The sequence below is a fragment of the Bombus pyrosoma genome, linkage group LG7, assembly GCF_014825855.1.
Source record: "Bombus pyrosoma isolate SC7728 linkage group LG7, ASM1482585v1, whole genome shotgun sequence".
Classification (NCBI taxonomy): Eukaryota; Metazoa; Arthropoda; class Insecta; order Hymenoptera; family Apidae; genus Bombus; species Bombus pyrosoma.
Window position 1 is genome coordinate 13,563,654 of NC_057776.1, and position 144,179 is coordinate 13,707,832.

Here is a 144,179-nt window from a genome sequence, read left to right on the forward strand (position 1 = left end):
AAATTATTTGCTGTACATACATTTCAATTAATAGATATTGAGAAATGTAATTAATATAAATCTGTCCATTTGTTCCCAATTTTCCTTATTCTTCTTTATTCGGTCCTATCTTTGGTATTCAAAAATGTCATGAAATATCACAACGCATATTCTTGTTACGTGCAACCGAAGCTCATCGTTGGCACTAAAGTGTCATGTTTCCCATATCTTTACATACATACGTAATACATTCTCTAATTCTTAATCGACAGCTTAAGCATAACCAGTCCCTTTGTTTTAAGTGCTATCGAGATGATTTAAATATTGGATTTATTTTATTTAATTGGAATACAATTCCTTATGTTAATTATTGGGTTGTCCGAAAAGTTTCTTTCGTTTTATGACGAAATAATAGACACACAACGTTCTTTGTTTTATATTATTTTGTTTTGTTGAGATAAACACCACGACATTTCACAGACTTGGTTTCGTGTTTCTATGGAAGTGCAGTGTTGTAGAAAACACGTTTGCGAAAGAAGGACACTTTTCGAACAACCTAATATATACTCGTGTATTGTCCTTACTATGACAAGTCCAATTGTTTCGTATGGCTAATTATCTTCCTTAGAATTAGTTACCTTTGTCCCACCAAAATTTTTCGACACACTATCCTCTTTAATTTTTCGCTTCGTTTTAGTAATCCTGCTTCACATTTGTCGCAAATCCGCAGAGAAAACAATCTCTTCTTTACCAAATTTGTACACCTCAGTTACCTAACATTATTCACTATAATTATATTTATAATCCTGTAGAATTCATTCCAGCTAAAGCAACCGTGTTTTCTAAATTATTTGTCCCTTTTTGCCACTCGTATATGTATATAAAGGTGTATTTTTCGTATGTATGCATGGCGATGAATTCTAGTCCATGTTCGGACTTTGTTTAAAGCACACCTTGTCTCTTTCCCTATTCCTTATCTTGGCAGAAAGGTTCTTAATCTAAGGCTCTTGCTTAACATTTCCACTTTCACCGATGCACACGTATTGAGGGTAGAAAGACATAGAAGATAATGAATTATGCGTAAGTAAATCGATACCCCACACTTTCATTTAATAAATAATAATATTAATGAATCGACAAGTTACGAATTATACATTATAAACTTCTATCGTACAATTTTACGGCTTAACGTGGAAATAAGATAATCAGCTGTTAATTAATTCATCGGTTTCATTTATCACATTACAAAACTTGGTGCTGTTGTATAAGAAACTCGATTAGGGTTAATGGTTTGTAACTTATGACTTTTACTAATAGGGCGCTGACGATATAAAACCCAAATTTAGAAGTGGAGTGACAACTTTTCTTTTAATATTTTAGCAACCGTGTTGGAAGTTTTAACGAAGAAAAGAAGTCGCCGTGAAAATAAATGATCTTGGCAACAAAGATCGTTACCACGACCGTTACGATCGATCGACGAAATGATAAGATCTCAATAGACCATCTATGCAAATTCTATCTTTCCTATAGATCTGTAGGCAACATTGATGGATGAACCAAATAGTCATTAAGCTAACTACGTATCAATAAGTTGATAATGAACACCAAACATCAAAGTACTAAGGCAAAAATTAAAAAAGCTCGTTAGAAATGATACTAAGGATAACTCTGGTTAAAGAACAGACTAAGAATAGTGATTCAGTTTTTCAGAAGATACCAAGCAAGATTTCAAAATTACAGTCATTGGAAAGGGAATACTATTTGCAAATATTTCCTTTGTAACACAGAGACCACATCGATCCTCTTCAGCTGTATGAACTTAAGTTCGACTAAATGGCTGAAAAAGTATGTATACGACAAATGTCATATGGATAATAGGACGACGAGTCAATAATGGAAAAATTAGGTTACAGATATCCGTCACTTTTCACCCTCGAGAGTGTACGAGCTTAAATCGATATCCATTTTTATTTGTTCTTCCTTTTTTTCTCGTTGTTTCAGGACGCCTGTTATTATAGGCCGAAACAGAATCCTCGCAAGGAAACGTTGGACCGGTTTAACTGGCTGGAAATAATGCGGTTATTAATTTATTACCGGACGTTAATAGGTTGGAAATTATTCAAAACAGCTAATCTTTTATCACCTTTTCTCTCCCTGTCTTTCTCTCGCTCCGTTCAAACAAGCAAATTTATAGTTACGTATTTTCTCATCACTTTGCAACTTTATCGACAGCTGTCGACATTTTTACGCAGCATCTTCTTTCATTTCAATCTCGCAATACGTTTCGCAACAATATCAGTACGTCGCGAGTTGCATATAGCAGAAATGTTTTGGAGAAAGGATGACTGCATTCCTGAAGAATTGTTGTTTCGTTCGATTGTCAGGATTTGTTGGATAATCAGTTGCTTTTCCCTTGGCTGCGAGTTTGGTCTATTGAAATTTTCTTTAAAGCAGATTTATACAAAAATAAAGAAACTTAATCACCTGTGAAAGTTTCTTAAGTCACAGGCAGTTGAATAAATTATATGAGATTAATGAAGTGTATGCGTGCATTTATTAAATTTTCGGCTATGATTTTTTTTCCAATTAAATGTCGAAATTGAATGTTGAAATTTTACTGTCTTCTTATTTTTTTACCAAAAATTACGCATGAATTCATAATTACATGATCGTTAAGAAAGGTTGTTATTTTGACGAAACGTAGCCTCTGGTTGTTTATATCACAATTCCAGCTTGAAGATGAATTATATTGCGACAGTTCTTTTATACAAATTAAAAAAAGACCAAAGAAATATTATAATAATAATTCTATGAGTATTGAGCCAGGTACATATGTGTATGCAAAATAAATAAAAATGATTTAATGTTATGTTTTGATGGAAAATGCATTAATTTCACTAATACTTTACTAGTAACTGTAATAAATCCTTCTTCTTTTCTTTATGCTCAACTTCAATTTTTATAAAATTAGGAGAAAGCCGCTGATATTATAGCTAGATCAATTGCAACATAAATTGTCTATAAATTAACAAATGCAGCTCTTCTTGTAATTGTTGAAATATTGGAATAAGATATGAAGGGAGAAAAAGAGACATGATTAATAGAAATAATATAACGATTAATTAGTTCCAGAAAAGGCACACGATTTATTTCTGCGAAAGCCAAAAATAATTCTCATCAAACTACATGATGAATACTTGCAAAAATCTAAATTTTCTGCATAATTCATAAAACGTTTTATTCACATAACACACTTTCCAATTTGACGTAGCGTTTTAAACGTTACCTTTTAAACTATGTTTCGTGCTATTACAAAGATATATATTCACTACCGTAATAAATTCGATCTCCGAGTCTACTGTTGCGATACCGACGAAAGGATATAAACTATTTCCTTCTTCTTTTTTACCGCTGATTCAAATCCCATAAAAATTGGGTACTTCTTTAAGAATATTCTTCGGATATTCGAGATATAACTTAGATTTCAAGAGATAAAAATTCATAGTAGAGTTACATGAATCCTGTTCTTGAATAGCTATAGCTTCTTTCCGCTGTCAGACTTTGGATGATGCAGGAACGAATAAATACGCAAGATGCAGTGTAATAGAAAGCTAAAAGGAATTGTATTCTCGTTGAGCTGCTTCTGCTGAAAACTGTGTATATTCGTATTCCAGACTCAACTTTTATTCTTCTGTTTTCTTTTTATTGCCGTATGTTCTGCTCGAAGAATCGAGAAAAGAACATCGGGACAAATTACATCTTCCATAATAGAGAATCGTCCAGAAGAAAAGCGATCTTCAGATTATACGAACCGAAGATAAACAAAATTACAGGTTAAAAATAGTTACAATGGCTAAAATCTGTTTTGTAATACTGTGAATCAGAAACGAGAGCGAATGAATTGCATTAGGTTACATTGATAAATCGTGGAGAAAAGATTAGGGCAATGATAGGAATGAGGTATGACAAATTGTAAAAACTTCGACAGTGACTTATACGATGAAGGATATACTGCGTCTGCCATATCAGTAATTATTTTATAGCAATAAAGTAATATAAAAATCACATTACTATATAAATGTTATTATTATTAAATAACGTTCAATTTAATCAATTATTGTGCAAATATCCAAATTTATTTAAATGCAAAAGTATGTACTTAATTTCTAAATTTTGTTAAATACTATAATTTTTATTTTGTATTAATTTTATTTCGCAATATTGTAATTTTTGAATTTTAGATCAGAAATGTACATGCAAAATGCAGCTACATCTTAATGAAATATGATGATGAAATAAATACTGAATGGATACTTCTAACTCGGCTAGGAGGCAAGTTTTAGTACCATAATCTTCTTATGCTTGTCTGCCATAAGAGATAACAGCGACTTTAGAGTATTAAAATCCATTACAATTATATACATTGCTGCAGCAACATGAAACATATATGAAGATTAAGATTTTCATATTCTATCAGTCATATGAAAGTATTACGAACGAAAGGAAAATCTGAAACTAAACAGGTGGTGATGTCACAGGTTGTTAACTCGTTTTATTGCCGAGTACAGCGTGATACTATAAAAAAGAACAAATATTGTTATGCAAGAAGATAATGATAGCTTTGGAATTATTTCAAATAGTTTAAGAGATCATCACCGAATGTATCTACTGAAACTACATAAATCGTACTTTTAACTACTTTTAGTAGTAGAGAAAAAGTGAGGCACCCGATATAACTAAGAATTTCTATGTGAACATTTTACAAAAGTCTGTAAAATTTGGAATTGAACAATCAGAGTTGTTCCTTTGTTTATATCAAAATATTCACAGTAAAAATAAAGAATATCAGTGGTAGTAAGCAACTTTGATGTATATAGTAATCCAAGGTGTGATCAAATATATTGAAATACATTGCAATTTGACTGTGAAGTTACAAACAACCCCATGGGAATTTTAGACGGAAAAGACGATACACTACGTGGATTCAGACTTGACCAAAGAAGATTGAAATTTTTCAGGAACATTTTAATTCTATATAAATATTGCAATGTGCGATACTTTATAACAATATTTTACTTACAAAGATTTTATAAATTAAATATAGAAAACTTATTTTCTAAATGGGTAATAAAGGATGAGGGAGAGAGAGAGAGAGTGTGTGTGTGTGTGTGTATGTGTGTATATTGATGATCCAACCGACAATGCTTCTCTGTAATATCATATCAAACCGGTGATAACAAGACGTGACAAAATTTATGCGATAAACTAACATAGTTTAACAAATTTAATAAATTTAATTTCCAACGATATTGAATCAAATTTTCTTTCCATCGCTCAAGGCTATTAAACCTAAATCACTATATCCGTATTAAATCTCCTCTTATCTCAACACTTCTACTGATTACATCAATAATTACCTCAACTCTGGCTGAACAACCCGAGGCTTTCGTAATCTAATCAATTCTGTTTCCCAAAAGACCTGCACCCTTTAAATTCCGATCTGCCAAACCTTTAGCCAACGCGTATGTAAGACTATCGCCTAATTCAACTCGAAATTCCGCAACCAAGTATAAACTGCAGAGCAACATTTGACAAGCAGCTCGAAGGTTGCCTGGTGACTAAGAGCCGCCATAGGGCCGTACAGACTAACGATAAACAGTCGGACCCGGGCCTTGGCGTTGCAGTCGTACGGGAATTAGATTGTCACACACGACCGACGCTTTATACGCTCGTTTCCCTGCACACGCGCGACTCGATCAAACTACACAACCACGAGTCAACTTGACAACTTGAAATTATTCATGAATACTCTAATTTTATACTATGTTATCTATGCGTCTCTTGTAGAATGAAAATTCTTTGGCGTAAAATTCTATCATCGAAAATTTCTAATTAGTAATGGTTATTTCGGAGAATTTCCATTTTACGAGAGATTTTTCATGGATATTAGAAGTTTTCGATTGGATTAAAAATTGTGAACCTTTAGATTGAAAATTGCGAATTGTGGAAAAACTTTTAGTTCTTTAGTCGGTTAGGAGAATCTTAAGCTGTTTCGCAGTCAGCAGACGATTATGCGTACTGTTATGTATTACTGATTAGTGGAATAATATCGTCGTCCATTCTCTGTTGGTTAAAAGACTCTTTTAAGAGAAGATAAACATTCTTTCGTTTTTTCCTGTTTTTTTTTAATATTAACAATTAAAGCTGGGATGAAACCAGTGCGAGAACTTTAATAAAATATTGGTACCATTACACTCATAGCAAATTCGAAGGAGGAAATATCGATTATTCGAAATGACAAACATGCAATTTCACATCGTCCATTATTCAGGTCAACAGTTTAACAATTCAATCGTCATTCTGTTCGCTTGCTTTCCAATCAACTATTTGTTAAATTAATTTTGCGGACAACCACACACAGTGAAGTTGTGTGTATTTTGCATCTTGTGTCTTCTTACTCGCGACCGTGAAAAAATTTATTCAATTTCATTTGAATGGATTAGCCAATTTCATCGATCCATCACCTTGTTTAATACACACGGATAAGGATATTTTATTTATTTAACGATGAGATAAATTTATGTGTTTTGAAAAACATAAAACACTAATTATTTTATTTTCATTTTTCGATGGTTAAGTATAGTTCAATATTAAAAAGAACGAAGAAGAACGTTACATCATGAGTAAATCACAGATCATAGCTCGATAGACTCATGGTAAAAGATATAATTTATTGCGAATGTTGTATATATTAAAAATTAATAGTTTTATTTGCTACAGTACAAACTAAATTTCTTGTACATTTTCAATCTTCATCTTATTTTTCATCCATAAGACCTTCCAATTGTGCGAAACTCGATACATAATGGCATAACAATAATGCTTGACACGTTCTTGTATTTTTCCTGAACTGGATCAACAAAATGCTATTTTTTTCGTCCTTTTAACATCTAATTGATGTTCGTTGGAATTAAATGTTCCAAAAAGAATAAAAAAGGAATATACGCTGTTTCGCAGAAAACTATCGAAGGAAAAACCAAAACCAACCTATACATCTTAGAACATCGTAAAACCAAGAGACTCGGATAATCTTGTATCACAGTCTAAAAAATTCATATAAACCCAAATAAGCCCATCCGTACACGTATAATTTACTAAACTTTCGTAAACAATTTTCTATAATTCACTCAAAAACGAATATCACTTCGCGTTTCTATTCCTCAGAATATCAGATAAATAGCAATTACTTAAAATAGGGTTTGCGAAAGAATTATCGACGATTAACTATTTCGCCACGTAATTCTCCTGAAATCACGAGACTCGACAATAATGCAATAATTGAACGCTTCGCCAGATTGGACGAATCATCCAGTACGCATGATCTACGTAAAGTGGGTTATGCGGTAGTTACTAACGTTCAGGGCGGGCTATAAAGGGGAACGTTCTCCATTTGGCGCTATTCCTAGACCAAACATACGTCTCTCGATGCTGAGTACCAAAATTCCTCTAGAAAGAGCCACCTTGTCCCGTTTCCCGTCGTTCGTTCCTTGGAAGATCCACTCCATGGAACGCGCTACAAGTTGTCGATGCCGATATGGTTGACCTTCGCTACTTCTGGCAAGCATCCCTTGCGGATTATTATCGAACATCCTGCTGCTACTGAACAATTGCAACGTTACGTTTCTAGATATTTTATACGTTCTAGATACGATTTCTCGGTTTCTTTCGACTAAAATTTTTACCATTTCTTTTTCTTCTTGAATACCACTGTCAGAGAACTTCTGTTCTTTCAAACAGCTGTTTGAGAAATTTTTTTCACACGATGCAATAGTCTTTTTATACAATAGAATATTTCCTTCGCATATTTTCGTAAAAAAGGGAACATGTTGGATGTTGAACATTTACAGTGATTAAACAATCGAAAGTAAACTGTTTCTTAATGTTTCTTTATATAATGCAGTAATATGAGTTATATTAGATAGTGAACGATCTGAGTATTCAATCAGACTACGTTAGGAAACAGAAAAGGCGACAAGAACTGGAAAATCTTGAACAAGTTGGCTGTATGTGCATTCGATGCTTTAGGTTGGCGGTAAAACAAATCTCGAAAGAAGTTGAGTACATGATCCTTTGTTTTGCGAATTAATGCGAATTATCATACAATTTTAAGTCAAAGCAAATTTCGATAATTTTCAGTTAAATGTAATTTTCACTAATCACTATCTCCTATCTTCTCTTTAAAAGAAGTAGTTTTTGAAAAAAAAAAAAAATATTGAGCTTGGAGTATTATCTAAAACACGGTATCGACAAATTTAATTTTTTTGGAAGAGTCGTATTCACGATTAGGATTTTAATTTCACATCGTCAATCCAAGGTTCCTTATAAGGGTCCTACAATGATTGCAAGTAACGAACAGGATTTTTCAACCTGTTTTGCCATTTCATTAAGGCTATATACTGAAGTCGCCACGATCTCGCTGGAAGAGGGCAGATATTTGAGTTTCTAATAGGGAGGGAAGTGCACCGATACCTGTTACGTAAACTCAGTTACAATCTAACTCTACTTTGATCACCAGCCAAATTAATATTGACCAGTGAGCTCAAATAAGATAGAGTTCGCGAGATTGAAGATATACTGTTGAACGTAAATAAGAATACTCGCACCGTTTGTATTGATAATTAAGCTGGATCAGCCGTAAAATACATAGGTAAAAACTGTTCTTCAGAAATACTATGATATATTTTTTATTTATTCTTTTTTTTACACGTTCAAAATATACAATTTCACTCGCGCAATTATCTTTAATGAAAAACTTTTTTTATATTTATATTTCTGTATATTTTGTACATGTCGGATTTTCGTTTCATCATCATTGTCTTGGTATTATTTTATTTCATTGGTTAGAATATTGATTATAATTAAAATAAATCTCTGTGTTTACTATAATATATTGTACGTGTATAACATCTTCATTTATTTCCGAACAATATATGAAACTCATGAAATCTTACCCTCGTATTTTAAAATTACGTAATATGAAATATATAATATGTAAGTATATTATTTAAAAATCAGGAACATAGTATATGAAGCTATATTAAGAAATGATTTTCTGCTCTGTGTAAGTTTTCGTGTTAATAACGTTAAAACTTGATAGTATAAGAGATATCGATAATGAATGGAATATAGAGCTCTTACACTGTTCAACCTATTTTCAATCTTCAATCAATTTATTGTCCAAATTTTTCATATCTAACTTAATAATTTCCATATTTTATTACAAGTCAATATTCATTTTGCCAGAGGACATTTGTATATTTCTAGTAATAGGTAAAATAATTTATATCTATAAAACTGATAAAATAGTAGGAGGGTTGTGTATGTACATTGAATAAAAAAAAAAATATTTTTTTTATCTATATATTTTATATATATATATATAATAGTCATCCAGGAAGAGCTCCTAAGTTAAGGAGTTCAAAAAGCTAATTTGTTGAATTTTGCCTGTCTATTTGTCTATATTCACATCACGTAAAGACTGCTGAACAGGGTTTGATGGAGGTTTCTCTGTTGTATAGCTTATTGCCCGGAAAAGAAAATAGGGTATGTTTCATCTCGATCCATTTTGTAGAGATCGAGGAATAGCTTCGCATCTGAGTTATGCGTGTTCCGATGTTTGGTTCAAGTCAAGCCAGGATGGTTATCATTTACGTCGTGTTTTTTCCGAAATCCAACTTTTTTATAATTTAATATTTTCCATTAATAACCCTAACTCTAACTGTTAGTATAAAAAATATGTAGGTATTTAATTCATAAAAGTTGTTGCCCCATCAGTTGAAGATTAACTTAAACATCATAGCACTTCTTTCTTCAAGTAAAAAAATGAATGAAACTAAACAAGTGGAGTTAAATGTTTTACTGTTATCCAATATTGGATGAAAAGTAGAAAAATTATTGTTTGCAGTTATTATAAATGATAACATTGCGATCGTATTATCACAGGAGAATATCAAAATAAAATTCACAAACACACATACACACACGCACATATATATATAGAGAGTGAAATGTCCTCAATAATAATCTTGAAGGGTTAACATCATCTCCGCAAAGACGAACGACCATGTAAAGTCACACAAATTTCTCTCATAGTATCCAAAAAATCGTCAATTTGCTTCCTAAAAAAATGCATAAAATGAGAAAATTATTCCCTCGTATTTAGTTAATCGTGCCGGTTTATTACAAGCGACTGGTTTATCATTAAACTTTCAAGCTTAAAACGATATGCGAATGAATTTAACGGTAGCGGCACAGCCTTTCGAAATCGTGAACGAGGAAACGCGGTGAGTTGGATAGGATCGAGTCGTTTAACTTTTCGAAATGATCTGATTAAATATAATCTGGCGCTACTCGTGAAATTAAAGGGCTCGGCGAATCGCGCGCGGGACAGAACGCGCTCATGCGGTTAATTGACTCTGAAATTACGAACAGGGGTGGTTTATCAATAGGTAAATAGTACGACCAGTGTCCCTTTGACGGTTTCAATTGCCATAGGAAGAAAGTACCACTCGTTACGCGGACGGCTGCCGCATTTGAAAGCGCTTATAACGCAAAGTACGTATTTGAAGCTTTGAGTATCTGCCGGAACAGGTGACGTACAAATCCCGAGATTTAAATGATTTTGTTGAAAGGAATCAGTTGTTGACGCAACGGTTTATGATGCGGCTATGGTAGGAGCTTATTTTGGAGTTCGGGCTTCCGAATGGTGATAGAATTCTATTGAAAGGTTAGTATATTAGTATAAGAAAGATTAGTCATATGTGCTTGACCAATTTGTAATAAGCTTAATTTGTTATATATTTCTTGAGGAGTTACATCCGTGATTTTTATTTGAGCTTTTACGTATAATATTTCTCTTTGTAAAGCGGCTATAACATCAAAAATCCTCATTTTTGTTTCGAATACTAGAATTTTCTCAACTTTCTTTTCTTTTTTTTTTCAGAACAAATATAACGTCTAAGCGAAATATCTATGCTTGTGATTGCATACGGTGTCTAGTATATAATAAGAAGAATTGAGGAATGAAAATATTTGTCTCATTTAAGGCTGTCTTCTTGTATCTTAAGAAAGGTTACTTCTATATTATCGATACAATTTTGAAGAAAAATTTGTAGGTAGCATAGGTGCATAGCAAAACATTTAAAGCTATTGTTCAATAAATCAGAGTAGATCTTTAAATCAGAATTTAGAGAAATCAGAATTTTAAGAAATTTGCTTTTCTGCTATTTTATAGGTTGTAAATTTGTATGTTGAAAAATATATTATTATTGAACTTCCGTTAACTTAACACTTTAACCACAGCAATTTATTCAGAATATTTAAAAGGCTGTCTCATAATGTTTTCAAAGATCGATTATAACGATCGTAGCAATAAATTATATAACAATGAGTTATAATTCCCATATTTTTCCATATTTTCTTCTTTCAAATATCCTAAGGATTTTAAATATTCCGTGTCAAAAAAGATTATTTGCTGAATCAGTATGTTGGAACAGCAAACATTTATCTATATAATATGAACGAGCTAAATCAACTTATATATGTTAACGAAGTTCTTGAGAGATTGTTGGAAATTACATAGCAAAATTGATTATAACATAATTCAATTAAAATCCAAATTCATCAAATTGTGTCGATAGCTTACTTTTATTTATTCCATTTTTTTTACTGTTTGCTTTTATATTTTTTTACTTTAGATGATGCTTTCGAATTTTTTATTTGATTCTAACATATTAATATCTTTTTTCTCAAATAATTGTTATTGCATAAAAGCTCTTGCTACATATATTACATTTTACACTATTTTAACTTGATACGATGCAATAAAGAAAATTAATTAATTTTAATATCAATAAATTTATGAATTATGTACTTACATATATTCAATTTAATATTTTATCACTTTACTTGGTAATTGCATATCACCTATTACATCTCGACTGCATGGAAACTCTCAAATTTATTCACCGGGAACTTTAAAATTAGTTTGATTGCCTAAACTCGCATTTCTCCGATTAATGTTACCATTTGCAGTCAGATTGAAACCCTCTTCTACTTTGTTGATTTTCTGCGCGGTATGCAGACTTGTTTTCAAAGAAGAGAAATTTGATTAGCAAATTGATTCGAAGGTTCATTAAAATAGAACAATCGATTGATCGATTTGTGACCAAACAAAACATTGATAGTAACCAGAAATTGAGTTTCATAATAACTGAAAATCCTACGAAATATCTAACATTTATTGTACGAAAGTTTTTCAAAAATTGAACTCAAACATTTTACGAAGAGTAAGAACATTTGCAAAAGAAATATAAAATGACACTCCTTCCAAACTGATTCTATGTAAGTCAGCACAAAAAATATGTTTCAGTATCAACCACGTAATAAAAGATATAGGTTCCTAAAAATTTAATTGTCTTTCTGATCTTTCCAAGTCTCTTGGAACTGTTTCATCCCTTATGACATTCTATTATAGCTTTTACATGAAACATTTACCTATATTCTCTATATTTTTCGAAATATTAAATAAAGTGAACACACTGTATATCCAAACAGAAAAGCACACAATATATTCTTCATCCATTTTTCATATCAATTTTCAATAACACATCTTTTACTATATAACCACTTCGGCGTTCAATTAAATTTTACGCAATTTTAAATAAAAATATCAACTTTACACAAAAATGCGCACAATATTCGAAAATACGCCAAGTATTACAGCCAATGCTCTTATTATAATATTTAAAAAAAAAAACAAGTAAATCGCTATTTATGTCCGACATCCTCAATTGCATTCGGAGAAATATGAATTTTCATAAACGCGAGCAATCCTCTTCTTCGTTTCAACTTCTCCACAAGCATAAAAAAAGAAAAAGAAAAAAAAATAGAATCATTCTCCCGTTACCGTTTCTATCCTTCGTTCCCTTCATCCCTCAGTACTGAAACTTCTTACATCGTCCTATATCACTCTGGTGGAGGAAAAAAGAGGGTGCACTTCTGGAAGATTACCAGCCCTCGCAGAACAGCCGCGTGCATCATAGCCGGTGGCCGTTCTACACGGAAACGTGATCCTCCTTCGGAAATAGCTAAAACGGCGGGAAATTCTTCCGAAAGTGGCGAACACCAGATGCACCCTGTCGAATATTCGTACGTACGTCATCGAGGAGCTTTATTTATGGCGCGTCCCTCGAGTACAGACCATGCTGCTCTGGCTCGTATTAAATCATGGTCGTTCGATTTTTAACCCGCGCTGGACGCGCAGCTATTAATTTTCATTAGGCATCGGCAAAATTAGGATCGTTCGCGGGCCAAGCTTTTCTCGGCTTTTTGGCCATAACAAAACAATCTGGACGAGACAGCAAACAAGGTAGATGCACGTGAACGATTTTGTCCGCATCGATTCCCTTCCCTGCTTTACATGGCAATCGTGGCCGCGTAATTTCGAAATATCATCGCGATTGGCTTTGGTGGATCATTTGTTTCATGATTATTCCATCCGAGATACAGCAATGAAAAATAGATTTATAGTATTTAATTCATATAAGGTGGTCCATGCAAGTGGGTCGAGCTAACAGTTTCAGGTAACAGATGGAAAAAGATTTTATTCGATGAAGTTAAATATTTTCGAATGATACATGATCTGGAGTATTCGTCGGTGCTGGGAATAGTGGCGTTCCGGAGATTAGAAGTTTATTTCAATTTTTTTAAATGGAACCATCAACCTTTTCCTATGCTTCAAAAAGTGATTAGTTTAAAAAATACTTCAGCTTTAGTTTTGTAAATCTCATCGTATCGGAGACGAGGGAAAACGTAACGTACTACTCTTGCGTTTATTTTGTGCGACACTTTGTATGTAATTTTAGAAATTTAAGAAATAGGAACTTTGAACTATGGTCTATTGCTAATTATAAGCGGTTATCTGTTTAATTAATGACAAAATTTCATACAATTTTTTATATATATCAAAAGAATACAGAACTCACAAAATTGGAAAAAAAGTTGTTACTGACAAACGTTATTTCTATAAAAAATTGTCAGCGAACTCGAGAGATGAGAATTTTTACGATTTCATCTATCAAAATATTTTTCAATAAAATTGTATAATAATAAAAATTCCCATACAATTGTTCTAACGGATAATTTATCATATATATAGGATAGTAAGGACCACAGGACTCCACAGAAATGTTCAGAAATCCACTTACAATTCTAATTTAAAAAAATAGAAAAAGACGTAAGATTAAGGACAAGAAAAAGTGTAAGTTAGCTGTATACTCCAAGTGATAAAATTAGAGAAATATTTGTAAAGCAGAGAAAATTGTTCTCGTTATATAATGTATTATCATATTCGGTGAATTTATAACATAATTCGCAAGTATTAAAAGCCCGCATTAAATGCTCACCAATTAAATTAATTCACGTATTCACGGATCGTTTCGTTATAATCGAATAATACTTAACTTTGAAATAGACGTTCCATTTTGTACTTCAAAGCATGGCCATACTTAATCATTTTAAATCGTTGCGAAATAATAATAATAATCACTATATATTTTGGCTGAATCGAGTTAAAAATTAAGCTATTGATTAATTATGTATAATAAAATCATAAATGTGCCAGATAACTTTCGAATATTCTTAATTTACGAATTTACCAAATCATAAGTATTACGATAATACCTAACACAATAACTCTCATTATCAGTATATTAGTATATTCACATGTGCAAAAATTATCCATCAAAAACAATTACGGTCACCGATAAAATTTATGTATATACGTAAGAGGACCATTTTTGTCTAAACAAAGCCTATAATAACATATCTATTTGTAACATATAAAGTAATAATAGAACAACTTTTAGTCGTCTTTGCATAGGACACACTAACTCTACAGTAAAATTTTGTAGCAATTAATTTTAATAAAAATAGTCCTTCTGTATGAAAGCGTAGCTTTTGTGAACGACCGTGTATGAAATTATTATATCTTTCTTATCGGGTTTCAACATTCTTTGATTATCAAAATTCTGCACTAAAAGGACAAAGAAGAAAAAGCTCGAGAAATTAAGTGAATTATAAAAATTATACTCTAGTCCTTCTTCCAACCCTTCTAAAGAATTCATCAGTGTTATTCACCTGATAAACACTCTCTTTATTTTTATTTTGAATCAACAAGGCAGTTTAAATTCACGGGTGTAAAATCAACAATGCTCGCTATATTTCCAAACTTGAGTTATCGTTGACAGTAACAACAACATTTTTCCAAAAACATTAGCACAAGGAATGACCGAAGGTATCACTGCTATTTACATTTATTTTCGATTACATCGAACGCCGTTATTCCGCGTATAATGAAAAGGTAGCACAGAACAAAAGATCGGCTATAGTTATTTTCCAATTCTTTTCACGCGTTATTGTTCCGGTGTTCCTTTTCCATTGAAACATATTCAGCGCTGTCGCGGCTTTCGCGTGAGAAACCTGATCGAAAAAACGAGAAACGAAAAGAATCCTTTTGGATTTCCAGTTAACGAACAATTTTCACCAGCGAACGAGCCCCGTGTTCGATATATCGCGCCACGAGAAATTGGCGCAGCGAATTGTTAGCGAATTGTTAAAGCGCAAGGACGAACGTCGTAATGTCGATACTAATATCGGCGAACAAAGAGTGAAACTGCTGGTATCGCGAGCACGTAACGATTTTCCTTCGGGAATAATCTGAAAAACAGGAGATTCGCCCGTGATACGCACGAATATGCTTGTTTGAATTATGTGTCGGAAATATTACACGTTCGCAAGTGTTTCACGAAATGTATTTATGGGAAATCAACATACTCGTTTTAATGGTGGCGGCGTTGCTATTTAGAACTTATAAATTAGAATATTAAATCCCATTAGAGGCTAATCGTAGAGTTAGAAATGAGTTTTATGCTGTTTGAAGTGGTATAAGTCAATTCATTAGCAGTTTTAATAAGATAGCATTCTGCTTTTATTATTAGGAAAAATCAATCGTACTTTCTGAAGTCATGAAAATGTATCGGGACAAAAAGTAAAGTTACAACTTAAGTAGCTATAAAACTAAAGGAATTATACTTCGAAGTAAATTGTAGGAAGTAAATTGGAATTCTCAAAATCTTGACATACACTATTATGATTTTCAACCCATTATTGTAAAGTTTTGGAGGTCAGCATGTCTACGTTGTCAGTTTGTTAAAAGAACGACAGTACTTGGAAAAACAAGTTTCTCGGATAATCGTTCGAGACAAATAACTTAGAGTAGAAAATTATTAATAAATCGATCATTCAGGGCTGAAAAAGCTTTCTTTTATATTATAATATTATATTATATTATAATATTATACATCATTGCTTGCAATTTAAAAAAATATCAAAACAAACTTTAAATTCTAACATTTTTTTTTGTTATTTGGTATAATTCCATTGGGTAACGAATGAAGCAATAAGAAACAAATAAAAATTTTAATGAAATTTACCTACTAAGATTCTATTGTATTCTGTTTTATCGAATTACTCACAATAATCCTATCTTTATACTGTACAATATTTAACGTATTATATATTTTATAACATTGCTCTACAATTTTCTACGAATATTAAAAATCAACGAATTTTCGAAATTCTATAATAATCGAAGTAACAGCTATCCAACTATTATATAGCGCTAATAATTTAGCTTTAGTTGTTCGCAGGGCGCGTATATCATTAGAATCTCATAGCCCATGAAAATGCACGAAAACATATTTCAAACCGGCCGGTGTGTAAACGTTAAATCAAAATTTAATGCGGCACGTGTGCAAGCCACAATAAATTGTCCATTAAAATCAAACAATACGATATACGTTGCGGTCACACGAACTCATTACACATCGCCAGTCTCGATTAACCATCGAAATCACCGCCGATTAATAATCGCGAATTAGCACAAAGGAATGCTGCAACCTCAATCGTAAAATTTCAATTTCCATTTGCAAGATTCATCGCCGTCCTCGAGTTTCTGTCGATTTATGAGATTCAACGTTAATTATATTTATGGGAATTAGACACTTGGGCGATTATTTATTACAAGCGAGTGAACGTGGAATTTTAGAAATTTCACGGAATGGAAATACAAGTGTTTGTGACTAAGTTACGAAAGAAACATCTTTGACTATCCAATATCTAGGGAGCTTGGACAAGGTCAAATTGATCAAATGTATCTGGAGAATGTGTGTATGCATTGAAGTGAATGAAGAAAATAATGAAATAGAAAAATCGAGGAAGATAGAATCAGAAGAAGATATCAGAAATCTGAATTAAGAACTTTATGCTAATTAATTATTTATGAAAAATCCTAAATGCACACAATATAGAAAAATATACAAAATATGTAAAGCACATTATCTTTTGTAATATCTACTAGGTAAAACGATTTTCTATCCAAGTGTCATCTTTTTAATTATGTTTATAACAATATGAATTTGTAACTTTCCGGTGGCGATTAAAAACAAGATGTTTGAAAAATTGTAGATTCTCTTAAAGTTTAGAATCGGATATTTGGAATCTTCTAGAATTGGGACGTTCTGAAGTCACGCTGCCTTCGAACTCCCAAATGGCTTTCGTCCATCGCAGTATTATCTCCTTTTAGCCTCTTGTCTCACAATCCCTTTATTCCCACAGTATTTGTATATTTATCTGGTATCGTTGTAACATTTCGTTGTTGCAATTGTGATTCACGATTTTCCTCGACCTTTTCATTATTTCGCCGATATCACAATGAATATTCCGACTTTGTGAATATGAATAAAAGGATAACGTGTCCATGCATGTCATTCAAGCCGATAAAGTTATTTAAATTCAATCTATGTAAATAATTCACCTTAGATAATAGGCACGTAAAACGGCATTGAGAGAAACGACGATCGAATGGTCGACAGTTTTAAAAGCCAGTATTTTTTTAAATAAAGGAAAGGTTCAATATGAAAAAGCAGATGAATTGTCAGAAGTCGTCTTGTTGCATCGAAGACTCTGCCAAAAGACTTAGCTGTATCAAATAAAGAATATTATAAAACTCATCTTAAAATAACTATAGAGCAAAAGCTTGATGATCTGCTCAATATGGTCGAACATAAAGTCGAGGAAACTTTGACTTGATTTTAAAAGTCCAATATCGACAAACGTGAAATACAAGGTGGTCATTTTAAATATCTTCTTTCAAGATTCTCAAAAAACATGATAAAACGCGAAACTTGTTGTACCTTACATAAACGAGGTTGAATAAGACATACAGTGAATTAGGATCGTACTCATAATCCCCCAAATTGTCGATTCTGAACGATCGCTATTTTTTAACGAGACAAGATTCAAATTTTTGGTAGTGGTAATGTACGTTCGGAACAATTAAGCTTAGTTATTATTTAATAGTAAACACCAGCGTTTCCATGATTTCGTTTCATTGCTTTTGGAAGCCAAATCAATTCGTAAAATCACGAGACACCCTGTACATAAATATCTTAATATCCTCCTTTAGAGGATGAAAAGTTGCATCAATTAGGAATAGAACGCCAATAATGGAATCCTATAATTTAATTTAAATAATAGACGCAGTTGCACTCGGATGCGCTGAAAATAACGTGTCGGAAATGAATAAAATTAATCGCAGAGTATTTTTCATTCCATATCATTTCATTTTGTTCTATGAAAGTTTTAATGATACAGCTTGTCCTACTTGCGTAGGATAGATATTCTGTGTACACTCGTGATTTGCGATTCGCGAGTTCAGTTCTGGCTTACGTAAGTAATGTATTCGTTGATAATTCGCTGAAAAAACGATTTCACCTGCGACTACCTCATAAAATGGGTAAACTTATAATGGCGCGGGTTTTCCATCGAATGTAGGTTAAATCTGAGAAATTCGAACCTTTTAAAGATGCAATAGCAACGGATATCGATTTTCGTCCCCTTCGGAGATTATGACGAGGTTGAACATAGTAGGCGGTGGAATAACTGATCGTGATGTTTCCGCTGAATAAATATGAATATAAATAGCGTTTTTGAAGAATTAATAGCGTAAACATCTAAAATAATTTGTGATGTACCTACATTTCCTGCGGAATTCGATCTTTCATGTTTCAAAAAGTGAAAACCGTCTTCTTGTATTTTTTATTTTCGAAATAAAAGCGACGATAGCGTCCTTAAATTTATACCTTTAGGTTTAACATAGAATTGTCGTATTCTACATTTCAGAACATTTTATATCTAAACTTCAAATTTCTTTCTTCGCGTCACAATTTATTATTCGAATATTATATCTAAAATCAATACTTGAACACTCCACATACTTTTATACATCGGTTAGAAAGCTTCGAACTGTTAATATCATGCTGAGTTTATCAAGAACGTTCATTCAATGTATTTGTAAGTCTTCGGGTTTCAAATTTCTACAAATTTACACGTAGCATGGTGCCTCTAGTATTAGTAAACTTTCGAAAACTTCGAAAACTAAAAACAATAAAGAAGAACCGAGGTTAAACAGAAAAACTAAAATTGACTGATTTAATTTGCAAATTAAAATCATTCGAAATAAAATCATAAGTTTCTTACGAGAAAAAACGAATGGTCAACGATTAAGAGCAGTTTAACGCCTGTCTCGTATTCGAAACAGTAATCTGAGTTAAATTGCTCGCTAATTTGACTGGAGCTCAAGCAATTTAGACGTTAACTGACTATTGCTGGATGCCTAATTGCTTCTAAGACTAATTAATTTAAGCCAACTAATGCCAAAAGCTTGACTGTTTCCTAACTGTTTCAAGCTTTACTGATGACTTAACATCCTAAAATTTAACCAGCCACACCATCGAATTACTGTCACACAATCAAATTATTTATAACAACACCAAACATATCCTTCACGAAAACCAACAAACGTTATAATTAAAAAATTACCAATTAATATATCTCAAGTATTGTGTTTGTATCATTTAAATATCCTCTAAACTAATTATTAGCGAATCATTTTTTAGACGTGAATTTTTATTATGGTAATTAATTTTGTAATTATACAATATCAGAATTATATCTTATACAATTAAAATCAAAAATGAAAATATGATACGAAATATAATAAAGATAAAAAAATACGAGAAACTAAGACATGAACGACATGGTAACTGCTCCAAAAAGGAAACCGATAAAAAAAGATTAGAGCAACCTCAAACTGATGGAGAAACAACCGGAAGTATACAAAATAATTGAAAAGCTATAATTGCTGGCCACGTTAATTATGCATACGTCAATAATAAGCCTGTGCATATCGAATGCCAAAATAGCAATGAAAAAGTGAATGCACAATATCTGTTTTAGCAAAGATCAAATTTTAAGAATCGAATATCATAGTAAACCCAATTTTATACAGAAATATAGAAATAACAAACGAAAAATAATTAAAAACACGAAAGTAAATCGAATATCTGATACAGAAATACACGAATGACCAAAAGTAAGGAGGAGAAACAAATAACCAAAGGAACTTCAACAGAATCGCAAATATCATCTATAAACATAATATCGAGTTCAACAATCCAAGTACTCATAATGACCAAAATAAACTAAGCTTATATTAGGTTCTGATATGAGTATCTCAGAAGCCAAACTGATTATCTCTGAATTTTATAAATTAATTTTTATTAATTCTTTATGGTGATAATATCAAAAGTTACTTGGATCGTATGGTTTATATAGACGTAAATACCGTTTTATTTTGTTTTCATTCTAATTTTATTTGCTTCTGCTTGAAACAGTGGCCCAAGTTCTTTAATATTCTACTTTTCTTTTATGAGTTTAAGTTTAGTCATTCTGCATAAATAAGATTAATATACAGTGGATCAAAAAAGTATTTGCACACACCTTTATCTTCGAATGAGGCATTTTTCATCAAGTTTTATATTTAATTTTCACAATATTAAATTTTTCTAGTCTCATGAAAGTATTATTTATACATATATATACATAAACTACTAAATGATACTTGTACCTAATTACATACTATGTAAATATGCTATAATAAATGCGATAGGGTGCAAATACTTTTTGTAACTACTATAATTTCTAAAATGATATGATATAACTACTACTGATAAACGTACTATTCGTGATTGCTTTCCTAAATTTTCCTTTAACGATATCAGCCTTGGAAATAAAAACCGTAGTGGTTCTTCGAAGAGCTTTTAAAGTTCAAAGCAAGAATATTTTTAAAAAATAACATCTATTAAAAATCTCCTACTCAATGACGATAGTGTATGTTTCAAAAGAATTGGAAAGCGAAGATAAAAATTCCATAGATCTCGTCCAACAAAATGAACTTTTCATTCTGTAATTACGTACGAAAAAAAGATCTCCAAGCTTTATTTATTTTTACACGTCTCAATATGTACTTGGCATCATAGAAAAATCCAAGAACAAGCAAAAACGTAAAAGGTAGAAAAGGTAAGTAAACTAAAGCCTGACTGATAGAGAAATTTCTAATAACGGGAGCAACGAATTGATTAACCGTGTAGCACAAAACGATCCATCGTGGAAGGAAAAGGGGGTTAATGCCTGGAGACTCGTGCTGCATTCAATCTTACTTTTCCCGATCCCATCACGAGATTACGTTTAATCAAACGCGTCCGCATTCACGCTGGAAACCATGACCAGGCTCGTCCGCTCGTTGCGTGAATGATACCATGACCGGGTTGTATGCTCCTCCCCACGACAATCCCGGTCGGTCCATTGAATCCCGTTGCGAATAAAAGACATAGGCCCACTGCCCACGAAGCGTCGTTTCACAGAAGCGTAAGCGTGAGCGTAGTCTATTAAACGTGACGATACGTCTACGTCGGTGTTCGGTCTACGAAGCGTACAGTAAGACATGCTCTTTGTAACATTATTAAAATGTCGAGCGATGAGAAAGACGCTTTCATCCTATATATCGCTACATTCGTTTATAGCTGCAACGTATAGCGCTTCGCCACTGACAATGTTAACGTCGGTCTTCATCACGAAAACGCGTAGCAACGAAAACGGTTCGCTGCTGTTTCGTGGACAGGTGCACATTGCTTTACAATGACCGTTGCATGGAAGCGTACCGTTTACATCAACGCGTCTAACTCGCATCTATGAAGCAGCGCCATAGAGTGGGCGCTCGAGTTGTAACGTAATCAACGGTGAACTAACTCCATTGAAAGTTACACGGCGTGGCATCCTCGCAATCCAAGTAACGAAATCAGCTGCGATTTCCTTTTTTGACAAACGGTCCGAAAGCTGGAAATTCCACCATTCGAGCGTACGTTAGGACGCGCCGCTTTCGTAACGCTCGATTTCCGCTAATACGTGTAATGTACCCAAAAGGACGAAAGAGAAGAGAAGCTTCGGACCTGAAACAATGCGATTCAGGAACGAATTCCACGATCGATATTTTCTTTCTAGTAATCCCTGTGTGGGAATAAAAGTTTGGTGTGAACGCTCGCAGCGAGTCTGGCTAACAATAAGCGTGGTGGGATCTCGAACGTGAAAATATTTGAAGGCCAGAAAACGAAGAAAACGTGACAAGTCTATTTTCAGGCATTTTCTGCCACGTGCCCATAATACGTGACCGCGTTCAAATTCATTAAATTTTGACCTACGCCATTATAATCTTTCAGTAAGTCATGTGCAAATGAGAAGATTGAAATATTCTAGCTATATACAATAATCAATAATGAGTTTCTGATATTTCTGAAATGTTATGACTCTCTGAAATGAATCATTCACACCGTAGTTGATTGCTCATTATCTTCTTCGATAATTTTCAATCTCACGGATTGAAACTGCAGACCAAAGTAAAATTAAACTTATATTTAAACTTAAAGTTATATTTATTATAAGCCACGATGAGATCCTGGCTAGATCTCCCTCTCTCAGTTTTTCTTTTTTTTTTTTTTTTCAATTACAATCTTTCCTACCTTGGTTCGTAGAAAGTTTGTAAAATTGAAGATTTCATATTTCTAAACAGGAAAGATAGCGACAACTGTTTTACATTATCGCATCTTGTTTATTACGTTAGAGAACTGATAAAAAGAATTTTACGCGCTTCAGCAAGATATTTAGAATAAATATTAATATACTGTGGATTAAAGTGTTATAAAACATTTCTGATCCAGTTTTCAAGTAGGTTGGAAAAGTTTATGTAATTAGATGTGAAAATATAAGGAAGTTTTCATGTAGGCGAGAAATTAAATTTGGAAAGAATTAACTGAGAACAAGATAAGGAAAAGAAGACCTAAGCGTAATCAGAAAATTGTGGAATCAGAAGTAAATTAAAAGTCACTTCCTTTATTTGTGTACATAAAGCTGAATTTCAAAAACGCTAAGTATTATTAACTTTCTGTATGTGTTATCTTTAATTAAAATTTTACATTTCCTCTACGTAACTACAATAAATTTGATATAAGATATTAACCTATTATGATTCTTGTAATGATACCACTGCACTGTTAAAAAGTGGAAATTAGGGAATAATTAATTAAAGTTAATTATGGTTTCAATTATATATAGGCATTTTTCGATACAGAGATATTTTTCAGAATATATTACAATATAATATATGTCACATCATTCACATAAAAAATAATTTCAATATTTTTCTTAATATATTGCTATACAATAAACAATATGCTACTGATAAATGAATCTTTAAGCCATAACAAATGTTCCATCAAAATCATATCTAGATTTATAGCAATAAAAATGAAAAAGAGACAGTAAATTCAAAAGTCCATAGAAAACTTTCTTTAGTCGATTTAAACTAATTAATAAACGTTTAAGCCACGAGCAGTAGCACAAACATCGATTTTCCTCACATAAGTAGTATAAGTGAACGATACGTCAGACACGTTGAGATCAACTCATTCGTATCATAAATCGTAAAAAATTTTTTACCTAGAAGTAAAGTATTGTTCTACAACAATACCTGGGCTTTGGAAATGAAACTCCGAATTTTAGATTGGCCTAAATATGACACAATGAAAGATGCAAATTGAAATAACAATTAAAAAAGAAAGGCTGTAAGTTCACTCGACTTCTGGATGCTATCTGTTGCATATAATTGCACATATAGTACATTACTAATATGTTGTTATTATATATTAGTGTATTAATAATATATACTAGTATAATATACCAATAGTAAATACTACTACTAATAATATAATTAATTTTGTACCCGTTCTAAGATGTATATTCTAAGATGTTATTTAAAATTCCATATTTTATGGTCTGTTGTATATGAAGTGAAATGTAAATTTTAGGAAAAATTGAAGAATATGATATAAAAGTGAAGGGAAGGACTATGTAAAACAAGTAACGAATAACAATAATAAATAATACTAATTTACTACATATTTAGAATATATAGTTTAAATAGTTAACTAATACTCTCTCATGGTATCACTAATAATCTTCTAATTGATAATTAAATTACCGACATTAAATTAATCGAAGAGCAACAAATCGAGAATAAGATGCAATGAAAGATCGGTTAACGAAAATGAAACAGGACTTTCAATTTTTTATCTGTAATTTAAACCAAATTTTCAAGCGGCGGAGGGACATATAATGAAAAATGTATGACCGTATTTTGTATCGTTTTGCATTCGCTGCGTTTCACGAAGTACGCTCGTGTAGATTTACTAGAGTGTCATGAAAGAAAGAAGTTCGTATTTCAACGCAGTCGCTGTTAGGAAAACGGCACAGATTGAAAACAAACAGAGCAATGAATTTTTGTCATCTGCGTAGCGTAATCCAAGCCACCGCGACTTTGAATTTCAAACAACTTAATCTGTGAGTCTAAAATTACTATTGTCTTTCATCGGGACTTTATTCGACCTCTGGAACATATTTTTCATTGTTGACAAAAGCTGGATAAACACTGTAAAAATATTCCACAGATAAATCATATTTTAGCATATTTAATTTAAGCCACAAATAAAGCATAGTCTGTTGGAATAATATAGTATAAATATCTTGGAATGAAAATAAGAATTAGTAAAAATAGATAAATACACCGTTGTTTATAAATAAATACAAAATTTTGGTCGATTTGTATTCATACATGAATATTAAATATATGAATTAATAGCAAACTGATGGTCAAGACTTACTATTTTCTTATGAAATCAACATAGGTATATCATCTTTGAACTGTGTATTTAATATTCTGCGAATGGTATATTAAAATTAGATGCACGATTAATTTTTAAATTTGTTTACACGATTTGCCAAAGACTTGAATTAATCAGAATAATCTCTCTATCAGTTTGAAAAAAATTTATCTTTTTCTGATGTATAAGTTGATGATCGAAGAGCTAAGTATGCGAAACCAATGAGCTCAAATCAATTTTATCACATTATAATATTCTAGAGTTGCTTTAGTAAAGGATACATTCGTCCTGGATCTATCTATTTGTAATTTTCTAACTAAATTGCGATCTATCAAGAATAAGCGATTTTTCGTATACTTTCTTAGCGGCCGTGTATGTCGTATATGCACAATGGACACGAAGAAACGTAATATAATACAATATAATACAATGAAACTTTTAGAAACTTTAATATAATGTGAAATGATACAATGAGAACGTTGAACAGATTAAGTAAAAATAAAGGAAGCATAAGGTACAGAAAATAGAGAAACCGAAGAGTCCACTTCTCGGAAAGAACGCTTAAATAAAATAATACTACTACCACTATTGCAATCTTGAAATAATAATTGTATAAAATATGTTTCTCCAAATTCAGAGTTTTCCAGTCTCTTTATTTTCAATAACAGTCTGAGATATTATGCACTCAGAGGATCTCGCAATATAAAATAGAAGCGAGTTTTCAGCAATTCTCAGAGATAGGTGCGAGGATTCAGAGCCCGAAGGAAATTCCACCATTATTCACCAGCATCGGAAAGGTGGATGTGAAGTCCTCCAGGGATTTGGTTTTAGAATCGGAAGGTAGAATATTTTCAAAAGCATTATTGTACACTTGGGAAGTACTATAGATCGACCTCTTGAAGCAGAGATATTTATTCAAAAAAATTACGCAGACAATTCAGTAACACCGGTATTCAACGAGGATTAAACGTTAAAAGAATAAGATGACTGGAACGTTTCTAAAGTTTGTTAAGTATACTATCTTTCTTAAGCCAGTAAGCTTAATCGAAAAGTAAGGTATTTAATAACGAGTGAAGATAATTCCTGTGTCGGGGAATCCTTCAAATTCCGATATTTAAAAAATGAACATATTGAGAAAAGTGAAGGGTATAAAAATGTCAAAAATGAATATCGAAATAATAGAGAAATTAAATACCCGCGGAAGCACAAAATTAATTTAAAAAGCACAGAAGAAGAGATAAAGAGATAGTGAAAGGTATAAGAAGGGAAATTAATATGGAGACATTGTAATTTTCAAGTAAACAAAATAAAAAATAATTCAGATCATAATTTTATTACGTTGATTTAATAGATGATCCAATAGATGAGTGATTATATTCTCCAAATAATTTTATTTATATCTTAACAACAATATGGTTACAAACAATAAGAGAACTGTAATCACGTAACTAAAATTACTAAAATTGTTTCACTGCAAAGGATGATAAAACGTACCTCTAACTTATAGCAATTATAATTTATAGTTTAGGTAATCGAAACATGAAAATAAAATTAATTGATACCTAAATCTCGATATAATGATTTACTCGGGGAAATGTTATTACGTAATAATTTTCCCTCAGGAGATACCGTACATATGATTTGTTTGTACAAGCGGACAGAATTTCTAATTAAAATTAACAGGTTTCGTGCCACCACCGATGACCCAGAATATCAAAAATGAAACATCTACTTTGCGCAAAATAAAACTTTTTAATTATTTATCTATTGAAAAAATATATAAAACAATGCCATATGTAAAACAATTTGTATAATAATAATGAAATAATTCAAGGAATGATCATTTTCTTAATAACTTAAAAGAATCATTTCAAAATAACTCCTGGCCACGTAAGACGATATATTATCCAAATAATAATTTCTCAAATATTTTATTGAAATGATGCTCATCTCTGTCAATGGACATTATAAGTTAACTGAATATCAGATTATTTTTTAATGTTAGATATCTACGTATTCTCACGGGTTGTCTATTAAAACTGAAAACAGTCTATCTATATTCTACCATTTTACGAAATAGAAACCGGAATATTTTACGGAATATTTAAATGGAAACCTCGAGGATCTAAGACACATTAGCATATTTTGCAAAAAAATGCTTTTTAGAATACACTATGCAATTTCTAACATCTTCTTCTTGAGTTCAACATTGCATCGCCTTCTGGTGAACTATTCGCAATCTAACACGATCTAATACGAACTAATACGATCAAAACAGGGACTGTAGAACCATACTTTATAGTTAATTCAATTTTAATGGAAATGTGCTGTAGAACCTCTTATTCGGGGTTTCCATATATTTAATATCAAATAATTTCTATGAATTAATAGGAAACTAAAGGGCAACGATGTAACATGCGTGTGAGAAAAGATTATTAATTTAATACTAAACGCTTTCCAGATAACATAGTAGAAACACTGATTTCCATGTTCGCTCGCTTGCACAGGTAATAAGACCCGTATTGTTAATATAATTTAACACAGCTGAGTGTCTGTATCAATACGGTGCGTATTCAATTTCAATACACCCTTGGTTCACAGGTCGAATAATGCCACCGAATTTTGTTAAATATATGAGTTATCGGACATCGAGGAATGCAAATATTGACATTATCATTTCCAAATGAATGATATCAGGTTACGGAATTCATCCTGTGTCACCTCCTGAATGGAAATCGATAATATCGCCCTGTGCAGTTTAAAAAAAACCGTTTCAGTTAGCCTGTTATGAAGTTAAAAAATTTAGCCTCCATAAAATAGCTTCTAACAAAGTAAAAGTTCGCTAATATTACCCATCCCTTCGTTTAATTTCACAAGGTATAATAAAATGTAGGTGATTGACATATTTATTGACAAAATTTGGATAATTCGTATACATATAAGGTAATATAATATAAATTACGAAATAAACGTAATTTAGGAAAAATGCCGCCTAAATTAATTCTCATTAGTGAAACTTCGTTATGATTATATTGTCATGTATTTTCTGAGATATATGTGATTTATTAATTAGAAGTTTCTGTTAATAAGAATTGTTCAATATTTTCCTTGTTTAACAAATTAAAAATACTTCAAATGGAAGGGGTTAAACCTCTACTCCTCTATCATACTATAAATTAGAGATTACCAAAAAATAAGCTCTACGTTTATGAAACTTATTGCACAATTCAATTCTTCTTGCTTGATTGTTCTCTCATTTCTAATAAAACAAAGCCTCACACACTATGTGCCCAATCAACGATTATTTATTACTATATTTGCCCAATTAACGTAACCTGCGTACTCTAAACTGTTGAAGAGATAAAAGATATTTAAAATACGTTGACTTAAAACACTACCTCTCTCCGCATTATAAATTAGAAATCAGCAGAAAAGACTATGAAATTGTTAGAAAATTCAATCTTTTTTCCTCGATCATGCTTCCATTTCCATTAAACCAACCTCCTACATTCTACTCGCTCAATCAATGACAGGACTCCCCTGTACGCCAAAAATTGATATTTTTTAAATTCTTTAAAATGTTATCGTTCCTTACGTCATAAGTTAGCAATTAGCAACGACAAAACATAACGGAGTACGTGCTCGACTGTTACACAACTCTTGACACAATACAATCTTCGTTCTTCGATTATTCTTCCATTTCCAACAAACCAAGCCCTACGTACCAACCCTGTTCGTGTAATCAGCCAATCCATCCTACATAGCTGCTCTTCCGTATCTCATCTATGCAACCTAAATTACCTATTACAACGTTAAAAAATCCTTAACACTTCTCCTGCACCATAAACTATCAATCGACAGCAAAACAAAACAACGCAAAATACGTACTCTACCATTATGAAACTCATCGCACCATACAACCCTCGTTCCTCGATCATTCTGCCATTTCTAATAAACCAACTCTCTACATTCTGCTCGACCAGTCAGTCGATCAATTCTACGTATTCTTCTGTATCTGCTCTACTATGCAGCTTAAGCTAATAGAGTGTTAAAAAATCCTTAAAACGCTATCTTTCTCTACACCCTAAGTTATCAATTAACAAAAAGGAATAAAGTACGTGTTCTATCATTACAAACTACTCACACGATACAATTTTCGTTCCTCGATTATTCTTTATGATTTCCAATGAACCAAACCCTAAATTCTAGTCGCTCTTCCCACCCTGTCAATCAGTCAACTCTACGTACTCTTCCATACCTCCTTTACGGAGCCTAAACTAACAGAGCCCTAAAAAATTCTAAACACTTCACCGTACCATAAATTATCATTTAATAACAATAAAAGAAAAAGAAAAGAAAAAGAGAAACAAAGTACGTACCATCATAAAACTCGTCGCACAATACAATCCTCGTTCCTCGATCATTCTTCCATTTCCAACAACCATCGCTCTACATTCTACATTCTACTCGTCCAATCGGTGAATACACTGTACGCCCTCTACGCACTTTCCGCTCTCGCCCCATAACCATCAGTAACGTCAGGTTTGATACGGCCTGTACGTTCCGCTGGTGGTTCTAGCCAGTTGCGGCATCCCGCGGGGGTGGCAGTTTCCGGCGATTAACTAAACTTTGGATCGATATATTTGCGCGCGTGAAAATCGCCAGGCTCGCCTTTGTCTCTCGATCGCGGATTTGTTGTAATACCTCCGGGAAACTCGTAAATTAACGGGGCCGGCCTCGACTTTCGAGCGGTGTCACGCGCGCGACAGCATAACGCCGGATAAACCGGCACGCTGCGAACGAAACGTTACCAACCCCAATGAGAGAAAAAAAGAAATAAAAGAGAGAAGCAACGAAGAGAATAGCCAGAGGGGGAAAAACCTATTCGGGGACGGATTTCAAGCGCGTCTGAAGCGTATTTTATCGGCCTGGTCGTCCAGGGTCTACTCGCTTTGTCCCGCTGTACTTTTTGCTGGTCGATATTGTTTTTTAATAACGGCACGAATAGAGACATTTATTATTTTATTTCTTCGCTCCCCGTCGACGATTTTAAGGGGCAGATTTAAATCGAACAGCGTAATCGTCGGAGAAATTATTGCGACGACAAGAGAATGTTGGCACGAGAATTTTTTCCTTTATGAACGCGCATATACTATCACCGATATATACCTTAGTATTCTGACATTTCCATCCATAATTAACACTATGTAAATTAACGATGAATTAGTAATTACTCGTAGAAACATCACTTACTACCTTTCCATGAAATTACCACGTTATAAATCTAAATTGTTTGTTAAAAAATATAGCAACAATGCTTTTACATTTTACTAGTTAGAATATGTACCAGTACATACGTTTACCATTGAAATATTAACTGTTGCGTTGACATCATAAATCTTCTATCAGTGTAGAAGATCCATCTTAAACTGACCTAGGATTCAGACGATAAAGAATTTGAAAATAAAGAGCTTATTGAGTAACAAGATACTTAGTTCTACAAAGTTTGACAAGCGCGAACTTCAGTTTTATAATCCCATACTTAAAATATTTTTAAAAATCGATTTATCATAGCAGGATTGTATCTGTCTAACTAAATTATAAATTTGTGATCTTCTAATGATTCTAAGATCGTTAAAAATTCCTCCACAACAAAATAGAATTAGATACTTGATAATCATTTTTTCAAAGAATGCAGGCTTTTCTGGGTTAACCAAAATCGATATTGTAATAATTGGACTCCGGATGTTTATGCATTTATATGATATTTAAACGTACAAAAATGTACAGAATGCTCGTCATATGCAAAAAATATACAAAATATCGAGATGAATAATCCCTTATAATATTAAGAGAGTAAAACAAATCTCTATGTAAATTCTATTTCTGTAATTGTATTCATAAATATATGAATTTGCATAAATTACCAATATAATTGGTGGTGATATATTATGCTTAACACATCTTATAGCTTAATTTGTTTGAAGTAAAATGTACACATTGTAGTTGTTGAATTTGTACAACGGTTTACCTTTATTTGGTGAATGACGTTTAATGCGGTTGACGTTGATTATTTGTCCTATTCGTACGATCAAATATTATTTTGCTTCCGAAAATTAACTATTGATATCCTGATCATAATTTTAATCGTAATTACAACGTTATGTTTATATGTAGCATAAAATTTACAAGAATAATCTAATTTAGTTATAGTTGAAAATAATTATAATAGTAAGAGATTTCTTAGCAGATTCGTTCTTTGATTTTTATCCCATTCTCAACTTCTATCGAGCGACATGAATAACTTTAAATTAATTACACGGAGCGCTCAAGGTAACGGAGATTTATTAAGTAAATTTACAAAATCTCATTTATATTTAAATCACGAAGAACTAAGTTATTCGCCAGTGATTTGAAAGAATTAATTGAATCACAGATTGTTTGACATTGATCGGTTTAATATAATTTGATCTTTAACACGATATTGCTTTCTCAAAACCAACTTTTGTAACAAAAATATTAAACTAAATTTAGTTACGCGTTACTTGAAACATTATCTTCTGCTTGCCACTCATTACAATTCATAACCCAGTAATCCAGGGAACCAAAGCACAGAATTATTAAAAATTAAATCAAGTTCTTTGGCCATCCTCTTCTACGAAAATGTTTGATAAAATATTTATCAAATAATATCTCTTCACAAATTCAGAAGGAAAAAATTACTTTGCAGGATTCGAAAATTCAAAATTTATAACAGGTATAAAGAACGGTATCACACGATTAAAGAAAAATAATTGATTTTTATTTCGAATGTATTAAGTTATCTTACATTCCGTCCCAAACTTTCCAGTTCGTAAACGAGATTTATTTACAGGGCTCTCTCTCTCTCTCTTTCGATTATTTTACAAATAAATATTCTTTTCCATTCTCATACTGTCGTTTCTTGGACGCGCACAAACTACAATCGACTCTCGATTCTCTTTATTTGTCATGTCTGATTCTACATTTCTTCAGACGAAATACTCGCGATGCGCCACGCAGTTCATTCTTTCTTTCTCATTTCATATGCTTGCTATCTCTCTCATTCTCTCTCAAAAACAACGACGACGCAAATAAAATGTACAGACTTGTAGTTCGCGAACGATAATACACTTGGGTGCTGAAAATACGAACGACTTTAACGACGCACATGTACGATTTATCTCTTCCTTCGCTACTAGCTATCATCGTTTTCCTATAAATACAGAGGACACGCTCGTACATACTTATTATACATTCTCACGCGCGAACACTGTAAGGACACGTTCATTCGCAAAAACGAATGCGTATCAACGATCGTAAATATAATTGGTGCACAGTTAACGCATACGATAAATAGCTTCTATACATTGCGGAATTAATTTCTCCGCTTATTCGAGATTTTCATGTACATTTCTCTTACTTTAGGATCTGTCGTCAGCGATCCTCCAACGTTCGATACTTGATTATTATCTCCTTTAACTCGTTCGATTCTGAAGTTCCGTAACTAACGTTCCAACTGTTATTCGTGAATAGAATATTCGTTCCTTCCGCCCTCGTGCATCGTATATTCGAAAATTATAGAGAAGTAGAAAAAGAAAAAGATTATGTGAAGTATACTGTGTATCGAGACAGGAAGGGAAAATCGAATAATCTTATAAGACGATTTTTAAAGAGCCAATTAATTTTCTAATTTAACGACTACAGGCGTAGTAGACGAGGAAAATAATGCCAGGCAGGCCAGTTATCAGCGACTTTCAGTAAAGAAGGAGTTCTTGTATTTAAATCAATTAACCTTTAAGGTTTGAGTAGCATTTCACATTCTATCTCGATTGATTTATATCGAGTAACCTATTTTTCAAAATTCTTTGTGATTTTAATATTATATTTTTATATCCTTGTAACCAATAGCTTACCTACGTTGACGTATTTTTTAATCAAATAAAAAGGTTCTTTATTTAAATTAAAAATTGTTTGAACTTAAATTATAATGTCAAAGAATATTGAAAACTGCAAAGAATTAAATGAAATAAAATATGGACTCCAGTTTAAGGGTTGATAACGTCATTCGAAAGTAAATCTTGAAATGCTTTATTTTAGCTAGCTTTGTATTTTAGGATCTTCATAAAATTATTTACCACCAATGCGTTAATTTTAAACGAACATTTTAAATCAGCACCATTAATTATACTCTTTTACACTTTTTCTTATTATCCCACTCTTGTACGAACGTTTTTCCAATATTCAATATCGGATACAACAACGTTGACCTCGTCAGCCTTGTGTGCGTCAATATTAACCAATTTTTATATTTGAATTTTAATTGATCTAATCACGTTTGCTAACATAGGATATTTTATCAATTAACCGAATCTCTTTAGCCACGAGATTTCACAGCCACGCACCGCTCGATTCGTTCCTCTGTTTCAGAATCGCTGTAGGACAACGTTCGATAGATTTTTTTTTACACGGATAAACTCACCGTCGGCAAGAAAAATTTATTCCACGATAGGCTACGACGATATTAACAAAATTTCATGTATTTATAATAATACAAATAACGACATTCTCTGCCATCTCTCTTTACAAATCATGTTCATCATTCTTAGACATCTATCAGACAAATAATAATTATCAATAAATGTCTACGAACGATATATCGCGATATTAACGCATTCTCCTCGATATTTTCTCTATATTCGCATAATCCAGTGCGCTATTATATACATGTACTGAACTAGCGACGATTAAATACGAATAAGTTGGCGAGACCATAAACTCTTCGCTCGAATCCACACTCAATTTTTCGTCCAGGGTCTATAATTCAAGTTTTGAAAATATACGCACGTATTTCCGGTTAATTGAACTTTTCAGAAATTTTACACACTCAATACCAGCCAGTCATTCAACAAATCCACCCCTATTATTCTGTATGTCGTTTCGAACTGTGCGCGTCCTTTGTTCCTTAACTCGAAAATGAATTCGATATTTCGAAAGAACGTGTGACATATAGTCGGTAATTTTTATATTTTTTTAAGATCGCAATAACTTTAGAATAATGTAAAATAATGATGCAACAAATACATTTGTAGAAATCGTTTTACTACATTTTAGTTTACATTGGAACTTATTTATTATTTTTCAAAACTATGCCATCGTTTTCTCTCAAAACAACCGAGCGTCGTTCGCATACATATTTTTCATTATAACGATAAATACTTAACGTATGGTCCTTCGTCTTTTAATAATGAAACGTGCTGCATATGTGTATACTTACGTGCAATCACCTTGTAAATGAGCATCTACTAGATTTTTTAAGGAGTTGCGTACACATCCTTGGTAGAGAGATGTTCATTTTATCAAGATTTATACCTTGCAAACAAAACTGAGTTTTCTCGTGGCTACATACTAGATGATTTTCAAAAATAGACTTCCGGCTTAGTGTACACACACTGAAACGACTTTACACGGTAAACATTTTATCATACGTTATATGGATGCATCTCTCGAGAACAAGTCCTCATATATTCTATTTTCCTTCGATCAAGAACGATATACAAAGTATGCAAAAAGACTTAAAACCGTTCAAATATTGGCATAAGTTATAGATCCACTGCAATCACGCAGCTGCTTCTTAAATGAACGAACTTATCTTCACCAAACGAATGGAAAATTCAGTGGCGTTCTTATTAGGAAAATACATAGGTTCCGGGATAATATGTACGTAAAGAATTATGAACGTACGTGTATGCTTGTATGCGTGATAAATGATACATTGGTTTTGATTAAACACATATAATAAATATGCTTGTATCTTCAAAGAAATTCTTTATTTAAATCAAAGGTAATAAATATTAGTAAATATGAAGGTTGAGAGAAAAAATAAACTCCACAATGCCAATTGATAGAAATTAATAAATATATTCCATATCAAAAATATAATTCATGCTAAGCATCACGCGTGAATTAAAATAATACTCGTAGAACTTCAACCCCAAGTTTCCGAATCACAATATACACCATATGATAGGTCAGTTACAATCGATATATACAAGCGGGTTTGCATTCAACCTAATCGATTACATATTACTCTTCGAACAAAAATACTTTTTTAACGTTATCAGATCAATTTACTTCAGTACAATTAACAACGATTTACTTATTATTAGTTACTCTTCCACTCTCACGCACGTTGGTCTCACCAACTTTTTCAACGCTACTAATTTCTCTAAGTTACAAAATTATCGAAGACATTCGACACCATTCTTCGCTTTTTTCCCTTTTTCTCCATTAACTCTAAATCATTAGAAAATCAACATATAATACCTCCTATGTACAAATCTATTAATATTAATAATAGTAGTAATAATAGTAGTAGTAGTAATAATAATAATAATAATAATAATAATAGTAATAATAGTCAAGCACGACTATCATGACTAAATAATAGCGTAACTACGACCAGGACTCGTTTTATCGCGAGACGAGTATCGATCGTATCGTCCGCGATCTCATTGTTTCCTTTTTCTTCGTTTTTAAAAGGGACCACGGCGACGATGGAAAGGAACGTTAAGTTTAAAAATCGACGAAGATAGTGGGAAATACATACGAGTGGCGTACAAAAGCTTTGAAGCTTCATCCTGGCCCCGGTTAATTAATCATCTTCGTCTACAATATGTACACGGTACAAAAATAATCAGAATAACTGCGATCGTTCTCGACTCGAGGAACATCCCACCTTCTTAACGCTTAAACACCCTTTCGTTATTACTACCTTGCCACTAAAGACAATAATCGACTAGAATTTATTTCCTTTTCGTTTGTGATAATTATCGTGCTCCATGTTTTCATTCTGCAAAAAGTGGGAAACAATTTTTCTTCCTTTTGGATAGTACCGAGAATCATAGTAATGTACTAATAGAGTAACATTATTACAGATTACTTTTCTATTTCTCTTTTTAAGATTTTAAGAGCTTTTATACATAAACGATTTAATATATTTTTAATAGAAATAAAAATGGGATATTGCTTTTTGGACGCTGATTAATGCAAAGACAATTGCGATAATTATATCGAGTCAAAGGAGTGCTAATCGACACATGGACTACGTATATGTGTGTATATATACATATACATGTATATATTATCCGAGGCTCGAGAATTTTGAACTATGCAAAAATCATGAATTTCACATGCTGTGTCTGACACGTATGCGTGATAGCATGGGGATCTAGGTTCTGTCACTTTTTACCCCTAACTTACAACAACCTTCTGTGAACGCGTAACACTTCTACTAGTCCCTGCAGCCGTGCTAATATTTTCGTGTCAGTCAAACACACAGTTCCACATAAAGAAGAAAGAGAGAAAGAAAAAGAAGAAATAGAAAAATAAATGTTATACTTTCCACTTATGTTATGCTTCCACTGCAGAAGTACGATAATTATAACGAAATATTATTTGAATATTTTACAAGTAAATCCTAATTATCCAATCCAGTGGCACGGTAGAATAAAAAGCAATAAATAGACGATGAGAATAAATTAATCGAAGAAGGGTTTCTCGCGAAAAATCAATTCGAATAGGAAAAGTGTAAGGATCGTTCTTCCCGTTCGAGAAACCACGAATCGCATTATTTAAACTAGTCGTTAAAGCTTCGGATACAATTCCGTGGAAAGCTGTTTGCGCGCATTCTCAACTCGTCCAAGTTTGATACGCGAGAACAGCGAACGAAGCTCTTGGATTACTTTGTATTTCCACGCGGTTAATTGCTGACCACAGAATGTTTCGCGAAATGCATGCTTTTTCTTGTCGTTTCTTACGTATCGTTTCTTCCCTTTAGTTTGACATGTTCGCGTACGATCGATTATTGTTACCTCGTAAATGATTCGTAATTGATCGCTGCAAGTGTGTGTTAATGTTAACCTGTTAATTGAAGAATTATTTTTGCCCATAAATCACTTGCTACTTCTACATGAATTAACGCCATTAAACGTTAATTATATAAAAAATGTTATTTATTTCAATTTTATATGTAGCATATTTATTAAAATAAGTCAACAATCTTTAAACATAAATAATAGTAATTACGAAATATAGATTTTATTTTTTAATTAAAACGTCCTTCTTCTCATCTTAAGGACACTAGGCGCGTGACTTACGGACAGAAATAAAAGAAAATTATAATTTACCACACATTAAGTGATAATATATAATTTTATGAAAAATGTAAAAATGACACAACGTTGTTATAATAATATTACAAAAAGAATGGCTATGCAAGTATGATGCAATGACAACTTAACTTATTGCTCTTGATTAACAGGTTAACGATAGGCGAATGTCTTTTCCATAAAAATAACGAAGTTATGATATAATAAGTAACATTACATTGTAGTGTATTAAGAAATCATGACTCAACGAATATAGTATTACTGCTAAAGTCCATATCGTGAATATATCATCTCTTTTCGATTAACACGAGAATTCGGTGGGAAATACATAATGCCGATATTAAGCAATTCGTTATTGTATTTCAAGTCGTGAAAATATTGAAAACAGTGAATGTCTTTACTTACTAATTATAATTTTATATTTTTCCTTGACAATGTCTTTTTTCTTTTCTTAATGTATCTATTATTTGTTTCGTTCCTGTCAAATATGCTTGTTTCAAAATTTGAGCTTCGTGGCACGTATGTTCTTCCCTTTTTTTAGGAATTGTAACATGTAACAATTTTTTAAAAAACGCTTTGGAATTCTAGGAAAGAATACTACAACATTTCTAATTTATTAGATTTTTAAAAGCAACTCCGCATGTACCGAGTTAATAATAAAACATTTTCTAAAATGATTTATACAAATCTGACAAATGCCTGACTAGCAGTTTTACATAAAACATTTAAGCCAATAAATAAATGAAGGCATCCGATACGTTTTAATTATCGAGTAATTACTCGATAATTCCGTCGATAAACGTGATCGTTATGTTGCAAAAAATGGGAAAGCGTCCTTATTATCCGTAGAAAAACCGAGTACTGCGAAACGAAACCACGCAAATGTAATAAATAATTTTAAATAATTTCTTCACCCGCTATATATAAATAATTTCGTATACGACGATCTTTTCCGATTAAAAAAAAAGAACCTGTCGCAAATAGTTCCTTTTCTCGATTACCATCACCGGTAACTAGCTTCCTTAAAAAACGAATCTATTACATTTAAATTATCATGTTCAATATCGTGACTAGAATAGACAGATTGCAAATGTTTATACAAATTTATATTTTCCTCAACACGACCAAACAAGTAAAAATTACAGATTCATTTCGCTCTCTAATCGAATCTAATTATAAATTATTATATTTATAAAATAACGCTTACAAAGTATATAATACTTTATAATAGTACTTTACTTTGAATTTTCTTCGATTTTACGTATTTTAATTTCCCAATAAATGCATAAACATCTACAGTCTAGTCTTAAAAAGTATAACATTTATATACTTCACACCTATACTATATTTTTGTCCTTTTAGTCTGAACAAATCCTTTCCAAAATTCTACTATCGTAGAACAAAAGTAGAAGAAGATTGCGAAATGTAGATACACTCGAAGCACTAATGAACAGAAGTTCGTTAAATGTTCCATGGATCGATCTAGCATCGATTATGCTAGAGAGAAGGGCTTGAACAGGTTTAATGAGGAATAACAGGGTGACCGCAAAAATGAGTCCCGATGAAACCACAGGGATTCGATGTTATGGCGCCGTTCGTATGATGAGCAGCCACGCATTGCCTGCGTCAATTAACCACCGCGGTAATTACGCTGCTATGTCCACGAATGTGGATACTAAATTACAACTCTGACTCGATGAAAGGCCAGCTGCCATGTTCTTGTCTCTCTTTGCGTTTCAACCTATTCAAGCTCGCAGGCTTTGATTGTTCCCTTCACGAAAGTTTTACGCAAACACGATTAAATAAATATGGACGTGAATCGAGGGACTAAATTATGTTTTATAATTTCTGTTTTTAAACTAATAGCTATCGAGTGGAAATCTTATTTGATTGTTTTATGCATTTCGAACGTTTAATATAATAACACCGGTTTTTAGTGGAAATGTTCTCTCTTGAATATTTTATTCGATTATTTTATATAGTTTTCTAATTTTTAATATATAAGGATTGAAAATCGTCAAATTAAAATAGAAATCTGACGCGATGAATAATTAATAGAAAATCGTGTACTAAAATGCCAATTTCAACATAGCTTCGTACATTTGAATGAACAATGTAAAATAATTTATAATCGGATACGCCTCTAAATTATGATATCTTTCGATATTATGCTACTTCACATCCGACTAATAATACGAAATATTCCTCGATCACTCGATCACCCATAGGTTTAATTAATATTCACCATTTCACGTTCGTGTGGATGTTTATATTTGAAGTATCTCTTCGAAACTGGTAGCATTATTTGCACATGTGTACAAGGAGATTATTTACACGAAACATTTCCCCTTACTACAGTCTCCACCTCTATCTTTCTATTGACACAAACAACAAATATTGGATTCCATCTTTCTTTGCCTGGTCGCAACTTTGTCACAGATGCCGAACTGCGCGTCATTAAAAGTTAACTTTGACCTCGCAAATTCTGCAAAGATTAATGGTCTAATAGAAAACGAAACTTAAGAACAAATATAAAGTAACTTTCCAAATTATAAAAATTATGGGCTACTGATACTGTGACACGAGAAACATTTATTACAATTTTTCCGTAGAAGTTTCTTGGCTATTTCTACTCGAGTCGAATATCACCGTGAAACGGCAACGCCGTCGTTCAAGCAAAAGCGAAACTTTCACGAACTGTATAAAGGGACGATACAATTCCAGTGTGTCTCTTGATCTCAAATGAAACTAGCTTCAATGTTAAACGTCAGGATACTGTTCCCAAAAGGGTAGGATTTGCATGCGGAAGCCTTAATTAAATTGTAAGAGCTTCAACTTTTTGATTCGAAATTAAGTAACATAATCTCTTTTCAAATTTGGGGCAGACACATCCGTTAATAATCACGTCGATAAACATGAATATTGCAAATACTCTTGAAATAATGCTAATTCGAGTAACCGTGGAAGAAAAATAAAGCAATTGTCGTTAAGGATAAGAGCAAGATAAATTATTACTAATAGAGCTTTTTCGTTACTGCTCGTTCTCAAAAAGCAATCAATAACAAGTCGAATTATCCTGGACGAAGGAACGAGCAAGTCGTTTATGCTGACATAGCAAAGAAGAAAGACAACGTCTCGGCTGTGAACTTTCTAAAGAATTATGAAAAATTAAGTTTCATCGGAAACAATTCAATTACTATGTGTTCAACATTAAAGTGACGCATCTTTTTTGAAAAACCTGCTTGTTAACCTACGACAAAAGTGTTCTAAACATTTTGAGATTAACCCTTCCGCTATAAATGCCAATACCCATTTACATATTAAATTATCTAATTAGCCACGAAATAATTTTTTTTCTGAAAATTTCATTTATCTTAAAATCTTAATAGTTTATCTTCTGCGAATAAAATATACCAAATTTCATTCTTTAAATATCATTGACGCATACGGAAGTACGTCCGTATTCTCGTCGCAATTGTTTATAGTGAATCTTTTATCATTCATCAACAATGATCATGTTCATAACTTTTAATATTCAAAGGACTAGATAATTATATTTTGTATCGTACAACTCGAACATTTTCTATAATTTTCGATAAAAATATGAAGACCGTGCGGCGAACAACCGTACGAGGATCGTGCTCGTAACACAAGCAAGGTCACCTCATAAAGAGCGACAATGATCCTCCATAATAGCGAAAGCTTTAAGCAAATTAGATTATGAGATATACACAAGACGTTTAACAGATATCGTACGGTTCATACTAACAGGATAAGTCGCACATAGGATACCTGTACCAGGTTCTATCGTTACTCAATTCGTCTGACTGACTTTGGATTTGAGTTCACGTTGAGTCGTTGGATCAACAATGTTGGCTTCAAAGGCAACGATCTATTTGTCACGCGTTGCAAGATACGTCACAAGGCTTACCGTGATGGAAGCATGCATAAATTACACGCATCAGCTATGTCTGTGCGAGATGCGAGAGACGGAACCTGGAATCCGGTTTCTATCGAATTCAATTCGTGTAACCAGTGTCACGGAAATGTGAACGTTGAGAGCACATAGTTGCCAACAATGATAGCAAGCTGATTCTATTTTTCATTTTTTCCGCATATATTCAAAAATTGTACACGACAACTAGAAAAATATCAGGGATAGTTTATAAAATTATCGTATATGAAACGAAGAACCATTATTGACAGAATTATTTCGACCGAGATTGATGACTTCATAGAATGATTTTAATCAATATAACGAACTACCTTTACTCTCTAATATTGAAATAGAAGAAATATTGAACACCATAATTATAAGTATTATAGGGTTGGTGTTGTTTCGCAAATTGTCTTAACTGGTCTCTTTTATAAGTCAGAATAAATTCACCAGTTTAGCTGAATAATTAAAAAACTTCCAGAGAATGGATAACTTCTGCCTTTTGTTAATCCGGTATTTACTTTCTTAGATCATGAATGGTTACACAAATTCTTTTTCTTTTTACGTTCCTTTCATTTAAATTATTTATGCGATAAGTTCAATTAGTTACATTGACATATAAAACCATTAATAATCATTATAGCCGTCAGACACGTATAAATTTCGACTATGGAAAGGATTTGTCAAACAATTTTACTACTTGTTTACTCCGAATGCAAATATCACTTTGCATAATTAATTATCTACGCCACGATATATGTCCTATACCTTTCATTCTATGTTCTGAATCTGACAAAAAGTTAATCATCGGCTGTTTTCAAAAATTAATTCGAATTAATTCTCGATGTATGGAAAAAACGATTGCGAAATAAAAGTTTCAGAAAGGATCAATTTCCCCGTTTTGTACTACGGAACATTTCCATGAACAGGTTGCTCTAAACGATTATCGAAATAATACTCGATCGACATTTCGTTCGAAATAAGCGAGAAACCGTCTGGTATAATACACGTACACGGTTATCTATCGTGGACGTTTCCCAAACTGTAACCACGTTCCCGGTTTAGGACCCGCTTAAGATAGAAACGACACGTAGCAAAAGAGCGGAATTCTCGTTCGTCCGTGATTTTTCCGTGGACGTGGTCACGTGTCGCGTGCGACGATGAAAGTGATTTTTCTCGAGTCCGCGTTTCGCTTGCTATTTAGAGCGCGTTTCGAGTCGAACCAGGAAAATGGTACGTGCACGAAAATCAGACCTGGTCGAAGCAGCTGACACCCGATCCATTTCTTCTCCTCTTTTCCATTACACCACGTTCGTGTCCGGCCTTTCCCAATCATTCAGAACATTCTGCGTACATACTATATATTCGCTGCTTCCTCATCGTTGACGAGGAAATTTGCAGAAGAGTGATAATTTTCCTTCTTGAATCGGCGAGATCTCATTTCTCTTTTTGCCGCTTCCATTAATTTCCACGGATCGCTGCAGCGTATAATTTTGAACGATTCCATCGCTTTTTCTCTTCTTCCGTGTTTTAGATTTAAAACGTCGTATGATTGATACAGAACAGAGCTACGTGTCTTCTCTACGTTCAAGTAGAAGACACGTTATTCGAAATTAAGTTAAACAATTCTCTCGGGAAACGTATTCTCTGTGTTTTACGATCATACGACTCGTTCTCGAGAGAGGACCGTTTTAAACGGATCTTTAATGTGGAAAGGCAATGTCATACAGTTGTCCGATACACCTGCGCCGCCTCTTTCAACCATCTATTTTTCATCGAAGCCATATAATATCGCTCGATACAGCGAAATCGATCTGATCACTTATTGCTCTTCTACTTCTCGCTTATCTTGTCAACCGTTTCTCTCTCTTTCTTGCCAAGAAGGAATATGGCGTGTGACAAAGTGGCTTTAAAGCAACTGACCCACAATCCGTTCTGTAAGAAGCGTTTCAGCCGCTTCTTTTTCCTCTCTTCTTCTTCTTCTTAAGCTTGATCGTAGTGGCAGTTATAAAAGAGTTGCGAGAAGTAACAACAATTTATTGTACGATATGCGGAAATTAATCACGTTTTTTGTTTCTCGATTGACTTCGTTATCTTCTTAGGATTCGTCTACTTTGCTGGATTTCCCTGGATTAAATGTGGGCAGTGATCGTAGCGTTACGTAAATTCTTCTACAATTGAACATTTTTAAAGCGTCGACTTGAGAATCAGTCACAGGCTCGATGATATTGTTCTTAATATTTCTGAACAGAGATTCAGTGTATAGGCCCGTGTTACATTCAAACGCGTAACACATATTGTTATAAGTCACAATGTTGGCTTTCCACTGCTCTTCTTCTTCATCTTCTTCATTGACACAACAGCAAATTATACTCGTAAGTACCCATGAACTGTGATTGTCTATGTTTAATCAATTTTTAATACAAAAGAAGCATCTTATCATTTCGGATCTCGCCTTTAGCATATTGTCGTAACGATACCTTTTAATAAAAATCAGAGTTATTAAGTGATCGAGGCAGTGATTTTCCACGATATTGTATCGGAAATACACAACTTGTTAACACATAGACATCGAATTATAAATTCTTCGATAATTAATTCCTCCTTCAACGAAGAAGAAGTCATACGGCTTATCGTTGCACGTTCTTTTCTTCAGCAACAGAATTAACACAGTGTTCTCTAGAACGAAATATGGTCAGCGGTAAAAAATACGGTCTGTAGGTAGGCAAAAGCTCGTCAAGTCGATTCGAACACTCTAAGATCCCCCGGTGAGACTTGTGCTGAGCCACCACGCTGGAAGTAATTCCCTTTCAACACGAGAATCGACCTCTCGAACAGTTGGCTCGCTATCTACCCCTGTTTACAGCGATAGCCGAAGCACGTAGCGGAAGAACAGCGTCCTCTTCCAGCCACTGAAAGGCTTCGTCGCTCCTTTCTTCCTCTTCCTTTCCACTTCACTTACGACCCACGATACACTACTCGATCCGGTGCATAGGGAATAACGATAGTTCGTATCGACACAACAGTCCTTCAAGATATTTTCTGTACCAACTATAAAATCAGAGGTGTCCGAGAGGAACATCAATGATACTTATCTTCTAGTAAGGCAAAATAATGCCGATTTATTCTGATGAATTTTCTTCGTCTTGCAGTTAAACAGATTTTACAAACGACACTAACGGGTCGAATGATTTTATAAAAGCAAAGGCAATAATACGATCTTGTCAATTGTTCAGGGACTGTCCGATATCTTTACTGTCTTTTGCTGATCGATCTGGAAGCATCGAAAGAATATGAGAAGAACAAGCGTTTAAACGGATCTTAGAAATCGTCTGATGAGAGACAAGAATCAATAACCTCAAAGTGGGAATAATCGAAAGGAGGTGAGGATCTGCCGAAGTACAACTACTTCTTCAGAGGTTTCATATTAATAGCAGCTGGTATTTTTACTGATATTTCTAGAACGCGAAGTTCTCCTTGGAAATCTATACGGAATATCTCCATAGAAATAGTTCCGCACGCAATTGCAGACTATCAGTTCCTTGTCACTTTCCGCCTTTCGATTACGCCACCCGCGGCGTGTCGACTGCATAAGCAATCGAGCAACTAGAGAACGTTCTGCATCTGAAACAGCACGGTTCCGCCAGCATTTCGCCGAGGTCGCACCGATGAAAAATGTCGCATCGTCTGCAGCCGAGATACCAGCCAGTGTGATCGCCGCTGTCACGTTCAGCCATTCGAAGCTGCTTCTAACTATTCGAAATCGTGTTTCGAGAACCAAAACGAGTCACATTTTCATCAGCTCACGACTCGTCGCCTCTTTTCTTCCTTTCCTCCTTCAATCCCTTTTCACAAGCTCTTGAGCTATTTTTCGTCTTTCTATGCGCTGAACGAAGACACGCTTTCCTCCCTCTTCTCTCTTCCATCTTCCTTTTCACTTTTCTTCATTTTCGTCATCCCTTTCAATGACCAACAATTCACCTCGTTTCTCGAACGTTTGCTTAGCACTGTACACGAGGCAACAAGGGCTGCTCGCGAGACAAGACGAAGCGCCCGTTGTAGCGATACCAGCTTCGTTTGTCGATTTTCTCCGACGCCTCTGTGTCCCATGGCTCCCGACCCGAACGCAGGGACAAGGATGCTATTTCTCGAATACTTGTTCCTCGGTTCGCTGCAACGACGCTCCTAGTAAATCCAACAGCGAGAGTAGGTATTGTATTATTATCTGCTATTCGCGACGAAAGTACCGTAGGTTTTAATCTCGGAGATGTTTGAACCCATAGAAATCTGTGATTTCACTCTCTCGAGTCTATTTATTCGTCCATTTCTTGATATAAAGTTGAACGTTTGTTGGTAAAATTTCTAGCGTAATTTGCTCTCGTATCTGTATCGATTAACGATTCATTGAAATGTAGGTAAATGAATGCGAGGTTCTTCGAATCATATTTTGCAATGTTCGCTCTAAAACGTCGCAGCTATTGATATAGAAAATGAACGATAGGAAAAATCAATTAATTTTCGAATTATCGGATTTCAAACAAATATTAGATCCGAATGACTATACCGGTCTTTCCATGGACCGAAGAACCACACCTTTTTTGCTCGAACATTTCCGCTTGATCTCCTACAGCTTCATCAAGCTGCTCGTGAAATTGGAGTTCTTCTGAGGTATCCGATCCTCGGTGCGAACCTTCAACCTGTTCTTACTCGAAGCAATCACATCTAGTATTCGTTAGAAAGATCTAGGATATACAGGGTTCTTTCAAGAGGCGTGAGCTTCGAAAACAGATATGGCAAATGTTGACTAGTCGGAGTTACGTTTATCGCCAACAGATGCGTTCCACGTTTGATTCCCCTTTTCTTATACAGTTCGTCGCTATACGTCGCTATGAGAAAATGGTTTCATTTTTAGCTCTAAAGGCTTATCCGCGCCAAGCATCCATCGTCGATGCATCCAAGCATCGTCCATCTACGATCAAACACTCGATGATCACATTTTCAAAGAATCGAGTGTTTCGTGTGTCACGTTTGTAATTTTCATTTCCTCCTTCCCACTGCTGTTCCATAGCAAAGCTGGAAATAGAATTCAACGTGTCATATCGACATCTTGTAATGATCTCTCGTAAATTTCTTTCGTTTTCATCTGTATTCCCCTATTAAATCACGCCACCATCACGCTTTCTGTTCTCTCCTTTAGTACGACACGCGAGGCAATACTCGAATAGAGCAGCTACTTGACAAATAAAAACTTAAAACGTAATCGAGATATGACGCGTCTATATTCAGCATCCGATCTTAAACCGACCCAGCTCATGTATTCGATTCTCGAGCATCGAAGCACTACGAATAGTAGAACAGTGGTGACAGCACGATGGAACACGTCCACCTTGGCGCACGTGCCTTCTGATTGCATGATTAAGCCCGTCGCAGTGTCCGAAAGCACGTTCTCTTCTTTGTTTTCCACGAGCGTTTCCCGTCAAAGAGAAACGGTTGCCGCACGAGCGCGGCGAGGAAGTTCGCGTGCGGAGAACGTGGCGAGAGAACTTTCTTCCTGCCTCTCTTTGATCGTGTCCAGCCGGTTTATTCCCTTTCCTTAACTTTTTCTCGTCCTGCGTCTCCTTCCTTTTTCCTTTCTCCACATCCTTCCCCTTTGTCTTTGTTACCTTTTTCCTTTTTCTCCTTCGCGCTGCCTCTCTTAATACTCTCGACCCACTCGTTGCTCGCGTGCGCGTGCCTCCTTTTTTCCTCTTCTTGGTTGCTCGTCGGAAAATAAAAAAATATTCTGGCGAATCTGAAGCGGAGAACGAACGGGGGGCCCCGGTTTCAGCACGACGCTCGTGATGCACGGAAATCGTCCCCTTTTTCTGGCTACGAGTGCCGCCTAATCGCTTACGTGAAGTACCTTGCTAGCACCGCCAAAACGACCACCACTAGTGTCTGCACTTTGTACACGCTAGTAGCGCCGCTACCGATCCAGCACTCCTTCTCCGTATACGGCGCACAATGTTCCTGAAATCATCCGAAAATCGCGTACAGATTAATAGCGTTATGGAAAAATCGCTAGTGGATTGGAAACGTCAACCGGTTGACACGTGACGATGGTCATCGGTGACCCACGTTACCAGATAAATTACATGGACTAAAAAACTGTTAAATTTGACGCAATACGATAGCTTACATAATATGTGAATGTATATCTTAGAAAGCGATATAAACGTGAAATATTTGTACTTGCACGAGGATTGACTCAGCTTACACCGTTTAAGGGGTGATTTAATATGCCTGTATCGGATCATGCAATTTTTTAACGAAGTAAACATTGGCGGTAAGAGACACTGACATAAAGAGAACTGTGGCAAATTAAAAATTGATATTGGTGGATAAATAAGAAATTAATTGCAAGTATGTATGTACGAAAATAAATTATTCTATTTCACCACCTTCGATAAGAAAAAGCCACCCGATTTGTTTTATCAGAAGACCTAATGGAAAATTTACGCATCGATTCTCATACTCTTACGTGTATAGGCGTATCGCGAAAGAACTCATCTATTCTGCCGTTTTTAATTCTCTTCGAGTATCAAACGAACGGTTGAAAATATTAATTTAATAGCCAAAAAATGTACTCATTGATCTTCTTGGTGAATTCTAGATCCAATTATATTGTATACAACATGCAAAAAAAAATTTTTTTAAGGCGATGAAAATCTTAAAGAATAATGAAATTAAAAAATTCGTTCATATCATCGATGAAAGTAAAACTTTCATCGGGATATAACATCGTCTCCCAACGATATACAGGTCCGTGTAAAAGTACTTTGCGCTGTATGTTAAGCCAGTAGATACATATTTTAGGTAACTTCGCGAAAGCTGCAGCATTACACGACCGGACGTGCCTCGTTGTGGCGACAACAGTTTCTCTCGAGGCAAAAGTGGCAAATATTTACCTTGAGAAGTGAGATCGACATTCTGTCGAGGAACCCCTTTGCAAATTGAGCTGTGTCATAGCCACATTGCCGACGAATCGTATGATGCGAGCATTCCAAAAATTCCCTGAAGCCACTGCAACAGACGTATCCCATTTTTAGTCCTGTCGATTATCCACAACTTCGTAGTTAAACTTCTCACTCGATGCTTTTACGCTTTCACGTTAAAGCCTGCAAAACTGAAACATTTATTCGCAAGAAGGATTTCTCGAAACCTTCCACGTTAAAACACGAAAATATCTTTACATGAATTTTTACTTCGCAGATAATTGTCACGAATTTGCTTAAAGGTAAGTTTCGTCAGTAGTAATTCTCTTTAAGATCATCGTTTGATTTAGTTGTTGGTCTTGTAGTTGATTTACGGTGTCCACGTGTATGCGCTTGAACGTTCCAGTTTTAATTGATAATTTCGAATTAGATCGCAAGACTTCGCTGGAAATCTCCAAAAATGAAGAAATTTATTCGTTCCTACAATGTTAATTTTACATTGTTATGAAGACTGGCACGAAATTCAATATCAATTCTTTACCTTGAGACAAATGAACTTTTCGTCTAATCAATAGTTAACTTTATCTTATGAAAATACCAGTTTGAAAGTAACAAGGCAAAAGAGTTATGTAGTTATAGATAAAAATGTTATCCCTCATTATGCACTTGTGATATCTAAGGTCAAATCAAATGGCGAGCTGGCGAAATTTATAACGAAAAATTAATCAACAGTCGATCTTAATGAATGGAAAAGGAATCATATTATAAATAAATCATATAATAAAGGAATCATATATAAAGGAAAACAATTATTCTTCTTTATGCTATATAACGTTAATTGAAAATTATTACACTATCCGTTCCATTCTCTAAACTTCATATCAATAGATTTTCATTTGTTCTAATCGGTACAAAATACAGTACAATAATAAAAAATTATCACAATAAAGATTTATTAACGTTTTGACATTATCTACGTATGTAAAACACAGCACCGTAATGTTACGATTTCACGGTTTAAAAATAGTTCAAGGAAGATAACATACTATCTATTCAATTTGTAATACAGGAGTTTAAAATTGTCAACAACCTATCAAGACATTAACAGCTGGGATAATTTTATGAAGCACGCATTTGGCAAATTACATCCTCGCTTCTAAGCGGCAAACTTTAAAGATAAGATACATGCGAGCGTTCCGGATATTAAAACTCGAAAGGCGAAGCGTGAATCGAGAGATCTCTCGACGTCGGAGTTTCTTTGACACCCGTCTCTTTCCTGTCAACGCAGCCAATCTTGTTTTTCTTTCAATTTCCCGGCGCAACGGCTGAAAACGCGCAACGAAATGCAAATTATATTACATCCTGCGACGAATTCGCCTCGATTGAAACGTATCGTGGTTATGATTCTTAACGATAAAACAAATTGCACGCGTCTGGTCTATTTCCAAAGCCAAATCCACTTTTGTCATTTGAAAATTTCGTTCTACAAAATTTATTTGAGAAATGTTTCTATAATTAGTAACAAAATTAGATAGTAAATTGTAAATATTGTATTATATTGACTTATAATACAGCCTATATGAACTTGTAAAGCGAACTCAAGAGAAGTAATATTTCACTTTAGGTTTTTAAATTATAAATTATAACTATACGTTCTTTATTTTCTATTCGATTGCGTTTTTCTATCGTTGAACGATTTCTTACGTGCGAGGTCAATGCGAAAGAATGCTCGTTAATCCGCGTGATTTCTTGTTTCAATTTTTGTATTCAAATTTTCTCGATACGCTACAAATTTGTGTTTAGTGAAACGCGATCGAAATTGAAACATAAATATTCAAGAGTTAACCTAACTGCATGTCGTAGACTATAGTCGAATTTAACACTGAGATCGTGTTGAATTTAACTGAAATAAAATTGTGCTAGTAGTAACGTAGGATTTATATACCGAGTGATACGACGGATTCAAGAGCAGGAATTTATTTTCCTACTTTGTAAATTCTAATAAATTAACGTAATTGCATATACCATATTTTAGTGCTGTATACATTTAGTAGCGTATGGAATACATTATTCTGTATTTATTGAATCTATGGAATATTTGATTAACGTCAGAACTGCTAATGGATTGACCTATTTTTATTCCTGCTAGAGCAATTAAAAAATACAATGCTATAAAATATATATAAGAAATTACGAATTGGTCATTATAATTACTTTGACAATCCTTTCCTTCTTTATTTTTTTGAGTCATGTGAAAAATCAATAGACGCTCCAAAATTATAGTAACATAATTTTTCCTTTCTTCTTGGTTGGATTTAAAAATTTCATTTCGCCTGACATCAATAGCAAGTATCCAGAATAGCGCTTTGTATCCATAACGTTGCGTAGCACAAATTTGCAGTATAATATTTCATATATAAAAGTAGTTGCATTTGATCGTCAAGAACCAGAGGTAGAGGAGCTAACGATTACAATGCAAAAACAGAATAAACATGAAACAACTAATGTGATATGTATCTATCTACGTACGTTTTTATCGAAAACTATGAATATAGAAACGACTAATGTAATATGTATGTATGTTCAAACACATTGACGGCATGAATTTAATTTGCTGGCACAATATTGCAAATGAACATTAATTCATAGACTCACAACTCAAGCATTCCTATAAGAAACACACTGAATCAATTTCTTTGAAACTAAAACTATTTATGAAAAATCCATCGTATCTCCGTGTAACATTGAAGAAACACAGTCTGCCAATTTTTCACAGTACGAGAGTATTGGTGCATGAAGCCCATAATGCGGTGGAGAATATCTCATGTGAAAATATCATCGGCGGAAAAATCCATGGAAGCGTATCCGGGATTTTAATTAAACGTATTTATACGATTTCAACTATAGGTTCGCCGAAATTTTTTTTCCTCGTATTTCAACGGCGACGTTCAAACCCCGTTGGCTCCCCTACAGAACATCGATGAAACTGCGCAAAAACTCGCGTTTTCGCAAAAGAACATTAATTGTGGAGTACTATGTATCCTATTGTATATGTTGTCGCTATTGTACATTATGAAAAAGATACGAAAAATTGGGCGAGTCGTTATTTATGATTTCAATACGGAGTGTCTAACTTTTTATTGAAATTCGAGACTAAGGGGGGAAAAGTTTCGGCAAATGACAAAGAATACACTGATTCGAAGATGGATTTACGCGCTGTTAGTACAATACATCAGTTGTCCGCGGTGCCATAAATCGACGTCAAAATGAGACACGCGTAATTCCACCATCTTTTGGAATAAAACTTTCTATCAGAGTTCCGGGATACTAGCCGCCTGTCGTTTATCAAAACAACAACAGATTGAACAGCTTCTGAATTCCATTGTTCAAATATACTATATGAAACAAAGTTTCACGGAGGAATTATTTCCGAGACTTTGCTCTTACTTTTATTGATAAATTTTTCAATAGAAAATATTTCTTATCTGTAGATTCTTTTAGTATCGTTACGTACGTATATTGCGGACATTAAAAAAAAGTATAACAATATACGCATACCGCTTAAAAAATCGAATCGATTGTATCCATTGAAGAAATTTTAAATAACTCGTGCATTTTAACGAATTTAAATATCGCGGGATTATCGAAATAACTCGTTTCGATATACGTACAGATGAGATACACAGTTATTGCATAAAGTTATTTCGAACGCGTCTAATCGATTTACATAAAAAAAAAAAGAATTCAAAAAAGGAAAGAAAAAAGTTTATACGCACTTTAGTTCGACGAGATTAAAGCTTTAATCTGGAGAAGCGCTGGTTCGCAATATACGAAAAATATAAAATATTCAAAATCGCATCTCTCCGTTCCATGTTAATAACAAAAATTTCTTAATCTTCTGTTCGGAGAGAACAGTTGCCATTATACATATTATACATTCAATTTTATGAAATATCCGTTTCTTCTTCATCGTCGATGATGAGAAAATATCTAGCATAATACAAGAGAAAAATCGAATGCATTAAAAAAATGTAAAAGAACAGGAAGAAAATGAAGAAAGAAATGGATGAAAGATATTACCTGTTGAAAACTTCGATAAAAATTGTTATCTTATTATCTGTGACAATTCTTTCTTATTCTCTTCGTACTTAAACAATTTTCTAGCGATAGAAAATATAATTCGACGGAAAATGACCTGAAAGATGCAGAAAAGTTAATAATTGAACAGCGATTTAAAAAATTCTTCCTGTTGTTATTCGGAATAACCGTAATGAAAAACGCAGGAACATCAAGAGATGTAAAAAAAAAAAAGAGAAAAAACACGGAAGAAAATAATGCGCAATGTTCGATACGTATTCGCATTGTAGTTACGCGTTCGCTACTAGCTTTTCATCGCGTTTGTACTTTTTCCTCTCTTTTTTTTTCGACGAAGCCGTGTAAACATGACGCGAGGGAGGAAGCTTTTCACGCTGATGCCTGTATATAGAACGTAATGTCATTAGCTTATCTACGCCACGGTCTGTTGCAGCTTTTGAAATTGTGCATCATCCGCTCGAAGAAGTCGGAGATGGTTGACAAAAAGAGAAAGGGATAAGAAGAACGAGAGACAGACGAGGAAAGAAAGGGAAGGGAATGGGTAAAACAGAAGGAGAAAAGGAGGGGAACAAATGAAATAGAAAATGGAACCATGAAAGGGGAAAAGTTGGAACATTAATTATAGCTTGAAATTACACGAAGGAGAATGAAAAATTAAGAATTAAAGTGCAAATTATAAGTGAGAGAAAAGTGTAATACAGAAAGAAAGAATAGTGAAGTAATAAAAAAGAACGAAACATGATTGTATAAATTAAAATAAAAGAATAAAAAGTATCGTAACAGTAGAAGACAGATTGTAATAATTCTAAACAAAATTGGTGAAAAGGTAAATATATAGAATCATTTGAGATGGAAATGAAAAGGACAAAAATAGAAAGTTAAAAAATGAGGAAAGAAACAGAATATAAAAGATAAGAGTGTAGAAAAAAAAGAACGCAGTGAAATTAAATACAAGAGACTGACATCGATAAAACTGTAACTGTAATAAATGAAACAAAAAGAACCAGCGATTCTTGTTATTTATTCGAATGAAAAGAAATGTAATTATACAGAAACGTAGGAAAACAAAAAAAAACACGCTCGAGTACGGGAAAGAAAAAACGTAGCAGCGAGTAAAACGACAAAGAAGGAAAGTGATACAAATTTAGGAAACAATTAACCGCAGAAACAGTAAAATGGAGAAGATAGAAATACAGAAGCTGAATGGAAAAAAGAAGGGGAAAACAAAGTGGGAGCAAAGTGAAACGGCGGAGAAAAAAGCAAAACGATGCAGAATAGAGGAAAGAAACAAAAACCAGGAAGGAAAATGGAAGAAACAGCGGGCGTAAAGAGGAAGACAGTGATAGGGAAGAAGACCAGAAAGCGAGCCGAGCGGGAATAGAAATGGCTGAGCACACGAGAGGAAAAAAGAATTTCAAACACATCCCGCCGCATATGAACACGACGCTCCCTTAACTCTCTTATCGCGTAAATTCAATTGCACCCTTCACCGTGCAGGCTCTTTTTACATTAAATCTTTTCGTGCACGTCCTATTACGTTTAATGTGCTTAACAATATAACTCGCCCAAAGGGAATGCTTTCAAGCTATCTCTCTGTTCTATATCTTCGACCCTTAATTTATAATACGTTCAAAAGCAGCCAGCACCGTTAAAACTGCGCCAACAAAATTTCCACCCATCAAATACTATAAATATTGAAAATTTGTATGAAATTCCGTAAATTTGTTTTAATAAGTTCTTATAACAATTTTTACCATCTTTTAAGAGTAATAATTTTCACAATATCCTTTCACGGTTGCCAACGCGAAGAAATTTTAACTACATTTCTTTTTACGGAATTCTTATAAAAATTCCTTCACGGCACAAGGGGTAGACTGAATAGAATTTTCGATCAGACGCTTGCCTGACTTAGCTCGGGAGCAAAATTTTAATTAAATTTTTTACGTACAAGAGTATTCATGTTTCCGAGGTTATACATGATGCTCGTCGTGTTGATAGCGTAGTATCGACTATACTCTAAGTTGTGCTTCGTCATTCGCAACAGAAATACGAGAATGAAAAGCAAACGTCCGTTCATTTCCTGATTCGTAAAAACGTGGAAACGACGAATAATGTTTGTAAATTAATGCTCATTTCATTGCATTTTTCAAACATGAAAAGTCAAATATTCTACGACATCAAAGACAAACAGAATAATACAATCACGCTCTTATACGTGAAATGACGATAAACTGCGATTTCATTTTAAAACATTTCTTTTTTTTTCTATCATCCCTGCTTACTATAAATAATTAAAAAAGGCAAAGAAAAAAATTGTAAAAATCGTGACAATTATTCGACGCAATCGTTATGGCATTGTTAAAAGGAAAAACGTATTATATAATTTTGTATAGCCTTTTTGACGGCAACGGTCGGATACGTAGATTCAGCAGATTCGCGCAAAAGCGTAACGGATGCAGTCGAGACATTGACAAAAGTCAAGGCTGATCCGTAATTTTATTTCGACGGTTACGTATGTACATATGGAAATACATTAATACCAAACACGATGTGCATAAAACTACTGCAACGCTGTTTACGCGATAGAAATTATTTTCCGTTTTGTTTATCGGTAAATCATGCAATTCTTAGATCAATATAATCTCTATCTGCCCTAATTTTTTTAACTGCGTGTAATTTAAATACTAACAAACAGTGTCGTCTTGCGCACTGCACGACTTTCAATATCCAACACAAATGTAAAAAAAGAAAAAAACACCGTTAAACTGAATTCTAAACGTAGACAGAATTCTGACGCGTAGATGAGGTCACGATATTCATATGTTTTTAAGGTTAAGAATACTTATGATACCTAATGAAATCTGACAGAGAAAGAAAAAGACAAAAACGCACGTTTAAGCGTCAACACTATTTTGGACACGCGCCACAACAAAAAGTTTCGAGCTGTCCACAAACACCATTTTTAGTCTGTTTTTATCCAGTCTCGAATGAAATTTTATATATTTCATGCATTAGGAAGCGGTTAAAGCAAAATCACCGAGGTTATACTATTTTCATTTACTATTATTTAATTATTTATATTTTTAAATTTATGTTCTTTTTTTCAGACTCGTTAAAATTCCTTCGTTTGTTATCATTATTTTATTCCATATTTTTTACTACTGTATCTTTTTTTCCATCGTAGAAGTACAGCTGAAATCGTTTTTCTATAATGTGTCTTTAAAACAACCGTGAGTCCTTAAACCTATACATTTTTAAAAACGAAGCGCTCTTTTAGGTGAAAGTCTTCGTCCATTAACTCCATCTCATTTCGTATCTCGAGTGAAATTAAATTAAATCGTTTATATACACTTTACACGAGATTCTTCGCGTCTTGTATTTTTAATGTATCCGCGTAGGGAGATGTTAACTTGTGAACTATCCGCTTAACAGGTTAAAGGGAACCTCTCGAGAGATTATAATTTTCGCTTACCAGCACAAAGGCTTGAGGGGTTCATTCGGGTTCGCAATTTGATTTCCGCTTTCGATATCCTGAGTGATTCTTTGGTACTTCTTGTAACAGGACTCGTATTTCGGTTGCACCTTTTGCATGCATGGCGCATGTCGTAGGAACTCTGAAACAAGGAAACAAGAAAAACAGTCGAATTAATTTGCTGTTCCGTGAACTCGAAAATTCGTAAATTTCGACGTCGTAACATGCAATCAGAGTATTGTTAACAGAGTACATTTTTGCAAAATTATTCCTCTTTAATTTATTTATGATTGATGACTTAGCTTTCTCACGCATATTCAACTATCGTTCTTATTTAATTTTCATCGCTAGCGCTTTGCAGAACGATAGTTCCTTAATCAAACTATTTTGAAACGACAATGTTAGCTCAAACACGAATTTCTCTTTTACCATGCTTCTCGAAATAATCTCATTTATTCGCTATTTAGCGCCTTGCTACATGTCCAATACGTATATGTCGAATATTAGTTTACATTTTTATTATCTTTTAATATTCGTTTGTTATTCTGAAGGTCAAAACAAAAGTATAATATTTAAATACGAGACACAGAGAAGATAAGAATATAGATTTTTCCAAAAATGATAAAATAAAGTTATTTAGTCTAGATTAATTTTTGAAATAGTTCCATCACAGACGAGTTAGTCGATGGTTTCACGAAAATCTAAAATTAATGATCGTTGTCAACTAACATCAGAACGAATATTTACATCGCCAGAAATCGGTATTAGAAAAACAATCGAGATTCAATAATAATCGTTCGAACGCAAACTGCGGTGGATATATCCAAACACATACATACGCAAGAATGATTACGACCCTATAGATATACACATATACATATATGTAATGAAGTCTCTTTATCTTCAATGTTGCTTCGGCAAACAACCATCGTTCATACATCGACATGTTATTAATTTTCCAGCGGCACGTTGTATATTTCCGTCAGTTTCCCGCGGTACATCGAGCGAAAACTTGAATAAACATAATAACATTAATTACAGGACCAGCATCACAGGTAAATCGAACGAACGGTCCACCATTTCTGAAGTCGATTATCAATATTGACGTACAGGGAAACGTGGAAAACTGCGTACATATTTCTCTTGTCGTCGCATCGATTTTGGTCAGTTTTCCTTTTTTCGTCTCTTTCGATAGCCAATTCACCTCTTAAGTTGCTAATATGCTAACTATACATATGCATTATCGAGCATTAATTACGTTTAGATTGATTATGATTAATTTTCTGGTATTGAAATTTTCGTAGTAACGAAATCTGATTATTATAATTACGTAATATCTGTACATATATTTTTATGATTAGCGTACATCATCCTAACGTGTACACATGTACAATATCCATTCCTGTTTTGTAAATATTTTATCCCACAGAGCAATAATATTAATTTAGAAATCAAAACGATACGTAGACAATATATTATGAAAATCTATATATAATGGTGCATTATCGTACGCGAGTTATGAAAACAAAATATTGATGGAACAAGATATAAAAAGAGCCGCTGTAAGTACGGTAAATGTTGATATACAGTGAACAAGATAATATACTTATTTATATATTTTTATAAATAATAATTTATAAAAAGGATTTAATAATATACTTATTTCTACTGAATATCTAATAATTCATTCTAATCCATCCTTTTATAATATTCATCACATTCGTATATACAGGCTAGAATCTCTCCACATAAATTATGAATAGTTTAGGAATTCTTATGCATTTATAAGAAAGTTGAGGGAAAAAGATGCGCGTGATATATAAAAATATATAAAATATTCAACAAGTATGCATGCTGCTCGTTGCAGTACATTTCATAGGTAAAACAGCGTTCTATACGCGTCTATATCTAGCTTCCGCTTTTCGTTATTTTTATAGAAAATACGAATTTGTACAAATATCCGAAATTTAATCGTGAGAATCTGCGATAACAGTTGAAAAATTTGTAAAATTTCGAAAATAACGATTACGCCGTGAAAAATGATTTTCTGTAGTGGGGAGGACGGGATTTCTAACGGCGAGGGTTTAAAATTTGAAGTGATGCGAAACACGTGATAAGTAAGTGCAGGGATGGTATCTAATTGCGTCAAGCGACGAGGACAGCTCGAACACGGGACTGTCGAATAAACTCGATCGTTCGACGTCGATAATCGGGCTCGTTACGAGTCGCGTACCGTGGTATTGCTCTTAACGAGGCGCTAATCGCGTAACCGATTTCGAGATAGCACTATAGACCGACCAGCCACACGGGGCCAACGCAGCTCAATGACCACTCGACTCAATAACGCGTTCTATGCCCTGGGGACTGGAATAGTGTTTAGCGTGTTTCAATTCGTGTATCGTCCGCGAACAACAGCGACCAGTGAATCCGTTTCCTTTGCTTTTGCTTGGAGAACGGAGCCACGTGTGTATATACGTTACCAAATAGTCGATTGCAGGCTAATGGTCGAAACCGAAAATGGTTTGACGTTTCGACAGATAAGAGAGATAATCTAAATCTTGATAACAAGAAAAATCTTGTTTTTTTTTTTAACATACATGTACATAGGTTGTTTAACCTGTTCAGCGAATCATACAGAATTTAGCAGAAAGTTCTGTAATTATGGAATTGAAAGGTAACAAAGGCAAATTGATTTTCTGTAGTTCTTGGAGGTTTTGGTTCGTTGCAAATGGAAATATCGTATAGATAATTTATTTTTAAGAACGATGACAAGAGATAAAAAGTAATATTAGTACATGTATGTGAAAGCATATAGTTCTAGGTCGATCTACGCATTTCTAATAACTCTAAAAAACTACAAAATTTCTATAAAGAATTATGAATTAGACATATTGACTATGCCAGTAGTTTTGCTGTCAAATGAATATGCCATATATTTATATATAAATTTTGTGACGTTGAATTAATGAATACATAGTGAATGTTTTACATAATTAATTTTAGTTACATAGTTAATTTTGAAAATTTGGAAGAATATATAAATAATGATTTATAAATAAATAAATGAAATAAATATTTTAGTAAATTTTGAAAAAATATAATTTAGATAAGTTGACATCAAAAGAGACGAATCGTAAAATAAGTGATTAATATTCTGTGCTTCTCGCTAAAAATGAATATTAATATTATACAAAATATTAGCATTGTGATGGTAATACCTATCCGATTCATTTCATCGTATAAGAAATGAAATTTATACGAATTTATACTATGTTCCGCCCTTATCTCAGATTCCAAGTCTGTCTTCTGAACCGGATAAAAAGTTATTCTGTGTACATAGTTAAAAAGCTAATTAACTTAGTCCTTTAAATCCTTCGTATAATATGCGGTCTCGAGCAATAAGAAGTGACTTTATGAATTTAATACAGTAGGAGAAATCTTGCGTTCATTAATTTCTTTTCTTCTTTCTTTCTCAGTCTGTATACAGAATGATTCACAAAAAAATCTCGGAACATATAAGAACTACGCTAACATAGCTAAGAAATGTAAAAGAGGTACCAATTACTTCAGAACTAAAATTTAACGCTGTGCATTAAGTATTGAAAAAGACGTATTACTATAACTACAAATAGTTTAAACAAGCCAATATTTTAATAGAATTTAGAACTTTATTGACTCTATGTAACATTAAAAAGAAAGATTTACTCTTCTATCGAAAGTCGTCAAAAGTTTGTTTCTATCAAGTTCATCGAGTGTTATCAAATTTAATCAATTTTATAGAGCGAATCTAGTTAAGAAAGAACATGTAGCAAAATTCAATGGATCGCAATGTAAATTGTATCTGCACGTTATCGTTGTAATCCTGGATGAAACAACAGACAACACATCTATATGCGCAAACAATAAAAAAAAACTAATGTTCTTTTTTTTTCGAAAATAATACATCAAAGAAATCGTATAAAAGGAAACGACATAAATTCAGTGCTTTGGCCGGGGACGTAACTTTTTATTTGCGCAGTTCTAATACCGAAAACGGATAGATATCGGGTGCTCAATATCACGGAGTTCTGTATCGAGCAGAGTTCTGTGTTAAAAATAAATGTTGGAAATATCATGCTTGGAAATTCCAATTTAAATTCCATGTAAATAGTTGCACTAACTAGAATAGTTAATATGATGGGAACAATCATACTTTGGCAAAATTCTATTTCACTGTATTAATGTTACTAGTATTACAAAATGCATAAAGAAAACCGCTATCGGACAAAAATTCTATGAAACGTGTCACTATAATAAATAGTGATCGTTATGATAATATGAAAATATTTATACAGCTTTCTACGAATTAACGTTGCAGAGCAACGTAAAAAAAATGAAACAAAAGGGAAAAAAAGAAAAGATGATTTGACCAACGGGAGAAAACATAACACGACACATTTATGGACGTAAATATTACTTTTAATAAATTATAATATTCAACATTTAATAAGACATTGTACGGTTTGTTTATAAGAAAGAGAATTATAGTTAATTACCTTGTGTTAGATGGAATTGAAAACTAACAGCTTTTTTTAAACAGATTACTTGATTCCTATGTAATGGAACAATTAGAAAGTATCTAGTAAAAATAATCAACTTTTCATTTAATAAAAGAATTGAACGTCATTATCAAAATCTTCGAACTATGTAATACAACTGATAAACAAATAGTCTCAAACTACCTACATATTTTTGCGAATATTCCACAATTCGCACGAATATCAACATAATTGAACAGATATGTAGATTCCAATAGCAAAAATGTATTACTCTTCGATAGCAAGAGCTCTTCACGAGGTTGAAATGGGAAAAGTTCCACCAGAAAGCAATGTATCATAAAAAGTGAAACATATGCAAAATTAACGAAGCATAAAATGATCAGCATTATAATTCGCGATAATATTATGTAAATTGGAATCTTGAAGTCCCACGAAAGACGCATTCTGCGATGATTATCACAGGATGCATTTCACGACAAAACTATGGAACCGTGTATAATATGTGCGAGCAGTTCGAATCTATTGGCTGTTGGAGTCAATAATGTATTCGGTACTCTGGAGATTACCCGAATATCGACAGCATGCTCGATCGTGGCATCCAAAAACGATTGGTAATATCTCCTAGCATGACAAACGCAATGTAAAATCCATCAGATATTACGTGTGCCTACTTACATACACGTGTGTGAATAAACGTTTGCAGAGAAATTAATAATATATTATAGATTGATGAAGAAATTGTAGGAGGGAATTAAATGACCAAAGAGTTGTATGAAGCGAGAGAAGCTACGTACGTAGGAAAATGCAATTTTTTTTAGCATAAGATACTTAATGAACGATATTATTTGTATTCTTTATCGTAAATAAAATCATAACATTCGGTGATTTAAAGGTATTATGCCCTGTTGCCCTGTATTATACCCTGTTTGAGAATGTTGTAAAAATTATATGTATGTCATTTCATTAAAAAGTTGATTAAGAAATTTATATAGCTCATAACTAAAAATAGTTACTCTTTTGGCAAGCTGATTCACGTTCAAGGGTAAATTACAAGCTACTGAAATCAAATATTGGTATGATATATATAAATAAAAAACAGTGTTAGTGGAACCAAGAATGAAAACAGATCAAAATGGAAGATAAAAATGCACTACATGGTGCAAAAAATTATAAGAATTATATACGATCTAAAAACAAATAATAAATAGTATAATAATGGTATAAGAATATGGTGAAACTATTAAACTTATTACTAAATTAAACTTGTTACTATTAGCTTCAATTTCAATTTTCGACTTATAATTCAAAGATGTTTCGGGTAAGAGAAATTGCTCTTCGGAAAGAAATCGACAGATTAAAAAACAGATTAAAAATCAATTGTGAGATACTCGTCTTAATAATTTTGTATTCAACCTGGATACAAGTCGACTCGAGACATATCCACATGTCGATGTGCCAACCAAATATATCTTCAGAATTAAGATCTTCGGTTGCTACAAAATTCATAATTCGACAACGACCCATTTCTATTATAAGAATATCGAATCGAGGAATGGCAAACACAAAAAAAGAATAGATTTTATCCAAAGTAACAGCTTTATGCCGCATGTCATTTTTCATTTGTTCAAGTACATCATTTGTAAACTTTCCTTCAAAAGACTCGAATATAAAAAGAAAGAAAAATTTAATCAATTGTGTAGCTATGAATAGATATTGCTGACAGCTGGTAATATTGGTTAATTCTTTCAATGAAATGTTATTATCCAGAATTACAGAAATATCAACTATAAATATAATAATCCAACCCATTGCTCTAAAGTATGTAATGTTAAATATATTATATCTGAAAATGAGATAAATTAGATTTGACGTTTAAAACAATATCCTAGCATCGTGATATTTTAATTTAGTAAGTATTAACGATAATAATATGGTCCTCTATTACGATATTAAATCTCAACTAACGCAGCGTCTACGAAAAGTTTTGTTATTCGATTCTACATCTCATTTTCAAGTTTAGTAATAATAATAATAGTAGGAAATTTTTCTAGCCATATAAAAGTGTCAGCAAATGGCACAAACTTTACTTCAATTTAATTAATTTATCAATAATTAAATAATTAATTAATATATCCTATAATACATCAATTACAAGAGAATTGCAATGTACTCTATTAACAGTATACTGTACTAAACATCAGGTAGCCAGGTTCAATTCACTCTTCGAGACCAACCAGACAAGAACCACCCTATAATTGCATTGGGGTAATGGCAACAACGTAGTTATTCAACTTACCGTCCTGATAAGGGCCATCTTGACACAGCTCCATGACCACCTTGTTGGTGCCGGCGTACAATGAGTTGAAGTGTTCCCTTTGTTTCTCCTGCAGACAATCCAACGTGTACGTCTGGATGCACTTCATGCCAGCCTCGAAATCTCTGTAAGAAATAAGAAAGAAACTTTGATGATGCGACCATAAAAGTATAATGATAATAAGGATCTGGGGAAGAAGTAGTACTTTCGATAGGATTTAACGTAATGTCGGACGAAAATGTACCAGCGAATTCGTTTCAACGAACTCCGTAATAAGAGCAATAGAAATTGTTTTATGCACAGACGTCGGCAACGACGACGTTGAATACGCAAGAATATTTTGAGTCGACGAAAGCAATTTTGATAATTATCTCGGCGAAAGAATGTCTCGTGGAAAGTTCCGTCCACGACTTTCGGAGTTGTGACGATAACTAATTATAGTGAAGTACATAGTTGAGAATTTTTCCAACTTGCTATTTGGGCAATCGTGATACAAGAGCCAATTTGGAGAAATTCAGGAATTTGTGAAGAGGTAAAAGTAGGTTAATAAGGCCATATATTCTTCCAGGCTTATAGAGATTATATTGATAGTTTTTGATTTTGATTTCTTAAGATGATTAATATTTCGACGAAATATCGCGAAGATCAATTTCTCTCATGTTATGAAAAGAACTAAAACTGAATGATACATAATTTGGATATTATGAGATATAACCCGTAAATAAAGGATCAATATGAAGATATTCGCGAAAAACGTCTAATTCTGGGTTGATGTATTAAAAAATTAATTATGTTACACAAAATGAACGATGAATCAAGTTGATTTCTAAAGAAGAAAGAAAGAAGAACAAGTTTCTTATTCGACAAAATACTGTAACTTACTATCTGACAGCTATCTATCTAACAGCCTTGTCGTTATCTTTTTCAACCACATTCGCAATAATAAATCTTGTCTCTTTTCTTCAAGCCCCTTTAAATAACACGATATTTTGAAAAAATTGAACACGATTAAGTTAATTATGTTTAAGAACTCGCTTTTCATAAATTCATAACGCGACGAGAGAACAGAACTTATTTAATAAGAATAAATTTAATAAGATAGAGGGAGACTTGAAGAGGAGTAACGCAGGGTTTCTAAGAGGATTTTCTTAATACGAAAAGTACTTTTTCCTATTCTTAATTAAGGGAAGATCTTGGAGGGAGAGTAGAAAGGCTCTTTAATAACGATCAACACTATCAGCCTTAGTTCTCATCGAAATAGAATGTTGTATACCAACTAGCTGCGAACTATAAACTGCATGTTTCTGTTTCGTCAAAACGATTTCGAGTGTAGGTTAAACGAAACTACACGTTTTTCTAATTATTTGAATAATAAAGTAATTATAAATCAAATAAATTAAAAAAAAATTAAAAAGAGAAATATGAACTTGTAACTTTATTTCTTTAATTAAAGAATAATTAAAGCCTTGTAAATATTTAATGGGATATAGTTCCTCATAAAAGTATTTGCAAGAACACTTGCCACCACTTGTATATCTATATCGTACGTATTATATAAAATATTTAGAAAATCTCATTATCACTGTAATACGGTTGATATGATTGTATTGCTAAAGTTTGAAACCATATGAGAATATATCCCATAAGAGTTACAAGATATTTACTGCAAATATTGATTTATTGTAGTAGAAAATTAATATACCGCGTGAATAGCTATCTGAAAGATATACAAAGTGTCAAAAATTGTCGCACTGCGGCTTGAAATTTAGTGATATAATAGATAATTGACTATAGTCACTACTTAAGCTACTTAAGACTACTAAGATTTTAAAATATTTCGTATAACGCACATAACATATTCTTAAAAACTGTTTACAAGTGTTGGAATACTTGGGTGAGGTATTGCAAATGCAGAAACAAATTAAGCAATGTTGAAACCTTTAAACATTCGTAGATAATAAGAAAGGAATCGATAATAAGAAAATATTTCAGTAATCGTAAGAAATAATTGGAAACGATCTACTCGAGGATCGAGTTTCTCCGCAACGTGACAATTCCATTACCATCGATACCAGAAGCAATGAAAGAAGAACAAAAGGGAACGGGGGGAAAGGAGGAAGAATTCCAATAACGGAAATCGGGACGTCTTTACTCGCCAGCGGAGTAATTATCTTGCTGTTGCTTATTGGAGTGATCCCGACAGTTTCCCTTTTTATTTCCTTTAACCTTCCTCGACACTCGTCGAATATCACCCTCCGGCTTCATCGAGGCGGTGCATTTAAATTTCAGATTTCAATTTCAATTGCAATTTCACGAACCGGGGGAAATCGAAGAAAGAGTGGACGGGCAACGTGTACACGAATCCATACTTGCAAAATTTAAGATTATCGTTCAGATTACTACCCTCTAGCAAAGGACCAGATTGAGCATCCAAGGGATTAATATCTAACCTCAGACGTCTTTCTAACTGTTTACATGAAATAGCAGCAGTGTGGTTTACAAAATTTTGATTTCACTTTTATTTTTGTCTTTTAAAAATTATTTTATTATTAACACATCTCTCGTCTTTCGCGGAAGAGCGATTTTAAAATTCAATATGTTGTCAAGTAATTTAAATATGTAGGCTGATATTAATGAAATTAACATAGCAATTGTATCATGTATTTTGCAATGCAATCATGTATTTTCGAAAGGATCGTATTTTCAAACGTATAAGGTTATACACTATTTTTTATACTTTTGCATAAAATATCGAAATAATTCATTTTAGTCACCAAGTAACAGGAAAGTCAGGAAATAGCTACATTAGGAAAGCGCTATATTACCATGTAGTTCTCGTTTAAGTTACGCAGACGTTTATAAAATATTCTTTTGCGCAACAGGTTTGGTAATGAAAAAAATAAAGTGGTATACATAAATTTTATACATTACAAGTTTACTGAGCGTCCTATTAGTTATACAATGTTTATGTCCTATAACTTATAGCTTGTCAATTCATTAATTGCTAAATTATTGGCAAACATGGTTATTGCTTATACGATATTTATTACTTATTATATAATGTGGATTAGTGTCACATATTTTTAAACGATTAACACGAATGAGAAATAGTATTTATGAAGATTTTTAATGAACGTTAACCTTACAATGGTTTATTTTCAAGATCGCTTTACTTCTATGTAGAATTTATCTTCTGTCAGAGTAGTTGCTTCGTATAGATTGTTAATAAATGTGAAAAGCTGCGAAACAAATTATTGATCATACATGTAAACGTTTTACAAAAAATTTACTGGTAATTTTTTTGTATTTTTTCAAACCACGTGGTTGCTCCTTTTCTTACGTGTAATTAAAAATATTTTTCTAGAAAATGGCTTCCCATTTTCTAAATACAAGCAAAATAAAAAACATCTCTCAACGAAAAGAAAAACGAACAGTAATTACAAAGAACGTGAAAGGATACAAAGTTCGTCCTGTATATTATAAGACAGAAATTAAATTAACATTTTAAACTGTGCATCTCTTCGTTTCGTAATTATATTAAATTCTAGCGTGAGAAATATTTCAACTTTCTCAATATGTATACCGAAATACGTTCGGCTTGCAAATGACATGTTTTGAAAAACAAAACAGAAAAATAAAATAAAAATAAAATGCCTGGATGAAAATTAATCGGTCGGTTTTCATTTCGATCAAAATGACAGTGATTGTTGAATTTCGCATACACGTGCCGGTAATTTCGCGGTGGCGTGAGCAAGACGAATTTAGATGATTCCCCGCAGCTCGAATTACGATTGAAATTTGAAATTTTAATGCGGAAGCCCGGCCACTACACTTGAACCGACTGTTATCCGTGCGGCTGCTCGTAAACTGGTTACGTGAATCCAGCACGCGAAATAATTCATTGCAATTGATCCGATAACAATGAACTGAAAGGCATGCAACATCGTGACTAGATGATTTACCGTGCAGTGTTATGTCATCATCGCCAATTAAAAATGTCCAAAAATCGACATTTTCGCTGAATATACACAGACTCCTGAAAGTGTTTGTAAGCACTTGTAAGCGCCTCTTGTATGTACATATATACTCGTATTATGTGTGTTATAGGAAATTTCGAATTTCGAAACTCCATTAGCACCGTAATGAAACACGAATATCGTGATTACGTTGATCGAATTTAAAACTGATCTGAAAATGTATACAGAAATTACAAGATATTTAATACAAGTATGTATAGCACGTATTTCGCAGAGATCACAAAAATGTTTCAATAATCAACTGTCCACTACATCAACAAGCCTCGATTATTTTGTAGGAACATATTTAACATTTATTATGTTTATAGCGGCTATTTGCACTGTATATCAATATTTCACTAAATAAATGTTTGAAATAAATGCCTTGCAATTTCTATATACATTTTCAAATTGGTTTCAAACTTGAGCAATATAATCATCAGAATGCTAGTGATATTTCAAAATATTTCATATAACACACACACACACACACAGTATAGACAAGTACATACAAAATTTGAACCAACTTTCAATGGAGCCAACGCCGCTAAAATCTCACGTAATCCGCGTTACTCAAATCCAACCTCAGTCTCATTGATTATTTCCTAGAAATCTGAGAACATCATCCTCTAATCTCGTTCCTACGGAAAGAAATCGCGGCATAGTTTCCTGAATTTATGATTTTGGGAAAATGGCACGGCGCTACTTGGAAAATCACGCGCGCTCGTACGTTCAGCCGTTTTATGTACACGTGCGCGCGTTATCGTTCCGCCGGCTGATTTGGTTCGGTTACCGAAAATTCACCTCGATATTTCTCCGATCGACGTGAACGCGATTTATCCGAGCAAAAACCTGCTCGATTTGCTCTCTGAATCTCGTTTTCGCCTTAGCATCAGTTATAAACGCTGGATGCCACGCGTTCGATAGCACGCTCAACTGATCCTATTCAGCAAGGACATTCCAACTGTTATCGGACGGTTTCGTACAAACTCGAATGAACAAATGACGATATTTCTATTTTCTATCATTTATTTTCAATATTTATAATTAATTGGTTCACAGGGCAAAGTGGTTGTATAACTTCGCTTTTCGACACTTTTGTAATTTTACCGTCAAAGCATCTATTTAGCGCTTATCTCTATCTACAAATTATCACACGGCTCATCGTTGTTCGTATAAATTTTGAAAAATATCTACTGTCGTGTTTGGCTTGGTGTTGTTTCAATATGTACTTTTGTTGAATTTCGAAAAAGGTTTCGAGTACACAATGGATATTGTTTACGTTAATCCTTAATTCTTTTTACATCGCACTGTATGCATTAAATGGTAATCGAGCTTCAACTGTACAAGATATGATAAAATAGAAGATCTGATAAAAATATCAGATGCATTTTTATATATTGTATGTGTTTATGTGTCCAGCATATATTATATAAATTGGAATATTTCAAAATATAAATCGTAATAATCCAATATCCTACTTACATCATTCTATTATATTATTTGAATGCATTATATCGGAAATAAAAGCTATTCCACGTTTAAAGGTTCGTTAAACTTAAACTTTTCTATTATATTTCACAATCGTAAGATTGAAGAGATAAGTTGCGAAGAAAGGAACCATGAATTTCCTTCCACTTCTTTTCCAATGAATAAATATACGCTAAAGAGTTCAATGTCTGTCGCATATGTGTTCGGAAAAAAATATGCTTCTTTGGGAAAGTTCTAAAGTACCAAGAAGAAGTGACTCTCTCATTCTCGAGACTTACGGTTTCCCACTAACTTGTTAGCTATTCTTTTAAGGAGTGAGTCACGTAACTGAAACACACCCCTTTACCTCCTTTTTTGGTCAAATGCCGCAAAAAGTAACAGCAGCAAGGCCGAATGGTTTAACGAGCTCTAACCTTTTGTGCCTCTACTTACTCCGCATATGCAACGGGAGCTGCACCTGCAGCTTCTAACGAACGAAACCGTATAATTTTTATCCCTGCAAATCAACTGCCCTCTTTACTCCGCGCAAAAGAATTCACAACGACTGTAAATCTTGTATGGCTTCTTTTTACGTATAAAAGATTCCCCGCAGTATGGTCAGGAATGCATATTGCATTTCTGCGAATTAATTGTGTAGGATAACGTTCAATTTATAAGCGTAACGCCTTATTTATAAAAGCAAGAGAAGTTCCACGGAAAATTAAACTTCGTAGAATTATTTAATGTTCTTTTAACCTTTTCAGTTTAAAGCTGAAGAAAATATATTAAATTATATGATATGATAATTACATTTTATTTGAAAAAAAAAATGAAAATTATAATAATAGTAATTCTTAAATTTTATATGAGCAGAAAATTACACAAGAATGGCTTGGAATTAATCATAACACGTCTTCCTCGTGTTCGGAACTTTTAAAACGTTCTAATTTCGATCTCATGATTCACGAAGCGTTCAAAAAATAGTTGAATATTGTATTTTATTTATTTGATATCCACACGTACGTACGTAATCGGCTGCTGTTTCAAATGATTCGAATTTCGACGCTGCGTTATTGGAGAAGCAATTTGTAAGTATCTTGCGACAGAGGAAACAGAATGCCTATAGCCAAACGCGGTTGATCGACCTCAGAAGGAATTTACAACGTCAGATTAACAACTGACTTCGAGTGATATCAGCCTTTCGATAAAATCGTTTGAACGAAAAGGGAATTGTCCGTAAACCATTATTCGAACTAGCAGAAGAATTTCACGACTTCAATTCTTATAGAAACTATTCGATTATTCTGAGAAATAGAGAAGAGACTTGAACATTTACCATGAAAAGCTTCCATGTGTTATACATTGCATTAAACATTGTGCGTGTTGACATTTTATTAGCATTGTAATAAGTGTGATGATTATTTTGATAAAATATAAAACAATCTAAACAAATAATATATAATATATAGAAGTTACAATTTATTTGCTGCAGACATACATTTAGTGAAGAATTAGTACATAGTATAAACGACCAAAATAAAAGCACATGTAATAAGTATACCTATAATAAGCGTTAACTATGAGGAATGGTATTTATATGAAATATGTATGTGTATATTTATACTAAATATCTTGTAGCTTCTGTATATAATATTTACACATATGGTTCAAACTTTAATGATACAGTAATTTGTAATTTTTTAACGTTTTAATATAATACATTGTAGTATTAATGAATGGATTAATATAATGTATTCAAATAAGATTCCTGCAAATGTTCGAATACTTTCGTGACTTACTGTATATCTAATTTTTGTATTACTTATTACCACAGAATGGATAATTTTTGCATCATTAAATAATAAAGTTTATGAACTATACCAAAGAAAAAATATAGTAAACATTGGGAAGCTGCTTCCACGCTGTTCTTTTTTTTTTTTATCGATATATATTTCGAAACGACACGAGTAAATTGCACAAATTAAAAGAGAAACCGTTGCAACGACCGTTTGTGTTGGTGGGATTAAAAATCGATCGGCTGATCTTGATTTTTGAAAAAAATATCTCCGGGCGTTACTACGCTGTTATTGAATTTATATCAAAGTATTTAACACGGTGTATCTGTCGTTGAATGTTTTCCAATTAAACGACGACCGAAAATAAAAAAAATAAATACTTATTCACATCGAAATATCGTAAATTCTGTTTACTTTTTCCCCGTAAAAATTAAACGTTAAATGCGGGCAACAGTTCAGGTACTTTCCTCTGTATGAAATTCGATATTTTTAAATAAAATTGAATTTATGAAAATCCTATGTCTGTGATCCTAGTATATGTTTCTGATTATTTTTCACGTAACGTCGAAAGTTCGATCCATAACGTGGTCTTTCAAAAAATGATCATATCTTTATTTTCACCAACAAGTCGAATAAGCGTTATCATCGAACATAAATCTCATATTTCTGATATTATAAAAGACGTTTAGTGTCTGAAATTTATCAAATAGCTTAAATCTCAAGTATCTTTAATGCTTCAAATTAATTCAACAAAGTCACCTCGCGAAACTGAGAAATAAAAATTAATCCGGCAAAGGGTTGATAACAAAACTTCTCAAAAATTAACTAGAAACTCTTAAAAGGCTATTTAAAACTCGGAAGAAATCTCGAGTAGCCTGTCCTTCAAACTTTCAAGCAAATTAGCGGACTAGCTTATTAGAATTCTTTTTCAATGTTCGAAACTCGTTCCTCGAGTTTCTCGATCGTGAAAATAGACAACACGATCGACGAATTCAGATAAGCAGGCGTTCGGGAAATTTAAGTTGCATTAAACTTGCCTCGATTGGACTAATTATTAGCGCGATTGAACTCCCAAGTGGTTTTTCTCTCTCCGTGAGAATTCGAACGACACTTGGCTAAGTAGGACTATTCCAGAACAGAGCGTTAAAACTTAAAGTGAACTTTTTTAAGGCGTTGAATAAAAAAAAATTGGCGGGAAAGTAATCGAGAAAGAGGGATTTATGGCAAACATAAACGAGAAGGTGCAAACTGACTGAGATATTCAGCCAACGTATACATTGATCTACGTGAAGTATCGATATTATGCGTCCATATTTTTAATTTCAACGGGAAACTTCTATTTATTTATTACTTTATTAATAGTTAATGTAATAAATCAGCTTCTCCAATTAGTATCTCAACTTCCTGTTTCTGAAACTTGATAGATTAAAGACAAAGCTTCAAATCATTATCGTCCAATTTGTATCAAACAATATTAGACTGATATGTTCGAAACCATAAATACTTGGAGTTTAAAAAAATAGACGACAAATTGTTTTCATCTGTTCAATATATGTGTTGAATAAAAGAAATGTTAAAACATCATGTTATGAAAAAAGAATCGATAGCAAAAACAGAAGAAGTTCTACTATAAAAATGAAAGTTACGAAAGCTTGCTTGAAAAGAATTGCTCAACAATGCTCAATTGCTAACAGAATATGAAAATTACAAATAAGAAGTTCGTAAAAAAAAAAAGAAGAACCATCGAAACGAAACTACAATCTAATCTACGGAAGAATCTAATCCAAAAACTTACGGGCATAGCTGTTGAAGTTCCTCCTTTTTCACAGCGAAACTCAAATCGTTCCTGTTGATTCTCTCGAGTGGTCTTCCGCACTTCACCAGCCTTTCGTGTCCGCACTCTTCGCCCCGACAACTGCCAAGCACTGAAACGGAAACAACGATAATGTAGAACGAAGAAAAATACGAAAAACTTTAGTGCGCTAACGATAAATTAAGATATTTCCACGAGTGAACAATTAATACCGAGAACGATCTGGCTGTCGTTTTAAAATATTGTAAGACGAATATATGCCTCGGATGGTGTTCCATTTTGTGATTTATCGACTGCCACGCGAACAGAAAAGTGGCACATTTATTCGCTACATTAACCTTCGTTTAACCTTCTTGCAACTACGCTCGCCAATTGTGTCATTGTACTAAATGCGAACGTAAACACATCAGAAAATTACTTATATATATATCTAATATTCTTCTGACGATATTGTTAAAGTATCAATGAAATATTGTAGATACCTATGCAATAAAAAATCCTTAAGTGATTTAATGGTAAGGGTTAATTAATGTCGAATCTAAGAGCTAAATAAAGAACTTACTTTAAGTGAGCTCTACTCAAAAGAGACTTAATTTATCATATTTCAACAGAATTTTGAAATACGTTAAGTACAGAAATTGGATAAATAATGACGAAACGATAAACCAATATTATACCAGTAACTAAAAGAGAGAATTGTAAATTTGTATTTTTTTTACACTCTCTTTTTTAATCAATATATATCATATTTCAAGAATGATACCTCAAGGTTTCATATTAACTGTTAATTAACCATAAAAGTTAATATATAAAAATAAGATTTATAGTAATTAGTCTTTAGAAAATATACGAAAATAATTAGAAATTCTTCTGGAAAGAAAAACGACGATATACATGTTGAGGATTTTGGATCTTTGAAGCCGAAATAATGTTATGGGAACACAAAATTTACACCTTTAATTAATGTTTGAATAATTATATATTTACTTAATGAGCGATCTCTATAATATTTATCGATACATATCTGCACGCGTCTCAGCACTTTCTTCTATACCCGATATTAACCGACTGTCCTTCCAGATGCTTCTAACGACTGAACTGTTTACCTTCATCTGTCTTCGAGACGCCGCGCACACACATACTTCCACACACTGATACTCGCATACAAGTATTCTTACTGAGCGTTTAACCTAGTCCAGCACAGAAAATTATACATATCTCAACAATACAATAAATAAAATAGTGAATTTCTTATGTTTTAAATTTACGGTAGATTAAAGTTTATACGTCCACGATGCTATTTTGCTTTCAATCTACCTATTAAAAAACAATTCAAAAAAATCAAAATCTCCAACGACGAAGTCTCTTATTCCGTCGTACAATTCTGACAAAGACTTGCTGTAAAACTTTAACCATTGTTTCCAGTTCTATCTAATTTATTGGTCGGAAATTTAGTGGACCTAATATCACGAATGAAAACAATTACAACTTCGGTTTCGTTTCACGATGATTTAATTGAACGTTGTTAACACCGAATTAATCTAATACATTTTAGACTTCTTTCTGTCAGGATAAACGAAGTACGCGATTTTTCATTTTGTTCGCAAGTATAAATACAACAACACTGAGAAGAACATACATTTTATCAGAAACATGATAATTTGTAAACTAACTTTTTCTGCGTTGAACTTCTGTGTTTATATCAAATCGTGAACAAGTTTATAATAGGAAACGAGTTAATAAAAATGAACGAAGGATGGTAAAAACGGGATAAAGTCTCAGCGAATAGCCTTCGGACGATTTCCGTTTGGTCTCGAGCGCGTCACTTCCGGCTAATCTTCCCTCGCCGTTTACCTTTCAGCTTATAGTTATTCTTCGAAAAACATGGTTACGGAAGAAAAGTTGGTCTTGACCTCGCTCAAACTCTCGACACAAGTTATACGCGTTGCCTTTGATCGGGCCGAATACGTGCCGCGATTGTTAAGAGAGAGAAATTCATTTTTCACCTAAAACTCGCTCAACACGTGAAACATTAATAACGATAGAAGCGTATGCTTCTGGTTTCGCTACGAAATAAAACGTAAGCAAATACTTCACTTTGTCGATCATTTCAGCTTTAACCGATCAGTTTAGAAACGAACAATAATGCCACAGGTTCGAGTAAACTGTCTCACTCGATAAAGAAAAATTTGTAATGCAAAAGAAAACAATAGTCATGAACTGATGTTCTAATTATTTCTGACAAAACGTTTTTCTTGTGGTTATGTAAAATATAAACCAGTTTCTTGTAAGCAAATAATGCAATAATGTATATGCAGCACAGAAACTATATAATACTTATAATCGCGTCTGAACAAGACGTATGCGGAAATTGAAAACCTTTTGTTACGTAATCTTTAGAATTTATCACATGAAATACGGTGCAAGACGGATAGAACCCATTTACTTTTTTTTAATTATATGTATATTATATAAGTATATAAATATATATAAATAAAGAAGAAGAAATTCAATGGAATTATTATGTTAGTAATCCTACCTTGCAAATCAAACTGTCGAATATCTTATATAAGCTTAGAACTACTCGTGAACTTACGGATAATTAAAGATCCTTGTTTCGTGATATAATGTAAATCCGTAATTCCAATTGTTAATTGCTTCGATAAAACCAATATTAGTATGGCATTGATTAAAATCGCTGTATTCGTCAACTCGATGCGAGATATTATATTTTCGTCAAAGTTCTAGCAAATCCAAAATCCTTCATCCCCATGTTATGTCAACTAAATAACACGGCAGTTCAACGTATTGAATAAAACGTGAAACACGATGTCACGTCACAAACTGGGACGATAAATATAGCCACGTTAGCCTGTACATCGAGTCGTCGACTAACGGCACTGCTACGGATATACTACTGCGCGTCCGAGCAATGCTAGGTTGATCCACTTGAGCCTTGGCTCGTCTTTTTGCAAGGATTAAAGCGGATTACGCGTGGCCGACACGGCCGCCAGGGTAACGAGAATTTAGCTAACATTGCGCAGACTGCACCCGTGCACACCTGTCCGAATGCTTACATGCGTGTAACATACTCGTAAGAGCATGTAACGCGTCTGACGAGAGGTCCTCTAACGCTGTAACTTATCGGTGGTATATCGTATGCTTAGGAAATCATTCGTATCGAAGTGACATGAATTTCATGTTATTAAATACGAAAAGATACGAAATATTTCTTATTGCTAATTTAGAAAATAATCTGAAAGTTTCGTTCGATTAATATTATTGTTATTTAAAGTGATAAGTTTATTATGTGTAGGCAAGTAAAGTTATTATCAAGTCTTCCTTGTTGTTAGTTAAAATAATATTTTCTATCGTTTTATTTTTTTTAACTTTGTTTATTCTTTTCAGATGTGTGACGTGACCTTAATTGGATGTTATATATCAATAGATATTATTAAAATGTAGATAGTTTTTAAAAATTTGCCTTTGTCGTTCAATATGATTTTACTACCTTTTGTGCATCGCACGCTTCTTATGAATAAAGTAGTCTGAGAAAAGAGGATGTCCGAAGAGACACAAACGTGAAAAGAATGTCAAGAGAACAGCAGTGTCGACTATTTCAAGTTTCGACTTTTATTTTCTTTTGAAGTATCGCAACGTTTTATGATTTTCGACTGCTTTTTGATGATTATATATGCGTTTAGTGAATAATTTTGAACGTAGTTGATGATGTTAATGTTGATGTTAATTTGTACAGTAACGTGTACTTACACGTTTGCAACTAAATTTGAAATTGTTGTTTGCGAGATAATTTGTAGTTGGATAGATTTTAGCGGAACATTCATTGGGCCGCTTTATGGCAATTAAATAACATTCTGTTTGTAGGATATGACCCATTTAATAGAAATGTGCTAGCGATGTGAACGGTGCTCTTCATTTTCCAGTAACATAAGAAAGTAATTAGAAACTACAATTTTTTTGCTTTCATTTATAACTAAAAGATCAAGGACTATTTAAGATATTCCTTCTACAAATTTTATGATTAATTTGAAGTCATAGTAAAACCGATTTATGACAAAGCTCGAATAAATCAGCCTCTTTTTAAAGCTATCTTTTGCACAACTGTTCGTTTTACCATGAAAAATATGAAAATAATTGGGAATTAAAAACACGACCGAATTTCTGTTCGTTTACTAATTAGAATTGCGAAGCTACGAAAAAGGGATACCAAGGCAAAACCAACCAAAACTGAAAATCAGCTGTAAAATTTGGCCTGATTCTGTTCGAGCTTGATGTTGTGATTCAAAACATGTTTTTAAAAGGGAGGGAACGCAACACAAAAGAGAAAAGGAAATTGTGAAAAAACACGAGAAAGAGACGTATCGCCTGTTTCCACCAGCTAAACAAAAGACCATTAAATCCGAATCAACTTCTTAATTTGAACGAATGGTTTTTGCCCGCTGGTTGGTTCGCGAACTACCCCATGATAATAACCACGCTCGTTCGTCATCATTAGGCACACCGGAAATGCGTTTCCTGTGTTTCGTATCTAGGACCACTGAATTTTTCCCTTGATGCTCCAGTTACAAACAGTTAGGGAAACGTTTACCAGCCCATCTTCGATCGACGATCAAGGATTGATGATTTTGATGTAGGAGGAATTCTGAACGTTCGTCACGAGCTTTTATAATTATATTTGTTTTGATTGTGCAGAGAAGAATTTTACAAATCTTACCCACTTCGTGAAGTGGCGGTTAAAAAAGATTCTATTAATATTCAGAGAATTGTGTTAAAAATAAATACAAAATATTTTTGTTAACATCAATTAAGGATTAGATGTATAGCACCTAAGCGGAGATACAAAGATCAGCGGATAAATAAAACAGTACTTTTCAAAAATCTTACCAACACTCCGCTACAATAGCGTATGAAATAATAACCGCGACAAAGACAAATTCTCATCATAAATTTAATCAAATGTACGTTTCGATATAACTCGAATACAAAGTGTAATTAAAAAAATACGCTATACTCATAAGACAAGTATACACAAGAATTTCAACCTTACGGATTATGAAATTACGTTTGCGCGTAAATTAACGAGTGACACAGTCCCGAGAAACATCGCTCGCAGCTCCAACAGAAAAAAGGAATTACGCTCGCGAGAGCATGTCACCGACCAACAGATTCAACATAATTTCCGGCGGGGAGCGTAGTTCATCGCGAGGGGCAACTGTTTGTTGCAGTTATTTGCCGTTCCGTGTTCGCAACAAAAACCGGTCTGGTGGCAAACTTCCATTTGTCGCGCAGAACAATAAGAACAGCGGAGGGCAACGCAGAAGCCTGAAAGAACTAAACATTTTCGAGAAGCGGAGAAAAACTATGTCCACACAGGCAGAAATACAATCCCGTGGAAAATAAATTCCGTTTTACCGTATCCGGCTGATATTCGACAAGTTTCTCGAACGGGTCCTTGGGAAAATGTGCGCGCGTGTACGTGTAATCGAGGTATAATTTTCGATCAGCCTAGAAACGAAGCCGAATTTGAATGTAAATTTCGTGTCGTCCCTATTTTCCGCGAGATTGACTGTTATCAAATAACGCGCGGTATATCATCGTGGAAAACAGAGCGCGACGTCGAACACCATGGTTCAATAGGGAGAATGTATCGAGCTCCATCGTTGTGTCTATGCGAATTTCTGCGCAATTTCCCTGCTCAGCCTGACTTCGTGATTTTTCATCGGCTCTATTCTACCCTTGATCCGGCTCGTTGCTCTCGCAGCGAGACAATAGAATACTATAGTATGGTATTCATAAAATGTGTCAAGATTTCATGGTATATTGTAACCTACGTAATGAATTCGAAAGGCGTTTGAACGTTTACTTTTATTTTTATTTTTTTTTTCTTTTTTTTTTATTTATTTAGATTTATTCTCGAACATCGCGTTCCGTTGATTAAATTCTGCAGTTTACTTTCCACACTTTTGAATGAAAGATAGTCGTTCGGTTGTCAAGCAAGTCAAGGTAAAGTCACGCGAGAAGTTATTATCGATATTTATATATATTTCTGGCGGACAGAGTTTTCGTGACCTCCAGGAGGAACGTGAACTGATGTTTATGCATGCGCGGCTTACACGTGCGATCTGTGCGCGCGTGGAACGAAAAATGTCATTGTGCCCTGAAGCAAAGCCACTCTTCTATCTCTGTCAACATCGTAAATACACTTCCAAATCAAGATAAGAGAAAAGTCGAATATCAAACATCTAATATCGACGTCGTCGACAATCCGATAAGCTGATCGCGAAGTGCGATCAAATAGACGCGATCAGCGTAGTTAGATGAAACTAGCGACTAAATTTTATTTTTATTTTCAGCTACAAAAGACCTGCGTGTGCACTCTATACATTTACCTATCCAGTAAATCCATTTGAATTCGATTGTTATAGAAATAGTTTAGAAGAAATCTGTCTATATAGATATTCCATTACTAGGTCTGGTAAGTAGGAAGAGTGAGAAGATTAAATTAGCTAAAATAGTTTATACAAAACTCTGATCTTATTTTTCTGCACTGATAAACAAATAGGACAGATGAGAGACAAACTTGTTAGGAAATGTACCATGAAGACTTTGTTCGTTGTGCAGAGCGCAAAAGAGAAAATTACAGAGATAGAAAGAACAAATAACAAAAAAAATATCATCCATTGAGAAAAACAAGGACTTTTTATTCCTGCAAACTTGCAACGTTCTTTAGCTGACTATGCTTTAATTTAGCTTCTTCATAACTGTTATTAATCAAATAGTAAAAAAAAGGAAAAGAACGTAGGACAGTATGAATCGTTTTTATCATTTGAAACACTGCTGTTTGAAATAATAAGATTGAGAGCAGAGTTTCAATGGAAAGTTGGAACCTCGTGTTGCAAATGTACAGATTTCACGATTAAATATACGTTTATTGTTATTAATACTTTCGAATGTCGAATATCAATGAACGAACAATAGTTTGGAATATTCAACATATCATATAACTCGCTTCTGTTTAACTCTTTTCGCACCATCTTCATTACGTGGCAATTTGGAGCGGTGCTCGTGTCAATTAAGAGAAGATTCGGCTTAAAAAAGTTAGCAGAAAGGCGGTCGTCCGCTCATTTATTCGCATCGTCCGGAATACAGTTAACTGCCCCTAATGGATTCCTCGATTGTGTTCGTTTAAGTACTTTCAACCGTTCTTCATCAAGCGCGGCCAACGAAAATCGTGCATTTTCGCGCTCAAGAATTTTCTCTCTTGCTCCTTTGACAAGGAAATCAGTTGACCATGCGATTGATTATTCCAACCGGGTATCGTCAATGTTCTTCAATACATTTGTTCATAATTATACATCCCGCAATTTGCTCGACGTTAGAATTTGGCCAACGTTCGGGGAGAATCCGAGGTTCGCCAGTTTAATAGAAATCGATATTCTGTACATCGAATTAAACGACATCGATTCGAACAGTGACCAACGAATAGTTTCAGCGACAGTTCGAAAGCCGATGGGACAGCTGACAAATTTCATTAGAAATATCGATCGTTTTAAATTTGAAAATCCACGCGAAACGATGGTAAAACGTTAATTCATCGAGAATAGGAGCGGGAAAACTGCGCCGATTAATCGACAATCGCTTAACCAATTTGAATGGTTAAACGGTTAACCATATGACATCGGCCTCCTATCATCGCGTGGCAAACGAGATTACACGCGCAAGCACTTACCAACGAGTATCGATTGAATCGGCCGCGCGACAAATTTCGGATACAATTTGAATTCAACCACGTAATCTGTTCAACAGAGTGATTGGTGTACGTTCGGTGCGAGTTTGTTTGAGTAACTGCCTATGAACAATAACAGAGATATTAGACAAACTAAGAGACAAAACAGACAGAAACTCTATGTACGTCTGTGGCTATTATTGAGGTTCTGAAATCTAAATCGAATAACCGCCCGTATTCGACTATTTTAATACCAGATTCGAAGAGCATCAGTTGGAAAATAAAGTTATAATTTGGACAACGGCTTCTTGTGTCGATCGTTTCCTCCATTGTATGTATACAATCACAGTTCATAATTTACATTTTTAAAGAAATCATCAAAAATTCGAATAACAAACATTATATATTTAAGCTTTCGCTTTCCTAAATTACGTAGAAAATAAAATTATAGCGCGTAATTAAGAGCATACATAAAGTGTATAATTTAGATTTCTAAAAAAAAATTACTTAAAATTAGAATGGTCAATCTCAAGTTTTCGTCTCGCGTCCACACTCACGAAGCGATGTATCATTAATTTCAAATTGCGCTTACCACACGGAAACCCTACTAAATGATATATTGGACAATGAAAGCATCGACCAACGTGTCACTCGAATTATTTTCTCACTTTTCACGTTGTTCATAGAGGCGAGTATACATTATCGAGCATTTTTTCTCCAATTTATCGTACTTCAATTCCTATCGCATTTACGGTCGATGGATCACAAGCAAAATAAACGATTTCGATATTTTTTCGCGGTGCACAAAGGTCGTATCGCATTTTCAACATGGAATAACGAGTTACCGATTACACTGACAGCCGCGTGATACGTATACATCCGAGTGGCCAATGTAAATTCGAAAGACAGATCGAACACGATCAGCAGGAATACTTTCCTCGTCAATTGTACACCAACCGTATGATTTCGATCGGCTTAATTCGAATTCGCAAACTGCACACGAGTTATACTCTCGATTTTACAACGTATTCACGTGGCGTTATAACGCATCGAACTTCATGCACATTATGATAATACAAATGAAATGGAATTTGCTTTACGTATTGTAGAGTTAGAATGTAATTGAGAAAGTTTTAACAGTCAGATAATAAATAACTGTTATATTTTTTTCGATTCTGTATTATGAATCATAACTAATAGTGCTTACGAGCGATTATTTTTGCATTGGAAAGGTAAGATTGGGTCATAAATATTTATTATAACGTAGGTACTCTTACAAGAGCGACTTCATGAATAAATAATATCGAAATAATTATTCGATAAAATCAAAATGTATAGCTATTAACAAGCTAATATGTGCTATTATAACGTATCATTCTCAAGTCAAAGTTAAGAACAATTTCTAGTATAAACATAAACATAAAAATAGTATGAAATACAATGGTTGATAAAACTTTAAAAAATTACTATAGATATCCGTATGAACCATTAAAATATCGAGCGGTAATATTTAAAAAAAAAAACTGTTTCTAGACTCAAAAACATATATTTTTCTGAACAACGATAGCGACACAATTACGTAATAAACATAATAATCTGAAAAAGAAATTAATACATTTTCAGAAGTATTCTACCTACATTCTCTTAATAAAACGTAGATAACATCCTACTCTCCTTTCATTCCCAAGTCCTCAAAATCACAGTATTCGAAATCTCTCTGACGACGATCACCAGAAATTCATCGAATGAGTCTCCAAATGAATCCATTCAAACGTAGTACATCAAACACCGCGAAACTCAAACTAAAACCTCAAAGGTAGCTTCGCACACGTAATAGAGGTCAACGAGATTAGACAGACGAGTAACGAAAGGCAGTTACATAACGAAACGTAAACACTGTCGCTCAAATGTAAACGAAGAAACTGACACGCTTCTTTTTTAAAAATATTATCTACGTGGAAGAATATTCATAAGACGGCCTCTCGTAGCTTTTACTTTCTTTCTTTTCTTTTCTTTTTTTTTTTTTTTTTTTAGAATTTCATAGATTCCAAAGATATACGATTTATTTATTAAGTTGTCCGAAAAACGTCTTTCTTTCGCAAACTTGTTGTTTACAACAGTGCATCTTCATACAAACGTGAAACCAAGTCTGTGAAATGTCGCGCGTTTATCTCGACAGAACAGAATGGTTCGTACGTAATTCGACAAAATAATATAAAACAAAAAACGTTATGCGTCTGTTATTTCCTTATAAAACGAAAGAAACTTTTCGGACAACCTAATACAACCTTCTTTCAGAATTTAATTGATTTCAAGATCGTAGAAGCGTTCCCAAATAAAACCATACCTTTTGCAGTGCATCGATTCCTAAATTACCCTAAAACTACCCGAAAAATTGTCAATTCTTATATACATTTCAGTTCTTCTAAACGTTACTGTCAGACATGGAATGGAAAATAAAACGCGATAAAATCTGTTTAGAAGTATGCAAAATCGAGCAATTCAACTCGTAGAAGTTATTGCTACAATTTTATTCCATGAAATAATTTTCTATCATTTATCTTCTCTCTAGTGAGCACAAACTGTCCTCTCTGTCCCAGAAAATTATATTTCTTCGTATGATTTCAAATATGTCATACTTCATAGTTTATCGGATTAACATATGAAGATATAACGCAACATATAAGCGTTTGAGAAGCATGATAAATCAGTTTCTCGACTATTATCTTTCATAAAGACAGTACTCAGCGTTTAGCGTGACGAAAAATTCAGGTTATTTCCCGAGGTCATGAAAAACATATCGCGGCAGGGGATAAAGGTTAATTAATTACAAGATTAAATATACGACACTTTTAAAAGTTGAAATACGTGGCTAAATCAAAATTTCCAAAGTCTTAGCTTACAGCACTGTGATTTTCAACCTGTCATAAATATTTCTGAAGATAAATATTTCTTTTAGTTTTAGAATTATGAGACGCGGTGGCTATAGTTATTAGCAGAAAGCAGAAGAGAAAGTGCCAAAGAGGAAGTGCAGTAATTATAAAAGCAATGTAGGTGTGTTTAATCAGATAAGAAAATATAATATAGCAGAATATTAGTACGTAAGATAGTGATACGTGAATATGACGTAAGCCGATAGACAAGAATTACGATAAATAATTAAAAAGAAAATAATAAAAAGGATAATTATGTGACGCAGTGTATTTTTCACAAACAACAATTCATTGCGTGATTTAATATATTCATTCCAGTCTTTCTCAACGATCCACTGGATGAGATTAACCGAACCAGCCTTTATTACACTCCCCATGTATATAATATCCGCGGCTCTTCTAAAACTACCCGCTTTAACGATACAAGCCAAGTTCGCTCTGCTCAAGTTTAACCCGGCTACTCTCGAGAGTGTGGCGTCCACATTCGAGGGTTAGCCTCTCTCTCGAGGATCCTTTCACTCGTTATTTTAATGATCGTGCGCCGAGGCGGTGCTTCATCCTTCGCGGCCTGTGGAATTAATGTTTGCCAGAGCCGACAGTCTCTCGACCCGACGAGAAAAAGGAAGAAGAGAGGTAGAGAAACGAGAACGGAAGGAAGAAACGAGGAATCCAGTGGAAAATCTAACAGAAGGTATCGAATGGGCCAGTGATGGTATATTTGTGGAGGCACGAGCGACACGATGGAGTTCGGTTTTACCTTCCTCCCCTTTTTCCCCGGCTGCTCGATAATTTCCGATGTCTGCCGACGTCATTAATCCACCTATCTTTTTGGAAACCTCGCGTCGACAACGTACGCTCGGGGGACGAGATTGGAAGGGGTGAAATTGATTCTCGATTATCGTTCGATTATCGCTAGGGGAGGAGGAACCACGGGGCTACGCCGGATCTGTATAGGAACGCCGACTCCGCACCGGGAGTAATTATCTTGGGCGTAATGCGATCGAGTTAAAATGAAGCGGCTAAAAAGATGGAAGAAGGTATTGATTAATGTTCGTTACAAACAATTTTTAGAAACAGCGTAGCTAAATCTTTTATTCTGTTCTACTTTCGCATAGTATTCGAAACGCTGATGGATGGAGTAAATGAAGAATCTTAGAATTGTAATGTTATTAATCGCATCGTGTAATTTAGTATAAATAAATTATTAAAATACCTAGTTAAGACTGCCAATGTTTCTACTAAAATCCTTCGAATTAGAAATGTCTGTTTGGAGATAAAATTAAAAGGTAGCCAGAAGTAAAAAGATATAACGAAACATCTTATGATTATTAGTATCAAGTTATCAAGTACAGCGAAAGAAGAAGAACTTGCTGCCAAATAAAATTAGGATAGGAATTATTAATATTTCTAAAACACACATGACGAAGAAAAAAAAATAAAAAAGAAAATAATGGCACTAAGAAAGTAACATTAATTAAAATCTTGATGCCTGATGCAAGGAGAATTGCACTTCAACGTAGTACATCTCCATAAAAATGTATTAACGTATGCGAGAACATGCACGTTCGAGGCAACTTCAACGCGAAAACTTTTCCCCACAACGACACTAACTACTCTATACTTCAATGATTGTAAGTTGGAACGAAATTGGACCTAACGAATTAAATCATGCCTTAATCCAGCTTCTCTTTATTGTATCACGGTTGATTTTGACCAATGTGCACGAGGGAAATAGGTACCAAAACTTATAATTGGGGAAAATGAACCGGTATTCCCAAGAAGAGAACGGACCGGAGAAGAGTAACCGCGAAATATCGAATGTATGAGTATGAGCTACCTATACATTGCGTTTCGAGATGGACTTCACCGGAAATACGAGCCAATTATTTCCCTCTGGTATTCTACGAAGCTTCAACAATATTTATTTTTCAGCTTGTGTAAATCGAGAAATGAAAGTTGAGATAAATTTATGTTTTTCTTTTTTAAGTTGCTACGAAAAATTGTTCGTCTTCCTAGTGTTGAAATAAACATTTTCGAATAATTAGGCTATTATTAGAAAGGCTTAACAAAGAAACGAAACCTGAGAAGAAGATTTATGGTTATCTGGATATTTCGTATATTTTTGCTTATTACGTGAATTTACATCATTAAATTGCACCTTTAAATTTTCCATAAACATATACAAATCTACGATCTGACAATAATTATGCTGTTCATATATTTCGTAGACTCTTTAATTGCTGTAGTAAATACGTACAACTGCTATCAATTTCCACTCACAGTTCATTCAAAGAGTTTTTATATTTCCCATACGCGAAATAAAACTATTTATTAAAATCCTCTTTTATTTCGTGCTTAACAGGAATAAAACATCTTACAAACAGGAAACTACGTTCTATCTCTGTTACACAGGAACAAAAAATAGATATTATTCAGTATCCATTCCCGTTTATGATCTTGATCCAATTATGAAAATCGAATGGAAATTGCTTCTGGATTACGGATAAAGCACTCCGCTTAAAATACTAGTAGCATCGTTAATAGGATACAAAGTCAACGTGAAAAGTCAGAACTTAATTAATTTCAATTTCAACCAGCCCACTCAAATTATCTACCATTCGTCTCTTTTCTATGCAAACATCTCGCTATAAGCATCACTACCAGACGACCGTCTTCAATTTCTACGTTTTCTGTCATCTACGTTTCAACAACAATCGGCATACATTCGTATTTCGAACAGTATAAAGTGCTACAATGAACTGGTAAATCCAGAAAAACAAGTATTTTTATTTAAAAAAAAATCCTTTTATAACTTTATGATATAAAGATGATTTCAAACTTTTAACATTTCTACATGATCTCAAATGTTTTAGGAGATTTCGCGTTTCACCTTAATATTTTCCTTCCGCAAATAAAATAAATATTTACTGTAAGCTATCGTATTTTCACTTGTTTTATCATTTTAAAGCTACATAATTTCTACAGAAAGGCAGCTAATCCATTTTTTTAATTTAGCTCACTTTCTACTTTGCAATTAATTTTATCTCATTCTATAATTCCCAATATTCTTTTGCTTTATCGGTCAATTTATTTTAATGACAAGCATTATACTTCATAAACAGGATTTCGTTTTCCACGAATGAAATTCACCTAAATATTCACGCACGTGTTTCTATTAAATTATATGGAAATGTAGTACCATTACAAACACCCCCGTATTAACCTTCTCTACCCATATCTAATTAAATACTCTTCACCTCCATTAATCCTCCATCGAGGGCACATAACTGGCGTAGACAACAATGCTAAACAATTACGCGTTATACAATTTACACGGCGTACGCGCAACCAGGAGACTTCCATAGTCTGTATCGTGCTATTGTATATCGCGAAGCAAGTCAAGCGAAATTCGGCCTGGAATAAACGAACTGAGAGCTGTCGATTCGACGTCCCGGTCAAAAATAGTCTATTTCCGGCGTAAAATCTGATCAGTCTAGCCCACAATGAAAAAGAACGAAAGCGGAAAGCGACGAAAACGAAACTGGGGAAACTTGAAAAACGAGGACGACAATCGCTGCACGTTTTGTCACTGTTCGCGCGCCACCGATCGACCGATATTCTCTGCTCTCTAGTTTCATCACGAACAACCCTCCTCTGCCGTGCTTTTCCTATGCGCTGTACACGTGTACGCGTCTCGTCGACGGCCCCCATAAAGTCCAGGTTCCGTTTTAAAGCGAGCACAACGTTATAACGCTCTCAGAGAGGCGAAAATTACGAGCGCATTATGCGAGCAAGCATTAGTTAATTTCGTGACTCGGGTGGCGCGCACCCTCTGGTTAGCGCTCCAACGCACTCTCTCTCTCTCTTCCTCTCGCTCTTGCTCTCTGCACACAAGGTGTTAGGTTGTTTCGGGTGCGAGAATGGACATCTTTGACGTTGAAATTCCTGTAGTATCATATGAAGCAGATGAAACAGGGGAGGCTTGATGTTTCGAGGGTGGAAATGGCGTTCGTGCGAGAAGACAGACGAAATTGAAATATTTTGGCAGTTGAATGTGGACGTTCATTTATGGAAATTTATGTCTTTCTAACGCGCAGATAAGGATCCTAAGTAGAGATTTGCTTCATTCGCTATTGTGAGAAATAAGTGTCTGTCATATTTCTAATAATTATGTATATGTGTATGTATACGTATAATGTGTACTCTGTGCATTTTTACACCTTCACATTTCTCATTATGTGTACAAACATCCACGTGTATGTTTACGATGCTAATGGATTGACAGTGACCGAATGATAAGGAAGGGTTGATGTTTAAGGGGGTTGAGAATGTGTTTGTGCAAAGAGCGAGTAAAAAAGGAATATCTAGGAGGCAGTTGAACGTACGTTATTGATATGACTATGCTGCTAATGAATTAATCGAAAGCAAGTAATTTGTATGTAGCATTATTCCGATTGGTCGGCGGGTCATTAAAGTTCATTACGTGCTCTAATAATGGCATGTCGAACAACGTAACAGTGACATATTTGTAATAAGTAGAAACAATATGTTGTCGAGTATTGTCGATCGATCCATAAAGACATTTGATCTTAAAGCGTAAATATATTATGTATGTTGCGAGTAATTTATTGCTTGTTTGCAAAAAAAAAAAGAAAAATATTTTACATACATTACCATGATAATTAGCCTGCACTTGGGATTATGCATGATCTTGCGCTACCTATGCGTTTTCTATCTTATGATTACATCTTACACAATTTGTATAAAAGATGTTGAATAAAATTATAGTTCCAGAACAAAATCTTTTGAAAATGCACCAATAATACATTAAAAAATGTACGTAATGGCACTAATGGAAAAATAAGTCAACCTAAATAATATATATATATATATATCTGTTCGCTTAGAATTATTCCAAATAATATTACTAAGAGTAATAAGAGAAATAATGATACGAAGCTTGACAATAATAAAAAAAAAGGTAATCATAATAATTATGATAATAATTAAGCGGAACAATACCTAGCGTCATTATTGTTGCAATTCAATGACCGCACGAACTAATTATGCAGTAATAAAGTGAGTGGTATTTTGCAACAGGAAATTGAAAATTACGTGTTACAGAATGTAAATAATTTCTTTGATATTTCATACAATAATTCTACTATTATTTTATACAATAAAATCTTGAAGCATAAAATAAATAAGTACTACTCAGAACCTATTAATTTCAATTAATGTTATGCTAATCTATTTCTGAGAATTAATTCACGCTCAGTTTATGTGCACATCGATAAATATGGCTGTTTAAAATTCAAAAATATATCTTACATAACTCTTTGACATGCAATAAGTTCAATACGATTTATTAGACAAGTATTATTCTAACAAAATTACGAGACGAACTCAAAGGAACGACAAAATCAAAGTAAGAGAACTGCTAGAATTAAATATCTGAAGCAACCTTTGAGATTCTCTTTACAAATGAAATTTTATCTACGAAAATTCAACCAAGCGAAATCAGCTTTATATTAAAGTTTGAAAGAAACTGTACTGAATCTGCTTTACAATATTTTCATACCTTTCATAATAGTATAATTACGTTATGCAGGTTTGCGTTATTGATACTAATGCTATGCTTTTCTATTACATATATGTATCTTTTTGTACGATCATAAAAGTAAGCTAGCTCGATACACATGCAAATTTTTTAATTGATTTGCATTATCAAACTGTACTTTTTCAACTTATGATCGTGAAAGGAAATTTCAAAGCTTGGTTTCATATTTTTTCATCGATATTTCTCCCACTTATATTCTAGAATTTTATACAATTCAAAGAAATTGAAGTTACGATAATCTATTCCGTGACTCTTAATGCGTTCAGAAGTCAGTTAATTACGGAGCACGAGTCATTTCGTCTTCATTAGTTGATTAAAAAACGTGCGATGAAATAATATGCAACATTATTAACACTTAGCCAACCGAATAGAGATATCTCCCCTCTGTGAAGAACATCGCAGCGTGACCGGTCGGGGAGATCTCCCTTTTTGGCTTTAGCAACGCGTTTTCCTTCTTTTGTTGTTGTTATTATCAGTTATTGTTTACCTGGAATTGTTCCCAGTTAATTGCGCCACTTTTTCTGCTTTTTTATTACAGTATATAATAAAATGCACCAATTTAGCGGTTTTAAAATTAATTAAAAAGTTAGTAAGCTATCAGTTATGACTAAATAAAGTTATAGTCGAACGATATCACACTGTAAAAAAATATTAAAATGCATTATGAATTTTTAATTTCACGTTCAAGTCGTGTTATTTATCTTTAGTCATCTTTAATGTTTTTAATTTTACCTACATTTTTTTACATTTTTATTATATACTTTTAATTTGATGCTTTGTATAAACAATATGTGAAATCGTAAAATAAAATCATTACCGCAAAATATAATTAACCATTTAAATAATTTTTTGACTTCTTCGTTTCTTAAGTAGTGAATATTAGTCCTCGATGCTTGGAAAAATGCGCGCTGGACAGCGTATAGGTTGACTAAGTGTTAAGAAAAATGTAAAGTAAGTTACTATTTTGTCAAGGTACGACAAATGTATGGAAATAATAGATAGAAGTCTACTACAGAAATCGAAGGTGTAAAAGCATGTTCCATATATAATTTGAAAGCAAATAATTTATCCTGATAGTACAAAATACTTTAATTTCTTTGAATTTTATAAAATTCTAAGATACAGATCCAAATTCTTGGAATTTCGTTTCACAATCACAGTACGAGTTCGACTGGTCAAAATCAACACGTGTAACATTACGTTTTTGAATTGCTATTTAACAAATTAATAAAAAAAACAAAATAATAAGGAAAACAGAAATCAAGCTTCAGGTGTAGCATATTGAAATGTGCACATGCATCGCAAAGAAAATCTTCAGGAAAAGAGGGAAGCATTTCAATGAAATCGTAGAGTTAACGAAACAAGGAACATTTATTAAATTCCAAACGAAATTCCGCTATTATTCTAGGAAGCGAACTCTCCGGCTAATTTCTGTAGAAAATGTAACTGTTGCATTTCTGTAAAACGGGGTACACTATGTACTTGGAGACTGGGCGGGTACAGCAATTCAGGTTTGCTCCAAATACACTAACGTCGACCGTATACGATCCGACGAACACGATTGTCTGTCTGTCTGTCTGTCTGACTGTCTCAAGTTCGGCTTAGTATGTATTACGCGTCAAAGACAAAACGGATAAACCGACGACAGTAATTCCGCGCAGTGCACACACGGCTACATAGAGCACGTAAATGCATGCATACGCACGCAGAACTTCGAATTGGCACGATTTGCTTGTGACAATGCGGTATCTCGTGCTTTAAAGGCGACTGTAAACGGAGCTCTGATCATACTTGCTCAACTGAGATGGGTTGCTTCCATTTTATCCTTGAGAAATTGGGTCACGGATAGCTTTTTAATGTGTGAAATCTTCAACGAAATAATATCTTAATTCTTCTCCCTTCTCGCATTCTTAATTCTTTTGGATTTATGAATATTATTTCGAAACGCGTAGATATAAAATACAGCATATCTCATTGCAGCGAAAAAGCGAAGAATGCAAGAATACTAGAATCGAGGGAAAGAATTTTGCATTGTTGTACAATTCTTATATTTTTATTTATATTCTTCCGCTATTTCATTATTGAAGATAAGATACCAAGTATCTCGTCCATAACACGTCTTTCATGGATTTAAGAAATATCAATTTTACAAAACACCATTATCAACGAGCGTGAACAGATGAAACGCTATTTTCTTCTAGGCGAAATAGAGCAAACAGTGGAAACCAAACATACGAGATAAATCATCCATAACGTATGAACGATAGTGGAACGCGGAATATTTCGTTCGCGGGTACAAAGACGTTAACTCTTGCTTATACGTGCATCCTTCACAATCAATTTAAATTTGCACGCGTACATTCCTTGTTTCCATATTCCTTTATTTTCTAATGACTTTTGTATTACTTGCTTTGGTTCGCTCATATTCAATACAAAGAGCATTCACATATCATTTATCATTTCGCAAAATTTATTCGGCAAAATTCTATCTCCTAGAATTCTAATTCGATTCGAAAGATGTTTAAGTGAACTTTATGTTTCAGTTTGTTTCAATTCGACAAATTTTCAAATAGACGCAATATTTCGCGGTTGTTTAAAATATTTAACAACGAATTTGATATTGTCGTTTAGTGTCACGAGTTGTGAACTTGCCCGTAGCATACGGATAAAATAACTACGCAGTGTATGTTTGTCACGAATTAAAGTTACAGAAACGAGTTGTGTTTTGAATGAAAGAGTAATTGAAAACTTCGGATGATTATTGATACAATCAGTTACAGTACAAGTTACGCACGGTTAACGTGTATTTAACACAATTTATACGCGATAGTTTGAATCCCAGTTTGAATAAAACATTCCTTTGAACTTTTATTTTTTCGGTTTTTATACTAATTTCAAAGACGTAGATTTTGAATCATTTATGGTTGTGTAAGTGATATTGGGATGTGAGTCTGACTGGTTGCGACATATGTTCTCCGAGATTCAGTATACGAGTATATGTAGATGAACATGGATATGCACGCATATATGTATATGAGTGAAGAACAGGATAGACTTGAAATTTTGAAATTTATTTCAAAATCTCTTTTGATCATTAGTATTCCGAATTTGATTAGATTTTTTTAATGTTTTATTCATTATTGCTTTATGTCGGTATTCTAATGGCCAGACAGCAAATGAAATCGCTGGGAAAAATTTTTAAATTTATGTATGAAATCTTTTTAAATATGATATTACGGCGAAAATATTTGTAAGGCCATTTCTACGAACGTTTCAGAACAAAATAGTCTCTTTAATTTACTGTTTCCCACTTGAATTTTCGCTTTAAAAAATTTCCATTCGCCATTTCATGTAACAAATGTCTGTTTTTTCTTCTTCCGTTTGGATTTTGGTTCTAATCACGAAAACAATTGGCTCCTATTTGCTTCCTATTATCAGTTCATTCAATTCCTATTTTCCGCGGTGTTCAACACACCATACTAAAGTCGACATTATAACTGTTATTTTCTCCGCGACGACAGTCTATTTTGGTCGTAAACAACGATGCGCGTTTGGTGCTTCAAATGGCTTGTTTCGTCCCCTTTCAAAAACAGACTGAAAACTGCAGTATTTCAAAACGGTTGAGTGTTTTGTTTGTTCGAGGACAAATTTGACGTTGCCAGGCAAAAAAAAAAAAAAATACCCGAATCGACATATTTTCGCGTTAAGTAGCACAAAAAGTCTCATTTTTAAGAATTTAGATAAAAAAAAAATATACGAAAACATAATTAGAAGTAGCGGTGGTTTTAAGAGAAAACGAAATTTATTAAATAAAAAGATGTGTATAGTTTTGAAAGAATGCGCAAAAACATAAATTTAAAGAAACTTTAAAAAAAAATATTATTATTCGCAAGAATTATTCGTATTACATTAACGCACTAATAAATTACTACTACTCATATTACCATTATTTACGTATTATTATACTTAATATATTAAGATTCAGACAATTATACCGATGAAATAAATACTGACAGATCAATAGCAATAGGTACATTATACATGTAGTATCGCGGACATAAGGCCTAGGAGTTAGCGGGTAAATCACATACAATGTCGCGAGAGCCGAGGCGTTTTTAAACTATAAACAATGTCCCGAGAGCCGAGGTGCCGATGGGCCCGTAAATGTGTAATCGGTCCTTCAAATGAATATTTCGATAGAAAAAGTCTACGTGGCTTTGGCCACGAGCGGCCACAGAACACGTGTGTGGTGGGTCTACGGGAAGACAAAAGACATGCGAGAGCAGGGCAGTTTGAGTTGAGAAGTCGAAGACTGTGAATCGAGAAGTCAGAGAGAGAGTGCGAGTTGCGTTGTCGATATAGTGCTGTTAGCGTTGTCGAGAGAGTGTGGTCCGCGTGAGAGAGAACGTTGGATCTGTCGTGTCGAGAGTTGTCTAAATTGTAGTGTGTTATTGCGATTAGTTCATATTAAACTACCATCGTTTTTCTGTCTATATTTGTACAATCCATTCATTGTAAATAAATTACAAATACGAGGATATAATAACATTATATTCCAAAGAAGATACACTACATACATGGTATAGTATATTAATACGAAATATATTCAACCTTGTTTGGTCTAACTAAACTAAATGCGACTTGCCAGAATCAAATTAACGTTAAAGCTGCATTTAATTCCGAGTGCGCGGTAGTGAAGCACGCAGTAACTGAATTTTACGATTTGGAAAGCGTAAAAATGCAAAATACCGAATCATCTCTGTTTCCAGAGAATAACGAAATTCTCTTCATTTTAAAATAATAAATTACAGAACAATAAACATTTCTCTGCTTCGTATAATGCACATTTTCCCACGGAACAAGTTCTTCGAATTACACTATTTTCGTTTTCTTTTTGTTTGATACCTACAAAGATGGTAATTCGGTAATTCGGATGGTAAGATGGTAATAATTTGTCATTATTCGTTACGTATAAGTAGACACGCAGAAAATTCTGAATTCGTAAGCAGAAGAAGCATCAATGTTCGATCTGTTTCATTTGTTGAATCTATCACGCAGCCGATCAAGTTTCTTCCTTCGACGATATTGCTTACACGAAAAATGCTCGCATTATTTCTTAAAAATAAAATAACGTGTACGATCGTCTCATGATGTAACCCTACTCTGTTACACAGCGGTGCTCAAATTCCAAGGCACAGATCGCCTTATCATTCTGTAAAAAGTACTTAGAAGATTTATATTAAACCAAAGGTGTATATATTTAGAACTTAAATTTCGTTGTTTATATAATTATGAAATTTTATCAACTATTATCTGTAATTTACGACACGAGTGTCATGCTTTGTAATATTATCATATAAAGTATTACATGTAATATATTTTGTAACTACAGTAATAGTACTGTAACAAACTTCTAGCATGCTAAACGATGGAAAATGTATCAAGTTGAATTTCAGTAAAATTGCAGCAGTTCTGGTAATAATAAATCCTTTACGAATTGCCGAGAAATAATTTAGTTTTCTTTCAATTGATACTCACAGGAGAATTTCAATATCCTGAGAATTTTGTTAATATCTTTCATTTGAACTCGAGAATATTTAGCAAACAATAAGTTAATTTCCCCAAACAATATTGTTTGAATAATCAAATGCTTGATTAAAAAATTTCCTTTAATCAATCTTTTATTGCAGCAAGAAGCTAAGAAAATGTTTAGAAAAATGGAAAAGCATTTTTACAGAAACCCACAGTTTACTCTTCGTATCTAAAATTCTGTATATTTGCTACGATTACAAGGAATTATAAACAACGTTTAACTTAATGTTTAACTTCTGTCTAACAAGATCCTTCACGATTAACAAATATATTGACAAGACTACAGATAGAAGTATTTAACATCCCCTTGAAATAACAATATACATATTGATATCCCTTTAAAAGAAAACACATCTCTGAAATACAATCTAGCAATTAATCTAAAAACTCTATTGAAAACATTAAACATCCCTTTTATTCACTATTTTTTATATCAATCAACCACTTTGCAATGTCTCAAAGTTCGTTTAACGTTTGCATAAACGCAATAGCTTGATTACTCAGATGAAGCGAATTTTCCACCCCAATTCTATCCCCTCTACACAGCGAATACTTGGTTCCGATGTTCCGGGGAGGAACACCGGAATAAAATCGGAGCAATCGTAACTGCTACGTGACTACGAGTTCGAAATGCAAATTTTTCCAGTCGTTTCGACGTTAGAAATCTGGCGAACGGCAGCGTCAGCTTCCCAAGCGTTAAGTCAACCGAAGAAAACCTCAAACAAGACTGCAGCCGAATTTCCCGCGCTCCGGAATAATTAGCCCGACGTTCTTCGCCGAGGGATTCGCGAAACGATGCCAATGGAAAAGAGAACCATGATTCTCTACGATGTCCTGTTACCTTCCCACTGCATACAAATCCGTCAAGACGGCAGAGAACAAACTCAACGAGCGTAACTTCCCTCCGTCTATTCATTCGCGCGTTCGGTTTGACGAATTCAAGAATTCCATCGAGACGTTGTAGCGCGAAAATTTCACTAATTTCTGGTACGTACGTTCCATGGATTTGAATCAATTCTTCCTCGTTTCGAGCTGGTGTTGTCGTTCGAGGACATTTTCCAGAAATGAAAAATGTAGCTGTTACGAAGGTTAATTATGAGCAAACATCTAATGGCTTGTTGTTAAACTATGACCTCGAAATATGTTTGTGCGGTTACGTAATAGATTATGAGGAAGTCTATAAAAATATGTTTCGACGATTCTAGAATGATTCAGTTGATTTTGAGATTTACTTGAGTTTTACTCATAGATATGTTGAATTAAATTGTACGATAGATAGATAGAATCTATTGAATAAATATTAACTTAGTTTTAATATGCTAATGTGTTATATAGGTATGTTACCTAATATGATGAAATGTGGCGAAAGAACACACTAAAGCTATTTCATAGAAATAATTGCTAAATTCCATCGCAGATAATACCCTGGAATGCTAACGGTTAATCGGCTTAACGTTTTTACTTGCACAGATGGTCTGTAACGTAAGTGGAAATAATAAATGTCCCGGAAGAAAATAGAGGTACCAAATCGTAATGAAAGCCTAGGAAGTCAACCAAACACTGGATTAACTTCGAGAACACTGGTTTAGTAAGAAAGTCTTTAATAGCTTGTTTGAACGAAGAAAGTTTGAAACTCGATCAAATCTTATCAAGTACAGGAACAAGATTGAAACTGATGTATAACTTGAAACTAACTCGTACAAATTGAAGAGCTTAATATTTAACAGGCATTGAATTCAACAAAAAGTCGATAAAATATTCGAATGAAGGTTTAACCAATCATGGAACAACTCTTAACCATAAAACTGCTAATTTACGTTCAAGCTTGGAAAATTTACCTCTACACTCGATTCATAGAAAGTATCAAATATATGAAAATAAATTTCAAATTTCCAAAAATTTACGCCGCAAGTAAAATTTTAACTGTCGAATCAAATGGCTGAAGCAAATTTCGCAACTTTCTGAATCCACTTACGATCAACCCCGTTCTTCAACGATGAAGAATTAAACAGAAAATTAAATATGAGAAATGAAACAAAAACGTTAATCCGTATACACAAACGCACCGTGCGCAAACTGCATCATCGATGAGAATCGAGTAACCGCGATTAAAACGCCAATTGCAAACGAGTCGCTCTAACGACCTCCCTCGATAAAACCTGAATCATAGGTGATCATTCGCCAAACCGGTCATTTATTAAATACCTACCTATTGTTTCCACCTACGTTTTATTAAATGTTGGTTCTTCAAACAAGAACGCAATCGCTCGAATATTTTCCGATTCAATTGGCCGCGGCCCGTAATTATTAGAATCATCGAAGATCGCGACATTAATTAAATTTCATTAGTTTCAATAAATACATCGAAAATTCACTTTAGCAAAGAATCTATTATACAGGGTGACATTTTTAAATCGAACATTTAAATTATCTCCAATACAATATTGAGGGTAAGAAAAAATGATTAAGGATTTATGGTTTCGAGGATTTAAAGACATGAATATGCTGGTGATAGAAAGAAAGTTCTGCGGCGGTCATCTAGACAGTTTCTTCGAGATTATTGACATTTCTTTGCGGCTATATATTTTTTATACGCCAATTCATGTTCTTTTTTGATCTCTACAAAAAAGTATTACGATAGTCGCGTACAAAAATACTTATTTTGCAAGATGTTTAAACTCTAATTCTGTTGAAACTTACCTACGAAAAACAAAGGAAACATGAACGCAGGAATACGTTTCCTCGCCTTTCATACGATATGTCTAATAAAATTAAAGTAGAAAGATAAATAGTTGCACACTAGTCATTTTTTCTTACCTTCGATAATAGCGGAAATAAGTCCGATATTTGATCTAAAATTAACATCCTCTATAGTACACATTGGACGAGATTTCACCATGTTTTATACATAGGTACGTACTTATCTATTCATAAATGTGGAGATTTTAAGGAATCATAATTTCAGGAATAAATGTTATTTTATGATTTCATGCTGCTTCGTGCTAATATATTTTATGTATTAAATATTCCTAGCGATTAAAAGCAGAGGAATTTATAGATGAGTTGTACAGCATTATTTTAGAGATTTTACGACAATTTTCTAAAATTATTACTACATTCGAGCATATTACTATGCTAAATATTTTCAGGAATAATTAGCGATAGACACCTATACTTATAAAAACTATCTAATTTATTTGTCCAATTTTTTTAGCTTCTTTGTGGAGTTCACTTCCCTTTCGTATGAAGTCACAAGACTTTTTCTTTACATCTTAAACTTAAAACACAAATCCATATAAAACACAACATCAGAATTATCAAACCTGTCAATCATCTTTTGCATCAACTACACGATCATTAGAAACAATATGGGAGATCATATTATACGCGAATCATCATATTACACCAATGTACCTAATAATTTGATTTTCTTGATAAATATTAACAGATCGTAAATTTTACTGTCTTGCAAATTTGTTGAATTTTTTTTGAGATTGAAGGATCTTAGTTTGTACTTTGCATAGAATTATTGACACAAAAACATAATTATGTATACATACTCATTTCCGTCAAATTATCTTAATAACGACTATTTGCATTTAGTATATTAAATACTACAGTAAAATCAAGTACTATCGCGATTTAAAAACGTAAATGCGACAAAGAACATACAAATAAAGCGGATGAATGCATACATACAACATTTTCCGCACGTAACATATTACATCAACAAGCTCGACGCATTTTAAAGGCAATTTACGCATCTCGTAGTGAAACTTCGATCTTTTAAAGCACGTTTTCGAGTTTGCACCTGTGTTCGTGCGAGACTTATTCGACAACTTATAATTCACCGTGAAACTTTTACCTTTCTGTACCTTGCAGGCTACACCAGCCAGAACGCGAACATCACGAAACGTGTCCTTTGAGATGACTGTCGAGACAAATGCGATAGTGAAACTCCGCATACAATCATCGATGACACTAAATACAAACACGTATGTGTCGACCTCGTATGTTTTCAATCGAGCGAACATGTGTGCGTACCAAGCGTGTACATGTATGTGGCATGAGGTAAATATGAGTTTTAATTGAACGTATAGTTCGAGGACATGATATTGACAAGTTGACATACGAGGATAATAAAGAACACAAAAAACGGTTTTGCATACCATTGCTTTTTAATGTATCAATTAAGTAAACATCAAAATCGCGTTAATAAGACGCAATCGTCATGTATTTACGAGCTGCTACAGATAATTTGCATTATTGAATACTGAATGAACATAATAAGTGTAACTGATTTCTGTTAAGCAAATACCTATCTTTCTATTCCATTTAGACATTGATAAAATAATATGTAAATTATTTTATTTTAAAATTCACGAAATTTTCCCGTGTCATTCCACTACTTGTTTCTTAAATAAAGGTTAAAAAATAAATACATATGATAAATTTTTAATACTCTAGGCTCGTAATAATTTTGTGCGATTAATTATAAGTGTTGAAAATTCTACAAAGATTACCAAAAATAGAAAAATGGCAGATTAGCCTAGTTCTTAAAAAATTATATATACTACAGCAGATTTGGCTATATTTCATATTTTTATTTAAAGCAATTGCATAAAATTATTTCATTCAGATACAACGTAAGATCTAGAAAATTGCCTACTCATCAAACATGATAGATAAATGTGATCTATGCAATGAAAGCTACACTGTATCAGGAACTTTCTAATCGTAAGAATATGTTACTGGTGCAACCTGGGTTACATAGAAGGAAAAGGGATCTCAATTTGGTCACGTAATAGTGGAACTTCTGCATTTGGTCACTCACTCACGTATCGTGAATTAAAAAATTCTCTGTCAATGGCCAACAATATAATCAACAATTTCATCATCGATCTTGATTAAAGCAATGAACTCATACACAAAATATATCCATGGAATTTGAATAGCACGCATAAATAAATTCATAAAAACGTACAAAAGCTTCTATTTAAATTCTACTAGAGTTACTTCTTAGAACTTTTTATTCAAACTAAATACTATTTTCCACAAAATTGAAATTATCATGCATTGAGATCCTATCTCCTATTTCAACATTCCAATATCAATCCAATAACATAGATAGATAATTCTATAATTCTGTGATATAATTCTCTAATTTCTATTCGAGTAGATAATTATTTGCATCGACTAATTAAAATCCAAGAAAGGTCTTAAAAGGATCTCCAACATTCTACATTTGGATTTATACAAATCTGAGAAGGAACACATAATGTTTATATAATGTTGCAAATTGTTGCATACATTGTTATAAAAAATGTTTAATTTCGATATAATGTCAGCATAATAGAATACATTCGTGAAATAATAAGTAACCAAAATAAAATTAAAAAGGATGATCATTTAAGTAAACATATATGTATACATACAATATATACATATATACATACTTCCAAATCGCATAGCAATACGTATAAAAGTTTAAAATTAGCAAGCAACACATCACTCCATTTTCTCTTAATAGTGACTCAACCATTCTATAATTTCAATTTCGTATATTTATAACCGACTTATTTGCTACCTCATTCTTATTCATATTTGTATCGAGTTGGAGCTGAGAGCGAAAAAACGAATATAAATTGCATGTAAAAGTGGGATGTATTTAATCAACATACAACTCGATTGCAGACTTTTTCGAGGGCAACGACGAATTATACGACTTCAGCAAGTTTCACTCACAGAAGTAAGAAAATGTCGATGATCCTCATTCTTCGGGGCATATACATGGTTTATCAGAAAGTTGGAGCAAAAATATTCGTATACTCATAACCTCAATGTGCCAAAGCAAAATATATGATATATCCTAAAATACATCTTTATCGAGATACGACTATTTTAGTTTGTTGATACAGGTAGAAACATATTTTAATCTATCTTACGGATTTATATTATATATGCAAATATCTTCTAATAACATAATCCTGGTGTCTTTGAATCAGTTCAATAATCTATGTCAGGACACGAAAGAATGTTCGCAAGAATTTTGAGATCATATCTTGCAATTAATCCAGATACATAGATCCAATTCACATCTAACACTTTGCCGAGTTTTCTCGATACATTCTACACCTATATATATATATGTATTTCAAAAAATTAAAAACTCGACCGAAGAACGATGATTCAGTTCACGGTATAAAAAGTTAACGACCATTAATTTTCTCATTGCGTGACAAAAAAGCTCATTCTAGAACCAGATCCTGCCACGAGTCAACGTTAGCGTTCTACGCAGTCATTCAACAATTCTCATTGCATTCTCATTCCCCAAGCCCCCAGATGTCACCGTGCCCCACTGATCAATACCGATCATACAACCACCCTTCCCATTTCCCGGAAGTCAAAGCCTTGTAGTAACCAATCCATCCCCATTTAAACAAGACCTTGCTACCCCTAACCCAAAAGCTCTTAGTCCAAAAAAGGGGGTCGAGGAGGTTCGAACGCCTTTGGAACACACACAACGTGCAGGCACTTACACACGTGCGTCGGAAACAAACTTAGAGACAGGCAAGGAATGCTTTCTATGGCGTCACTGAATTACAGTCGCACGCTTGTGCGTGTACACGGTGGAACAGTCCGCAAGGCCAGACCACGAGATGCCTCGCGATTGGTCGTGCCGGCATCGTACGATGGTCTCGTCTCGTTATAAATAAGATCCGTTCCCTCGCCCCTCGCGACAGTCAGACCTGCTGGTCCGTATCGCTGCGTCAGCGCGTACGTTAACTAGAATACGTACGTAAGTACTTATACACATAGGGTCGTGTGCGCGCGAACGTGAGAGTACGGGGCCTGTGCACTACTATCGCACACTCGAAACAGAGACGCCGAGGTGAACGTGGCAATAGGCGCCTCGGTGCGTGCGCGACGCCAGCGCTGGCCACGTTGCGGCCCAGACGATAACACCGAGAAAGTGTATCGGGTTAATGAAACTTTCTAGCCGACGCGGTCCTTCGCCGCACCGCCACGGGTCCTTTAATCACAGCTTACGCTCGCGTGGGTGGCAACGCGCGTACCAAAGGAACGGTGTGAAACAAGACTCGTGATAGGGATAAATAATTGGCAAGGGTTTAAGGTAGTGGGGTTTCGAGCGCTAGGGTTTCATAGAGCTCGTCGTTGTCGTTTTTCGTTGTAATCGTGACCTAGTGGGAGAGATAGATATGCAGAGGTTTTATTGGAATTTTTGAAGCACTATGGCTGGATGCTATCGTAGTAGGTCGTTATACGTATTTGATTGTAAGTTCGTGTGTACTTAGTTTATTAGACACTTGTTAGGATGAACGTTATTTAGATAACAATGCAGTAACCGGGAAATTACACAGTGTAAAAATCACGAATTTATCTGGATCGTTATTTTTATCATACGATGTTGGAAATTTTATCTTAATTATTCGGTTAATGATCGATAGTAAAAGATAACAATTCTTTTGGACGTAAAGGTAAGGAACATCTAGAAACATGCGTTTCGTGAAAATTATTTTAGAAAATATTCCACGATTAAATGGAGTAGCAACAGGCAGGGAAGCTCTGAAAATTTTAGGGAAGCTTTGAAAATTTTAGGGAAGCTCTGAAAATGTCCTTGGTCTCTCGCGTTGTCAATTTTTTACGCGGAGCGAGTTGCAGGTACTCTCTCTTGGTCTTCGAGTATATGTATTCAAACAGTAATATCCACGGAAAAATGATTTAAAAGGATATACAATCAAATTTCAATATTTTTGTTCGGAAATTTCCTCTATCCACATAGAACTACGACTAGAACTTCTGAACAACTATCGCAAACGATTTCGCCACAATAACATACACTAACAGAAGTATCGTTTATTTTATGGAAATAAATTTGCTTGCAATAAAAATGCAGATTTGTAATAATACGCTTTCTACAAAATTAAATTTCAATGTTCATCATATAATATTTGTTATATAATAGTATGATAAAACTGAAAAACTACATATATACTTACTGTCAAGACAGTAAAAGGCTGACAAATTGTTTATTTTGAACTTTTTCATCAAAACTTACTATAACAAGTACGTTATATGCAACAATTTAGCGCACATATAATTAAAGCAACTTAGATGGGAGGCATTATACTTCGAGTCATGTGTTGCTCTACGATAATGTTTGTCAAACTTTCCTAATTGTAACTTTCTATGAAAAGTATATTTCATGTCGTGACTTGATATATTTTTGATAAAACAAAAGTAACGAAATTTATACAAAAATGTATTTACTTATTCCATTTTGTTCGAGTTACAGTAATCTTTATTTGTTATGTTGATTTCGTGATATCTTAATAAATTATAAATTACAATTTAATAGACGTTAATAGTGTAAAATGGGAATACAAACTACTTATTTCTGAATTTAATTTATGTAAAATTGAAAATTATGAAAGTGCTTTAACAAATTATATTCTTGAAAAAATTCTCTCTTGAAACGTAACTTTTGAATTCCCTTTGTATACAACAGAACAGCTATGTTAAACATAACATTTATCGCTACAGGATCTAAAATTCTATGAGTTTTAAATTTAGTTTCGCTTTTTTTTTATTAAATTCATCCTATATGGCGGATCGATAAAATTCAAATTTCGTGTTTACGATATCCAGTATCCACATTTCATACCTTATAGTTTATATCTTACATATAACACGTGTTTTGTTATTTTTCCCTCTTACAGCTTATTACTAGAAATACTGAAAACAGAGTGAGTAATAAAACAAATATATAAAAGAAAGTAACAACTGAATAATTCATTTCATTTCGCTGAAAAATTTTTAAATATTTTGAATTAAAATAAAAGATGAGAACTGGAGAAATGCATAATATCTTGTGTATGTACTACATCCTACATTATGTTAGTAACATTAAGTAACTTTTTATTTGATAAATTTAAATAATAATTCAATAATAACACCATTTTACTGATTAATTAATCTTTCTTTCTCTCTATAATTTATTTAACCCAAAAATTACTTAATTACTTTTTTACAAAATTTTTGCCAACATTAAGATTTGATCTTAATCATATTTCGTCAAAATAAAATAATCTTAGCAGAAAAATTTCAACGAATGCTGGAGTAAAAACTTGCAATTTGCAGCTGAACGCAATTTGCAGTTAGACGAAATTTGTTTCTACTGCACGTACATACTATTTTCATCCGAATCATATGACTTTACAATTGTAATACATAGTGCCTCGAAAGGTAATTTGCAAACGAGCGAATTGCGTGCATATTTGTAAGCAACGGAACGTAAATTAATGGAATTTTATTATCATCGAATCTACGGACCACACATACTTTGCTACTTATCAGATCACGCGTTGTATGAAACATATTTCTCAAATAATATATACAAATATTTTGTATCGCTAAAAGGAGACACGACATATAAAATTTTGTCTAAATTAACATACATTAAATAATATTGATAAATTAGAACGTTTAAACGCGATATTTATTTAATTTACTGATATGATATATTATTTAATTCATTAATTATACATGTGTCATGGATAATAACAACATCACTGACAATAACAAATCATGTTCTAAACAACTAAAATCAGGAATGTCTAGCTATTTTAGATAATATTATTTTAGACAAAACTTGGCCAAAATGTGATCAAGCAACAGCAATGGTAGTAATAATACTAGCAGTAGTAAACAAGCACATTTTGATATTATACATATAAATATGTAACCATTACAAAATGGCACAATTTTTAATTTATTAAAATAAGGGAGAAAAACAGGAAGACAGCAGGATCATCATTATCTTTTTTTTGCATTTACATACGTTTCTTTGACATACACTATTGATCATAAGCATTAGAACATTTACTGATGCGAATTGAATGTTTTTCACTATTTCTACTTTTTAGTAAGTAATTTTATAATAAACCTGCTATCGTACTTCGTGTCATTGTTGCGTTATCGTGTAAAATGTTAAATACAATTTTAAAACTCGTTAATTATAAGACATAAATATGTATGTTCAAGAAACAACATTTTTGAAAAGAAACTTTTATCTAAAATATTATGTAAGGTAAAATACAAAGCTCGCGAGGGTTCCCCAATAAATATAATATAAGGAGTAGTATCCTAATACTTATGACCAACAGTGCATATCTTGTTTTGCGCGAACTGTCTGCAGAAACTGATGTATTACTTAACGTTATGCTTTTCGCTGGTAGATATTTTACATCTCGTCTAGCCAGTACGTCATATATCTTATTTCGTTTATTATTTGCAGCATATACATTCATATGTTCATATGTATATATGTAACAATATAACATATTAATGAGCCTCTTCGTAATCTAATTTTTTATGACTTCGATTAGAATGACGGCTGAAACTCACGATTTGTAGGCGAAATTACGCTCGGCTAACTATAACAACAAAAAATCAACAGCACGATATCCGCTTAATTCGCAAACAGAACTCGCGATAACACCGTGGAAACGTGTCAGAGAAATGAAATCATTTGCGTCACAATGGATGTTCCTTATCACTCAAGCTCCGTTTCTGCAGACTAAACATAGACGACCATATCCGGAGATACGTAATCCACGTTACGTACGGGAGTCGTTATCTATTTTGTTGATGTATCAATACTTCCGATAATGCAGTATATTTCTTATCCGCGGAATAGGAACTGCTAATGAGAATATACGAATTAACTTGCAATGAATGGAATTTGTCACCTTTGCAGTATGGTAAATAAAGTTTTGTTACAATATTTAACTCTTTCACGCGGCGTATAATAAAGTAACCCGGAATTTAGAACGGAGTTTTTTTTTTATTTATTATTTGTTTAAAATTTACAATTTGTCCAGGACATTTGGTAAAATATTATAGTTTAAATATTGATAAAATAGCATGTGGATGGTTACCCCCAGCGAGACTCCATCTTCCAGGTTGTTTATTGTTCTATTATGAAGTCTGCAGGATACTTCTTCTTCAGTCTTCTTTCTACTATTGTTTTATTCGTTTCAGCAACCAGCTGATTTGGGTGTGTTGCAAGTATTTCTTTATACCTTTTTGCATATCTGGCGATTTCCGCTTTGACTGTTGGAATTTTTAAATCTTTTCGTATGTCTTCATATCTGACGTACCATGGAGCGTTAACTATTGTCCTTAAGATTTTTGCTTGCTCTGTTTCTATTTTATTTATGCGACTCATTGCTGCCATCCCCCATAGTGGAACTCCGTATGTCCAGATTGGTTTGATTATTGTTTTGTATATATTTAGTTTATTCATTATGCTTAATTTAGATTTTCTATTGATTAACCAGTACATCTGCTTCATTTTTTCACGTAAAGAAAAGAATAAGTATACCAAAAAATAATTTTTGTTTCGTATAAAATTATTATTTTAGAAAATTATTTTCTATAGAATAATAATTACTCCTCCAACGTCAGGATTTCTTGCATTCCTAATGTCAGATATACAAAATATATAATTCTGATTTTTCATTCAAGGAAACGTCTAGCATATATTATACTTCAAGGCTTAGTGTGAAGATATTTGTGTTGCAGTATAAAAGGATTAAGTGGAATATCTTTTTTTGTCATTAACGGTCATTAATTTTATACTTTATCGTATAGCTAAATAAAAATTCAAGATTAAAATTAATACCAAAACGAAAGCGTACAATATAAACTATGTAGTTACAAACGAGTTATGATTTAGCTTCTCAGAAATCAAATTGATCGATTTAAAGATATCTCAATTTCCTTATCCGGATACGTAATTACCGTTAAACTTTTTAGGAAAGTGAATTATTTACTTCCACAAATTTATTTATTATGAAAAATTGCATAAACTGAAATCGAAGGAAACATTTAACACGCTTTTGTTTACATTTCAATACATAAAATTAATCAATATGACATCTTAGTACTACAATTTACAATAGAATTTCATTTATTTGAATGAAATTTTAGTCACTGTTCGATTAAATGAATTTCTACTTATCAAATCTACTTACCTAGAAGACTAAATCCACTTATTCGAGCAAATGAATTTATTGCATGATTGACTAAATCTACTTATCTGAACGTGAATTTCTACTATATGAATGAAAAATCACGAGCAGTAGGAAAACTCAGTAAATCGTACTTTATGAACTCCAGTTCTATAAATCGCTTCTCTCAACAGGTTCGTATAAACAGAGTATTACTGGCGATCTAAAATTAAAGAGTAACGAAACGAAAACTAAATTCACAGTGAAACTATCGACAATACCGATAACAGGAAAAATGTTAATTTACCGTGAGTTTTCGTAAACACGGCGCGTGTAGTTGCCAAAATCAACAATTTTTCCTGCGCAGCAGAAAATCATAATTTTTTTGATATTTATGCATCGATACATCTTTTTACGAAACGCTTTATACCAAATCCATTAGCAAACATATTCATTCTGGACAAAAAGTACATACATCAGCAAACAAATTTCACTAAAATCATGGAGTATATGTATATACATACGTCCCAGCGATAAAATCATAACGTAATAATAATGACTTCGGCTACATGTGAATCTTGTATACTCAATTACAAGTCTAATATAATTGATGAACACGAGGATGCATTAGGTTAATTAAATTCGTTAATAATCTGATAATGATGCACAAGAGGCTGTAGATATCGTGTTACGAACGTTATCAAGAATACAGATGATACCAAAACACTCTTGGGATTGGTAATTCGATGACAATCTTAGGATGAAATATGTACCTCCATAAATGGTATCGAACTTTCTACATCATCGTTCTGGCGATTCTTATTAAGGATTGCTCATTTCATTCTATACCCGTCTTCTCCAACATCAATAATATTTATTAATGACAGTTATTTTACAAAATAATTTTAGAAAATATTGACTAAATATAATATATGTATTTTGTAATTTAGGTAATTATGCGCGAAAAGGGAACTCAACTCAAGTTTTGTTGGATTTCAGATATCTTGTAGAAGGCAGGGTCCTGAGTAATATGCACATTATCCGAGATGTAGGGCGATCGTGTTTCGAAACTTATGACAAAAAGGAAATGGTACTTGTTAGATTTACTCGAACATAAGTGGTTAAGAATGAAATTGCATATACATTTGCATAGAATTGTGATCCTAATAATGGTAAGATATGGTTAAGTTAGATTCCACTGGTTTCAAGGCGCAGCCCATCAGACCCCCCAAAAGATTTAATCAAATTTTTGAACCATGATCGTCGCACGCCTCGGTCAAAGTACATGTTACTCTGAAATTTCCTGTCTACGACATAACTCAAGCTTAAGGTCGTTGAAATTGGGGTCCCTCTTGCGCAATAATTACCGTAATTTATAATTCTTCTAATTGCAATTTCACAAATATTATAACCAGTTATATTATATTACATTATATTATAGCTCTATTGTTTACGAAAAAATTAACTTCTCAAAATATGTAAAGCTTAAAATTCTAAAAATAATAAAGAAATTACTAAAATTCTCGACTTCGGTGTCAGACACTGAAATTTCACGATTCCGTATCTGTATCAAAATATCTGTACAGCTATTCGAAATGCCAAAGTTCCTCCAAGTTTGTACGGATTACAAGCGAAAATAGTAGCCGACTTAACAGTACAATAATGAACTGGCGAAATGAAAATTAAATACCTATCGAGGGGAATGCGAATTAATTAAAATATTCGATACGATCGACATGTTTATTAGATGAAACTTGTGGCATGAAAATTCCTTGGAATGTTCTCATCCAATTATGAAACGAACAATACCACGTTGTTTTGTACTAAGACGAGCACTAATCACGCGTCATGAACCATTTTCGTTCTCTCTTTACATAACGATCGAACGATCGACGATGGCAAGGCGACGCGACTAATTTATTGGAAGAATGTCGTAACTGACTGCAAACAAAACTATTGACGTTTGCTCCAGGAAATTGCATCTGGCGATGTAATTTTAAACTAGAAATCAGAGTGGACGTTCCCGTGAATTTATTCGACCGTTTTCATCCACCTCCGAAATGTTGCAACATTTGCGAGCTTTCGAAACCAACTTTCCTGCATTTATATCTCGCCAGCCAGTTTAAAAGGTGAAAATAAACAGAATGTCGAGCAAGATATCATGATCGAAAATGTAATAGTACCATTCCGAATAATCATGATGACTTTTTGCCTTTTCAACGTACCCCGTTAATACAGGTGAAACAATAAACCAATATAATTTCCGCGAATCAAATTGTAGATACGAAATCGTTAGTATTGAATAATACATTAATGAGATTCTACGGATATCAAATATTCAGGAGCGTGTATTTCTTTATTCGAAAGATATTGAAAAGTTTCAAAGTAAAAGAATCAACCGATGTTTCAAAAGATACTAAAAAATGAACCATAATAATAAAGAACGTAATTGAGATTTACTAAAAAATTATGAAATTAGGTCGGTTAAAAAATTACAGAGATAAAATCTGGTACAAAATAATTCAACTACAAAAGTAAAAAATACTTGTATGAAAAGTTCATGTCCCATTACATAATTGGAATAAATATTCATTTGGATAAAGAAATGGTATGAATATGTTACTGCCTTATTATAGTAACATAACTATGCTATGAATTAGTAATTTTATTTCTCGAAAGTGAGCACATTTTCTATTCAAAAATTATTATGAGAACTATCATCTAGTATTTACTGCAATTTATCTTTCAGAACTCTGACATCTCCTTATAGTTACATGCCTTTAAATATTCACGAACAATAGTCATCAAAAATCCATTTTTTAGTATTAAATTAAATTTGCATAAGCTCTTCAAGGTTCAACAGAAAAAGGAAGATCCAGATTCAAAGAAAGAGAAAGAATTATTATTAAATATGTATCTAAAATTTTATCTTAGAGTTTTAAAAATTATACATATAAATATCTTTTAAAGCGGTTTCCGTGATATTAAGAAGTCTACTTGATCAATTCTAAATTTTATGTACACCTTTAACGCATGTATTTTTGTAAACCTTGCTAGAATTAATTTAAAATCTCTTACTTTTTCATTTCTCCAATCGACAAAGAATACAAAAAGGTAAAGATTATTTTAGTTAGACTGCAAAATGTTGTCACGTTTTTAATTAACGACTTTCTCCTTTCATTCTGCTACTTATTATAGCCGAACTTATCCTAATTAAAAATCTACATTTCTCTATCTTAACTAAGCAGATCGAAATTATGGAAACTACGAAAAGACATTTCCCTTTCGCGCTTCAACAAATTATTAATTAACTAGACGATGAAAAAACTGGTCTCGAATCCTAGACAATTGTATTTTCTTTACAAAAACATTAGGTAAAATACATGGCTATTGTTAATTCATTCGTCATTATCATCATATTAATTAATCTACCAATTAAAGAAAATTCAACTTTAAAAATGTATAAATATGTAAGTATATTCCAGACATTACATGCTCCCCAAATTTGAATATTTCATTCGAGAAAATTTATGAATATTATTAAGATACAGATAAATATATAATATATATGTGCAAAATTTCAACAAACAGAAATTGTACAGTTTTGTTGCGAAAGATGCCGAAACACCACAGCTTCCAGCTGAAGGACGTCTTAATCGAGTACGTTAATTAAAATCACCGATCATATTAATTAAATACTGTAAGGACGATCAGTAATTTTAATGTCCAGATCAGCAACAATATCCGGCGTACAACCGACACACGACGTCTATTATCTTTGGCACAGTAGACAAAACAATGATGATAACGTTGTCATCTCCCGCATCAGAATCGGATACTCTTTGACCTGACGTCGCCTCTGGCATGTATTTAACAACAATAACAACAATAACGAAGATAATGTTGTACGGGCTCGAACAAGTCGAGTACGGATAACCTTTCCATCAGGGTAAATTACAAATCGGCCGTAAGAGATAATGGTCCAGCAAGCATTTTCGTTTTCGAGAAAAAATCGAAATGGAGAAAAAAATTCGGAAAATCAGACACAACGATGGAACACATGTATCAACGGCATTAAATTAAGCTTTCAAAGAGCGATTCTGAAAAATGGAGCGACAAATTGTTTCCGCTACTACCATCGTTACAAAACGCGATTGCTTTTAATTAAAATTAAAAGCATTCGTCACGTATCTCTACAATCGTGAATTCGTCTTTCTTTCACTGACTCTGAAATTTTTTGCGTTGGCATTTTTCATCTTGTTACCTTTTCGCTTGCACCAAGCCTGAATCGCTTGAAATATGACAAATACACTTTCATCGCTTTACAACTGATGTAGAATGGTTCATTTTACGAAGTTTAGTGATACGTGAATGGAAATAAAATATGCAACAATCTTTTATTCTTGAATCTTTATAATACGAAAGTACGTTTCGTCAGTAAATTTGAAATAATTACGATCAGTGTGACGTTTGTCTTTTAAAAGGCAAATCTCTTAATAACGAAGTTTTTTTTTAAACAAGCAGGCTATTTTCACAAGCAGATCGTGAGATATGTAAAAATCAATAATCGTCGATAACATCTAACGGATGCAGATATCAGTTTCGAAGCTCACTTGTTATCAGATCTTCAGCTTCAACGAGTTAATATTTCGTTGGAGTAAAGCGCAACATTTTAACAAATCGCAAGTGGAAATCACAGTAGAAGTCGTTTCGCTCGTTATAATAAATTACTAAAATTACTAAAACTGCTAGAAATAATTCATTTCTAATACTCTGAAAGTTATTGCAGAGATCCGTTCTTCAAATCTTCTGAAAAGTTTATCACAAAAAACTACTCCACGGACCTTAAAATGTCGAAAACCGATATATTCCGACTATGTTGGAGAATCTAAATCAACCATTGTAGCGTTTTCCTATAATCCTCTCTATATAGCGAGCTACGACCCACTAAAGATAAAAAAGAAAAGTCACTTATTGAATCGAGTATAATCTCAAATGATAGTATCTTATCACTGATGAAATGTTTTCTTTTCATCGAAGATTCACGAATCAATAACCGCTAAACGATTCATTGTACGCGATAATTTGCAAGGCGTTTAAATGTCTCGTCTGTCGCACTTAAAATGACCGACATACGAACGAGTCTTTTTGCAGTTCTTGGCTCTGCTCGACACCTCGACAAAACAGATGGTTGACCCTGCCAACAAACGACCCTGCTTTTCGAGTGCCAAAAACTTTCCTGGTCTTGCGACTTCCCTCTCGAAATGATCGGGTTGCATGTACGACTTCACGTTAATTATGAACCTCGGTATCGAACTGAAATGCCTTCCTACAATTCATCGCAAATCAACGTAAAACAACTGCTTTTTACAAGCAGTCTTTAAACCAAATACTTTGTTTCAATAGTCGAACGATGAATTAGACTATATCCATGAATCGTATTTGTTATTAAATTATGAATTATTAATTCCAAACAAGCTTATAAATAGCGATAAAGCTTCGAAAATGTTTACCCTTTATATATTATTAAACGATGATCTTGTTAGCAAAGAGAACAGGAGAAGCGTAAAATTTGGAATATTAGAAAATTTAGAAATTTCATAAAGATAAATTGGATTAATTGTTACTTCAATTACAATTCATATAGAAAAATCAAATACCATTGAGGTTCGCGGAACTTTAATTGTATTGATAAATCAATTACTTCGGAGACACTGAATTGTCGCTTTTATTACTTAAAATGCAATTGGAATTAATAACGGTGTACGACTATAAAACGATTTAATTTTATTGATATTCAATTGCATTCAGAGTCTACGACCGAAGGAATATTTCAATTTACTTTAGCTCCGATTTAATTGTCATCCAATCAATTGGTCACTCCTATCGGAATTAATAATTATAATATAGAAGAGTGAACCTTCGAAAGTATTAAATTAAACGCGATTCAAATCACAGAGATAGAATTTAAATATTCCCAAGTACTTGTTACTTAAATCATATGGAATTTTAATTAATCGAGTAAACATTTACACCAAATTTAAACAGTCTCGCAAAATCTCATAGAAATAACAAAATGTTAACAGTACTCCAAAATCAATTTCATAGATATCTCTATTTACAAAACGTTAACGAACTACCATCGAAATTTTTAATCAAATTTATCGCGTTTCGATTAAATTAAAAAAAAAAAATGCACAAAATAGCATTTAGAAAAAAGAGAGAGAGAGAGAGAAGAATGAATCAAGTAACATCCAATTAATAGATAAAACTATGATCCAATAATTTTTTATACCAATAACGAATTTTTAACGGTACTCAAACATTAATTTCATAAATACTTTAGCTTACAAAACATTTACAAACTACCATCGAAACGTAAATCAAATCTATCGCGTCTCGATTAAATTTGAGAAAAAAGAAAAAAAAAGGAACGAACAAACTACAGTGCTAAAAAAAAAGGGGGAGTCCTGAATGAAGTAACATTCAATAAATAGATAACAACTGGATCGTCCCAACGGAATCGCAGCTCGAGTTTCTGGTCAATCAAAAAAGCAGATGAACAGGGCCGATACAATCGACGCCCGTTTAAAACCAACAGATCGAGACCAGTGCCGCGTACTTCCGAGTACATTGTTTTCCATATTCACCAGAGAATTCTCGCGCGTTGATTGCGGTACAAAAAGTAAACGAAAAGTAAAAGTCGACGAATGAAATTGCACGAAACGAAAGGGAGAGAGAAAACGCAAGCGAATGAAACAAGATTAGCAAAAGAGAAAAAAACGCTGGTTCTGGGCCAGTAAGCCGACCGATGGTAGTTGTTGTGTTGTTATTTACAGCTATAATTGAAGGGACCAAGTTTCAATACTACGCGAAAACTCCTCGGCTTTGGATTAAGGTATAAAGTCAGCTAACAGTGGTCGAATCGTGAAAGATCCAGAGACTACGGAAACTATACCGATACCTTGTGCTCCTCCTTAACGAACAGTGTGCGAAGGAATCCTCTTAATGTGATTAAACTGCACGTATTCTACCTTATCCTAGCCATAATCGTAATCTGAATTTAAAGCGATGTCTCTATAAGACCTGAATTTCATAAATACGCGTACTCATTGGTTCTTTGTGCGCTGATTTTCTTTACGAATGAACTTTAGGCTCGGTGAACTCTTTTCGACTGAAAGGTTCGGTAATTAATCGTAGCGACGACGGTTTAAATCTAAATCTAAAGGAACAGGCTAAAGTTGAAACGCGAACAGGATCAAAGAAGATGATGAGCCTTCATAGATGTTAACTCCGTTACGAAGGACAGGTGTGTGTCTTTGAGCGTTGATCGATAACGCAAAGAATGAATAGCCTGAATGGTTACTCGCATCATCATTTGTGCTCATCTGTACCGCTTTTGAATCGCCAGTGTGCTGTGATACTTCACGCGATCCTTAAAAATCGTTGCGAATTGCTACGTAGGGACGATTATATGATATTCTTGGGTGAAGTCTTTAAAACCTACAATGGCTATGTTGCGTTCGTTTATTTAAATTTAAAAGAACTGTTCGCTAGTTGAGAGCTGTAACATTTGTAAAACCACTATATTATGCAAAATTTCATAGTAATGAATAGAGCTTCTGGTACATGCGAAGAGCGTACGACGACAGACACGCAATCTTCGATATTGTTATTCTCATGGTATTCGATCGTCAATAATTCAAATACAATTTTGTTGAAAAGACTGTCTAACAGTTAAAATAGAATTAATGTTTAGAAATGGCTGATAATATGAGATAATTTAATGTAAGATATTTTGCTAAAAATATAATTAAAATGTAGGATTTATTATTTTTCAACTTGGAATATGTGTTATGTCACTCGATATACATTTCTGCTAACTTAATCTTCATCTAGTAATATCGATATTCATTTTTAAATCCAATAAATTGCTCGAATACAGTTTTCGTACTCCTGCGTCGCCGAGAAAGTTATTCAAACTACATTATAAGTAGATACATAGAGACCTAACGAATATTAATAGTTTAAACAGGGTCTACTGTAACTAAAATATCGAGAATGTCATTACCAACATTAGAACTGTTTATAGTACATGGATCATATTCAAATGCTCGCTCTACTGAACGGAATTTTAAAATCTAAAATCGTAGCACATGCTATATATACGTCATCTTAAGAGCAACGAATGCTTCAATTTTCTATCTGGTTAAACATTGCGTTATATAGAAGAACAAAATGATTATAAAACAATTTTAAGCGTCTAGATACAGTTAAGAATTATTTTTAAGAATGCAATTAAGAACGAACGTAAACTGCGTGCTCGAAATTCTACGTTTTTAAAATGAGTTAAAGGGTAGCTTTTATCTGAAAATTTTGAAATGAAATAGAAATCGAGTTACTTCGATCGCTATCACTTTCTTCTATATAGCGTGTTCAGCATTTGATAATACTTTTAATGCACAGATCATGCAAGTAAGAAATTACAAGAATTGCTTCTCATAAAAGACATAAAAAAGTAATTCGATTTTCAAGAGCTCGTTAATTTAAACTATTGTGATCAGTTACTCGAATATCTTTATCCTCTTCCCGCTTAACGAGACTAATTAATTAACTCATGAAATTGAATCTTAGATTTTCAGTTATCTGATAATGAAATCACTTTAACCGATTTTAATATCTACTATTATATCGATTTCGAAACAGAAATTACTTTCCAATAATTATTTTAAATGACCGTTCACATATTCCACGGCCACGACTATTATTTATTACGATTATTTATTAAAGGACTTATACTACAATTAAATATATGGCTCATGTATGTACATAGTCGGAAATTTTTAATTTACTCCTTCAATTAATATCGAATGTTTTTGTATCAATTTCAAAATCTTTATCGAACAAATACTTTAGAAACTAAACAAACATTAATTACTATTGAGTAATAGCGATAGAAGTTAGCGTGTATTATAAATAAAAAAATTACGAAATTTGTAAAAATTCATTCATAATTATACCTGAAAAATGATTTCCTACTATTTACCATAGATAACGAGGAAATTCGATTAGTAACGAAGATTTATAATACCTTTAACAGTACTATCCCATACGTTTATCATTGCGCTCATTTCCTTCGTCATAATATCATTGTACTGCTACACGACTTGTTTCTAAGAGTTATTACTTCCTACTCCCATCAGAACGAGGAATTGTAATTTCTTTTCTCCGCAAACAAAGAAAAATTCGATTACAGAGGGTTAACGATATAAAAGCAGCAGCATGGAAATGCGTTTCAACGGTGGCGGGAGTGAAAATAACGTGATGCTATTTCGCATTCCGCGAATAGCAAGTTCTCGCGGAAAAAGAGAGATACTGATGACCGGACATCCGTCTATCTTGGGTGCGCACGTATACCTACGCGGCTGGTTACGAAAGGAGAACTTAAACTCGATGGAATGCATGGCGAGAAACCGGCTCTCCTCGTATGAGAGAACGGCCTGCGAAGAAAAACAGGCTGAGAATGTTTTTGATATTCCAATGCGACCATTTTCTGTATGGATTCGAGAAAACCTTGACACGCGGTTTTGTCATTGTGCACATGGAATAGCGATGGAATCGATCAGAACAATTGTCATCGTTGACCTCTTGTATTAAGATGGAGAATCGACACCTGCCATTCGGGTCATTGTTGCGCAGAGTCGTTCTCTTCATACATTAATTAAATTTTTTGATTCTGCGTAACTATCACGTAATATTATGTGAACAGATTGGAACAAAAAGATATGTGGCGCCAAGCGTATATTGAATATCGAATTTCAGGTTTAACGAACGCAAAACACAGAACACATTAAATTTTTAATTAAGATCAGATATAATAATACCTTCATTCACAAATGTGTAGTCCTTTTCTGCTCTTATAATGATAATGAATTATCAAGGAAATGAAGGAATGTTTAATTTATCAAAATTTTGTATTCATGTAAAAGGATTCATTTCGTATTCAGAAATTTATAAAAATTATTTACAACAATTAGAACATAATTATGAACGAAAAATTATGTGTCGACTTGCACGATGTTCTAATTTAAATCACTCTATTGAAATAATTTTCACTAAGTTAGAAAGCTTCGAGAAGTATGCTTGAAATATGAATGTGACTTAAAATAACAAATATTGTAGAAAACATAATACACACAAGTGTCAAAAATGATTAAAGTTATGATGGAAAAACGCGATGAATATACATACTAGGTATAAAACGTACAAAAAAAATATCTAATCTTAGCCTGCATAATTGAAGTATTTATTACAATATTTAACATAAGAGTCCTGTAACGACTAAAATTATAAACAAAATAATACATCTTAATAATTTGAATAGCCTTTTCTAAATTATTTCCGTCTTTGTTCTATGCGTATATATTTAGATTTTAACAAAATGAGAAAATGATGTAAAATAGAAATTACATATACAGGAAGTATAATATAACCCTGAGCATCTGCTCATGATCTTACTTTATAGTTAATGCTAAAAATAGCCTAAGAACTCCTGTGCAGCATAATACATACTGACGGTTTTAAGTTGCCTACAATAACAGTGACTTTTAATAGATCCATATAGACTTACGTAAGTAATAATCGTGGGGCAAGTTGTTCTTTATGATACAAAATGATAAATTAAAAGACATAAAACACTCGTTTCTTCCTATTTTTAGTGTAAATTTCGTTACCGAAATTTAATTTCAACTGACTAAATTCATTTGAATTCAAATCGTAAAAATTGCAATTCTCAAGTGTACGTGTCTTATTCTATGTACATATTGCTAAACAGGAAGTGCGTCTGTGTCATTCTGAAGGGAGATAATTTGCTATATCAATGATTTAAAGCCATAATTTGCAGAATCAAATCTTGTATGAATCAAACATTATCATCCTATGAATGATTCATCAAACATCATCATCTTATCATCTGGTTTTCAGAACAAGTTTCAAAGCAATGTGCGAAAAACACTACGATCTTCCTCAATTTACGTAATTACTGTGAAAAACGTTTGACAACCGGCTTGTTCGAAAATTCCAAGGACTGAGTCAGTCCCATCGCTATACGCTGCTAAGGTAAGGCCAGGCGCACGCCCATCCGGTCGTCCAATCAGCGACTGCGACGTCATCTCGTACGATGTAACGGAGAGACTCACCCACGTGGTAAGAGCATCGTGTTATTTTAGTATCGCACCACGAGAAAATCTAATTGCACGATCCTGTTCTCAAACGATCATTCTAGAATTTCACGGCGTGCGTATTTCACTCTTTACGCGATCGTAAATACCGTTTCCGAATGAAATTAAATACAGTTCTTTATTTCACGTTAGATTTACTCATAAAAATCAAAGCATTGACATTAATAAAATACGAATACATCGCGACTGCGAGTCACAACATATGCTGTTGATTTTCAATTCGCTGCAGCTATATTTCGTTTAATTGACCAATTAGGCATCAGGGGAAAAAAAAGAACATACATCAACTTTTTTCTCTGTTAATATCATCCATCGATATTATTATTATTTCGATTTATAATCGATCTTATGATTATGTATAATAAAGAATTTCGATCCTTTAAATAACGTAAAAATTTGTGAATGAAATACGTTGATATCGTTATAAAGAGATAATAAAATCGTCCTCGATGATGAAATCGTAAATTGGATTATTTACGCGATTGATAAGTTACGCAGGCAGATGTGTCTGATTGAATGAAATCAAGGACACAGTGAACGCTGTGTAGGTCAGTTAATGGTTTAGTCACCAGAGGCAGCGTGTGTAAACAAATTTACGAATTCACACGCAGTAGCTCGTACGAGATCTCACAGGCGGCTATTATAATTACACTCGCAAAACACGTCAGGAATAGAGCGAAAATATCTAAAGATAGAACACTAACGCCGCCTCCAATGTCCCCGTCTAACGTTTCGAATCTACGTATTCGATCATCGAATTTCGATCAGTAAAATGTTTCTTTGGATACGAAAATTATGCCGCCATTACTTTCAATATACCGCGCTAGGTCGACTGTTGCGAAAAATCAAATTCTTCAAACATAAATATACACACACCTTTCCCTCGAAATACCACCGTTATCGCATTCAACGCCACGAATGGAGTTTGACTGTTCGATCGAGATTTCGTTGACCGAAAATGAGATAATCCTGTTGTCCGCGAGACCATACGTAGAGTATTTCAGAGTTTCTGCTGAGAAAACACGCGAAAGGTACGTAAAAGTTACTCACGAGAGTAGAACGCAGTGACGAGTAAGGCAAGCCAAGACAGCTGTTTCTCCATAAGTTTTCTCATTTCTAGACTTCTTCGACGACAGTTTGTTTCACAGGTTCTGTTTCACTCAGACGAGGTCGTAGCGAAAAACGCGAATGCAATTGACTCGCACACGAGAGCAAAAGTGTTTTCGAAACGCTAACACACGATAGTCTAGAACGAGCGTGTTTCCTCGAAAGGTTAAATAGAATGCAAAGAACGTGTCACACGCACGTTGTTTCAATTTCTTCGATACCGTAAAACGTTATTCTTAACTCACGAATACCAGTCAACGAATACGTAATCACAATATGACCCGTACTTCGCAACCGGTAGTGCACAACTGACTCTGGGAATGCATTTTGGCGGCAGCAAGCTTTAAAGGCGTTCGTTGAGTGCGCGTGCGCGCATCGCTCACGCCACCGGCTTGTTTGGTGGGGTATTGAGACTACTTCTTTCTCTTTCGCTATAGCTCTACGATGTTTTGCCGAACTATGTATGTTAATGCCGGTGTCGTTACTCATTGCAGCTTACAGCTTTCGTAGCAGGCTGTGCAAGCTCATTAATCGAAAGCCTTTTCAGAACAACGACAAAGCAGGACCTTGTGTTCTGCCGAGAATGGAATTTAATTAAGAACATGCTTTCATTGTCGATGGACAATAGTGATGGATAATTAGCGGATTTAGGTGGAATACCAACATGTCTGGGTGTTCACGTATGCAACGGGTGTCCCTGATAATCGTGATGATACAATACGCATCAGATGAAACGTTACGACTATGGGTATCAATCGCGATAAAGTCCGAATTAATGATTGTTTAATTATAACGGAAAATTGTACGAAATATATCGTTTTATGTAGTTAACCACGTTGTTTCCTGAAAATTGTTGTCATATATAATATAGTGTATAGCATTTATAATTTATTTTTCTGTACTAATTGGACCAATTATTTCACGATACTTATGCTTTATATTTTTGCTATTATGATACTCCATCAAAAAATCATCTATTAAAGAATTATCCATAATTGTCTTTTTAATACTTCGCTTTTACATGTACAAAAAGAAATCTTTTTACATACCGCATGGTTATAATTACTACGGAAAATGAGTAAATAGGAGCTGAAAACTGTATCTGAAAACTGATTGTTTTTAATTGAATTGTGTATCGATTAAACCTTTATTGAATTTAATTGAATTATACATACACTTTGAGTAGAATAGTTTTACTTTTACAAAATGAAATATCGTTTCGTTTCTTGCATCATTTAAAAATAAGAAGAACATCTTCACGCCTCGTTAATGTATTACACCAAACTCGTTTTTAATGACAATACTCTCTCTTTGTTGTCAATTCCTTTAAAAGTAAATTCTTTAGTGTTTTCAATCCCCCGACATTGGGTTATAAGTCATACAATGCTTTGCGTTAATAATATCTAATTTTAATCTTTATTCTATATCTTCATAAATCATAAATATTGATGATCCGTGCCACAACATAAAAATACAAATCAGGAGGAAATATATACTCTAAAATTACTTAAAAATATCTTAAAATATCTTAAAAGTAACTTAGGCTAAACTGTTGTGAGTCATCCACGCTTTAACGATATCAATTGAGAATTAATCAGTCTTCGACAGAAGTACTACCTACTAATTCTAAATCATCACCGATGAAGATCCATTTATATTTTGATTAATTGTATTGATGAAATTAAATTTTAAAATGCAAATTGGTTTGTTCATGAAATCAATTAAATTTCGTATAATTAAATATTTACCACCACACAAAATATTCACGAAAAAAACTAACTTTCACGTTATTTTAAGACAACGAACTATAAAACATGACCGATATTAAGATTATAATAAACACTGAATGGTATTTAATCTTTATCAACAGAACTCAGGTCTTTGTGGATTTATGAAGTTATGCCGTGGTTGAATTATTTGTTTATAAACCAGTGATTAAAATGATTATCTTGGATCCTAAGTTTATCACCATCTTAACTTTGATATATTAAAGCACTTTAGAACTACTAGACGACATTACTAGATCCGATAGGACAAACAAAGATTCCTAACAATTGCGCAATAACAAGATTTTCCCTGTGAGTAGATTATGTTTGCGATGAAAACGAGAGTATATTGTACTGATTTCCGTACAACAGTTCATACACAGTGTCGAAAAAAAATCCATTTCATTTTCCATTAAAAGCTCTGATTATGTAATTCTTTCATATGAAAGCTGAAGGAATGAATATTTTCAGTGATAGAGAAATATTTTTTCTATAAAATTGAAAAAATCCCGAAGAAGAAATAATTGCTAGCTGATATAATTTTTACGTCAACAGCGCTTTTTTTTAGAAAGTGACAATTTTATAAACAAATTTCGTTGGGAGATTACCACATGACATATATGTATGTACGCAATATAACATTATTGATGATGATCAGACTTGACTCATATGATAAATAGTACGAAGAAGCAGATGGAAATGTATATAATAATATATCATAAATATGACATGACGTTTAATGATATGTCAAAATAATCCAAATTTCAGATTGTAATACCTAATTTTTAAATAAATGATTTTTAAAGCATGAACTTCAATGTTTGTTCATACAGGATGAAAAGATACGTCAAATATGCAAACAAAAGTATAAGACGTAATTGCATGTTTTAAACGAACCGATTAATTTTGTTTCATAATACATTTTTCTATTTATAATCATTTTAAGGTTATTTTAGTTCCAGTTGCACGATACACCTTGCATAAATGCAAGCATGTGAAGTAAATTTTCAAAAACAATTTGATGCATATATATCAGGCGAAAAAATTGTATCTTATGCTTTTGATATATTTCAAAGAATCACTCTCTATTTGTTTGAATAAAACATTCAGCAACATAATGTGCCCTATATAATATTATGATGTATGATTGATACGCTTGGTTCGAATAAAGAAGTTAGACTTCAGACAGTTATCCATTATAATCAATAATAAAAGCATGTTCGAAATTGATAGATGTGATCAAATAATGACTATATTCTTCCATATCAAAGAAATCCATACATCAGCATACACTTGAATATTTTCTATTGCTTATTCAATATGTCAATTTGGAATAATTGATTAGCCAAACAAATTTCAATTCTATTTAGATCGCAGAAATGATACTTCTACAAATGCATTAAAAGTGATAATGAAATGCCGTCGTTCCAATGAAACTAGATTGGAGATTAAGATGTGTATGTTTTAGAAAAGGTAAACGTACCGTCGTTTGATATGCGTGTGACGTTTATAAAATTAACAATGGTAAATGGGTAAAGTTACCCTCTGATAAATGTCTTAAAACGTACTATGAAATGTAAATGATTACTTAATTATTATTTTCGAAGGAATAATCTAGTTTTTGTTTGTAAATGTTACAAGTTAATCTTTAACATACATATGAGAAGTAATCAGATTTATTTGAACAACTAAAAATGAAAACATTTATTTAAACGATGCTTCTTTTACTAATTAATCTCCCTTTTTAACAGATTATATTTTAACAGATGAATTTCAGAAAAGGATTTATGAATTAATGAATTAAAGCTATATAAAATGATACTTTTGGTGTTATTATGTTACGTTATGTAGATGTTACAAGAGCTAGCTAATGACGTGATCACGAAACATACACATGTTCAGGTCTGTTTCGTTTGTACTTTTTGTGCCATTACGGCAAAGTACGGGGAAATTTACGATTTTCAGCAATGAAAATAATCCTGTGCAACCATTTGTTCGAAATAACATAAATAACGACGAGAGAAAACATGCTGCAAAAATACTTATTTTAGAAATGCTTTTACATTTTTTCGTTTTATAAAAATACAATTCTCATTATCATAAAAACTTTTATTGTCCTTCGTGTAACAAGGATACTTTACTTTTACAAGGTACAACAATACTGTACCTTTTAACGTAAGAAAATATTATAGAAGAAATTTTCTAAAATAATTTCCATTAAATCTTTTATCTTTATCGATAGAATGCCGATATTTCTTCATTTCTTGTTTTTCTCGTCGATCCTTTCAAAATAATACGTTTTCATTAAACATATTACGAACGGTTGCGGCTAACGACACAAAAAAGGGAGAAATGTTAACACTCAATCTACAATTCAAGTCGTACACGGTCGAGGACATTTAAATACCGGAAAGAACAAAAAAAAAAGTACAGTAAATAACGTTATTGCAAATTATGGAATTATAGAAAGAAGAAAGTCTTTTTAATCTTAACTTTAATCTTAAATACGGTGTTTTTTCGTGAAATTTTGAGCATGTTAGAAGAAAAAGAAAATTTTCGTCGTATTACGCTTTCCTGAAGCTAAAACTATGTCGCGAGTATTGTTCAGAAATGTAAAATAAATATAGATACGGGCCATATGAAAACTAGAAAATACTATACCTATTATAATATAATAAATCAATCAGCCCGAATAACACTTAGTCATTTTATATGTGGCGATCAACCGACGTAATGACACCAGATTGTAAATTATTGAAAGTGTGTTGTCATGGTTTTGCACTAAATATAAATACTCGTCACAACTGGAAATAACCTGGACAATTTACGTAGACGCGTGAATTATATGCTTTTGCAAAGAAACAAAGAATACTAGCGAAGTAGTGAACCGAGTTTTCTATCCTTCGTACTGAACGATAATTAATGCAAGGACTTTATTAAAAATGTTAGAAAATTCTATTGTTCACATATGTTTCCGTTAGACTATATCACGAGGATTTTGGTTGGCTATACGATTTTCCTATCATTTAAACAATTTTGTTATAATCGGTAAATAAAATAATATAATAAACAGCCAATAATATTGTAATATCAAAATATAAAGAGCGTGAGAGAAAATATGACAAATTATATTTTTTGTTTGTTACAGGTAAGTAATTTTAAAATCTAAAATTCTGTCAACTAATACTATACAAACAAGATTCTGTTTCCATTTGATCTTGGGGAGAAATTTTCGACATGTATAAGCGTATAACTAACATCAATTTACGAAGCGCGTTTTTTCTTTTCAATTTTTATTACACAGACTCGGTTATAAAAGGTGACCTTTGCTATTTTCTTCGCCATTCCGACCAATTGCAATTTCAAAATATTTTTACGTGTCATCTAGCAAACTAATTCGTCGTTCTTCTAATTCGTCTTCTCGCGTCGTTTGGTCCAATTTTAAAGAAAGCTATTCTGCTTTAAAGGATGCTTAAATATTTCTGTGAGCCTATTATATATGATTCTCTGTTATCATAGCGAAAAAAAGTGCAATATTTGTAAGAATTTATTTTTTCTATTTTCAAATAGATGTTTTCAACTATAATTAAATAATAAATTCAGATAATAATAACCTCATATCACTGAATTCATACCGAGTATTTATTATATTTGTTATATTCGAATCAAAATCTGCGTAATATAAAATAAATTGATATTTAAACTACGAGAAGTATTAATTTTGGATAACAGCAAATAGTTATCAAATTAATTTTATTGCGCCCTAAAAGTCTATGATTTGTTTACGCTTCCTCCGTCTCAGTTATAGGCAAAGTATCCATTTTTTGCGGTATATTTTGAAAATAACAGAAATATCTAATTTTTTACTTCAAAGGCTGGATAAAAATGATTTTCCCTCTTTGGTCGTTCTACCTTTGAGCAGTGTTCCGTGTGCTCTCTTAATTGAGCATAGAAATGCTCGTGGATACACGATGAACCCACTTCTCTCGTACGTTCGCGTTCTCATGAAACTTCAACGTTCACTGTTTTTCTAGTTCGTCGAATTTGCATTATGCAAATTTCCAATTTGATTACATCGAGCCGGTGACCAAGGCGGAGTTTAACCGCGAGTTCTGTTCACAGGGGAACAGAATAATTTCGGGAAATAATCCGGGCAAATCGTAACTTAGGCGACAGATTAATTTCTGTTTCTCGACCACGGGACCAGGATTTCTTCAACTACGTTATACGATTAGTGAAAAAGGCATTTGACCGATATAAAAAGAAGAACTTTATTTAACTATCTATGAAACCATGGTTTTCAAATTTTATTTTATCATTCTCATTTACAAAAGTAGATTTTCCAATATATATATTTTATATTTAATCATACCTTTAACAATAATAAGTTTAAGTTTAATAATAGGAAAAGAGCAAATGTATGATACGAAAACATTCACATTTTAACCTACTTTATTTTATTGAAAAGATGATCCAGTGACCAAAATTTTCTATTTGAAGATTACAGAAGAAACTCGTAGCAAGTAGGTTGTTTCGTCGACTTTTTTATTTTAATGTCACTATATGATTAAACAGAAGGATTTTAATATGGGATGATTGAAAATGAAGATAACCTGTTACAGTCGAAGATACGAGTCTTTTAAAAATGTCTGATAAATTGGCGAACTCTTATGAAAGCCAGACGTATAATTATTAAAACAATCAATGTTTTTGAATCTTCAACACAGTGATACTATGACGAACAATGTTTTGAGAATTTTGTCGAGGATATGAAAATATATGTTTAACTGCAAAATCAAGTACGAAGATAATTTCGGTGAAATGGGATTCATTGACAACATAATGAACATCTTAAATCTACTTTCTTATCAAAAAATAGAAAATATGATTTATCGTTCGTATTCTTCCTTATATTTTTCGTTCGTGCTATCCTTTGGAAATGATAGATTATGTATAAACCAACAGTTATCCCCCAAATTAATACAATTTTATAATTTAACATCTATAAACCTTGAAAAAGTTTACAGCTTTTATCCCTTCGCAAAAAGCTCTTTCTTTCCTATTCTCTTATAACATAATTTATATAATTTATATGGTTTCAAGCAATTTTTTCTACACTCTTTTTCATTCGAACCTTAAAAACTTATCTTGCTGTTACAAATACTTCACAAGCCCGTCTCACTATCTTAGTAAAAGAAGTAGAAATACGAAATATTTTGCTCCTCCGTTTCTGAATATTGGGTTAGACCCTGAAAAGACTCAACGAAAGATATATATATATATAATCGTGCAACGTATCGATCCGACAACTTGGAGAATTTGCAAAATTCAAACAGAATATTGGGGAATATGCTGTGACATACACGTTTTCCGTTCAGGCTAATGAAGAATTAAATAAAACAAATAAGGATGAACGGAGTGCGCTGAGAATGGTGAGGTTTTCGCAGCAGAAAGCGGTCGCTACTAAGTGCGAGCTGAATCAAGAAGAAAACGAAACTCGTAAAGTTTTACGATCCGACACGAGTTTTGCCCCGTTCGCGAAAAAAGAGAAAACTTTAGTAGCAAGAAATGTATAAAGTCACAATTTCCAGAGAAAGGAGCTGAAAATATCGAAGCTGAGGAGGAGAAAATAATTTGATCCTTTTAAGAGCTGTTCCTCTTGGTGAATACCAAGCTGGTCTGTACGTCGTATGAGACAAAAAACGAAAATAAAATAATAGACTACGACTAGAAAGCAGTAAAAAGATAGCTATTAGGATAAAGTATTCAGGTCTACGGTTATATTTGATGCTGATTAAAAATTTCCTTTTTGAATTTAAACTTGTTACATCAGCATGCTTAATATGTAATGGTAATTAAGACAAAGTTTCCTTTTTCTACAAGAAAGCTTTTAATAAAATTGAATAATTTTACAATTATTATTATATCTGCGTGAATTTGAAAAAAGAGTATGTATGTATGTATGTAAGAGTATGTATGAGTGTAAAATTAATTTTCATTTAAAAGAGATTTTTCATCTTGCATTATCAGGTTTGTACAAAAATCAAATAATATTCATAATATGTTTTTAAATATTTATACATTATTGTTGTTTAAAATAATATTGATTCATTGCGCTATTTCTATTTATCTTTGCGCGAGCATGATTATAAAGGATAGTGAAACCAAAATTAATTTACATTAGTTTTACTCAATTTTCTCAGGTAGTTATATTGAAAACGTGTATCGAATCATGAAATGTGTTTGCCTTTGAAGTATGTAGTACTACACACATAATTACAAAATCACTTTAAATTCCCATGTAACCAATCTCGACAGGTACACAAACCTTCACCTTTACGTACACAAGTTCATTTATTGGATACCAATACACTTTCGTGTTACTGTAAAATTTGCTCTGATACCTCGTAATCTAATTGATATTACAATTTACAGATAATCGATTATAATATTCGTAATGTTGTTTAACTTTACAATTTCACTTTTTCTTGGAAAATTAGGAATCCGTTTTTTTTTCAAGTATTAAATATCTTCGTCGTTTCTATAACTGTGAGAAATTCGCAAAATTGACAGAAATGCTCATTTACATAACATTTAATATCAATTTATTTGAAGAGAAACTTATTTCGTATATCTCTTTTCTATCAATACGACCGAAATCTATTTAAATATATTATTGGTATAACGCTTGATAATTTCATTGTAAAATAATTGTTAAATAACGGCATTCAACTTTTTCCGGAGAACTAATCGAGCAAAGATACTATTCTAAGTCGATAGACATAAATCAAAAGGATTTGTTTTAAGTCGACAAAATTGGATCCTACGTTAGACATGAAAATATAAAATCCTATACAGTTTTACGAGCTATGACGGCGAAATGTCTATAAGGAATTTAGAAATTCAGAGAATGATGGATGAATAAGATGGAAATGACGATTGTATCCTCAACCAAGCAATCGTTTCCTGTATCTTGAATTTGATTTTCCGGAAAATTGATTTAAACAAATTCATTTCGTGTTCTAGCATGGACTTTGTCGGAGGATAATTCACTGGACGAAATTCAATACGTTACATTTCTTATTTCATTTAAAATATACAAAATGTATACGTGAAAATACTATAAGATGTACCGAGTGGTCCATTTAAATATTATGATGCGCAAAGCATTTTATAGATAACTTGGATGTTTAAAGGCAATAATATCATACAAAAATATTTGTTTTCAAAGGTTACTTCTTTTAAGTTTACAAGTCATCTATCTTCTTTGTGTTCATCACCATCATTTCCTTTTTATTACTAATAAAGTGTAATAAAATAAATTAGTGTAGCTAATGGTAAAACTCATTTAGGTACATATACATATATAATACATATATAATACTCATATACATATATAAAAACATGACACTAAAATGACTGTGAAATTAAAGTTAAAGGTGAATATCAAAATCGCAGATTTTGGCAAAAAATGTGACAAGCGGAAGCTTATGAATATGGAAATATGTTTATTATCGTACTACAGAGCCTTGAGAATCATCTGATCATTTTCAACTCTAATGTGTCCATATATCGTCCGTAATAAATTATTCAAAAGTTGGGTATGATAATTATTTATGTAACTCGAAAAATAAGCAACATAGAGGTATCAGCTTAAACGTATACATATGAGATGATTTCTAAACCTAATTGTCGTATTACATTGTACTTGCATAAGCAAAGGTAGTGAAGAATGTTCGTAAAACTGGTAGTATCGTGAAGAAACGTACGAGTATCAAAACTGTTAAAAACGAAAGAAATAGAAAAATTATTAGAAATAATTCGAATTTGAGCGTGTAAGTGGTATTTCCGGAACAAGCGCAATACGAATGCTTTACGAAGAAAAGTTTCAATCGTATCATTTATTTCGTTTATTCATTCATTTCGTTATTTGGATTTCTACGAGGGAGGTTTTGAAAATCACGTACATTTTTCTTAGCTCTACGACAATATGAAAATGATTAATCATTTTTTTTAAATGTTTTGTTCATTGACGAGACATATTTCATCAACCACGGTCGTTTAAATTTGAGAAATATGCGTCACTGGTCAATTGAAAATCTCAAATCCCACGATGATTGAAACATGCGTACAAACTAAGGCTGTGGAACGTAAATGTTTGACGCGGCATCTTAAACTACAAAATAAGTGGACCTTACTTTATCAATGAGGATTGCCCAGTTTATCGTATACGTCTCATAAGACAAATTTTAAATATGAACTTTGCAAATTGTTGGATTGGACGTAATGGAGTTATAACACGGCCATCGCGTGCATTGAACCTCGCACCAATTTTGATCCTTTTTGTGGGGAAAATTAAAACGAATCGTTTATAACGAACAACGAACTACAATACACCAGAGGATATAAAAAATAGAATAGTTCGAGCTTGCGGTGCTATTCACCCAGAAACAATCGAAAGCACGTTACAGACTGTTATTGTTCGTCTCAGACAATGTATCATCGTAATAGAAGAACATTTTGAATACCTATTATGAAGATGGTGACTTAAAAGAAGGTAAGTGATAAACGTCTTACGAATTTTACGATCAAGTCTTCTATATATTCTTAATTCGATAGAAAAATTACAATTCGATATTTAGGTCAACTTGCCTAAATGAACAGTCCTGTATAAAGAGACATAAAAGAACGTTATGTAATAGGAATAGTATTCCTTTGAAATAAATATGTATATTAATTTCAAGCCGAGTTCCATGGCTCGTCATTGTACGCTCTATGTATTTTCATCACCTTTTCGTAGTTATTCACACATTAATGGCTTTCGAACGACACACGTTCACCAGTGGATGACATTTTACGGTTAATACCGATAATATCGTGAGCGCGTAGCGCGAGCACAGTCAAACACCATTCAAATCCAATCAACGAAATTATCGTGACGAAACATCGAGTCCGATGCATGTACTTACATTGTACATAAATGCGTTTTCGACAATGTTTACATCGCGGTATAACGTCAGCGGTCGGGTGATAATGTCAAAATCGCGTTGCGAATCACGCGCGTAATCGCCGATTACGCATCTAGTATTTCCCGTTATCGCCACGGAAAAATCGTACATTCCCGCTGATCAGGGGAAATCTGTTGAAAAACAGGGAATCCTCGTATCTTTGTAAAAAAAAAAAAACTCAATCGCATGATCGTGATTTATTGGCTTTAGCTAGATTCGTTTACCGCAACGTGTTGAATCTCTGTGTTTTCCCGTAGAACAAAGTTTTAACACAAAGTAACCTGTTTTATCGAAAACATTTTTTGACTGAGATACGTTTGAAGTATGTTGCGCTATCGGAATTTGTTAATCGAGAAACGATAGATTAGTCTATGATGTTGTTGTAGTATGACGTAAAAAAGAATTTACTTGGTAATTCCCTTGTTTTTTTCTTTCTCCAATAAAATTCCTTATAACGATATTTTCACATTATATCAGAGAAATAGAAAAAACACGCGGGATATTTGCTTTTATCGTAAAACTGAATATTATGCGGAGAAAATTTAAACACTATCTTGTCTGCCGTATTGACAGACGTGGTAAAAGTAATGGACGTATCATATTATACTAAGCACTTTGTATAACGTATCCTTTCTATTGAAAATGTATTAATATTCACGGCTAAAACAGTTCAAAGTATGATTTTATAAATTAAAACACGATGCGTATTTCGAAGTGTAATTTTATAAATTAAAACATGATAGAATGTAATACGAGTTAGGTTATTCCGTTACACGTAAGATATTAAATTACAATCTTCAATTTTCGAACCTTAGGCATCGGAAGGAAGAGAGAAAAATAGCATTGAATAACTTACCAGCAGATTCGCCGCAGAGTTCCTTTCGTCCCTTTTCATAACTCTCACGTAATAAAACACGATACTAAATAAAGAATTTTGTTGGCATCAGAGAGGATGGTGCGTGATATTGAATACCCAATCAAATGATCGATTTCGACAATTTTGCAATTTTATGTATATTCACCGTAGGATCAAGTTAAATGGTAAAAATGAAGTACGTCGAAATTTCAATTAAACACTTGTCCTGCTGAAAGGGAACAATCGTCCGACTGACTGAAAAAATGAAATATACAAATGTGCCACCAGCATTGGAATAACACAAGGTACACTACATAGAGGTTGCATAGAATGTATGTGTGTTTAGCGCGTTCGTATAATGTGTGCGATTAATGTATACATTTAGCCACCTTCTATTCAAAGTTCAATAAAACGACAATGAAAAGTTGTACATTAACTCTATAAGAATCGTTGTAACGGAGAGATTCCAATCTTCAAATTTGTGGTGTTTTTAGCTCCCAAAAGATTTCTTGATGTCTGTGGAATCGATTGAATTTGAAAAATTTTAGAAAAGAGAAAAACATCTTCGCTTCCGTGTGACCTCTGTGGGAGAAACTAATTAGGGATTCTGAAAATGCAGGCTTTACGCTTTAAAACGAACATAAAATAGTTATATGTTTTCTTATTATGAAATATAGCAGTATAACAGTTTAAATATTAGCAATTTTTCGGTGAAAATTTAGCGTTCCTTTAATTTCGCTAGTCAGTGTATTTAATAGCGCGTATATGTTTTAATTATGAAAGATGTAGAACAATAAATCGTAAATAATTATGTTTCTTCATTAACGCTAACTTCATCATTGTATCAGGAAAGTGTAATGGAATATATCTTTTATTCATAGATTTCAGTATACGTCATTAATTTATGCTGCAAATTGTGCATGCAAGATTAATGAATTAAGCATTATCTTAATGAATGACATTTTTTGTACTAAAGCAATTTCATGAGAAATTTTTATTTTATGACAATCGTGGATAATTAAATGAATCATTACTTTAATAACATAATAATGAATGGTATAGGTATATACAAAAATACATATGCTAGATCAAGGCTTCGCAATCTTTTATAGGCCAAGACTCATTTTCGTAAACGGTAAATTTTCGCGATTTACTCGAAGATTGTACGAAATATAATTGTTATTGAAAATTGATTGACAAGCAATTTAAAACTTATTTGATATCCATGTACGATCTAAGAAACTATCCCGGAAAGTCATGTGCCAGATTAATCACACAATGAAAGTTTATCAAAATTGATATTTTTATCAACACAATTGGGAAAGTAGAACATAAGCAAATATTTATTCCATTTATAAAATATTATTACATTATAATTATATTATATTTTATATATCTTTCCCTAATACGTGCCCTATTGTATGCACTTTGACATGACAATTTATAACCATGTCATAACACTAAAAATTGATTATCATTATTATCGATCCGTCAAATTGCGCATACGTATGCCAATGACGATATCAATACTAAGACAGAAAAAATCGTGCAATAAAATTCTTCGTTTCTTAGTATGTACATCGAAAGTATATCTAAGCATTTTAAACTGTTAGAACCAATTTAAATCATCCGAGAAATTTCTTCGTAATTCAGTTCGAGGATATTTCTGAAAGGATAGGATATTTCTATAGCCGATCATTTCGTTATGAATATCCGGCGGAAATTACGTTTTCATACGGATCTACGTGTAATTGGAGGAGTGTAAATCTGTACAGAAAATCAGATGCAATTACCCAAAGATTCACTACGAATCCATTACCGACTGTTTACATTTCACTTAAGTAAAGTATTTCTGGAACCGTTCCATCGGATGAGGTGTTCCCGCGAAACTGGGCCACGTCTCGACAAACAAGAAACTTCATTCGTCCTCTGTCCTTCGTTTTATTTTTCCCTTCCCCTGACATTGCTGCTCGTTTCTTCATGAGTCCTTCTGGACGCCGAACCGGGAACGAATGGCTGTCAAAGAGACAAACAGTGACACGGAAAATGGAAGAGAGAAAGTAAAGAAGGAAATGGAAGAGTAGGACCAGCCATTTCACATTAAATTGCGCGTTTAATCGTGCAATTGTCACATTTTCCTGTCGAACTCGTGTAGTATTTATAGACAATCAATAACAGTGAGATACCAATTCCTGTAAAATTTCTATTTTCTTACGAAAGCATCTTTTAAAATGTACGATTTTAAACATGTTAAAATATTGAATAAAGATAATCCTTCTTTATATAACATTCGTCAAATGTAGATATTTTTATCTTCATTTTTTTAAGTGGCAACGTCGATTTTTGTAACGAATTCCGATCATCGTTCTTTTTCAACTTCCACAAAATTATCTAAACGAGAGAGGTGTTTCTCTTACGAGCTCAGGAATTATCTAAACGAATATAGAAAAGCAATACAAAAACACATGAAATATTTTTCCGTGAAAATTGCATTAATCTCTATTCTACTCTAATTTCTCAAATTGCAGATCGAAATAATTGAATCTCGTTAGTAATTAAAATGTTGCTCTTTAAAGATTTATAGATTGCAACTAACAATCCGTCATTCGTTTTAATCAAGCTCGATAGGTGAATCAGGTGCTATTAATTATTTTTTGGATAAATTTAATTAAGAATTTGATTTTTATTTTAGTTAAAAATCGTATAAAGCAGTGGACATTATATAATGCATACTACTGCACATAAGTATTACTCGTTAGATTTCTTGAAATACTTCAACAAATTTGACCCTATTTGGTATATTGGCGGTAGATTTATATTAAAATAATTGGAAAATAAAATCAATAAGAAGCGTTCAATTTTTCCTGAGTATTCGTAAGTAATCGATTAAATAAAGCGACCATAGTGAATAAATTAACTCTGCATCCGCAAAATTCGTATTATCTTCCCGTCAATTTAATATTTTAAACTAATACTTTGGATTCATGGTTGCTTCTTACAGTCTTTTATTATTACTTGGAACGAGTAACGTTCCATATATCTCGTTTATTGGTTCGAGATTCAGCGATTTATGAAAACGACCTTGAATGAAGTGATGAATGGATAACATGTAACTCTTCCTACGTCACATCTTTGTACTGGAATGAAAGAAGCTAGCAAAAAGCTAAAGGAATATCAGACGCATGGCCGGTGCCAGTCAGACTGTCGGCGAATAACGCCGATTAAACGTTCCAGTTACGAAATTCAAGGTTACAGAACAACTACTTTTAAGTGACCGTTTCCTCTTTTAAATTTCCAACTATATTGCTTCTATGCTTCAAATTTCACGTGCACTTTGTTTCTTTCTCCTTTGTGTGTGTGTACTTTTTATACTTTTGTCTGTTATATTTAATTAATTTTATTACTTGAATTTTATTTCATTGTTTTTCAATTGATTCGTCTATGACGTTAGCATGTTTCATCATATCGATATTATCTCACTTTTTTTATCAATATTTAAAGCGTTAAATATTTAAATTATTATTAAATGTCCAGTGAATGACCTACTAATAACTTCATTGGTTTTCTCAAATAAAATCTGAGCTTAATATGGGCTCTGAACCCATTGGTTTTTCAGATAATCACCGTGTTTTGAAGGATATCAGAATTTAATTACGAGAGAAATTAGAAACGCAGAATTTACTCGAATTTCATCGAATCATTTTCAAATTAATGTTCCGTTAGAATATTACACGGAATCATAATTTTACATATATAATGAAATTATATATTATCATATATTAATGAAAGAAACATTTATTAAATATATTTTATAGTATTAAATAATAGAACTCCTCTCTGAACGTGGTCACATCTTAATCATTAAATAACTCACTAAATGTACACAAAATTAATTGTATCATATTCCATTGAACTCAGTTAATTATAAGACAGTAAACATACAAGTTAAAGAAAAATCATGCTTCGTAAAACCTTGAAACAGGAAACATTTAGTAAAAGAAAAAGAACAATCATGAAAAATGACTTCACTTGGTGGAAAGAGCCAGGAAGAAATAGTTAAGGGAAGAAGATACTTGACGAGGTAACGATGCATTGGATAGAAAGATAAACAGCAACCTCCAGAAAGTATTAAAACTTGAGATGGAATCATTAAAAGAAACAAGTTAAGGATCAAATCAAGTATCAACTTATCCGTATCACAACTCTACGTTCTTAATCTCAACACGACGTTATTAACTCTTAACTAAACGTAGGATTAGATTGTTTAATCTTGGAATATTTAATATGTAAAACGCGTGATAAGTTAAACAACTTGAACTTTAGTAATCTAGCGTAAATTATTCTAATCGTTTATGACATAATATCATTCGAGAATTAAACGCCGGAATCTTTTTCCGGAAATATTGCGAAACCACGGTACAACATCCTTGTTCGAGATTTCATTAACGAGGAATCATTAAAAATTTTCAACGAAACGGTTACAGGCAGCTCTGTCTGAAAATAATGATAATTACATTACCCCGCAAGATTATTATAACGTTGCGCAATTAAGCAAAATATTCGACGTTCACCGGAGCACTTAGCTCGATTATATTGGGTCCGTTTTATTACGCAGCGCGTTCAGCATGTAGCTAAACATCACGCCATTAAACGAGCCGTTTTTATTATTTCGCTGCTGGTAAATCGTTGCTTTGTTGGCTGGGAGCCGACATTCGGCAAAATGGAGCAACGAGAAAAACCACGAGGTCAACTGTCCTTTGTGATTGTCCTTCCCCATTTTTCATTCAAGGCCATTTTCAAAGGGACGCGTGATGATTCCTAATTGAAGAAGCAACGCCTCTTTACAACCTCTGAACATTATTTTCATGGTTCATCGCGTAATTATAAACGAGGGTTTTCATCGTTGTGTTAATGCTTTAACAGCTCAACCAGTGACAGTCACGGGTTTACGTATTTCGTTTGCGTGTGTACTGGACATGACATGGAAAGTTTTACACGATTTTGTTATTTCTGTTTTGTTAGTATAGAGAAAAGCACGTAAATTATGCTTTCCACGTAGCAAGGTACAGGAAGATGTTTTAAAATACATTGCAATTGGCAACTTATAATAAACTATGTAATTACTTACGTAAATATGTGATATACTTATTATTATCATTTTGTCATCGTTTTCTATACAAAATGTCCACTTCCGTCGTACTTTTACTTACTTTACCCTGGACTCAGATAATCAATTTTTGGAAAAAAGCAAGTAGGCATTTTTTCCGGTAGATTTCGTCAAAATTAGACTGTTAATATATGTACAGTATGCAGATGCGAGTATCATCATATTGTGTGCTAATGCGTGTTGATCAATGGATTAAATTTTACTTAATGATTTATTATACAAATTTTCCGTATCTGCCAGGGAAAAAAATCTGCTTATAGAATATTTGTTCTAAATTGAAGAACTGATTAGAAAAAATTTTTAATAATAATAATTTCTCTAAGAAGTAGTAGTTTATATAGAGGTACGGATGTCATAGACAGTTAAATAAGATTTGTTGGAAAGGGAAAATTGCTAGCCGGAAATTAATTTTCACCTTAGCGTGTAATAAGTTAATGAAACGCTTTGAAGAAAGTGGAACGTTCACTCGCAGTAGTGGAGATCTAAAATTACTCTTACGTAAGCATCGGGCATACGTATGTATTCAGAAAAATGTTTCTAACATATAAATTGAGTTATGTACATAGTATGTAAATTATTTGTTACCTGTTCAACGTGATATGTTATCTTAATCCTTAGATTGTAAACATTTTTACGGTGCCTTTAAACTGTAAACATGGGACTCTTATGTTCGACATATTTTTCAATAGTTAATAGTTGTTGAAAAGATAAAAAAAAGAATACATATAATGTTTCCAAATGTACTAAACTATGATTATCATAAAACATTTGCAAAATAACTTTCTTTAGGCAGGCGAAAAAAAGTTGTCTACCTTGCGGGAAATTCAATTCGGTCGAAATAGCCTGGGCATGAAATATTTACCTTCACAGTTCACGCGTTAATTTTTTATATGTAATCTGAATCTTTGATATGTAATATATGGAATATTTATGTAGCTGTTGCTTTATCAGAGCGTCTTCTTATCGAAAGTTTCTGCAACATTGCAGAGAATGAATAGAAAAATTTGATGGTATTCCACAATATCATCTTATCTTGAAAAGACTATTGAAAATGCTGATTCTCAACTATATCAGCTTTCTTATCGTATCGACTCATAGAATCTCGATTTGTAAAAGCGTTTCGTGCTACGTGAGAAACACAAATAAAAGATAACGTAAGAAAGATTCAGGATATTGAGGAATATGTTCAAAACGTAATGTCAATAACGAATTATTAAATACATTTCCACAGCATATACATTATACGGATAAGAAATAAATTAACATATACGGTGCACAAGTAAGCTCGAAAGCGTAAAAGAGTGAAGCAGAATATTTGAATTGATGATTTCAGATTAATTTCAATTCCATTTTGTTATTAAGAAATTTCATTTTGTTACAATCCATGCCATTGCCTTATTAAATGTTCACACAACGAAACGTAATTCTTTGTTACATACCACGAATCGCTAATTTCTCGATGAATAAATTTCTGTACATGAAGTTTGCACTCATTGTATTTTTTTATACTCTTTCCCACGTCGAACGTAACAAACGAAACGTACTATTGATATTTACGCACTTATTGATATTTGTTGCAAGTAGGCTACGAATTGTTCTGCGTTCCTAGGAGATTTGAAAACGAGAAATTGCACAAAATCCACGTAATATGACAAAATATATAAAGTACCCAAAGTATAACGCTTCTTATAATATTTGGTAGGTTGAACAATTCCCTGCTGGGGATCCACTCTTAATTGTAGTCTCAAAAATATGAATTTCCATACAAATGCTGGTCGTAGTTAATTCCACAATCTAGTTATAAGTTGAACGCTTTTTACTACTTTTACTTCCAAGTCACTTTATTATGAACCTGTTATTTTATGCAAATTATACGTGCTCTATAGCGTAAAACGATAAATAAAATAAAATTTTATCTAATTGAATCTAACACACGTGGTCGGGCGGTGTATCAATATAAATATTCATTGCTCGTAATACCACACTTTTCGTTATTGAAAAACACGTGCAATACGCGGAAAAACACAACTAATGCTCGAAAGCACTCTCGCGAAATCGTGCCGTGTTAAAACGCGACAAATAATTAGTTTCCACAAAAATTAATTTGTTCCGTGGTCGTCAAATATTTCGGATCACGTGCAAGATAATTTCAAATTCGATTTTTATTTTTTCCCGTGGCGCGCATTAATTTCGGCCGCAGAAGCTTTAAGAGTAATTGCTTTATCATTTCACTTGTTTATGCCGCTCTACCCTTTCTCTGATTTTACCAGGACCGGTACTTGTTAATTACGCGACCGCTGCGTTAATTTGTAACATCTACTTTAACCACCGTGTACATTTACATATGCAACTAATGCGCCCGAGTAATTTCATGGACAACCAATTCCGCAATTAGAGGTTTCGAGTCGTTGTTGAGAAGAAAAAATTACCGAATTATCAGGACGGGATGCGATGACAGGGTGAGGCTGGAAGTGCCGCTGGCTACTACCAGAAGCTAGGACGAATCTCGTGATATGCGATATTCAAATTAGCATCGTGTTAATACCAGAACTGCCAAACCAGTGAGAATGGCTGGTATCAAATCTTTGATTTCAGTAATTATTGAAGACATGCAACCGTGTTTTTGGTACCATCAATGTTTACTTTTAATTAAGCTGGAAACGTGATTACATATACTTGTTTATTTTTGTCACATTGTTTTAATTCTGATTAATTGCAATGGCTACAACATATATTTGCGCACCATTGTATTTCTTACAACATTTGCATTCCAATTAGTTAGAGACAAATATATTATTAAATTTCGTATCGTTTAGTAGTATATAGTAATAGTAGTAGTATACAGTAGTATACATAGTAGTTGCGCGTGATTACAAAAATTTAATATTATGAGAATGAAACGTAGGACCTGATTAAAAAACGACTCATCGGAAAATAAGGGTGTGTGTAAATTATCGCACATTTTTGGAGTCTGTGTGTGTGTGTGTGTGTGTGTAATATATTTAGATATATGTACGTGAAAGATCAGTATTGTCTAGTGTTAAAGAATAAATAGCGTCATCAATAGTTTTTGTTTCTTAACCGGAGAGGAAGCATATGATAAATTGATAGATTGATAGGTGTATTGATTTTTTTGGATTATGCAGTCTTTGAATTATATGACATCTTTGAATTTCACAAAATCTTCTAAATACTTATGGGGTTAACACAGTTATCGAATTGATTTTTAGAGATAAATTTGAAAAGATTCCTTTCCTTGTCATTTATTTTCGTTATATTTCAGTTATAAGTTGAAAATTTTGTATCTATCTATATTTCTTACGTAGATTTATTACGTACATACCGATTTCATATATTTAGCAAAATGGAATACCTAACTAGAACCACTTCGATTAAGTACTGAGTTTAATAAAAAATATTTATCGATATGCGTAAAGAAACAAACTTCGTGTGTCCTCTTATCTCATCCAACTTTTATTTGAAACATTTTTCTTCAAAATCATTAATCGCTCAGTAATCGAAGTGATTCTAATTGTCTTCTCCACCCTGTATGTATGTATTTATGTACATATTTTATTATGACACGAGCAGGATGTTCCAGAACGAATGATAGAATTGGAAATTATCCTATGTGCAAAAATAAGTAGGAAACGCGGAATAAAATTTTTTTGTTTGGCACTTCGTTTTCGAGAAAATCGAGTTTGCATTTGGAGTCGTTGACACTTCGTTCACAACCGCACTAAACGCGTTCAATCGAAAGTTAGCTGAGTGCACATGTATTCGACGAGTTTTCAAACTTGATTTCCTCGAAAACGAGTCCCGAAACTACGAACTTTATTCTATTTTTTCGACTTATTTTTGCATGTAGAATAATTAAATACGCGCATTATAAAAGAAATTAATGGAAAACTCCTAGAGCAATATAAAAATGTATAGTACTATAAAATAAAATGTATTGTATAGTTTCAAACGTCAATATACATATAGTAGATTACAACAATGCACCGTCATACAAACGTGAAATGTCGCCGTGTTTATCTCGACAGGTCAAAATGGATCGTACGTAATTCGACGAAATAATATAAAACAAAAAACGTTGTGCGTCTATTATTTCCTCATAAAACGGAAGAAACTTTTCGGACAACCTGGTATAAATGCTTTAGTATGAAAATGAATAGAGGCGAACAAACTTTGCGCTCATAAACAGTGACAGTTAAGACAGTAATAAACTTCATCAAACAGATGTAGGGATCAAGACAAGAAAGTTTGAACATGTGTAGTTAAAATCTGGTTTGGTATACGCGTATGATGCGTTTGAAATTTATTTTTCTGGAAAACAAAGCGTCTTATGAAAAAGTAGTTAGTCGATATTTTTCACTCCTTTTCACGTGTAATTTAACTTCCTCTTTATCATTTACTCCCGTTCCGGAATTAGCCAAGTTCCATTGTGATTGACAAATTTTATAAATGTTTATAAATAAAACATCATCTTACTCTACGTGATTTTCAACTTTTACTTGTAATTCCAAGTGATATATAGCACATTAAACTGTAAAAAATGAAAAGTATCGAGTGACATTCGGAAAATTTTAATTCGCAATACGACATAGCCAGTGATAAGGAGCATACGAAAGCATACGAGAGCATACGAAAATGTGTTAAAATTGACATCCGCTCTTTTTCCCGTGGACCGTTCAGATGCTCCTATCCTTGAGATAAAAGCTGTAAAAATTATTCCTATCAAATTTATCTTTGAAATTAAACGAACCTGTTTTCACATCTATTTAATAAATTCATGTTCTACATAATTTTGCATAATATTACCTGTTTCGTGACATGTATAAGTAGCTATCAATCCAACTATCTAATTACCAAAAAAAGGCACATATATATATTTCTTGTAATCCCATCTCATTCAGATGTATGTACATGACAGTGCATGATATCATTCCTAGCGAAATTATCAGGTGAGGCGAAGTTGTAGCGAACCAATCACGTTCAGATCATACGATGTATTACGTAAACAATAAATGACATTGGTGGAAGGAGGCACAAGAGTGGCTTTCGTTCATTCACTTTCAAAAAAGCAAGTCATGCGATTCTTGAAACTGTGATATTTTATAAATCTTATCGGTAATAGTTATCGCTTCTGGAATGTTTTTGTTATTAATGAAAAACTCATTTTGCATTCTTGCAAACGTACAACGCTTATTTAAGAGTTCCATTAATAAAAAGATAAAATGACACGAGAATGGATTTGTAAATAAAATGTTGATATTTATATATCAATACGTATCAAAAATCGAGTCAAACTTTATCGCATGCCTCATCATTTGCAAAATGAAATAGACAAAAATAACGTGCTACAAATTATTCGGAAAATTAACAACGACCAGTTAACAATAGAATAGTAGTATGTGCGTAATAAAATTTCAGATCATCAGGGATGTAACGTTTCTTGTCAGATATAATTGTTTTAAACATGAAAAACTTTATTCAAATGTCTCGTTTTATAACTCCTCTTTTTCAATTTTAACATTTATGAATTCAACATTTATGATGTCAACATTTATGAATTTTTAATTTACCGAGCATAGCCTTTCAACAAGACAATTTTATTTTATTTTTTAATTTTCTTATTTTCGGTTGAACAAAAGAAACAATTTCTTGAACATTAATTTCATATTACATTTAGTTAATAGGATTTCTACACATTACATCGATAGCTTTACAACATCGATGTTAGAATTTTTTTTAATGGAAATAAACTAAATGCATTTCAAGCTATTATTTTGTCAATTTAGAATATATTTAGAAAATACGAAACTTTGAATTTTTATAAAATTGCGCTTAGGAATTTTTATTTCCAAAAGTAATGGTCGAATCAAGTTTCTTCTTACGTTTTTAATGTGGCAGATGCAGTTCAATTTAATAAAAAATGTTTACATTGAACAATTAATTCTTTAAATTTAATTAATCTAAATTAATATTTTCTAGAAAATTGTAATTAATTTTCATTCTGCGAATTAAAAATAGACCATGATATAAACAGAAACATTGAATCTTTTTTTGTCTTAAATGGCCAATTTTAAGACTGAAAAATTCTTTCTATACATTGTTTTACTGATACACAACTGTTTCTATATAACTTCTATTCACACATAATTCGTATCTTAGTAAATTGGGATAGAGATTTAAACGAAATACCGAATCTGATGTGATAATTTAAATATTGAATAAATAATTAAAATTAATACTATTGCAGTTCCATTAGTTTCCTATGATTATTTGAAAATAAAAATAAGGCTATAAGTTGAATGATAAATGAACATTTTTTCACTTCTATATATCTACAGGACTGAATATTTTTCTGTATATTATTGTTGTTGTTGTTGTTGTTCTATTATTTGTATCAATGATATAACAATTAAATATTGATGTAATATTTTATGTGCTGGATATAAAAAAGTAATCGTGTGAAATTTTTCTTGCTGCGTGATATTTCTGAATAACATAGTACTCTATTTTTCACTGGCCTGAAACAGAATATTAGAAATAAGAACAGTGAAAGAATTACTCTCTCGTTAATGGCTTTTTAATGACACATGCTTACCGATAAAAGAACATTTCGTCATTAATGGTGATGCTATTATATGATTAATTTTATGATAAAAGTTATATCTAACCTATTATTAATACATGACATTATTATTCTATCACTAGCAAACATATTATAACGACGAAAGAAAGAACAACGTTTGATAAGTGTTGTACAAAGGAATTATCCGCAATTGATAACGTTAGGGAGACGAGGTTACGACTAAAACGCGTGAATTTTTTCTGAAATGCATCGCAGCTCTCTGTCTTATAATAATTATTAAACGATAACAAAATGTTACATAATCCTTTCGCAATTCAGTCAATGGTCTTTGAATTCTACGAGTCTTTTATTCTTTACCAATAAAACAGTTTCTTTAATTGTAACATTCTTCTTTTTAAATAATGTAATTTGACTAAATAGAAATCGAATTTCCCATCAATTTTCGCGGATATCTTGATACTGACGACCCTTGATACGTATCACTCTTCTATACCAAAGTAAGTATGCTAAATAATTTGAAGCTTAAAGAGGAATTTCATCGGAATTTCGTTAAGAATTTCACAGAAATATCAAGGTGACAAATAGCGCGTTCTAAAGTAACTGTCGATCAAATTGATTAAATAGCGTCTACTTCCTGTTAAAGTTAAACTCCGTGCAGTATCATGATGTGAAAACAGCCGCATTAAATTCCCAGTGATTTACGAACTGCGAGTGTGTTTGTCGTGTAAAGAGAGTCAGTCATAAAGTACCGGTTAATTCCAACTTGTGAACTTTTTTAAAGAACTACGCGAATATCTCGTCCAAGATAAAGATATTATCCTGAAAGTTTTTTGATATCCTGCCTGTCTAGCGCGGTGGAAGCTTCTTTCTATCCGGCCCGGCCCCCGTTAAATCATTTCAAGCGTCACAAACAGCGTACAACTTTTCGTCATGGGCCCCGAAAACAACTTCAAAAAATTGACTTTTTAAGGCACGGTGCTCTCGTTTTAAACAATTCCCGTTCAGTGTATTCGGTCATTTTTAATTCTAAAAATATCTATTTTCTATTCACTACGTGTATTATAATTTCTTATTAGGTTTCTATTTGGTTCGAATCTTTTATCGTCAAATCGACGATGGAAATTCCTTCTTCTTTCCGGGATTACACTTTTTTTTTTAATCTTCTTCAATTTAGAAGAAGCATCCATAAGCTGTTAATTCGTTAAATCGTTACATCGACGATTGTATTTTATTTACTTTTATTTTCTGTCCTGTAGTTACATTAAAATAGTATAAGTCTATAAGTATAATGCGTAGCCTTTATTTTAAAATTATATTGGCAGAACTGTACTAAAAATATCCTCTAAAAGGAAAAGACCAATATACGAAGCTGATAAATTCGCGAGTATGGTATTTAAATAGCGACCGTCGATTTTAAAAACACGTAATTTCAGCATAGATAGAAGTAAAGCAACTCGAGAAAGATAATTTATAATTTAAACGAAAACCATTAAGAAATCTTTGATAATTTGAATTCAATAATCAACACAGAAGTACAAGTTTTAAATGAAGATTAAAATTGAATTTCTTTTTCATTTGGTAATTTTAAAATCAATACATTTTCGTAACCGTGTTACCAATGATATAACCCAAACAGAGAAAACGAATAAAATTAACATCAGTTGCGCTTTGTAAAGAGCACCTTTGATACCAGCAATCGTTCACAGATTACAAGCAAATTGTGCAGAATAACGGATCTTTTCCACACGTTTAATGATGAGTTTCTACGTGTAGTAATCGACGATATCGCCTAGCAGGTTTAATGATTGAAAGTGCGGTTGTTCTAGCGGAACCAACTGATATTTGCAAGAGGACTCTTTGATCTTTCAGCAGAATACATTTCAGGAAGCTGAAATCTAACGCTTTGCAGATTGGTTTTTTTCCCCAATTCCTTCCTCTATCGTTCGTTTAATCGAACTTCTGTTTGGTGAAATCGTTCCGTTCTCTGCTCTGCATTCTTCCCAGACAGGGATTGTCATTTCTCAATTGCGCTCTTTTCAGTAGCGGAAGATTACACGATATTTTTGTCTTTCAATTTCCTGAGAGCAGATTGAAATTAGTTTTCGAGGATTGGAAATTACGAATAGTCGAAGCTTTCGTTTTAAAATGTGATTCATTTATAAATTGTACTCATCGAATTGTCGTTATTTTAAAATTGCGCCCTAAATGTAATTCTAAACTCATATAGAATCATTTACCGAGTCCGAAAATGCTGTTAAAAATATAATACTGAAAATGCCGAACCTATTAATACTTAATCAATCGTTAACTGTGAATCGTGAAACGTTAAAAAAATATTTTTTAAATTTCTATCCCAAGAGTCCGTTTCCAACTGTACTGATTATAATTAATACAATATTAAACATCTATTTTCATCTATTTCATCTCGTTTCATCTATTTAATCGATTAACAGAAGTTTATCAATGGTCGCTATTATTATTATTACATATATAGAAGACAACATCTCCATATCCATTTATTATATTTCAGCGTGCTAGTATCCCATCTTTATAATCATCGAAGAAACCAATTTATAATAACTAACATAATCTATTACTCTGACACTGTGTATTTCGTTTTATTTTACTTTTTAATCCCAATCCTTTCAACATTTCCTATGTATCGAATAGGAATTCTATTCGA

At 33.0% G+C, this 144,179-nt stretch overlaps 1 protein-coding gene across 1 annotated transcript; it reads right to left on the reverse strand.

The window, feature by feature from the left end:
- Window positions 1-46,721: 46,721 nt before the first annotated feature.
- LOC122569788 lies at window positions 46,722-118,401 on the reverse strand. Its single transcript, XM_043731379.1, has 6 exons — window positions 118,042-118,401; window positions 71,807-71,936; window positions 62,712-62,854; window positions 55,878-56,019; window positions 48,284-48,398; window positions 46,722-47,345 (listed from the first exon to the last, which is right to left on the reverse strand). Exons 1-6 carry the CDS (start codon window positions 118,103-118,105, stop codon window positions 47,226-47,228), a joined length of 714 nt encoding a protein of 237 aa, XP_043587314.1. The 5' UTR covers window positions 118,106-118,401; the 3' UTR covers window positions 46,722-47,225.
- Window positions 118,402-144,179: the final 25,778 nt, after the last annotated feature.

What these genes read in the sequence shown, in the direction of transcription:
- LOC122569788 (XM_043731379.1), bottom strand. Translation starts at nt 118,105, where the DNA reads ATGAGAAAACTTATGGAGAAACAGCTGTCTTGGCTTGCCTTACTCGTC. An exon ending in CGTCACTGCGTTCTACTCTC is followed by an intron (nt 71,937 to 118,041) that starts GTGAGTAACTTT and finishes TTTCCGTTTCAG; the next exon opens with TGCTTGGCAGTTGTCGGGGC. An exon ending in AGATGGCCCTTATCAGGACG is followed by an intron (nt 56,020 to 62,711) that starts GTAAGTTGAATA and finishes TCCTTGTTTCAG; the next exon opens with AGTTCCTACGACATGCGCCA.